Genomic DNA, 141,471 nt, shown 5'->3' with positions numbered 1-141,471 from the left:
AAGAGAAGGAGTGTGTGCACAGCCAGGAAGAGAGACTCAACAAAGACATATCTCACTCTGTATTTCCAAACATTATGTGTGTGTGTGTGTGTGTGTGTGTGTGTGTGTGTGTGTGTGTGTGTGTGTGTGTGTGTGTGTGTGTGTGTGTGTGTGTGTTGCTGTTGACCTTTGTACCTGTGAAATAGGGTTCTCTAAGTATTAGGTCAAGGGTCAATTACTGCTAAATAGGAACCATACACAAAATGTTCACATTGAATGTTTTCGTTTCACAACTAGAGCCAATATGTTCCCAAAAACACCCTCCCACACCACACACACACACACACAGAATGAGTTCATATCTCTCTCTTTCTCACACACGCATGCACACACACACACACCCTCACACTGTCTGTTTGGTTTTCAATCAGCATGTCCTTGAGAATCGCTGAAGGTTGTTTTTCACATCACTCAGTTCCCCTTTCTCTCATTCTCTCTCTCTTCTGTTTTGCCCTCTCTCCCCTCCCAATTAGATTGCACGCCAGTCAAGGCAATCTGCTCTCCCTCGTTAATAAGCACTCATTAGGGTGGCCACGCTTGGTTTTCTTAATGAACTGATGAAGTTAAATGAGTTGGAAACGCAGAGTTCAGAGGGAAAAACAGCAGACACCTGAAACAGAGATGAATTGACTGTCTGTCTATGTGTGTGTGTGGTGGTGGGGTGGGGGTGGGGGGAGGGGACACTGACTAGGACACTGACCAACTCAAAAGGCACAACCACCTGATTATAAAAATCAAGGCCCACGTTTCAATACAATGTCTTCTTGTAAATGAACATTCTGAACTTCCATTTGCAGAGCCCCTCAGTCTATCTCAACATAACTTTTGTCATAAATATTATGACATGACATCTGTGCCATGTTGTCTTTAGTGTTATTGATGAACGCAGGAGAGTTGTGTTGCTGCTGTAATGCTACAGAGACAAACACACTGTGCTCTCTCCGTGTCAGCATCCATTCTAGCTCACACCAGGATCCGCCAGCCAGCTCCACAGCAGATATTACTCTACGAGCCTTGGCGACCCTGCAGAGAGAGAGAGAGAGATGGAGAGGAGGAGGGAGGATGGGGAGGGGTAGAGCGAGAAGGAGAGACACAAAGAGAAAGAGGGGGAGAGAGAGGAGGAGAGCGGGAGAAGAGAGGCGGGGGAGAAAGAGAGAAGGAGGGAGAGAAGCAGAATCACTCACACAAACCTTTGGATTCACACTTATAACTCAGAAGCATAGAAGATGACAGACCAATCTTCTGTTGCACAACTACATTTCAATGTTTCACATAAAAGGAAAGCAGCCCTAACAGTCACAGCATGAAGGTGTTGGAGTAAAACACTTCAGTCAAGGGCAGTTGGCTGGCTTGTCAAGGTCATAGAGAGAAGAGGAAACAAATAGAAATCTGTTACTGTCTCTGCTACTTATATGTGGGAGGGAATGTGTGTGTGTGTGTGTGTGTGTGTGTGTGTGTGTGTGTGTGTGTGTGTGTGTGTGTGTGTGTGTGTGTGTGTGTGTGTGTGTGTGTGGCGTGATTGCGTGTGTGATACTACTAGATGTAAGGGAAACATTCAATGGCCTCTGTTCTCAAAATGATTTCTCCAATATGTTTGACCAACAGGAATTATCAATAGACTGGCTGGAAAGGCCACCATCCCTTCAGAGTCCCCGTTCAAAAAGCCACCTCTACTTATTGTCGTCGCATATCTGTGCCATATCTGAGTGATGCTTTCAAATGTTCCTGCAGACATGATGAACTGGAATAAAACTTTTCGCCCATTTCCTGAATCGCTAACAGCAATTTCTATGTTAGAAGCCATCTTTTTTTTATTTTCCTCTCCTTTTCCATCCGGTTGGTTTGATAAACAGCTACTTATCTAGAGGCGAGAGAGAGACCAGAACCAAAGAGAATGACATAGTCACAGTCACATAGACAAACACACATATAAACACAGAGCGAGAGTGAGAAAGAGCAAGAGTGAGAGAGAGAGAGAGAGAGACAGAGAGACAGAGAGAGAGAGAGAGAGAGACAGAGAGAGAGAGAGAGAGAGAGAGAGAGACAGGGAGAAACATATTTCATTAAGTCTTATTACAAGGTTCTGCCGTCTGTTCCACGACCCACTACAATTTGTAAGCCATTACCACCCTCTAAAAATAACCAACTTAACACACGCCAGAGCAGAGCCAGCCAGGGAAATTTTAATAAACGTCAAGTAACCGTTATAACAATCCAATTTAACGGGCCAGCAACACAACCCAATAGTTGCCTCAACACAGTTTGCATAAAGGGATGACAAGTAAACCCAATAACAGAATAATACATCATTATTTTACATATTTAATTCGTAACGCTGAATGTGTTTACTTGCCATTTCTTTTCCTTTAACAGAGAGAGGGAAGGTACAGCGAGGTAAAGGAGGATAAGAGAGCACACAGGAAACAGAGAAACAGAGAAAGGCAGTGAGGGGAGAAGGACGATACTCTAGAAAGAAATGTTAGAGAATAAAAGTGAGTTGGGGATGATTGTGGTTAGTTTACAGTAATATATAAGCAGCCCGGAGCAATGGCATATCGGCTACTCTTCCTGTAAACCTAGAAGATGATCTATTCCTGTTCTTTCTGGGGAACAAAATTCAGTTCCACTAAACAAAAATATAAACACAACATGTAAAGTGTTGGTCCCGTGTTTTATGAGCTGAAAAACAAATCCCAGAAATGTTCCATACGTACAAAAAGCTTATTTCTCTAAAATGTTGGGCACACATTGGTTTACATCCCTGTCAGTGACCATTTGTCCTTCTCCAAGATAATCCATCCACCTGACAGGTGTGGCATATCAAGAAGCTGATTAAACAGCATGACCATTACACAGACGCACCTTGTGCAGTAAACAAGAAAAGGCCACTCTAAAATGTGAAGTCTTGTCATACAACACAATGCCACAGATGTCTCAAGTTGAGGAAGCGTGCAATTGACTGTAGGAAACTGTCGCCAAATAATGTAATGTTCATTTCTCTACCATAAGCCACCTCCAACGCTGTTTTAGAGAATTTGGCAGTACGTCCAACCAGCCTCACAACCACGGGACGTGTATGGCGTCGTGCAGTTTGCTGATGTCAACGTTGTGAATAGAGTGCCCCATGGTGTTGGTGGGGTTATGGTATGGGCAGGCATAAGCTACGGACAACGAACACATGTCACATTCTGACTTTTATTTCCTTTGTTTTGTCATTATTTAGTATGGTCAGGGCGTGAATTGGGTGGGCAGTCTATGTTTGTTTTTCTATGTTTTGGGGTATTTCTATGTTTCGGCCTAGTATGGTTCTCTTCTGATTGAGAATCATACTTAGGTAGCCTGGGTTTCACTGTGTGTTGGTGGGTGATTGTTCCTGTCTCTGTGTTTTGCACCAGATAGGACTGTTTTTGGTTTTCCACGTTTATTGTTTTGTAGTGTTCATGTTTATCTGTTTTTATTAAACAAGAATCAATATAACCATGCTGCGTTTTGGTCCGCCTGTACTTCACCACGGGAAAACCCTTACAGAATCACCCACCACAACAGGACCAAGCGGCATGGTAAACAGCAGCTGCAGCAAAAGCAGCAGCAGGAGAAGGAACAGCAACAGCGAGGTCAGGATTTCGGGACACGGGAGCAGAATCTGGACTACACAACTTGGGAGGAGATAGACAGGTGGGCGGTCGACCCAGGGAGAGTGCCGGAGCCCGCATGGGATTCGATGGAGCAGTGCAAGGAAGGTTACAGGAGAATGAGGTTGGCGAAGCCAGCACGGCAGTGCGACAGGTACGAGAGGCAGCCCCAAACTTTTTTTTTGGGGGGGGGGGGCAGACGAGGTGTGGTACTAAGCCAGGTAGCAGACCTGCGCTCACTCCTCGTGCTTATTATAAGCAGCGCATTACTGGTCAGGCACTGTGTTAAGCGCACGGTGTCGCCAGTACGTGCCCATAGCCCGGTGCGCTATAGGGCAGCCCCCCGAAAGTGCCATGCGAGTGTGGACATCGAGCCAGGGCGTATGGTGCCTGCTCAGCGGGTCTGGTCGCCGGTACGCAGTTTTGGTCCAGGGTATCCTGCGCCGGCTCTGCGTGCTGTGTCTCCGGGGCGCTGGGAGGGTGCAGTGTGTCATATGCCTGCGCTCCGCTCGTGCCGGGCAAATGTGGGAGTGGAGCCTAAGGGAGAGGTGCGTGTAGTAAGCACTAGATCTCCCGTGCTTACCCACAGCCCGGTTCAACCTGTGCCTGCACTCTGGAGGGTCCGGGCTAGAGTAGTTGTCCAGCCTGGGGAAGTGGTGCCAAGGTTGCGCACCTGAGCTCCAGTGCTCCCCCACAGCCCGGTCCTTCAGGTGCCTCCTAACACCAAGCCTCCTGAAGGTCTCCCCAGCCTGGTGGTTCCTGTGGCAGCCCCACGCACCAGGCTGTCTCTCTGTCTCCTCCATGCAGGTGGTCCCGCCTGTCCGGCGCTGCTGCCGGAGTCTCCCGCCTGTCCGGCGCTGCTGCCGGAGTCTCCCGCCTGTCCGGCGCTGCTGCCGGAGTCTCCCGCCTGTCCGGCGCTGCTGCCGGAGTCTGAGGCGCCAGAGCCCCTGCCCCTCTGTCCCGAGCTGCCCCTCTGTCCCGAGCTGCCGCCCCTCTGTCCCGAGCTGCCGCCCCTCTGTCCAGAGCTTCTGCCCCTCTGTCCAGAGCTTCTGCTCCTCTGTCCCGAGCTGCCCCTCTGTCCAGTTGGGTCATTGAGAAGGGTGGCCATGGTTAGTAAGCCACGGAGATGGACAATAAAGCGGAGTAAGACAATGGTGAAGTGGGATCCGCGTCCCGCGCCAGAGCCGCCACCGCGGACAGACGCCCACCCAGACCCTCCCCTATAGGTTAAGGTTTTGCGGCCGGAGTCCGCACCTTTGGGGGGGTGCTGTCACGTTCTGACCTTTATTTCCTTTGTTTTGTCATTATTTAGTATGGTCAGGGCGTGAATTGGGTGGGCAGTCTATGTTTGTTTTTCTATGTTTTGGGGTATTTCTATGTTTCGGCCTAGTATGGTTGCACCAGATAGGACTGTTTTTGGTTTTCCACGTTTATTGTTTTGTAGTGTTCATGTTTATCTGTTTTTATTAAACATGAATCAATATAACCACGCTGCATTTTGGTCCGCCTGTACTTCACCACAGGAAAACCCTTACAACACAATTTTATTGAAGGCAATATGAATGAACAGAGATACTGTGACAAGATCTTGAGGCCCAATGTTGTGTCATTCATCCGCCGCCATCACCTCATGTTTCAGCATGATAATGCACGGCCCCACGTTGCAACGATCTGTACACAATTCCAGGAAGCTGAAAATGTCCCAGTTCTTCCATAGCCTTTATACTCACCAGACATGTCACCAATTGAGCATGTTTGGGATGCTCTGGATCGACATGTACGACAGCGTGTTCCAGTTTCCGCCAATATCCAGCAACTTTTACACAACCATTGAATATGAGTGGTAGAACATTCCACAGGTCACAATCGGCAGCCTGATAAACTCTATGTGAAGGAGCTGTGTCGCGCTGCATGAGGCAAATTGTGGTCACACCAGATCCTGACTGGTTTTCTGATCCACACCGCTACCCTTTTTTTACGGTACACTATATATACAAAAGTATGTGGACACCCCTTCAAATGAGTGGATTCTGCTATTTCAGCCACACCCGTCACTGACAGGTGTATAAAATTGAGCACACAGCCATGCAATCTCCATAGACAAACATAGGCAGTAGAATGGCCTTACTGAAGAGCTCAGTGACTTACAACGTGGCACTGTCATAGGATGCCACCTTTCCAACAAGTCAGTTCGTAAAATTTCTGCCCTGCTAGAGCTGCCCCTATAAGTGCTGTTGTTGTGAAGTGGAAACGTCTAGGATCAACAACAGCTCAGCCGCAAAGTGGTGTGCCACACAAGCCCACAGAACTGGACCGCCGAGTGCTGAAGCGTAAACATTGTCTGTCCTCGGTTGCAACAATCACTACAGAGTTCCAAACTGCCTCTGAAAGCAACGTCAGCACAATAACTGTTCGCCAGGAGCTTCATGAAATGGGTTACCATGGCCGAGCAGCCGCACACAAGCCTAAGTTCATCATGCTCAATGCCAAGCGTCTGGAGTGGTGTATAGCTCGCCGCCATTGGACTCTGGAGCAATGGAAACACATTCTCTGGAGTATGAATCACTCTTCACCATCTGGCTGTCCGACAGACACATCTGGGTTTGGTGGATGCCAGGAGAACGCTACCTGCCCCAATGCATAGTGCCAACTGTAAAGTTTGGTGGAGGAGGAATAATGGTCTGGGGCTGTTTTTCATGGTTTGGGCTCGGCCCCTTAGTTTCAGTGTAGGGAAATCTTAACGCTTCAAACATCACCGGGATGTCACCGGGAGTCCCATAGGGCGACGCACAATTGGCCCAGCATCGTTTGGGTTAGGGGAGGGTTTGGCCGGTGGGGGGCTTTACTTTAGCTCATCTTGCTCTAGCCACTCCTTGTGGCGGGCCAGGTGCCTGCAGGCTGATTTCGGTTGTCAGTTGAACAGTGTTTCCTCCGACACATTGGCTTCCGGGTTAAGCGAGTTAAGCGTGTTAAGAAGGTCATGTTTCAGAGGACGCATGACCCGACCTCCAGAGCCCTTTAGGGAGTTGCAGCAATGAGACAAGATCAAAATTGGGGGGAAAAGGGGACCAAAAAATAATAATAATAATAATAATAATGATGATTGATAAATAGCCTACTCAGGCTGCAGGTAAAACAGAGAAAATGTTGTTACTTAACCATAGTGTGTGAATGGATGCATGTATGCATTGTTTGTGTGTGCATATGCATGAATGCATGCATTGTGTGTGAGTACACGTGTACTCACTTCTCTCTCATTAACCCATATAAATGGAGGCTGTTGTATAAAATGCATACTCTACTGGTTGACTTACCACTACAACAACCCTGAGTACCAAACAGAGGCGAAACAGAGCCTACAGGACACTGTATGTGTGTGCGTTTGTGCGTGCGTGCGTGAGTGCCTCAGAGCATCACCTACTTTTAGCCATGTTAGAAGTGGTTTGCTGCTATGCATTCTCCTCTTTGACAACCTTCTCTACTACCAGCATCTGAAACCAAAGAGCATCTGTGGTCAAGAGTTAACTAGCACTCACTCTCTTTTGTTCAGTTCATTCACCTTTCACACACACTCCGGTATTTACATTCTCTCCTTTTAACACTCCCTGAGCTGTCCCTCACACCTTGTCACTTCCACTACTAACACACACACACATGCATTTTGAAATGTACACTCTTCAAAGCTAATCTACTCCAGCATTGATTTTTTCCCACTTTGTTCCTCCTGTCCTCTCAGCTCTCTGTATCGGAGGAGGAGAACAGGAGCCATGTTCAGAGGGAGAGAGGGGAGAGAGAGAGAGAAAGGAGAGAGGGGGGAAGTGGAGATGGGAGAGAGAGGTACAAGAAGAAGGGTTGATGGTTGAGTCGTGTTAGTTAGCACCTGCACACACGAAAGTTAAAAATCTATCAATCACAGAGAGGAGGGGAGTAAAAAAGGGAGGGAGAAAGATAGGACACAAAGACCAAGGTTATCCCCTGTGGATTCTGCCTGAGCTTTTAGAGTGCTTGACCCCTTTGCTTTAGATGTCAAACTCATCAAAGACCTGTTGGTTGTTGAGTGTATTTACGAAGAGCTGAATCTGTCCTGAAGGGAACCTCTGTCACCTCCAGCCTTGAGCTACAACACAACAACTCCTCTTCCATTCAGACGCCTCTGGGCCATGAACTTCTCCTGAACCAGAGGAGAACGACAGGAGAGGATAAGCTTTTCAAATGTAGAGGAGAGAGGTGATAGCAGGACCCGAGAGTGTCTTTCAGATCACAGACGACAACCACAGACAACTGTGTTGTGTTCCAGAGAGCTTTCTTGGATTCTGAAACCATCCATCTCTCAGTGTGGAAAGGTTACAAAGTATCCCCTGAGACCTTGGCTGCCCACTCCGGTCTCGTCATGCCACACCACAGATCAACAGGCGATAGAGAAGGCACCAATGGCTGCTTTCTGTTTTTGAGTCTCTCTCCTTTTCTTCATCACTCCCTCAGGCAACACCCTCACTCATCTAACACCTCGCTACACATGAAGAAATAGTCAATGCAGGCAAAGTGTAATAGCGGAGTGAAAAATAATCGATAGTCTCACATATAGTGGGGCAAAAAAGTATTTAGTCAGCCACCAATTGTGCAAGTTCTCCCACTTAAAAAGATGAGAGAGGCCTGTAATTTTTATCATAGGTACACTTCAACTATGACAGACAAAATGAGGGAAAAAAATCCAGAAGATCACATTGTAGGATTTTTAATGAATTTATTTGCAAATTATGGTGGAAAATAAGTATTTGGTCAATAACAACATTTTATCTCAATACTTTGTTATATACCCTTTGTTGGCAATGACAGAGGTCAAACGTTTTCAATAAGTATTCACAAGGTTTTCACACACTGCTGCTCGTATAAGTACACTGTACATACAATCATGTGTCTGTCTGTCTGTCTGTCTGTCTGTCTGTCTGTCTGTATGTATGTATGTAAAGTCAGCAAAAAAAAGAAACGTCCTCTCACTGTCAACTGCGTTTATTTTCAGCAAACTTAACATGTGTAAATATTTGTATGAACATAACAAGATTCAACAACTGAGACATAAACTGAACAAGTTCCACAGACATGTGACTAACAGGTATGAAATAATGTGTCCATAAACAAAGGGGGGTCAATATCAAAAGTAACAGTCAGTATCTGGTGTGGCCACCAGCTGCATTAATTACTGCAGTGAATCTCCTCCTCATGGCCTGCACCAGATTTGCCAGTTCTTGCTGTGAGATGTTACCCCACTCTTTCACCAAGGCACCTGCAAGTTCCCGGACATTTCTAGGGGGAATGGCCCTAGCTCTCACTCTTTGATCCAACAGGTCCCAGACGTGCCATGGTCACATCTGCAGTCCTCATGCCTCCTTGCAGCATGCCTAAGGCACGTTCAAGCAGATGAGCAGGAACTCTGTGCATCTTTCTTTTGGTGTTTAGAAAGGCCTCTTTAGTGTCCTAAGTTTTCATAACTGTGACCTTAATTGCCTACCGTCTGTAAGCTGTTAGTGTCTTAACGACCGTTCCACAGGATCATTCATTTAAGAGCTCGGGTCTATTTTCTTGAATTTCCGCCTGACTGTTGCGCCCAAAGTAAACTGCCTGTTACTGTTATATGCATATAATTGGTATCACTGGATAGAAAACACTTTGAAGTTTTAGAAATGTTAAAATAATGTCTGAGGCTATAACACAATTGATATGGCAGGTGAAATTCTAAAGAAAAACCGACCAGAATTTTTACGTTCCAGGCTCTTATAATGGGAAGCTATGGGTCATATGCAATTCCATCTCCCAGATTGCAATTCCTATGGCTTCCACTAGATGTCAACAGTCTTTGTTTAAGGTTTCAGGCTTGTTTCTTCAAAAACAAGCAAGAATTTTGAGTTTTTGTACAAAGACTGGGTACAATATCAGTCTGTCGGCGTGCGAGGAAGAGGATGCGCTTACTAATTTTATGTTTCTATTGAACATACTACTTTCCGTATGAAATATTATAGTTTATTTACATTTTAGGATACCTGAGGATTATATAGAAATGTAGTTTGACCTGTTTGAACAAATTTTAGCGATAGCTTTTTGTACACATTTGTCTGGAAGTTGAATGAGCGGATAACTGAAATCGATGGCGCAAATATAACAGACCTTTTGGGATATAAAGAAGGATTTTATCTAACAAAACAACCATTCGTGTTGTAGCTGGGACCCTTGAGATTGCAAACATATGAAGATTTTCGAAAGTAAGTGATTTATTTAAATCACTATTTGTGATTTTATGAAGCCTGTGCTGGTTTTAAAATATGTTGATGTGAGGCGCTGTCCTCAGACAATCGCATGCTATGCTTTTGCTGTCAAGCATATTGTAAATCGGACAATGCAGTTAGATTAACAAGAATTTAAGCTTTTAAATGATATCAGATACTTGTATGTTCATAAATGTTTAATATTACGATTATTTATTAGAATTGCGCGCCCTCCAATTTCACCGGATGTTGTCAACAGGTGTCCCGCTAATCTCCCCTCAGAAGATATATGGTTCATTGAACAAGCATGGCAAACAGTGATGAAAACCTTTACAATGAAGATCTGTGAAGTTATTTGGATTTTTACCAATTATCTTTGAAAGACAGGGTCCTGAAAAAGTTTCTTTTTTGCTGAGTTTATGTATACACTATCTAGCTGTGTCTGTTAGGATAGCTGCTTCAGGATTAACTTTTTATTGTAATAACTGTTTATATGTTCAGTGGCAACCCTTCATTCAGGGCAGAGCCCCACCTCTTTAGCTTAATATATATTTCAGGACCCTGTCTTTCATAGATAATTCCTAAAAATCCAAATAACTTCACAGATCTTCATTGACAGGGTGGCTGGAGTCTTGGACCATTTTTCGAGCCATCTGACACCGCCTGATATAGAGGTCATGGATGGCAGGAAGCTTGGTCCCATTGATGTCCTGGGCTGTATGCACTACCCTCTGTAGTGCCTTGCGGTCGGCGGCCAAGCAGTTGCCCTACCAGGCAGTGATGCAACCAGTGCTATCGATGGTGGAGCTGTAGAACTTTGAGTATCTGAGGACCCATTCTAAATCTTTTCAGTCTCCAGAGGGGGAATAGGTTTTGTCGTGCACTCTTCACGACTGTCTTTGTGTTTTCACCATAATAGTTTGTTGGTGATGTGGACATCAAGGAACCTGAAGCTCTCAACCTGCTCCCGTACAGCCCCGTCAATGAGACGTGCTCGGTCCTCCTTTTCCTGTAGTCCACAATCATCTCCTTTTTATTGATCACGTTGAGGCAGAGGTTGTTATCCTGGCACCACACTGCAAGGTCTCTGACCTCCTCCCCATAGGCTGTCTCATCGTTGTCGGTGATCAGGCCTACCACTGTTGAGTTGTCAGCAAACTTAATGATGGTGTCGGAGTCGTGCCTGGCCATGCAAGTTTTGGGTGAACAGGGAGTACAGGATGGGACTGAGCACGCACCCCTAAGGGGCCCCTATGTTGAGGATCAGCATGGCAGATGTGTTGTTACCTACCCTTACCACCTGGAGGCGGCCCATCAGGAAGTCCAGGATCCAGTTGCGAAGGGAGGTGTCTAGTCCCAGGGTCCTTAACTTTGTGGTGAGTTTTGAGGGCACCATAGTGTTGAACGCTGAGCTGTAGTCAACGAATAGCATTCTCACATAGGTGTTCCTTTTGTCCAGGTGGGAAAGGGTAGTGTGGAGTGCAATAGAGATTGCATCATCTGTGGATCTGTTGGGGCATTATGCAAATTGCCACTTCATGGCTACAGACGTGAGTGCTACGGTTCGGTAGTCATTTAGGCAGTTTACCTTAGTGTTCTTGGGCACAGGGACTATGGTAGTCTGCTTGAAACATGTTGGTATTACAGACTCAGTCAGAGACAGGTTGAAAATGTCAGTGAAGACACTTGCCAGTTGGTCAGCTCATGCTCGGAGTACAGGTCCTGGTAATCGGCCTTGTGAATGTTCGGCTACGGAGAGCGTGATCACACAGTCATCTGGAACAGCTGATGCTCTCATGCATGATTCAGTGTTGCTTGCCTCGAAGCCAGCATAGAAGTAATTTAGTTCATCTGGTAGGCTCGTGTCACTGGGCAGCTCGCGGCTGTTCTTCCCTTTGTCATCTGTAATAGTTTGCAAGCCCTGCCACATCAAACGAGCGTCGGAGCCAGTGTAGTACGATTCAACCTTAGTCCTGTATTTATGCTTTGCCTGTTTGATGGTTCGTCTGAGGGCCTAGCGGCAGGGTAGCCTAGTGGTTAGAGCATTGGACGAGTAACCGAAAGGTTGCAAGTTCAAATCCCCGAGCTGACAAGGTACAAAATCTGTCGTTCTGCCCCTGAACAGGCAGTTAACCCACTGTTCCTAGGCCGTCATTGAAAATAAGAATTTGTTCTTAACTGACTTGCCTAGTAAAATAAAGGTAAAAAAATAATAAGCGTCCGGGTTAGAGTCCCGCTCCTTGAAAGTGGCAGCTCTACCCTTTAGCTCAGTGCGGATGATACGTGTAATCCATGGCTTCTGGTTTGGGTATGTACGTACGGTCACTGTGGGGACGATGTCATCGATGCACTTATTGATGAAGCCAGTGACTGATGTGGTGTGCTCCTCAATGCCATCGGAAGAATCCCTGAACTTATTCCAGTCTGTGCTAGCAAACAGTCCTGTAGCTTTGCATCTGCGTCATCTGACCACTTGTGTCATTGGTGCTTCCTGCTTTAGATTTAGCTTGTAAGCAGGAATCAGGAGGATAGAATTATGGTCATATTTGGCAAATGGAGGTTGAGGGAGAGCTTTGTACGCGTCTCTGTGTGTGGAGTCTAGAGTTTTTTTTCCCTCTGGTTGCACATTTAACATGCTGGTAGAAATGAGGTAAAACTGATTTAATTTTCCCTGCATTAATGTCCCCGGCCACTAGGAGCACCGCCTTTGAATGAGCGTTTGCTTATGGCCTTATACAGCTCAATGAGTGTGGTCTTAGTGCCGGCATCGGTTTGTGCTGGTAAATAGACAGCTACAAAAAAATATAGATGAAAACTGTCTTGGCAAAAAGTGTGGTCTACAGCTTATCATGAGATACTCTACCTCAGGCGAGCAAAATCTTGAGACTTCCTTAAAAATATTACATTTCATGCACCAGCTGTTGTTTTCAAATATGCACTGCCACCCCTTGTCTTACCGGAGCCAACTGTTCTATCTTGCCGAAGCAGCGTAACCCCCGCCAGCTGTATTTTATCCATGTCGTCATTTAGCCACGACTCAGTGAAACATAAGATATCACAGTTTTTAATGTCCCATTGGTATGAAATTCCTGATCGTAGCTCGGCTATTTTGTTATCCAATTATTGTACGTTGGCTAATAGGACTGATGGTAGAGGCAGATTACCCACTCGTCATTGGATGCTTACAAGGCTCCCCGACCTACGTTCCCGATATCTCTGTCTCTTTCTCATGCGAATGACAGGGATGTGGGCCTTGTCAGGTGTCTGAAGTAAATCCTTTGCGTCTGAATCGTTAAAGAAAAAAATCTTCGTCCAGTACGAGGTGAGTAATCGCTGTCCTGATATCCAGAAGCTCTTTCCGGTCACAAAAAAATACATTACAAATGACGTGAAAAAACATGCACAATAGCATTGGTTGGTTAACCTCTCTAGGGTACGTGGACTAGCGTCCCACCTCGTCAATAGCCAGTGAAACTGCAGGGCCCAAATTCAAAACAACAGAAATCACATAATTAAAATTCCTCAAACATACAAGTATTTTACTCCATTTTAAAGATACACTTGTTGTAAATCCAGCCACAGTGTCCGATTTCAAAAAGGCTTTACGACGAAAGCACACCAAACGATTATGTTAGGTCAGAGCCAAGTCACAGAAAAACACAGCCATTTTTCCAGCCAAATAGTCACAAAAAGAGATCAAATTAATCACTAACGTTTGATGATCAGATGAGACTCATAGGACTTCATGTTACACAATACATGTATGTTTTGTTCATTAAAGTTCATATTTATATAAAACAATCTGAGTTTACATTGGCGCGTTATGTTCAGTAGTTCCAAAACATCCGGTGATTTTTCAGAGAGCCACATCAATTTACAGAAATACTCATAATAAACCTTGCTAAAACATACAACTGTTATGCATGGAATTTTAGATCCACTTCTCCTTCATGCAACTGCTGTGTCAGATTTTTTTTAAACTTCACGGAAAAAGCACACCATGCAATAATCTAAGTACAGCGCTCAGAGACCAAAACAACCCAAACAGATATCCACCAAGTTGTGTAGTCAACAGAAGTCAGAAAATGTTCAGTCTCTCGATGTGCAAAACTGATAGAGACATACCCCAAGCGACTTACAGCTGTAATCGCAGCAAAAGGTGGCGCTACAAAGTATTAACTTAAGGGGGCTGAATAATTTTGCACGCCCAATTTTTCAGTTTTTGATTTGTTAAAAAAGTTTGAAATATCCAATAAATGTCGTTCCACTTCATGATTGTGTCCCACTTGTTGTTGATTCTTCACAAAAAAATACAGTTTTATATCTTTATGTTTGAAGCCTGAAATGTGGCAAAAGGTCGCAAAGTTCAAGGGGGCTGAATACTTTCGCCAGGCACTGTATATCTCCCTCACCAACTTCAAACATCTGCTATCTGAGCAGCTAACCGATCGCTGCAGCTGTACATAGTCTATTGGTAAATAGCCCACCCATTTTTACCTACCTCATCCCCATACTGTTTTTATTTATTTACTTTTCTGCTCACCAATATCTCTACATGTACATGACCATCTGATCCTTTATCACTCCAGTGTTAATCTGCAAAATTGTAATTATTTGCCTACCTCCTCATGCCTTTTGCACACAATGTATTTAGACTCTCTTTTTTTCTACTGTGTTATTGACTTGTTAATTGTTTACTCCATGTGTAACTCTGTGTTGTCTGTTCACACTGCTATGCTTTATCTTGGCCAGGTCGCAGTTGCAAATGAGAACTTGTTCTCAACTAGCCTACCTGGTTAAATAAAGGTGAAATAAAAAATTTAAAAAACACTACTGCATTGTTCTGAGCGCTCTGGGGTGGGTTTTCATCAAGTATCTCTCCGTTCATCTTTGCCTTGATCCTGACTAGTCTCCCAGTGCCGTTGAAAAACATCCCCACAGCATGATGTTGCCACCACCATACTTTTCCATAGGGATGGTGTCAGGTTTCCTCCAGACGTGATGCTTGGCATTCAGACCAAAGAGTTCCATCTTGATTTCATCAGAACAGAAAATATTGTTTATCAAGGTCTGACAGTCTTTAGGTCCCTTTTGGCAAACTCCAAATGGGTTTTCATGTGCATTTTACTGAGAAGTGGCTTCCGTCTGGCCACTCTACCATAAAGGCCTGATTGGTGGAGTGCTGCAGAGATCACTGTCATGTTGGAAGTTTCTCCCACAGAGGAACTCTAGAGCTCTGTCAGAGTGACCATTGAGTTCTTGGTCATCTCCCTGACCAAGGCCCTTGCTCAGTTTGGCTGGGCGGCCAGCTCTAGGAGGAGTCTTGGTGGTTCCAAACTTCTTCCATTTAAGAATGATGGAGGCCACTGTGTTCTTGGGGACCTTCAATGCTGCAGACATTTTTTGGTACCCTTCCCCAGATCTGTGTCTTGACACAATCCTGTCTCAGAGCTCTATGGACAATTTCTTCAACATCATGGCTTGATTTTTGCTCTGACATGCACTACCAACTGTGGGACCTTATATAGACAGGTGTGTGCCTTTCCAAATCATTTAGAGCTTGATTGGCTCAGTGTCATGTCACTCATCGGGACCCTACGTCACTGCAAAATCTATACAGAGAGCTCGAAAATTCAAGCCCCTTGGGTGCTGCCATAGAGTTACATTAGAAGTTCCCATCCAAGAAGGCTCAAGGTCATTGGCCACAGATAAAATCAAATCAAATCACGTTGTATCTATCGAATATTGTATGAGTGTTCATTGTCTGCTTATATGCCCCTTTATTTATCCTATGGTTCAGACTTGGTGTAAAGGGAGAATACTGTAAGAACAGCCCATGTTCTGAATTCCGCCGCTGTTAATTTCAAAAGTGCTGTACAAATAGTTATATTGACTACGTCCAACCTAGCACGCTTATTAATTGTGTTAATCGAAATTACGGATTGCCTCTCCCGCTCGTCGTCCCCTTATGCCATAGTTTGTACATCTCAATTGTCAGTAGAAACCACATTTGTTTAAGCAAGTCAGCCATATCAGCTATGTTTTTCTTTTTTAAAGGCAGTAAATTAGACAAAGTGCCCTTATTTTATGACTTTTTGCAAATTCTATCAGTTTCCCACATCGATTCAACATCATCACCGTTTAAAAAAAAAGTTGAAACATGGGAACAACGTTGATTCAACCAGTTTTTGCATAGTGGGGATAGACAGAGCCAGAGACACAGAGAGCGAGAGAGACAGACACAGAGAGCGAGAGAGACAGACACAGAGAGCGAGAGAGACAGACACAGAGAGCGAGAGAGACAGACACAGAGAGAACTCATTCACCAATTACCATTGTGCCACAGACTCAACTTCCATCCTGGAACTACATATCAGATGGGAGTGTTCATGTTTTTTTATTTAACCTTTATTTTACCAGGTAAGACCCATTGGAGGCTAAAAACCTATTTTGCGAGCGCGACCTTGCAAGAGGGCAAATGTACTTGTCAGTTCAACACTGCACGCATCAAGACATTAGGCTTACTTTTTGATTTGACACAGCGCATACCATATTTATTTCCCATTTCTGGTGGCACAAGAGACTGTTTCATGTTTTTCTGAGCACTTGTTTGGAAGGGTTGTCAAATGTGGGGTTTGAGTGCCCCCTAGTGCTGAGTACAGATATAACCTGTATAATCTCTAAAAAACTGCTCGTCGGCTGCGGCACACACTCAGATCACAATCAATCATCTATAATAGATCAAATATCTAAATGGAGCCCTAAATTACCCAGTCTAACAGTTTTAGATATGATTTGTGATAGCCGTTATCCCTGCAAATATAACCACCACTAAGCATCAGTCAATCTACTCATATAAACATGGTAAGCGCTTCATTCAGTGGTTTTAAAACTCCGTTTCTCTTTTTCATACATTTTGGCTGACTTTAGTAGCCTACATCAGTCAACCAAATGTCTAAGTAATGTCAGATCACATTCATTGTGTATCAGTCTGTAAACGGAGAGTCCACTAAAAGTCAATTAAAATGACTGAGGGCTCTTTTATGATTAATGATTAATGAAGCCAAAGGTTAGTGTTAGACAATGTGGCAAGTCAATGGCCGTTGGCCATAACCTGCATACGCGCAAACATACACACACACTTATAGTCAGAAAATATGTGCCACTTATGCTTTATCAGCATGTTCAAGGCAATGGCTTGACAAATCATGAGGAAATGCTCCAATGTTGAGTAGGCTACTACTGGTCATTAATAAACCACTCACTAGAACCAGAGGTCAGGTATGTTTAACATGTTTAACATCTTATTTTAGTTGTTATCAAACTGAATCTTTCTCTTGTATAATTGTGTGGCAGGCAGCTACACTATGCATGTGTGTCTGTGTATAGGTACAGAACCAAACTTCATGAAGATAAATTAGCTCCCTGAGTTTCTCTCTCCCTCCCCTCCTTGACAGTCTTATTTTTCCTAATGTTTCCTAAGATTTAAAAGCTCTTTCAGGATGGGAGAAGAGGAATGAATACATGTTTCTCGTGTCAGACCAACGAGCAATAATTAGCGCCGAGTGGCTGAACCATAAGCTTTCCTTTCAAAAGAAACACATTCTTCATGTTCAAACGCTTAACACACACGTCGCGGGTAGCAGGTTTATCTGTTGGAGCTAGCACTGTGGAACGTGCTCGTTAGGGTAAGGATCTGCTGTATGCCCTCTGAGTCCTCCTGTTCTCCTGCTCGGCTCAGCAGGAATCCATACCAGACAGGCTTCAGAAAGACACTAATTACAGAAATCTCTGCTATGGTACTGTAAGCTGTTAGCATGCTGAGGGGAGCGGAGCTCTGCCTGCTCATCCTGTGATGAGGGGACGGGAAGGTGAGACCGAGGTAAAAATCTAATTTACAACATGTTCTTGTTATAGCTGGTTCTCTCCCTAAATCATATACTGTAAGTGACATGATCAGGCCATTGTTTCGGTGGCAACTTGTCATTCAGGGCAGGGGGCTTGCCTGTTTTGCATGTTCTTTTGGCATTGATAAGTGTCACCTATCCGTTTGCAAACAATGTAAAAAATAATATATAGATAATTTAGTTAATAAAGCCGCATACAAACATGGTGTCTTTTTTGTTTTCTTGAGTAAGGCAGCTCCAAAATGCAGGTGTTTCAGCCTAGCTCAGTGCTTTCTATGGTGGTGGGGCAAGCCAGCAGAAAATACGGAGCGTAGCGCCGTGATTGGCTCAGTGTTCTGTCACTCATGGGGAAACTACGTCACCGGAGAGTCTAAGGGGAGACATCGAAAATTCTAGTCCTTTGGCTGCTGCCATAGAATTACATTAGAAGTGCCCATCCAAGAAGGTTCAAGGTCATTGGCTACCGATAACATGACGTCAAATCACGTTATATGTACAGTAGCTTTGATTGGACTGATCACGTCAATATCATACTTTCAAAATCTTAGCTAGCAGTCAGCATCATGAATCAAGTCGACAATCTACTGGCAAATCCTTTTTAATCCTTGTCATATGAAGAGAAGTAATGAAGAGAAATTATAGTTAAAGCGTATCGGTGCTCATCGGCCATTGGACATCAACGTTACACAACAAGTTGGAAATCACAAATTCAACAATGAGTGGTTCGGAAGGAATCAGTGACAGTGGCTGTGTGGTCCCAAATCTGGGATTAAGGGGCTCTTTTTTAAATTTAAAATGGTAAACATTCAACATTGTGTCACATCTACTCCCATCCGGTGTTCGACGTTCCCGGTATACTAACCACCGGTCCTGGCAACCATCATTACGCACAACTGGCATTAATCATTACGTGAACCTGCACGTCATCATGAGGCACACCTGGACTCCATTACCTCACTAATTACCTCCCTTAGGTTCCTTCCCCAGTCAGTATTGATCCTGTGTTTATTCAAAGACGCTACTGTTATGTTGTCGCTGTCCATGTTTGTTGTTTTATTAAATGTTTCACCTGCACCTGCTTCTCGACTCACAGCATCTTCGTTACAGAATAGTGACTCAAACAATGGAAGCCGCAGGAGAACAAAATATCTCCCAGACGGTCAATGAGCAGGGATACCTTCTACGTCAACAGCAGGAACAGCTGGCACAACTGGGGATGGCTATGGGAGAGGTTCTTCGCAGTGTGCAACGTCTCGAACATACCCGGGAGGATTTGCCATCAACTAGCAGAGGATACTCTACAACCAGTGGACCCAGCACAACAGCCCATTCATCAACCCGCTCAGGTCAGCGATGCCCGTTTGTCCTTCCCGGATAAATATTATGGCACCCCATCTAAATACAGTAGCCTTCTACTTCTACTTTCTGGCTCCTCTACTTTACTCACAAGAGGGGAGTGGCCACCACCAAGAGGTCCAAGATTGCCAGAGTTATTTCTCTGCTGGAGGTGAATGCTTCAGAGGTGGGTATGGAGGCAGTTCTGTCTCAACGACAGGGTAATCCACATAAATTGTACCCGTGTGCATATTACTCTAAGAAACTTAGAGGAATGACGACGTCGGTGATCGTGAGCTCCTAGCGCTGAAGTTGGCATTAGAGGAGTACAGACACTGGCTGGAGGGCGCCAAGGAACCATTCATCATCCTGACCGACCAACGGAACCTGGAGTATATATGCACAGCGAGGAGGCTGAATCCATGCCAAGCAATGTGGGCCCTTTTCTTCACAAGGTTTGACTTCAAGCTGACCTATCGCCCAGGTTCAAAGAACACCAAAGCCGACTCCCTGTCCTGTCTCTACAATTCAGGAGATGGTCCTGTCCAGAATGCACCTATAATCCCATTCTCCTGAGTCATAGCCCCTGTGGTCGGGGACGCAGATGTGGACATCCATCAGGCTCTGGGGAGGGAACCCACACCCACTAACTGTCCTCCTGAGCGCATCTACATTCCTACAGGGATAAGGAACCGGTTACTGACCTTGGCACACACAGCTGTCATTGCTGGACATCCAGGTATTTCTCGTACTACTCAATCCATCTCTAAGAAATACTGGTGGCCCACCTTGGCACAGGATGTCACTCGTTATGTTCCGTATGTGTCCAAACCAAATCCCCCAAAAATGCTCCAGCAGGGAAACTCCTTCCCCTTCCCGTGCTTCAGCATCCCTGGTCCCATCTATCCATTGACTTTGTTACTGATCTCCCCTCTGATGGTTTTACCACCATTTTGGTGGTTGTGGATAGATTTTCAAAATCCTGTCATTGAATCCCTCTTTCTGGTCTCCCTACTGCTCTCCAGGTCGCTGAGGTACTATTCCAGCAGAACTTCCGGCATTATGCCCTTCCGGAGGACATCGTCTCCAGCCGTGGCCCCCAATTCACATCAAGGGTATGGAGAGCCTTTATGGAGAAGTGCTACGTACGCCTCTTGGAGGAGGGAACGCAACACCCTGCTACATCTCAACTCCCTGTGGAGTGAAAAAGTATGTGATCGTTGCGGGGAAGGACGACAGAGGCAGAGAAAAATACCGTTTACAGGGAATTTATACTTCCTTAACACGGTAAGGTGGGGGAAAGGGGCTGGACGGAACCAAAGCAAAGAAAGTCCAAATTAAAGAGTCCCCTCTCCTACTTTACCTGCCTTCCCACTACTTACCTAATCTTTTAGCACCTCCTGGCGTGCTAACCAAAATACAGGGGGTGATCCGCCCAGGTCTTACCTAGTGTGCATAAAGTAAATACTATGGGTTATGTATGGGTTATGTATGCCCGCAGGCCTCTTGCCTAAACACTCCCAAGGTGCATTCCCCTTCCCCCTGGGAACAAATTAAACAGAAAAATTACTAACTTGAAGTGAACAATTTCAATAATCAAAACCACAAAGTCCTATTGGCATACACATACCTCAGAAGTAGCGGTTACAAAATACTTTCAACAACACTTTCACGGACTAACAACCAACACGGGACATCAAAGAAGCTCTCTCCTGACAAAGGAACACTGGCTTTTATCCAGCTGTAGAAGGAGTTGGTAATTGAAGACAGCTGTTTCTTCTGACGAGAGGGAGGGTTCAGAGCTCCAATCATCGATGGGGCCGACCAATCAGCTGCTTGAGAAATCCAGGATTCAATTTCCTGAAATACACACACACATACAAACCCACAACACAGAAACTGGGGAAAGTAACAAGAAGCTTGAGGTCACGGTCAGCTTTACTTTCGGGTACTATCCTCATTCCAACGGGCAGGTGGAGGTGGATGAACCAGGAGCTGGGGAGGTTACTGAGGTGTCACTGTCAGGACCGGCAGGGAGCGTGGGCTTGATTCCTTCCATGGGCAGAGTACCAGAACTCGCTACGTCACTCCTCCACTGGGTTGACCCCCTTCCAGTGTGTTTTGAGTTTTCAGCCGGCCCTGGCTCCTGCGGTAGATGAGTGGTTCCGGTGTGCAGAAGTGTGGAGCAATGCTCACCAGTGCGCTGTCCATCGTCAAAAGGAGCAGGCAGACCACCACCTCAGTGCGACTCCTGTGTTCCAGCCTGGGGATCGTGTCTGGCTTTCTACCAGCAACCTCCCACTCCGCTTGGCCTGCAAGAAACTGAGCCCCCGGTTTGTGGGACCGTTCAAGGTTCTTCGGAGGGTCAATGAGGTGACATATATAGGTTATAGCTTCCCAGTGACTACTGTATCTCACCTTCTTTTCATATCTCCCTTCTCAGGCCGGTGGTTCCTTGGCCTCTTTTTATTTTAAATGTTTTTATAGGTAGGCCAGTTGAGAACAAGTTCTCATTTACAACTGCGACCTGACCATGATAAAGCAAAGCAGTGCGACAAAAGCAACAACACAGAGTTAAACATAAACAAATGTACAGTCAATAACACAATATAAATATCTATGTACAGTGTGTGCAAATGTAGAAGAGTAGGGACGTAAGGCAATAAATAGACCATAGAGACAAAAATAATTACAATTTAGCATTAACACTGGAGTGATAGATGTGCAGATGATGATGTGCAAGTTGAGATACTGGGGTGCAAAAGAGCAAGAGGGTAAGTAATAATATGAGGATGAGGTAGATTGGTTGTGCTATTTACAGATTGGCTGTGAAAAGGTACAGTGATCCACTACCTGGTGGACTGGGAGGAGTATGGCCTAGAGGAGCGGTGTTGGGTTCCGGTGGAGGACATTCTGGATCCCAACATTATCCATGATTTCCACCAACATTATCCATGATTTCCATCAGTCTAAAACATTGCACACCCTGCTGCCATCTAATGGCCAAAATCTAAATTGCGCCTGGGCTGGAATAATACATTATGGCCTTTATCTTGCATTTCAAAGATGATGATACCAAATAAACACAAAAGTTTTTTTTCTTTGTATTTTCTTTTACCAGATCTATTGTGTTATCAGATTTAATGTGTTATCCTATATTCATTCATTCTTTTCAAATGGTATCAATAATATGCATATCCTTGCTTCAATGCCTGAGCTACATGCAGTTAGATTTGGGTATGTCATTTCAGGTGAAAATTGAAAAAAAGGATCTGATCCTTAGGTAAACATACTGTACTGTACACTACAGACAGACCTCAACTTGCATAACCAAGACAGTGTGTTCGTTTTCCAATTCATTTACATTTACATTACATTTAAGTCATTTAGCAGACGCTCTTATCCAGAGCGACTTACAAATTGGTGCATTCACCTTATGACATCCAGTGGAGCAGCCACTTTACAATAGTGCATCTAAATCTTTTAAGGGGGGGGGGGGGGGGTGAGAAGGATTACTTTATCCTATCCTAGGTATTCCTTAAAGAGGTGGGGTTTCAGGTGTCTCCGGAAGGTGGTGATTGACTCCGCTGTCCTGGCGTCGTGAGGGAGTTTGTTCCACCATTGGGGGGCCAGAGCAGCGAACAGTTTTGACTGGGCTGAGCGGGAACTGTACTTCCTCAGTGGTAGGGAGGCGAGCAGGCCAGAGGTGGATGAACGCAGTGCCCTTGTTTGGGTGTAGGGCCTGATCAGAGCCTGGAGGTACTCATTCATTGTTTAATAGGCCTGTTTTTCAGGCTGAAAGGTGAGAGATACTATCGCTGGGGTGATGTTCTTATTTGAATTTGTTTTTAATGTGTCTGTCTCTTTCTGCCAAGCAGCTGTACTTACAGAGCCATTGTCTCCCTACAAGAAGCGAGATTAAGACGTAATCAGTTTTGCCACCAGAAGCCCTGTGTCGGGAGCAAAGAGACAAGGACATTCGTCTTAATTCAGCCACGCACCTGTCAGCATTACACACACACAATATTCCATCTCCTACGTGCCAACATGTGCAGCACTTTTTCTCTACTTTAGCTCCTGTTCTCTCCATTTCTGAAACAGACAAAAAGTGTGCAGGCAACAAGGAACCTGTTATCTCCTATTTTAAGCGCATTCTGCTGTTCATAAAAATATGACATAAATGCAGGTATTTCAAGGCAGGATTGCTGCACTGCAAATCCCCTGTCTGTAATTAACCTGGAGTAAACTTTACTGAAGACTCTAATGTTAGGTTATGTAACAACATTAGATAAGTTAGTTCCACTTTATCATCATCCAATAAGAATTGGGCTTCTCAGTATTGCAAACCAATAGATCAGGGATGGACAGGCCCTCGGATCAATTGAAAAAAATAAAAAACAATTGAAACTCAGTCGGGGTCTCAATTTGCAAGTTAGAATAGTAAAATACACAAGGTGCAATTTCAAAATGTGGTTGCGCATCAGCAGTTTTTCTCTTGTTATGTCAGCCACTGAATAAGCCCATGTCAGCTAAACATTTTTAGATTGGTAAATTAGTCTAGTGGCCAGCTATCTAAATGTTGTAATCATGGTCGAATTACCGGTCTGGAAGCCCCCACAGATTTCTCAGTCTCACTCAGATATCATATTAAAAACTGTCAACATTTCTCTCCACCCTATGGCAAAATGTGTAGAATTGCATAAAATTATAATGAAAATGTAGAATTACATGAAATTAGTTATAAAATTGCAAAATCTTATCTCTCACCCATGGCAAAATGTGTACAATTGCACAAAATGAACTCTAAAACTGAAAAAATATCTCTCCGCTGCCAAGAGGGAGGGCAGATAAAACGTTTTGCTCGAAATGTGGGTATGCAAACCCACCAGCAACTGCAGCACCTCATGATGAGCAGATTTTTTGGGGTGGCCCCCACCCCCATCAAAGTTGCCCACCCTGCCATAGGTTATCTGTCATGTCCAACATGCATGGCCAGAGTAGGGAGAGGAAAACATGCATGGCCAGGGAGACATTCTGAACAGAAGTATTCAACCACACTCACACATGTTTGGTCTCCCCCTGGCTGCTGGTCATCGGTGGCTGGATGAGATGTGGACCAGGTGACGGTAGATGCTGTGGTGTTGGTGACAGCAGCAGCTGTTCTCCCTTGGTGTTCTCCCTCCAGCAGCAGATCGAGAGCGAACTGGAAGCTTCATTTTGAAGGAGCTCAGGTAGCCCATTAGTTAATCAGGCCTGGGTGTGACAGGCAGGCCAACTCCAGTCTCCAAGGACACCAGCCAAGGTGGAGGAGTCTACAATTGGAAAGCACAAAAGGAGGCACAGCAAAACATAGAAATTCAACAAACCATAGAAATAAATGCAACATTTTAATAAGATGAGCAAAATATGTTGAATAAAAGATCAACACAAACTCAAAATAAAAAGTAATAAATACACATAAAGGGGGAAACAAGGAAGGGCAACACGTGACATGTTCTGGGTCAAGCTGTTTGTAGAAAGCTATTTGTCCAATATTCCAGTTGTTAACATAACACTAAAGTACATTGAGTGAGCACGTTGGAGTAGGGAGCATGAAAATGGTCGGTGCTATCGGGAATCCTTGGGACGTCACTACACGGTTGACGTTAATTAAATATGTTAGTGTCAGGGTTGCCATGTCCGTGATTTTCCTGAAATTGGGCTACTTTGAAAACAATGTCGCGGGTGAAAATGTATTTTTATTTCACCTTTATTTAACCAGGTAAGGTTGAGAACAAGTTCTCATTTACAATGTTGGCCAAGGGCAGTTTTTACACATGGGCTACTTCTAAAAAAAAACAAGTCTATATACAATGTGAGCAAATTAGGTGAGAAGGGAGGTAAAGGCAAAAAAGGCTGGTGGCCAATATAGCAAGTAAAACAAAGCAATTTCTTAAAAATAATGGGGTGCAAAGTAAATATATTTAATTGTGACCTGCTGATTATCAGGCAGTGAGGCAGTGAATGAGTGAGAGGTTTTGGGGGTGAGGGATATACCTGCTGGAGCGGCTGTGTGTGTGTGTGTGTGTGTGTGTGACATGTGGGTGCGCGTGCGTGCCAACGTGCGCAATGTGGGTAGTATATGGGGCGAGAAGACAGTTCTGCATCAATTTGTTGAGTCTCGTGAAAGACAGAGCAGCACGCTCACACGTCCGTAGCCTATTTAGATTGTCATTATGGAGACACCTATTTCCAACCCCCTTTCTATAAAACATGAATTAACAGCATGATGGGCATCAGACTTTAGGCGCTCTAGTAAAATTCGCTTGGAAGTGTTTTAAACTGTATTCTAATCATATTAAGCGAAGGGTTTATGCATGACCAGTTATTGGGTCTCGAGACCTGCCCGATTAGACATTTGAAATTAAAAGTTATGGAACTCCCTCTCGTGCTTCAGTTATGGGGAAAAGTCCACAATGAAATTGACATTAAATGTGGAGAATGACACATTTGCATCTGTTGGCCATCAATTACCCTATTAATGTATATGCCAATGTAGGCTACTGTAGTCTACCATTTTATACAATAAATACCTTGAAATGACAATATCACTGGAGTCATTGCAAATCAATTTGTGCCTCTTGTGCAGACTACCTGGAGCTGGCAAATGGGTTGAATAAAATCAAATCAAATCCAATGTTATTTGTCACATACACATGGTTAGCAGATGTTAATGCGAGTGTAGCGAAATGCTTGTGCTTCTAGTTCCGACAATGCAGTAATAACCAACAACCAACAACCAACAACAGTAATCTAACTAACAATTCCAAAACGACTGTCTTATACACAATGTAAGGGGATAAAGAATATGTACATAAGGATATATGAATGAGTGATGGTACAGAGCAGCATAGGCAAGATACAGTAGATGGTATCGAGTACAGTATATACATATGAGATGAGTATGTAAACAAAGTGGCATAGTTAAAGTGGTTAAAGTGGCTAGTGATACATGTATCATAGCCTATAACTTCAGTGTATTATTGGAGTCGTGTGTTATTATGCTATTATTAATAGCCATGTTTAGTTAATGAAATTGGAAGTTATCAATTGTGATCATGGTCACAGTTCTATCGCAATTGCCGATCAACTGTTGTTAGAATGCATTAGATTGAAGGTAACGGTCAATCAGATTGGGCTCCATTTTTTTTTTTAAATGCTTGGGGAACAACTACTAGAAGGCTCAGAGCGAGTGACGTTTCTTTGAAACGCTATTACCGCGCGCTAACTAGCTAGCCATTTCGGTTACACCAGCCTCATCTCGGGAGTTGATAGGCTTGAAGTCATAAACAGTGCAATGCTTGACGCACAAAGAAGAGCTGCTGGCAAAACGCAAAGAAAGCGTTGTTTGAATGATTGTTTATGCGCCTGCCTACCACCGCTCAGTCAGATACTTAGATACTTGTATGCTCAGTCAGATTATATGCAACGCAGGACACGCTAGATAATATCTAGTAATATCATCAACCATGTGTAGTCAACTAGTGATTATGATTGATTGTTTTTTATAATATAAGTTTAATGCTAGCTAGCAACTTACCTTGGCTTACTGCGTAACAGGCAGTCTCCTTGTGGAGTGCAACGAGAGAGGCAGGTCGTTATTGCGTTGGACTAGTTAACTGTAAATTTGCAAGATTAGATCCTCCGAGCTGACAATGTGAAAATCTGTCGTTCTGCCCCTGAACGAGGCAGTTATTAACCCACCGCTCCTAGGCCGTCATTGAAAATAAGAATGTGTTATTTAACTGACTTACCTAGTTAAATAAAGGTATAAAAATACAAATAAAATACAGATTTCCGATTGTTATGAAAACGTGAAAACGGCCCTAATTAATCGGCCATTCCGATTAATTGGTCGACCTCTAATTTTTACTTTTGATACCTAAATATATTTGAGCAATTCCATTTACTTTCGATACTTAAGTATATTTAAAAACAAAATACTTTTAGACTTTTACTCATAGTATTTTACTGGGTGACTTTCACTTATGACAAGTTATGCAAGTATGACAATTGGATACTTTTTCCACCATTTCAAACACTCAGCAAAATGGCTCCAACACGGCAGGAGTAGAGTCAGACTCGGGTTAAAAAGGTGACCTTACCTCATGGCCTATAACGGTTATGTCACCTTTACTTCACGCCTTAAGTTTTCCTACCTGTTACCTCCGTTTCCTGCCTCGTTGAAGTAGTGTTTCTGAGTCGTTACAGTCAGAGGTTAAAAGGTGAAGGCTGATTGAAGCTATGAAGGCACAGATCAGAATCAGAGAGGGGTTGAGTTATTTTAGGTTCCATCATGTCAGTAAAAGCAGGTCACGGTGATAGAAGTCCCTGTACCTCTCTGTAACCAAACAACTAACAGTACACTGCTCTATAGTGGGGATGAGGGGGTTTCATAACTAGCTACATTCACCCACTAATGGTAAATCCTCAGAGGAAGGAATGTGTTTTGTTTTAATTCCACTAGTGGATTAAACTATTATCTAATGACGAGGGGAAGGAAGAAACTAAAATAGTTTTTTTCCCCCGCTGGCGCACTGCCTGTTTTAATGAGATTAGGGTTACATAATGTGTTACCACTCGAGGTTTCCTTATTAAGAATGTGCACACACACACTCAGAAACACTCTGAAAGTGAGGTGGCCAGGCCAGGCAATTTTCAGCTTTTCCCCCCTCACATCTCCCTCCCATTCATGGGCAGGAGTACAAGGGGCATTTGGGGTAAGTCCTCTGAGGTTGGGAGGCAGCCAAAATGTATAAACCATAACAACCATAATGTATAAACTACCCGACTGACTAATCTCTTCCATACTCCCATCCTTCATTTGATAATTGCCTGGAGCAGTCATGTGATTGTCTCATTCCACGCTGATGTCACCGACATTCCTAAGGAGAGATTCTGTTCTCCAATTGAAATGTAGGCCTGTAGATAGATAGGCAGGGCCTGCTGTGCTCTTTTTTAAATGGAGAACAATTTATTTAGTTTTACAGAATAAATGAGTAGGCCTACATACCGATTGTTGAAACGATTTCCTTCGTCTTTTTTTGCTCTCCTCTAGGGAGATGTAACGTATGTATGGCCAACTGACTACAGAGATAGAAATCATGTTCTTCCGTAGTTGAATAACTTGAGTCAAACAAAATATCCACTCCACTGGCATCACCAGCTACAGTATCTTTAACCTTGTGTTTTGGAAACACCAACACTCAGATGCCACATATCATCCAGTGCATTCTGAAAGTATTCAGACCCCATCACTTTTTTCAAAATGTTGTTAAAAATGGAATAAATGTTTCTCTCCAATCTACACACACAACCCCATAGTGACAAAGCAAAAAAAGGTTCATTTGTTTTCTAATTTATTCAAAGTAAATGCGTTACAGCCTTATTCTAAAATTGATTCAAATGTTTTCTTTCATCAATCTACACACAATACCCCACAATGACAAAGCAAATGTATTAAAAATGTAAAAATATCACATTTACACAAGTATTCAGACTCTTTACTCAGTACTTTGTTGAAGCACCTTTGGCAGAGATTACAGCCTCAAGTCTTCTTCGGTATGATGCTACAAGCTTGGCACACCTGTATTTGGGGAGTTTCTCACATTCTTCTCTTCAGATCCTCTCAGACTGTCAGGTTGGATGGTGAGCGTTGCTGCACAGCTATTTTCAGGTCTCTCCAGAGATGTTTGATCGGGTTCATGTCCGAGTTCTGGCTGGGCCACTCAAGGACATTCCGAGACTTGTCCCGAAGCCACTCCTGCGTTTTTCTTGGCTGTGTGCTTACGGTCGTTGTCCAATTGGAAGGTGAACCTTCGCCCCAGTCTGAGGTCCTGAGCTCTCTGGGGCAGGTTTTAATCAAGGATCCCTCTGTACTTTGCTCCGTTCATCATTTCCCTCAATCCTGACTAGCCTCCCAGTCCCTGCTGCTGAAAAACATCCCCACAGGATGATGCTGCCACCACCATGCTTCACCGTAGGGATGATATTGGCCAGGTGATGAGCAGTGCCTGGTTTTCTCCAGATGTGACACATTGTATTCAGGCCAAATAGTTCAATCTTGATTTCATCAGACCAGAGAATCTTGTTTCTCATGGTCTGACAGTCCTTTACCTGCCTTTTGGCAAACTCCAAGCAAGCTGTAATGTGCCATTTACTGAGGAGTGGCTTCCGTCTGGCCACTCTACCATAAAGGCCTAATTGGTGGAGTGCTGCACAGATGGTTGTCCTTCTGAAAGGATCTCTAATCTCCACAGAGGAACTCTGGAGCTCTGTCAGGGTGACCATCGGGTTCTTGGTGACTTTACTGAAGTGGGGGCCCTTCCCAATTGGGGCCCTTCTCCCCAAATTGCTCAGTTTGGCTGAGCAGCCAGCTCTAGGAAGAGTCTTGGTGGTTCCAAACTTCTTCCATTTAAGAAGAATGGATGCCACTGGGTTCTTGAAGACCGTCAATGCTGCAGACATTTTTTGGTACCCTTCCCCAGATCTGTGCCTTGACACAATCCTGTCTTGGCGCTCTATGGAGAATTCCTTCAACCTCATAGCTTGGATTTTGCTCTGACATGCACTGTCAGCTGTGGGACCTTTTTATATAGACAGGTGGGTGCCTTTCCAAATCATGTCCAATCAATTGAATTTACCACAGCTGGACTCCAAGTTGTAGAAACATCTCAAGGATGATCAATGGAAACAGGATGCACCTGATCTCAATTTCGAGTTGTATAGCAAAGGGTCTGAATAATTATGTAAATAAGGTATTTTTAATACATTTGCCCCCAAAAAATGAAACCTGTTTCGGCTTTGTCTTTGTGAAGTATTTTGTGTAGATTGAGGATGTTTTATTTCATCCATTTGAGAATAAGGCTGTAACATAACAAAATATGAAAAGAGTGAAGGGGTCTGACTACTTTCTGAATGCACTGTATGTATATTCCACATAGTGTACATGCAGTAGTTCATTACTCATGTGCTCAATGGGGCCCTGAAGCATTCCAGTGTGTATGTACTCTATGAGCACTTTATTGAATCACACTCCACTCGGTTCAGTCCCTCCCCTATCACACAGATTAACTAAGGACAAACTGCACTTCTCTCGTTTAATTTGATCATTACGTAGTGTGCCATATCTGTGTGTGTGTGGTTGTATGCCGTGTGTGTGTGTGGTGCTCACAGAACAGTTATAGTAAGCTATTGTGGCAGCCAGATCAGCAGAGTGGGGGAGAGTGTGACTGGCACTGGTCTATTCAGGAATGCTGAGTAGCTGGCAGAATCCCCTAAACTCTCACACTGAGCAGTCCAGTCACATCCGCCTGCTCTGGAACATTCTATTACATCCATTTCAGAAGAGTCCAATCTTGCTCAGAAGAAATGGTCTTCCCACCAGAACTCCTGGAGAGGGAGAGAGAAACAGACTGAGGGAGTGAGGGGGAGAGAGAGAGAGAGAGAGAGAGTGAGTGAGTGAGTGAGTGAGTGAGTGAGTGAGTGAGAGTGAGAGTGAGAGTGAGAGCTCCGTCTAGCGCCATGGAGACTGCCTGAACACTGGGTAGAGTAAGTCTGAAGCCAGGGTTTGAATAGGAGGGCTGTGTGTGTGTGTGACAATATTTAAGAGAGCTTTTAGAATAGTCGTAAGAAGATGTCATGTGTTTGAGATTTTATCAAATCCTTGAAGTGTCTAGGTAAATAAAGATGGCTTGAAAGACATCACCCCATAGCACTCACTTCTGTAATCATGAAGTGCTTTGAGAGGCTAGTTAAGGATCATACCACCTCCACCTTACCTGACACTCTAGACCCACCTCAATTTGCATACCACCCCAATAGGTCCACAGATGATGCCATCGCATTCCACACTGCCCTATCCCATCTCAAGGGTGCGTGCCCAGCCCCTCCTGTACTCCCTGTTCACCCATGACTGCGTGGCCATGCAAGCCTCCAACTCAATCGTCAAGTTTGCAGAAAACAATAGTCGTAGGCCTGATTACCAACAATGACGAGACAGCCCTGTCAGAGTGGTGCCAGGAAAATAATCTCTCCCTCAACGTCATCTAAATGAAGGACTTCAGGAGACAGCATGTCCCCATCCACATCGACGGGACCGCAGTGGAGAGTGGAAAGCTTCAAGTTCCTCTTCGTTCACATCACTGACAATCTGAAATGGTCCACCCACACAGATGGTGTGGTGAAGTAAGCGCAACAGTGCATCAAACTTCTACAGATGCACCATTGAGAGCTTCCTGTCAGGCTGTCTCACCACCTGGTATGGCGTCTGCACCACCTGCAACCGCAGGGCAGGAGGCACACTGTCCGCACTCCAGGACACCTACAGTCCAAAAAGATCATCAAGGACAACAACCACCTGAGCCATGACATGTTCACCCCGCTATCATCCAGATGGCGAGGTCAGTACAGGTGCATCGATGCTGAGACCAAGATATTGAAAAACAGCTTCTATCTCAAGGCCATCAGACTGTTAAATAGCCATCACTTGCCAGTCTCCACCCAGTACCCTGCCCTGAACTTAGTCATTGTCACTAGCCGGCTACCACCCGATTACTCAACCCTGCACCTCAGACGCTGCTGCCCTATGTACATAGACATGGGATCACTGGCCACTTTAATAATGTTCACATACTGCTTTACTAATTTCACATGTATATATTCTAGTCAATGCCATCCTATTCAACAACTATTGTGTGTGTGTGTGTGTGTGTGTGTGTGTGTGTGTGTGTGTGTGTGTGTGTGTGTGTGTGTGTGTGTGTGTGTGTGTGTGCGTGCGTGCGTGCGTGCGTGCGTGTGTGTGTGTGTAACACTATTCTATCCTACATATTCTACAGACATAATATTTAGTATCCACATACGGTCCTCATGTCTATACATCCCAACCATCCACCCTGGACTGTGACATTGCTGGTCCTCATATTTATAGATTTGTTAATTCCATTATTTTACTTTAGATTCGTTTGTATTGTTGTGAATTGTTAGAGATTACTGCACTGTTGGAGCTACGAACAGAAGCATTTCACGACACCCGCAATAACATCTGCTAAATATGTGTTTGTGACCAATAAAATTAGATGAGGAGAATAAGTAATAACTCCAGAATGGAAACTGGAACCCCACTAGAGGTCAGTAGATAGCAAATAAATACGGCACTCCTCTCTTCCTCGTCTCTCTCTTCTCTCCTCTTCTCTCCTCTTCTCTCTATGGAGAGGTTTATAGTTTTAAACATGATCCTGCATTGGAACACTCTGTCCTGGGTATTGAGTAACTCCCCTACCTATGCCCCCGGCACTCTAAACCTGTGTGTGCATGTGACTCGTGTGTGTGTTTGTGTGTGTGTGTTACTACCCAACTCCCACTCCCCTGTGGGTTTTTCAAGTCTCCAGATACATCTGTCTGTCAGCTCCACCTGACTAGCTGTGAAACCCTCACAGTCACTTATGACTAGCAATGATGCTGACCTCATAGTCCCCCTCTAATCCTCTAGTCAGTCTCAAGGCAGGCTTACTGGGTCTAAATTGTCACACCGTCACCAGCTGGAATGTCACACTAACACAGAAAAATGGGAGAGAACTGAAAGCAGCAGAGAACTGAATTGGGAGGAGTCAGATTGTCCGAATTGAGTGCGAGAGAAAATCAGAAACCCCTGAAGGAGGAGAAAGATTGTGAAGGAGCTCATCGAAGTAGAATAGAGCTAGAGAGTTCTGTTTTTCTCAGATAGACAAGACTAAACAGTGGTGATGATCACTAAACCACACTGACATATTCTCAGGATGGAGATGATGGGTAAGACCACATATCTGTGTCTCTCTTTTAGATCCAGTCCCTGTCTACTCTCTCTCTCTGTCCTCTTTCTAGCTGCTCACTCACAAAATGGCTTCCAAGGTACGCAGAGGATGAGTCCGAGCCTGACTGTTGGCAAGAGGGTGTGTCCTATGAATTTGCCAGCCTTTTTAATCTGTGGACATTTATTGTGGTAAACGGAGCAAAATGATGCGTCACGGTTAATTGGTCAACCTAAGAGCATTCCATGCTACACTGAGTGATTACTGATGATTGATTTGAGTCGGTTTTCGGACATGATCTTTCATGTGAAACATGTGCACCGCAGAGACATGTGCATCCCAGACTCTGCAATCATGTCTCATGAGCTGTCAGGGGAGTTTTTGTATGTAGGTGTGATTATGTGCGCACACGGTTTGTGTACAGTTTTGTATCTCTAATATGTTGTCTCTGTGTCCCCAGTGTGTCCGATGGGCAGCAGCAGGCTCTTTGGTACCCTGGCCCAGCAGGACTACTACCCAGAGCACCAGGACTCGGACCAGAACCCAGAGGGCCCGGAGCAGGCCAACTCGGACCAGCTGCTCAGAGAGTGTGAGGATGCCCTCCAGAACCGGCCGGCCCAGGCCACACAGGGACCTGGTCTACCTTGCAGATCCAACACACCAGCACCAATACAGGAACCATGAGCAGCAGAACACCTCATCCATACGGGTCATGATGTGGAACATCCTAGCTCAAGATACATAGACCTCTGATGGATGATGGAGTACTGCAGATTACAGAAGCCCACCAGAGCATCTGTATGTCTGAGTGTACAAAACATTAGGACCACCTTACTTATATTGAGTTGCACCCCCTTTTGCCCTCAGAACAGCCTCAATTCATCAGGTCATGGACTCTACAAGGTGTCAAGTGTTCCACAGGGATGCTGGTCCATTTTTGACTCCAATGCTTTCCGCAGTTGTGTCAAGTTGGCTGGATGTCCTTTGGGTGGGGGACGATTCTTGACACACACAGGAAACTGTTGAGCGTAAAAAACGAAGAGTTGCAGTTCTTGACACACATACCGGTGCGCTTGGCACCTACTACCATACCCCAATCAAAGGCACTTAAATCTTTTGTCTTGCCCATTCACCCTGAATGGCACGCACACACAAGCCATGTCTCAAGGCTCAAAAATCTATCTCCTACCTTTCAGCTGCACTGATTGAAATGGATTTTACAAGTGACATCAATAAGTGATCTTAGCTTTCACCTGGATTCATCTGTTTGTCATGGAAAGAGCAGGTGTTCCTAATGTTTTGTACACTCGGTTGGTCTCAAGACTGCAGAGCATGGTACTGCTCAGCGTTCACGATCAGAAATGGGGAGAAGTGTACAACAGTATACGGTTATGTCTACTCTGGTAATGTCAGCTAACTACATTTACACATTACAATTTAGTCTTTTAGCAGACATTCTTATCCAGAGTAACTTACAGTAGAGTTCATACATTTTTGTCGTTTTTCGTACCGGTTCCCTGTGGAAATCGAACCCACAAACCCTGAGATGGAGAGAGAGTTGCAAGCGCCGTGCTCTACAACTTAGCCAAACTGGTCCCTGCTAACAGCTCTCTCTCCTCTCAGCTCTAGGCGAAGATGTCCTCTAGAAGCTCTGATCTGGGCTGAGAGGAAGTACCTGGAGCAGATTCTCAGTTACCGCCCTGACATCCTGTGTCTTCAGGAAGTGGACCACTACTACGACACCTTCCAGCCCATCCTGGCCAGCCTGGGCTACCACAGCACCTTCCTGCCCAAGCCCTGGTCCCCCTGCCTGGATGTGGCCAGCAACAACGGCCCTGACATCTGTGCTCTCTTCTACCGCCGCTCATGCTTCAGCCTTCTCCACACCACCTGCATCTCTCATCCATGATGCTGCCTACTAATCAGGTGGCCGTCGTGCAAACGCTGTGTTTTTATTTTTATTTTACCTTTATTTAACTAGGCAAGTCAGTTAAGAACAAATTCTTATTTTCAATTACGGCCTAGGAACAGTGGGTTAACTGCCTGTTCAGGGGCAGAATGACAGATTTGTACCTTGTCAGCTTGGGGATTTGAACTTGCAACCTTCCGGTTACTAGTCCAACGCTCTAACCACTAGGCTACCCTGCCGCCCCAGTGTTGCCGGGCGACAGGCCAGAGGCTGTGCATGGCCGTGACCAACCTGAAGGCGTGACTCACTTGAGGAGCAGCTGGGAGAGGCTGAGGGGTGCCCGGGAGGGGCAGACCTGCTGCAGAGCCTGAAGGCTATCACCTCGCAGCCGGCTGGCTTAGAGCTGGGGGAGGGAGTGGGACAGTGGGGGTGCCTCTGATAGTGTCTTTAACGCTGAAGCCCTCGGAGGACATGTACAGGCTTTTTTATCTCCTCCACCCTGGGTCTGGACTCAGCCTATAAGCTGCTGTGTGCAGATGGGCAGACGGAGCCGGTCTTCATTACCTGGAAGATCCGTCCCTCAGGGGAGAGCTGCAGTACCCTGGACTACACCTGGTAGTCTCACGGTGCTTTCACTGTGGATACCCTGCTGGACATACCCACTGAGGAAGAGCTAGGACCTGACCGCCTGACCGCCTACCCCTCAAACCACTACCCCTCCGACCACCTCTCACTGCTCTGTGATGTCAGCTTCAGGGAGCAACCCCATAGGCTGATGTAGGCTGCCTATCACAGAGGTATCAGCCAGTAGAGTCACAGTTCAGAACAATGAAGGAAAAGTGACTGGATGGGTTTGTGGTACAAGAGAACTGAATTCTTATTTTACTTGACCTGGTGGTGAGATTAGATTTTAGACTTGACACCGGGGAGTAGTTGTTTTTTGTATATATTAAAAACCAGCACTTGCAGAAACATGACTACCTCCAGGGGAAAAAAGTTTCTGGCATAGGTGTGATGTTATCCCTCTTGATTATTTCTTTATGTAAAGGGGGAAACTGAAGAATAGGATAACATCAATCCTGTGGAAAATTATATAACTCTGCTATTTTCCGTGCTGTGGCAGCTAGATGGCCAGTGAGTACAGAATAAATAAATGTCCTGTGTATTTATTTTAGTGTTTGATACTTTGTGTAGCTAGTTATGTTAAGATTCTGTATCACCTTCGCCCAGGCTGAATAAATGCTTGAGCATCAACATTCAGTCAAATGACTTTTGGGAATAAATGCTCACACCTCACTTCTAAAGCCTTTTGTTGGCCATTTAGTCTATAGAATAGCAACAATCAGAAACACTGCCATGTAGTGTTGACCAGGGGTTCTCAAGTGCTGTGTTTAGACACACAGCCTAATTGTGATCTTTTATGCACTAATTGGTCTTTTGACCGATCACATCAGCTCTTTTTCAGAGCTGATCTGGTTGGTCAAAAGACCAATTAGTGAAGACAAGATCAGAATTGGGCTGCTTGTCTAAATGCAGCAGTGGTGTAAAAATACTTCAAAGTACTACTTAAGTCGTTTTTTGGGGGGTATCTATACTTTACTATTCATATTTTTGACAAATTTCACATTTACTTCACTACATTCCTAAATAAAATTATGTACTTTTTACTCCATACATTTTCCCTGACACCCAAAAGTACTTGTTACATTTTGAATGCTTATTAGCAGGACAGGAAAATTGTGAAATTCACACTTATCAAGAGAACATCCCTGGTCATCCCTATGATCTGGCAGACTCACTAAACACACATGCTTCGTTTGTAAATGCTGTTGTGCCCCTGGTGTGTGTGTGCCCCTGGTTATCCATAAATTAAAAAAGAAAATGGTTGCAGTCTGGTTTGCTTAATAAAACATTTGTATACTTAAGTACATTTAAAACCAAATACTTTTAGACTTAAGTAGTATTTTACTGGGGGGACTTTTACTTAAGTCACCTTAATAGAAAATATCTTTACCTTTTACTCAAGTATGACAATTGGGTACTTTTTCCACCACAGAAATGCAGCTAAAGTGGGGACCTGCAGGGCAGATATGTTAAAATATATATGAATATTACTAAACAGGTTAAACAAATTGTCTCCGTGGAATAAATTCAGTGTAATACAAAATGTAATCTACAATTTATGTTTTTGCAGCATTCATGTGCTAGTCGAAATTAGGAAACTCAAATGTCCGACTTGCTAACTGGTTGAACGCGGCACCACTACAACCAGTTAGCATGTTGGAAATGTCAGAGTTGACTCGTTCCGACTAGCATGTGAACACGGCAATAACCCTGGGCAACATGGGCCTGGGAGACTCACAGGGATATTGGTAACCACAGTACTGCACACGTCATTTATTCCCCCAAAATAAAATGTAGTTTAAGCTTTAAAACTGACTCATGGGCCTCCCAAGTGGCGCAGTGGTCTATGGCGCTAGAGATTCTGGGTTCGAGTCCAGGCTCTGTCGCAGCCGGCCGCAACCAGGAGACCCACAGTTTATTTTGGGGGAATACATGACGTGTGAAGTACTGTGGATACAATTGGCCCAGTGTCGTCCGGGTTAGGAGAGGGTTTGGCCAGCAGGGATGTCCTTGTCCCATCGCGCACTAGCGACTCTTGTGGCGGGGCGGGCGCAGTGCACGCTGACACGGTTGCCAGGTGTACGGTGATTGCTCCAACACATTGGTGCAGCTGGCTTCCGGGTTAAGTGGCATTGTGTAAAGAAGCAGTGCGGCTTGGTTGTGTTTCAGAGGACACATACGCAAATTGGTGAAGTGAAATGAAAAAAATAAAGAACGGAAAAGTGGTGTGTGCATATGTATTCACCCCCTTTGCTTTGAAGACCTATATAATATCTTGTGCAACCAATTACCTTCAGAAGTCCCATAATTATATTGCACACAGGTGGACTTTTAAGTGTCACATGATCTGTCACATGTTCTCAGTATATGTGTGTGTGTGTGTGTATATATAGACTGCTCCAAAAAATAAAGGAACACTTAAACAACACAATGTAACTCCAAGTCAATCACACTTCTGTGAAATCAAACTGTCCACTTAGGAAGCAACACTGATTGACAATCAATTTCACATGCTGTTGTGCAAATGGAATAGACAACAGGTGGAAATTATAGACAATTAGCAAGACATCCCCAATAAAGGAGTGGTTCTGCAGGTGGTAACCACAGACCACTTCTCAGTTCCTATGCTTCCTGGCTGATGTTTTGGTTACATTTGAATGCTGGCGGTGCTTTCACTCTAGTGGTAGCATGAGACGGAGTCTACAACCCACACAAGTGGCTCAGGTAGTGCAGCTCATCCAGGATGGCACATCAATGCGAGCTGTGGCAAGAAGGTTTGCTGTGTCTGTCATCGTAGTGTCCATAGCATGGAGGCGCTACCAGGAGACAGGCCAGTACATCAGGAGACGTGGAGGAGGCCGTAGGAGGGCAACAACCCAGCAGCAGGACCGCTACCTCCGCCTTTGTGCAAGGAGGAGCAGGAGGACCACTGCCAGTGCCCTGCAAAATTACCTCCAGCAGGCCACAAATGTGCATGTGTCTGCTCAAACGGTCAGAAAAAGACTCCATGAGGGTGGTATGAGGGCCCGACGTCCACAGATGGGGGTTGTGCTTACAGCCCAACACCGTGCAGGACGTTTGGCATTTGCCAGAGAACACCAAGATTGGCAAATTCGCCACTGGCGCCCTGTGCTCTTCACAGATTAAAGCAGGTTCACACTGAGCACGTGACAGACATGACAGAGTCTGGAGACGCCGTGGAGAACGTTCTGCTGCCTGAAACATCGTCCAGCATGACCGGTTTGGCGGTGGGTCAGTCATGGTGTGGGGTGGCATTTCTTTGGGGGGCCGCACAGCCTTCCAAGTGCTCGCCAGAGGTAGCCTGACTGCCATTAAGTACCGAGATGAGATCCTCAGACCCCTTGTGAGACCATATGCTGGTGCGGTTGGCCCTGGGTTTCTCCTAACGCAAGACAATGCTAGACCTCATGTGGCTGGAGTGTGTCAGCAGTTCCTGCAAGAGGAAGGCATTGATGCTATGGACTGGCCCGCCCGTTCCCCAGACCTGAATCCAATTGAGCACATCTGGGACATCATGTCTCACTCCATCCACCAACGCCACGTTGCACCACAGACTGTCCAGGAGTTGGTGGATGCTTTAGTCCAGGTCTGGGAGATCCCTCAGGAGACCATCCGCCACCTCATCAGGAGCATGCCCAGGCGTTGTAGGGAGTTCATACAGGCACGTGGAGGCCACACACACTACTGAGCCTCATTTAGACTTGTTTTAAGGACATTACATCAAAGTTGGATCAGCCTGTAGTGTGGTTTTCCACTTTAATTTTGAGTGTCACTCCAAATCCAGACCTCCATGGGTTGATCGATTTGATTTCCATTGATAATTGTGTGATTTTGTTGTCAGCACATTCAACTATGTAAAGAAAAAAGTATTTAAGAATATTTCATTCATTCAGATCTAGGATGTGTTATTTTAGTGTTCACTTGATTTTTTTGAGCAGTATATATATATATATATATATATATATACCTGTTCTGAAAGGCCCCAGTCTGCAACACCATTAAGCAAAGGGTACCACCAAGCAAGCGGCACCATTAAGACCAAGGGGCTCTCCAAACATGTCAGAGACAAAGTTGTAGAGAAGTACAGATCAGGGTTGGTTTATAAAAAAAATATCAAACTTTGAACATCCCACGGAGCGCCATTAAATCCATTATTAAAAAATTGAAAGAACATGGCAACACAACAAACCTGCCAAGAGGGCCGCCCACTAAAACTCAAGGACCAGGCAAGGAGGGCATTACCATAGAGGCAACAAAGAGAACAAAGATAACCCTGAAGGAGCTGCAAAGTATTTGCCCATAGGACCACTTTAAGCTGTACACTCCACAGAGATGTTCTTTACAGAAGAGTGGCCAGAAAAAAAGCCTTTGCTTAAAGAAAAAATAAGCAAACATGTTTGGTGATCGCCAAAAGGCATGTAGGAGACTTCCCATACACATGGAAGAAGGTACTCTGGTCAGATGAGACTAAAATTGAGATTTTTGGCCATCAAGGAAAATGCTATGTCTGGTGCAAACCCAACACCTCTCATCACCCCGGGAACCACATCCCCAAAGTGAAGCATGATGGTGGCAGCATCATGCTGTGGGGATGTTTTTCATCAGCAGGGACTGGGAAACTGGTCAGAATTTAAGGAATGATGGATGGCTCTAAATACAGAGAGATTCTTGAGAGAAACCTGTTTCAATCTTCCAGAGATTTGACTGGGACAGAAATTCACCTTCCAGCAGGACAATGACCCTTAACATACTGCTAAAGCAACACTACTGGTTTAATGTGAAACATTTAAATGTCTTGGAATGGCCTAGTCAAGGCTGGTATAAGTTTGAGAACCCCTGGTATAGACAATAGTATTAGCAGCAGGATGGCATATACTGCTATGTCAGCATATATTCACAGGGACTTTTGCCACGTAGTGAAAGTGGACACTTTTAAGGGGACATAAGTGTTTCCAATGACCATATCGTGTGATTTTTAACCAATTATGAGTAGGCATGGCCAACTAATTGTCATTAGATTTTTTTTTATTACTACAAACAATGTGCCATCTTCACATATGTTGATGTTGGGGTGGTACTGGAGATGAATATAACACAGAAAAAGTTCGAATTTTCCCTATTTATGTAAAACCAGATGTGAGCATTGCGAGACCAGGTTGGTTTAATGAGGATACAGGTGTTTTGACCGGTGGACCGTTTTCACCTTTCAGCCCACTTGTGTAGCAACCATTTAGACGCTTGTCAGGGTCCAGGCCTTGCAGCCGTACAGGAACCTCAGCTTCAAAAAATGTACAGTATACAAGACCAACTAGATCCAACTGAATATTTGTAACTATTTGAAAGCGATTCAGTGCCAACAAGCATTGACTGAGATGAGATGTTTCTATTCATGTTAGTTTTTATAATACATTTCAGTTTAAATCTACATCAATACAGCGAGTACAAGAAAATAGCATAAATGTGGAATATACTATCTAGATTGGTCTTTTCTTGACACAAACATCCTTTCGCTCCCATTCCTGAACAGTAAAAAAAAAGAAACACAAGAGAACATTGAGTGTTGAGGGACAGTGCTGTGGGGTACTACTGCCCGATAGCCATACAGAGACTGAGAATGGGAACCAACAAAGTCAGATGAAAAGCCAAAGCAAAGATTCCAACTATGATACAAAAGAACTGCAGTTGCATCGAACTTCGAATACATCATACGTAACCTGCTGCAGAGTATCAAAAAGGTATTACACAAAGACGTTCCTTATATTATGTTTTTGATTTTAAAAAAGGATTTTCAATTTACAATCTAAGGCTTGCCTGTTGTTTGAGTTCCAACGAGCTTCTAAAGAGTATGTATACAAAGTCCCTTTTCCTCTCGTGTCTTCCTGGTTTTCTGATACGGAGGTCACTACAGCTCCAGTTTGAAGACTAGCTTCCTGGTAGCTAGGCGCTTCAACTGAGGTCCAGTTCAGAGCTCTCCTACTCTGTATGGTCCAACAGCTCCACTGCCCAGTGAGAGAAGGATGGGAAGTGAAGACTCCACTTCAAACAGTGTCAATATGGAGTCAGTAGCCCTCGGGCCTCAAGTTCTCAAGATTCAGGGGCCACTGGGTTCTGTGCCGACTCCGAGGCAGAGGGGTCCTCCGGGCTGGACTGGGAGGGCTCCGTGCTCGCTGAAGGAGGGGATGGGGTGGACTCTGGGAGGGCTGTGGGGGGTGAGATGGCCTCTTTTACAGGAGGTGTAGTGGGGGTTGGTACAGGGGTGGTGATGGCAGTGGAGGGAGGGGGCTGTGGTATACCTACAGGGGAGGCCGCAGGTGGCTGCTGGTTGGGGGGCTGTCTCACAGGCTTTGCTAGTATGAGCGGAGGGGCTGGTTTCTGCATTATCTGGAGCGTGGCGGGTTTAGCCGGCACGAGCTGGGTGACTGGTTTGGCCTGTATGAGCTGGGTGACTGGTTTGACCTGCACGAGCTGGGTGACTGGTTTGGCCTGTATGAGCTGGGTGACTGGTTTGGCCTGTATGAGCTGAGCTAGCTGGCCTGAGAGCTGGGCTGAGAGGTTGCCCTGCGTTAGCTGAGCTAGCTGGGCCGCCGGGATAGTGATGATGGTGATCTTCTCTCCGCTCTTGGCCCCGGAGGGCATCATGGTGGGCAGGGTCTGGATCACCAGCTTGGGCCCGCTGGCGTGGGTGTTGCCCAGGGTGATGGGAGCCTGGGTGGTGAAGACGGTGGAGGAGTTGAGGGTCATCTGACCCAGCGTCGTCGTCATGACCATGGGCATGGCCAAACGCATGGTCCTGTAGACAGAAACAAAAACAGATTTATTCATTCCAAATGAGTTCACTGTGCATTTGTATGAAGATGTACACAGAGAGAATGCATAATTATTTCATGACTAATCATGCTTCACCTGTTGCCGGACGCAGCGGGGACGACAGTGACGTAGCTCTGCTTTGTCTGGGTGGAGGTGGCAGGGTCAAGGGTCAGGGTCTGGACCGCCCGGTGGTGCTCAGAGGGTTCCCCCTCACCCTCCTCGCCCTCTTCATCCCCGTCATCGTCGATCACCCTGATGTTCTTGGGCATGTCTTTAAACTGGTAAGCCAGTCTCTGACCCTCCACCTTTGCTAAGATCCCCCGCTGGTAGTAATACCTAGACAGGGACAACCCTACCAGTCAGACGACTGCACTTACACTCAGAATACAACCCAAGATGTAATTTAACAGAAGTGTCACAGCCTAGCATGTATTTTGAAAAGGGGACTTTAAAAGGGTCAAATGCATGCATTTTAAAACAGGCATTCTAGCCAAAATTTAGAATGTCATTAGTCATTCCTTAGCATAAAAGTAGTAAAGATATGTTGGGTCAACAACAGCCAGCCTTACTCACTAACCATATTGAGGAATTGCCTATAAAACAGAATGGTATCCCGTGGTTACCTGAGTGCTCTGCCCATGGTCTCGTAGTTCATATCAGGTTTGTTCTTGTGTTTGCCCCACAGTTTGGAAACCGCCTTGGAGTCCACCAGTTTGAAGATGCCCTTGTCCCGCTGCATCCACTTGATGTACCTGGGACAGGTGTTCTTGTCCTGGAGGAGATCCAACAGGAACTCCCATAGGTAGGTGGTGCTTCCTGGAGGACAGAGGGAGAGAGAAGACCAACATCATTCTTAGAGGACCTCTCACACAGGCTGATTCCTGAATCAGCCTGTGTGAGTTGCTAGCTTGAGTGTGAGTTGCTAGCTTGAGTTGCTCTACGTAGAGAAGCATCCCTTCATGGGCTTGACAAACCCTAGCCCCTGCTGTGTGGGGTACCTTTTCCCTCTCTGGGTCTCTTCCTGATCCCCAGGTCAATGGTGCAGTTGGTGTCAGGCTGAGGCTGTTGTGTCTTCGACTTCCTTCCACCTGCAAGGAAACAAACAAAACAACTTAGTACACTTCCTATAGAGGACCGAGCATGCCCCCATTCTCATCAACGGGGCTGCAGTGAAGCAGGTTGAGAGCTTCAAGTTCCTTGGTGTCCACATCACCAACAAACTAAATGCTCCAAGCACACCAAGACAGTTGTAAAGAGGGCACGAAAAAACCTATTCCCCCTCAGAGGACTTGGCATGGGTCCTCAGATCCTCAAAAGGTTCTACAGCTGCACCATCGAGAGCATGGTTGCATCACTGCCTGGTATGACAACTGCTCGGCCTCCGACCGCAAGGTACTACAGAGGGTAGTGCGAACGACCCAGTACATCACTGGGGGCAAACTTCCTGCCATCCAGGAATTCTACACCAGGCGGTGTCAGAGGACGGCACTAAAAATTGTCAAAGCCAGCCACCCTAGTTATAGACTTATCTCTGCTAGCGCACGGCAAGCGGTACCGGAGCGCCATGTCTAGGTCCAAGAAGCTTCTAAACAGCTTCTACCCCCAAGCCATAAGACTCCTGAACATCTCGTCAAATGGCTACCCAGATTATTTACATTGCTGCCCCTACCCTCCCCTCTCTGCTACTCTGTTGTCGTATCTGCATAGTCACATAACTCTACCTTCATGTACATACTACCTCAACTAACTAGCACATTGACTCTGTATCGGTAGCCCCTTGTATATAGTCTTGCTATTGTTATTTTACAGCTGCTCTTCAATTACTTGTTACTTTTATCCATATTTTTTTTTTAACTGCATTGTTGGTTAGGGGCTCCATTTCACTAAGGTCTACACCTGTTGTACTCTGCGCATTTGACTACTAAAATTGTATTTATAATATACAACTTTTAATACTGGGTTGGACTCGGTGATCAACACAGAGACAGATAGTACGAAAGCATTTGGTTGGTGTTGGAGGCAGACCTTTCTTCTTCTTGGCTGAGGGAGGCTCGTAGTCGGGGGGTATAGGGAAGCTGTCCTCCTCCATGGGCTCACACTCTGTAGACACCTCCACCACCGTCTCCATCATCACGTCCTCCACTGAGACACGCACAGAGACAATAGTTCTCATTATTACAACCACAGAGCAGTGAGTCAACTCAAGACTGGCAAATGGTAACTGACAGGTTACACGGCTAAAAAATTAAAAAATAAACAGTCGGCATCATGTCCTACCCACTTGTAATGCCTAGTCCCCAGCAAGGCCAGTATGGGAGGGGTTGAGTGGTTACCTGTGTTGTTGCGGTCTCCATGGAAACTGCTAGGGGAGTCCATGTGAAGAAGGGCCTCGGCCGCTTCGAAGGTCTTATCAAAGCACATGGTGCCCCCGTGTGATGACACCTCTACTACGACAACACAGGAGCGATGAGGGAAGAGGAGGAAGGAGAGAGGTTAGAGAAGTGAAAATCCATTTTACATTTCAAGTCAATGTAATGTTCATTCAACTAGTTTATTTCAATGATTATTTAACCATACCGCCTTATGGCTGGGGCCCTACAACCACAGACACCACAAACAATACCCATTGGAAACAGTTAGCTGGGCAAGACAGCTGTTGTCTTTCTGTAAAAAATGAGGGGTGGGGCGAAGTAAACCTGTACTTTTGAGAAAAGGGTAGTAAACTGTATAGCCTTTATCACATTTTTTTCCCCTTTACGACCCTCCTCCCATTCCATGTTTGATCGTGCATAGCAACAACTGCCTACAGAAGTAGTTTCATCTTTAGGGTGGTCATTGGTCAACATCCAATAAAACTGTCCACTCCCTCAAGCATCAATGGCTTCTGTCATTCTTCCAATGGGCTCAGCTTATACATCACCAGATGTCCTTTCTTGATATGGTCATGGATGGAAACAACACTGTCCCACTACTACTCTGTGGCAATGTCAACTCTTAAGGAGCTAAGTTATGTCTAACACACACACTCCTCTTGCCTACCTCTCTAAAGCGATGATTAAGCATCCAACCCTTGCACGTCTCTCTCTATCGACACAATCCAAACCCTCCATCTCACTGCTGAAACACGTCACTGGCCAACCTTGTACCCCCACCTCTCCCACCACAGCCCTCTCACCTGTCTCCACCACCTCTGTGACCACCTCCTGCTCGTCTCCCACGTCCTGCATCAGGTAGGTCCCGTCATCGTAGACCAGCACCTGGGCAGCGTAGCACTGCTCCACCTGGGCACTGGGAACCTCCTCCACCACCACAGCAGGATACTCCTCCCCATCCTCCCCTATTACTGTCTCCACTATCTCCTGCACCACCTCCCCCTCCTCACTCTGGAGAAAGGACAGAGAGACACATTGAGGGAGGCGCAAGCTGAAAAGTCCATTGTGTGTATGTTTGAACATTTAATTATTTACTCCACAAAACTGCCGGACAGAGATGCCGTGGTCACCAGACAAACAAGTTATTTATTGGTTCACTTCACAATATTGTTCATGTTGATGAGATCAGCCGTGGTCCTACTGCTTTACATTTAAAATGGGCTTCTGGGTTGCGCTGGTATAGCAAGTGAAATACCTTTTTGTATGGGGAAGGTTAGGGCCAGGCAGTGGTGGGTATACGTCGTATACTGACTTATTTTTCAGTGGTCATTGCATATACTCATGTCTTAATCTCCACGAAGAGTTTCAAAGTAGTGTAGTGGAGGTATACGCTGTATTAATTAATAAGGCTGATGGAACAGGTCAGAATGTTTAGCTTAAAATGTTGATCAACTATTAAATGTGCATATGGAGGTAGGCCTACGCACAAAAGTTCCAAAATGAAATTTGTGGGAAAACACTGTTTCATGAACAGAGATGTAAATATCAGCTAGAAATTTAGAAAGAGGGTAGATCTTAAGATGCAACAACTATCATGGGTTGCTAATATGACTAGCATAATGCCTTTGTCTGCTAAACAATGAAAGAAAGTTGATTTGAGAGCCAATAGAACAGGAGAGTGCACATGAAGTCTTTCTAAAATAATTGCCTCCACGTTTCTATGGTGAGGTTTTGGCTATAGATTAAACATGCCTAAGCAAGGTAAGACATGCCTCAGAATATGAAGTAAAACACCCAGGTTTCAAACAAGTCAGGAACAGGAAAAAATATAGTAATGCTAACAGCCTTCTGGTAGATGGAAAGGCTTTTGCAAAAACCTTCTTAATTAAATGTTAACTACCTACAAAGTAGATTATGCCTACCTCCCAGAATGATATCATGATTATTAGCATCAATCCAATGGCCATTTGTTTTGCAAACTCCATCGCATGTGCACTACAGAAAAAACAATGCTAGGTGCCTGTGCAGTTTAATATAAGGGTAACTAGACTCAAATCTATATTTCTTCAATTTTTCCCAGACCTCAAATTTGTCTCCTGGTGTGGTTTAAGCATTATTGTGGGCTTGGAACATCCAATTTTGTTTTTCTATTAGTGTGAGAGAGAGAACCTGAATCAAAATTAAGAAAATAACTTAAGACCTGTGAATTTCTGATTCAGTTGACAGCCCTATTTATCTGTTTCAATAGTAGGCCTATTATTAGCCTACTTGCACAGAAGTTTGGGTTAGCCTGACTGAAAAAACTATTTGGGAGTTATCATTTTAGGTTATTCAGAGTGCCACTGTTTGTCATATACTTTTTCCAAATAGGCCAACTTTCCTTCACCGGACAGGCTGTTAGGGTAATCCTGGTGATACTATCTGGTGATACTATCTTACCTGCTCAGTCTCTTCCATGACAGTGACGTACTCCACCATATTCCCTCCACCATCTGCCACCACAACAGAGGTCATCACTCATTCCTACGGGAATAAAACAGTTTCAGGAAGGGAACCTGAGCCACCCTCTTCCCCATCACAGACTAGGAATAGTTCTGTATCGGGCCCTAAAGTAAGTACTAGTATCTTCTTCACTGCTAACTGAGAAACTAAACTAACAGTAACGTAAATGTATCCAACATAATAATAGTGCGAAATTGATCATTTGAAAACCTTTTTCAGGACTAGTACGGAGCAAACAGTGCACACTGTATAATCCAATACTTGCTGGTTCGGCCATCACGTTCACAAGCGTGCACCAATGTTTACATAATTTGAGACGTTTCCGGCCTGTACTGTTACAAACGTTAGCTCTAGTTACCTAGCCAGTAACGTTAGTTAACTGTACATTGACTGGTATATACTGTTAGGCGTGTGTTCTACGTTGTGTATGTTATAGAGATGAAATAGAAGCAAGTTAAATAACGTTAGCTAGCTTGTTAGCGGCCAACAGACTAAAATAGCGAACGTTAGCTAGATGGTTTGTTAGCTAGCAACGCTAAAGTTGGCTATCATATGGCCATATTTGCCCGATAAATATCACATATCCAATAATGGTATTGTGTAAAATCTCGCAAAATAACGTCCCTTACCTTCGTATGTTGCTTTTCCTGCGGTGGATAGCTTCACGCTAGGCCTAACGTTAGCTGTGTAAACTAACTGCTAGCTATCCAAGTTGACCAGACCGACGTCGACTTGCTCCTCAATTGAAATACTCGCAACTGTTTGCAAGCTAGCTGTAGCAAAATTTAGATTTTTACTGACAAACAATAATAAAATGCTGTATATTGCATTTGTTTACGTTAGTTCTGTTTTACAGGATGTTTCGATCTCACTGCTTTCCTGCGCGCCGTCTCTTCGCGGAGGGAGTCAGGTCAACCTCCTGGAGCCCGAAAGCGAATGACACATTGGCACTGATGACGTCAGAGCTACGAGCCCCTGGCTTGTGGCTCCAGTCGATACAAAAACTCACTGGTCGATAAAGCCCTTTTCAGAACACTTCTGTAAATAGAAATGGCTACAGGAATACATCCATTGTGATTACTGGACGACTGCTGGTGTATGTCATAACTAACTACATGAGCGTCAGTCTGAATATTGTGTTGTATTCCTATGGTTGCGAGTTTATATTCTCATCCCCCAATTGAGCCTGGGGACAAAATTAGTGGGTTTACTATGACAAAGGTAGTGCATACAGGACATAATTAGTGCCGTGATGGGTTTTCAATAGCAGACATGGTAGAGGGGTTTCAAAGTTGAGACACAAAAAGTAAAGCAACAGACAACCGAAATATTCCTTTTTGATTCCCTCTTTATTTCAGAAAAACAGCAATGTTGTTTCACAGTCAGTTTCTGGCCCATGCTAGGCCATTGCACAGTGGCAAGCCATCCACTCACATGACAGAACAAGCCCCTATATACAGTACCGGTCAAAAGTTTGGACACATACATATTCAAGGGTTTTTCTTTATTTTTACTATTTCCTACATTGTAGAATAATAGTGAAGACATCAAATATGAAATAACACATATGGAATCATGTAGTAACCAAGAAAGTGTTAAACAAATCAAAATATGTTTTATATTTGAGATTCTTCAAAGTAGCCACCCTTTGCCTTGATGACAGCTCCGCACACACTTGGCATTCTCTCAACCAGCTTCATGAGGTAGTCACCTGGAATGCTTTTCCAACAGTCTTGAAGGAGTTCCCAAATGTGCTGACCACTTGTTGGCTGCTTATCCTTCACTCTGCAGTCCAACTCCTCCCAAACCATTTCAATTGGGTTGAGGTTGGGTGATTGTGGAGGTCAGGTCATCTGATGCAGCACTCCATCACTCTCCTTCTTGGTCAAATATCCCTTACACAGCCTGGAGGTGTGTTGGGTCATTGTCCTGTTGAAAAACAAATGATAGTCCCACTCAGCGCAAACCAGATGGGATGGCGTATCACTGCAGAATGCTGTGGTAGCCATGCTGGTTAAGTGTGCCTTGAATTCTAAATAAATCAGTTTCACCAGCAAAGCACCCCCACACTTCCTCATCCATGCTTCGCAGTGGGAACCACACATGCGGAGATCATTCGTTCACCTACTCTGCATCTCACAAAGACACGGCAGTAGGAACCAAAAATCTAACATTTGGACTCATCAGACCAAGGGACAGATTTCCACCAGTCTAATGAAGGCCTGATTCACGCAGTATCCTCTGAACAGTTGATGTTGACATGTGTCTGTTACTTGAACTCTGTGAAGAAGAGCTGCCATTTCATTTTATTTGGACTGCCATTTCTGGGGTGCAGATAAATGCCGATTTCTGAGGAAGGGTAAATTACTTATCCTCTGCAGCAGAGGTAACTCTGGGTCTTCCTTTCCTGTGGCGGTCCTCATGAGAGCCAGTTTCATCATACTGCACTTGAAGAAACGTTCAAAGTCCTTAACATTTTACGAATTGACAGACCTTCCTGTCTTAAAATAATGATGGACTATCATTTATTTTTGCTTATTTTAGCTGTTCTTTCTATAATGTGGACTTGGTCTTTTACCAAATAGTGCTATCTTCTGTATACCTATCCTACCTTGTCACAACACAACTGATTGGCTCAAATGCATTAAGAAGGAAAGAAAATCCACAAATTAACTTTAACAAGGCACACCTGTTAATTGAAATGCATTCCAGGTGACTACCTCATGAAGCTGGTCGAGAGAATGCCAAGAGTGTGCAAAGCTGTCAAGGCAAAGGGTGGCTACTTTGAAGATTCTCAAATATAAAATATTTTGATTTGTTTAACACTTTTTTGGTTACTACATAATTCCATGTTTTATTTCACAGTTGATGTCTTCTATTACTATTATCCTACAATGTAAAAAAATATATGTACAAATAAAGAAAAACTCTGGAATGAGTAGGTGTGTCCAAACGTTTGACTGGTACCATATATATCCCATACAAAAAGTGCCTGCAAACATTAGGACAGACAAATTGAATTATCCCACTCCTTAATTAGGAATAAGCTTACATTCACTTATGAATGGTCTCAGTCCCTTTTCAAATATGCCTAAACATAGCAAGAACTCCAATATATAAAGTGAGGGAAGGAAAGTGAGAAGAACTAGTTCTACAACAAATCTGTAGAAGTACAGTGAGAGCCTTGTATTGGCCCACCGATTATTTGAACTGGTTTTGACAAAGTTGAACATTTATTCATGAATCTAACACAAACTAATAAGTCATATCATTTGAAAAGCAGACAAAACCATAGCAACACACTTTACTGAGGCATCGCATTAACTTATGCAACCACACAAGCCTGACTTGAGTAAAAATGCAACTTTCATATGATAACAACACACGACTGTTTATACCAGACTCGGAAACCACATTTATAGACTCAAACAAATGGCTTTTTTCTATTTCAGATACAGCTTCACAAATGGATTGTCTATCCAACAGCTGTGTATTCTATAGCCATGGTGTGGAAACAGAGAACAACTCTACAACAGAGGGTGTGGGAGAAAGTAAAGAGACAAAAATGTCTGCCTTGTGAAATATTGCTGAATAGCGATATCATGAAATATGCTAGTCTACCTTAAGCGACATCACTGAATGTAAAAACCTGACAGACTCTCATCATGCTCATTTCCCAAAAAATAATCCCATGTCTGTCTTGCAACTGAGAAGGTTGGTTCAACTTTAATACTCCGACTGCATTAATAAAAGGTCTGTGGATCACCAGCTGGGGGAAAAGAGGAGGAATGCCGAGGTAGTCTACTCTGTCTCGTCTCCCAAAAACAAGCCAGTGATTCAGATATAGAGTCTCCGATCACTATGTCTTTGAGAGTTAAATACTTCTTTGAGAGTTAAATACTTCTGTTCACATTGGAATCGGCTCAACGAGGAAAAACCTGAGGATAGTTAAAGAATGCTGGACACACCAAAACCCCACCTTGTCCTGCCCAGTCCTGAAGCAATTAGTGGTTGACTTTTGGTGGCTAAGCATCAGATGTAGTATTGCATTGGATGATGATGAATTACGAAACACCATTGTGAAGTTTCTTAGGTGAAGTAAACTAGGGCATGGGGAGGATAGTCAAGGGCATGACCACGGTGCAATTTACAGGGGAGCGCCCCTAAAAGGAGAATATAATGATCATTTGTGTATTGGTGATGTAGTCTATTGTTATTTTACCCTATTGAAGTTGATATTCGATCAGATGTATTTATCTGAAGCCTGTATGTGTACATGTGTAAGCCTACCGGTGTTCAAAGTTCATTGTGATTAACATTGTGGTCTAGTAGGTTGACCCTTTGTGTTAGGGTGACCATATGTCCCGTTTTTTCACAGGACAGTCCTGTTTTTCAGCCACTTTTCAGGTGTCCTGACTTAGTCACAAAAAAATGTACATTTCTTCCGTTTTTCTAGTGGTGTAAAGTAAAAAATACTTTAAAGTACTACTTAAGTATATTTTTTGTACTTTATACACCATACATTTTCCCTGACACCCAAAAGTACGTGTTTCATTTTGAATGCTTAGGGCAGGAAAATGGTCCAATTCAAGCACTTATCAAAAGAACATCCCTGGTCATCCCTACTGCCTCAGATCTGGTGGACTCACTAAACACAAATGCGTTGTTTGTAAATTATGTCGGTGTTAGAGTGTGCTCTTGGCTATCCATAATATTTATTATATTTTATTTAAATTGTGGAGGGTTTGGCCCGGCTGGGATGTCCTTGTCCCATCGTGCTCTAGCAAGTCCTTGTGGCGGGCCGGGTGCCTGCAAGCTGACTTCCGCCACCAGTTGTTTCCTCCGACACATTGGTGTGGCTGGCTTTCGGATTAAGCGAGCAGTGTATCAAGAAGCAGTGCGGCTTGGCAGGGTCTTGTTTCAGAGGACGCATGGCTCTCGACCTTTGCCTCTCCCGAGTCCGTACGGGAGTTCCAGCGATGGGAAAGACTAACTACCAATTGGATATCACGAAAATGGTGTTGACCGATTTGCTTAATAAGGAATTTGAAATTTATACTTTTACTTTTGATATGTTTCAGCATATTTGATACTTAAATATATTTAAAACCTTTAATACGTTTTTACTCAAGTAGTATTTTACTGGGTGACTTTCACTTTAACTTGAGTAATTTTCTATTAAGGCATCTTTACTTTTACTCAAGTATGAAAATGTAGTACTTTTTCCACCACTGCGTATTTCAATTTAGAGTTCCCATTCATTTGATCAGAATTGACATTGATTGCATTCCAACCCGACAAAACGTAGGGTATAGGCTAGCGAGCCAGTGTGTCATATCGTCAACCAATCACATTGGGTCAAATTCTGCTGGGCCCAGTTCCTGCCAGCTTCTAATGGAGAGCTACAAAATTAAGTTAATATATAACTATTTCAGTCCAATAGTTAGTCTAAGGTATTTTGGCAAACTTGTGTAACTTTGGCAAACAGTTACATTCTCCTGACGTCAACCAGGAATGTTTTCATGGCCAAATATTCACAGATTATTATAATTTAGCTTGCCCGGTGTGACGGAGGGGGACTTTTTTTGGGGGAGGGGAATTTGAGGGGTGTTGTACATCTAGAAAAACCTACCAGATCATGTATTTTTCAATAAAGCAGGCATTATCTGAATATACAGTGCCTTGCGAAAGTATTCGGCCCCCTTGAACTTTGCGACCTTTTGCCACATTTCAGGCTTCAAACAAAGATATAAAACTGTATTTTTTTTGTGAAGAATCAACAACAAGTGGGACACAATCATGAAGTGGAACAACATTTATTGGATATTTCAAACTTTTTTAACAAATCAAAAACTGAAAAATTGGGCGTGTTTATCTTTATGTTTGAAGCCTGAAATGTGGCAAAAGGTCGCAAAGTTCAAGGGGGCCGAATACTTTCGCAAGGCACTGTATACACAGATAATTCCCTAGACCAAGACGAGAAGACAAGTTTTATACTACAGATCAATATTCAATATCAAGGGTCAAAGTGTGTGGAGAGGTCAATGAAAGGGGGGTTGGGGAAGGCACATCCCCTCTTCTCCCTCAGGGTAGAGAAACTGTATATCATCCAGGGGCTCCAAGTGCTTACTGTGACGAATAGAAAGAAGAAAACATTTGACATAAATACACAGTGTATCAAGACTGGTGCATGACAGACCAGACAGACAAAAGTTACACAAGTAAGTAGGCATCTATTCACCAGTGAAAAACCCTTACAGGTTCAGGTTAGACTCCGTTACACTACACCCACAAAGGAAAATGTTGCTTCCTAATATCTTAGAGAAGTGACTTCAGGAGGCGACTGTAGTAAAGCTCTGTACCTGTCAGGTGGTTCTACTGCATACTAAGCAGCCGTCGCTTGCCCTGAAGACAGACGGTGAGATCACGTTAGATCACAATACTATGACTAGCACTGAAGTGACAGTATCCTATTAACCTAGATTTCTAAATGTGAGATACAACTCCCAGTACTACCGCCACGGCTGTTGCATCATCATCATTCGTGATTTTGTAATTGAAAATGAACAATCTGTGCATTTATAGACAGTGTTAGTCCTATTTTGCATATACTATTCCAACTAATCAAACATTCTATTGATCAGTTGCATGCTGTTAGTTGTCAAATTACCTTTTACCTCAGCAGCAGGGGCCTCATCATCGTCTGGAGATGGGATGATCCTGCCGGTCATGGGGCCGACCCCCAGGACTTTGGGCCTCTTATCAGTCTTGGCTGCTCCCTCCAGCACCACTACAATGTACTCCTTCTTGGGCGCCTCCACAGGTGCCACCACCACAACTGGGGCAGCCTCCACTGCAGTTGGGGTCTCTTCCATCGCAGCTGGGGCCTCCTCCACTGCAGCCTCCTCCACCTCAGGTGGGGTCTCTTCTACGGGTGGGGCAGCTGGGGCCTCCTCCACCGCAGCTGGGGCCTCCTCCACCGCAGCTGGGGCCTCTTCTATGGTTGCGGCCTCTTCTACGGGTGTGGGCTCAAATGGGGCAGCTGGGGCCTCCTCCACTGCAGCCTCCTCCACTGCAGCCTCCTTCACTTCAGCCTCAAGTGGGGCAGCCGGGGCCTCCTCCACTGCAGCCGGGGCCTCCTCCACTGCAGCCGGGGCCTCCTCCACTGCAGCCGGGGCCTCCTCCACTGCAGCCGGGGCCTCTTCTACAGGTGCAGCCTCAAGTTGAGAAGCTGGGGCCTCCTCCACTGCGGCTGGGGCCTCCTCCACTGGGGCTGGGGACTCCTCCACTGGGGCTGGGGACTCCTCCACTGGGGCTGGGGACTCCTCCACTGGGGCTGGGGACTCCTCCACTGGGGCTGGGGACTCCTCCACTGGGGCTGGGGACTCCTCCACTGGGGCTGGGGACTCCTCCACTGGGGCTGGGGACTCCTCCACTGGGGCTGGGGACTCCTCCACTGCGGCTGGGGACTCCTCCACTGCGGCTGGGGACTCCTCCACTGCGGCTGGGGACTCCTCCACTGCGGCTGGGGACTCCTCCACTGCGGCTGGGGACTCCTCCACTGCGGCTGGGGACTCCTCCACTGCGGCTGGGGACTCCTCCACTGCGGCTGGGGACTCCTCCACTGGGGCGGCTGGGGACTCCTCCACTGGGGCGGCTGGGGACTCCTCCACTGGGGCGGCTGGGGACTCCTCCACTGGGGCGGCTGGGGACTCCTCCACTGGGGCGGCTGGGGACTCCACTGGGGCGGCCTCCTCGACTTCTTCTACAATAGGCACAACCACTTCTTTGACCACTTCAGCGACTGTCGTCACCTCCAAAGCAGAGGCTGCTGCCAGAATGACTGGTTCCACTGCAAGACAGAACCCAGCGCCCAAACATCACTCACACTCATGTTACAAAAAGACTGACTCACAATTGATCTCCAACTCAATCAACATAGCACATAGCACCCAGTGTGATAGAAGAAAGGAGATCCAGGAAAACAGAGTGAGTTAGACATGCCAACGTGAACATTGTAGAAGTCTGTGCACAATTCCCACGAGATGGTGAAAGACACATTCTTGTTTAAATAGTACAGTTTGACCAAAACCCTTACGGTCTCAGCCCACTGTGTGGGTTAGGGAGAATACCCAGACCAACACGTAGCCATTAGCCAGACAGAGGTCACAGGGAGAAGACCGACAAGGCAGCTTGCCATGTAAAAACGTGAAATTAGTTAGAAAAAAAACTACAATTTGTACAGACATAGGTGTTAGCTTGTGCTTCTTCAGATAGAAAGGCAATCCGAATGTGTTGAGACTACTTTTAGGTCACCCGTGCATTTTTTGTTGCGTTTGCATCAACATTGTACAGATCAAAGTGTACTTTAACCATGCATTGACCTCTATTGCATGCATCACTTTCTCCCCAAAAGTCCCATATCTAAAAGTTCCGCTGGACCAGTCATTAAAACCTCTTATTTGTTGCACATGTTGGTGAATGATGCAAAGCAGAAACGTATTGGACCAATGCAGACTGTCAGGCTATGGTAAGAATGTACCCGCCAGAGCATTGAGTGACCGCAAAACAATGGGTGGTTTCGAGAGAGTTAGGGTGGAGCCTACTGTTGCAGAACTTCAACATACAGGGTAGCAGTGGCATGGGTGTAGATGGCATCGAAATAAAAGGTGCGGTGACAGGAGAAGCATTGAATGGAAGAGGGCACAGGAAGCAGTAGAAGTAATGAAGGAACAGTGTGTGGAATAGCAGTTAACTGTACATGACCCTTCCCCATATGGTGCACGTATGAAACGCAACATGCCTTTTAAGGGTGAACGAGTCATTTCTAATGTGAATAGAAGACATTCCAAAATAAGTCGTCAGAACATACAGCAAAGACAGTACTTTTGCATGTTGTCCACCATCCTTCATAAAAATAGAGGCCACCACAAATAAAATAAAATGCCTTCCTGACAAATATCACAAAGGAACACACACCAAATGGGATAATGGTTTGATTTCAAACATTTGTCTTGAACTAGGGAGCTTTTCTGATATGTGTCCTGGGCTAAAGTAAATTGTTTGTTGACTCATGGGGTAACAGTGCAGAGGTGAATGAACTCCTAGTGTCAGTGTGGTGGATTTATCCCTAGGTTCTTCATGGTACAACCCGCATAATATTAGATCGGAAGTGTATTGTCTTGTCATTTGTCCTCGTGATGGAAACCATTGCTGCTTTGGAAAGACCTTGTAGGACTCCCGAAAACCCTACAAGCATAGCGTATTAGCACAAGCAAACCAAACCCAGACAAACTCAACACGGGAGGGGATCTTTCCAGTCATTTTATTGTTATGGCTCGATGAATTCCCTGAATCACTTACACGACGACTCACTACGTTAGCTGTTTTTTTAAAAAAGAGCAAATCTGAATGACCACACATGGTTGATTTCCTCACATTTTAACCTTGCGAGGTCATTCCCTCCAAGTTCCACTTTTACAGTTAAGAATGAAAACACACGGCAACCGTTTGTTTTGTTACAGCTACAGAGCAGGTTTCAGCGTTGTCTGTGCGAGCAGAAGCCATCACGCGGCTACAGCGGGTTTAGTTAAACAAAGTTACATCGGCATGGACCAACTCCGTGATATCTGGCAGAGAAGCATAAGTTAAGAGGCTTAGAAATGTACAGTTATCCATGTAATATCTCCCCAAAAAAGCCTGAGTATTAGTGGTTGGTTGGCCGTGGACTGGTCTTACACATTACAAAACAAAAAAAGATAATCAAATGGCGCATTTGAGGTGTTTTCCTGTTTGTGTTTGCATGCGGCATCGGGCCTCTTGTACACAGTGTTTGAGAGGAAGAAGGGAGAGAGGGAAGGGGTGAATAAAGGTAGTTTGGAGGGGGAAAGGGGAAATAAGCAGGTTTTACGTCACATTTCACTATTGGGGGGAGGGGGCACAGTGATTTGCACTATTGTGTATTTCCATCCTTACTGTGATATGAGGTTGAGATGGATGACATCACTGCCACTTTCTAAAAAGGTCTCACAGCGGTGACCTGCTGTTCTGACTGAATTCACTTGTAAAAGCTGTTTCAGCACTTTTACCATCTGCTGGACTCACAACAAATATACTGTACATAGTCAGGAGATTTCGAAATACAGAAAATCAAACCCCACACAAAAACCTTGAAGCTTCTGTCTTTAAACACTTTCACTTACAAAACCAGCCATACCATTATTTACTCTCTGCCCTCTAAGTAAACTCTAATAAACTAGTAAATAAAGTGTTCTCTTCTAGAGAATAACCTTCACGGCAGAGGAGTCTAGCTCTACAGTGGTTTTAGAACCAGGTGAGATCAGTGTTAGACGCTGTAGTGGTACTCTATGGTGTAGGAACAGTGTACACATAATCTCCCTGTTGTTGCTGGCCTATCGGAGTGCGTGTTCGGGTGGTGAAGGACAGACAGCGTGTGCCTCCCTGTGGTGTGTGTGCGTTACTCAGCAGCAACAGCAGCCTCTGGGACTGCCTCCTCCTCTGGGCCCGTACCGTTGATCTCCTCCTCCGGCTCTTCCACGGCAACTGCCTCCTCAGCAGCCTCTTCCACGGCCACTTCCTCTGCTGCTGCCTCCACTTCATTTGCCACCTCGATGACCTCTTCTGCGACCTCAGCAACAGCCTCTATAATCTCCTCCACCACAGTCTCCACTTCTGCTGGTGCCACCTCTGCCTCTACTGCCGCTGCCTCCACAGCTGGTTCTTCAGAGACTGCCTCGGCCGCTGCTTCTGCCTCTACTGCCGCTGCCTCCACAGCCGGTTCTTCAGAGACTGCCTCGGCCTCGACTGAGGCCTCTTCCGCGGGTTCTGCTCCGTTTTCCGCCGCTACAGCCTCCTCAACTGCAGCCTCCTCTCCAGCCTCTTCTGCTGCTGCCTCCTCCTCCTCTCCTCCCTCCTCAGCCGCCTCCTCCTCCTCCTCCCCAGGCTGCTGCTTCCTCACCTGACATTTTTAAAAAGAGAGAGAGAGAGAGAGAGAGACAGAAAAATATATGAATCAGTAAAGATGGCATGGGCCTTTGAAACACTGCCTGAGTAAGCTTTACAACACGAAATAAGTAAGAGTATTTGCAGGGCATGTGAATTACACTACTCACGCCTACATAACACTAGCCTGTAATATAACAGAATATTCAGATAAAGTACTACGTTAATGTTTTTATCTTAAATCATATTTACATTCATTACTTATCATTGAGCTGCCGTGTACACAATGAAACAATCACACAACGCATCACACACGCCCATGCCACTCATCTTACCACACCTCCGGCTCATACCACACTCCACAGAAGAGAATTCACTCCACCACAGAAGAGAATTCACTCCACCACAGAAGAGAATTCACTCCACCACAGAAGAGAATTCACTCCACTACAGAAGAGAATTCACTGCAGAACCACATGCAAAGCCCAACGAGACAAGAGAGAAAAGGAGGGGAGAAAGAGAGAAAAAGAACAAAAGGAGAGGAGCAAAATGAAAGTGACATAGGGGAGGTATACAGGATCAGGGGTTAGAGGTCAGAGGGTGGACTAAGGAGTGAGGGGATAAAGATGGTGAATCTTACCATCCCATCAAAGCAACCAATACCTGGAAATTCCAACATTAACAGAAAAGCCAGATGGTTTGTGTGCATTTAATTTTAAATTGAGGCAGTCGGTCTGTTTACACATTTATCCATCAACACGATTCCATCCTGGAAGACGCCACAAAAACAGTTCATCAAATAAATACAAAATTGGGGCAATAGATAGAACGAAGTGTCCAGAGGAGAAACGTTCAGAAACAGACAGAAGTTGAACGTATGGGACGTAAGCAGGACTTGTTCGGTCATACAGGAGAAGGAGGAAAGTAGGAGATTTCCCCCTTTTCAGATTCATCCAAAGAGTCCAGCAGGCTATAAAGTCCCCTGACGTATAGCCAATTTAGTTTTACACTGAAAAGAGTAAAAATAGGAGAGCGTTAGCGCAAAAAGGAGGAAGAGAACCTTTAACCCAAAAAAAGGACTTAAAATCAGATTACAATTTCACCATTATCAAGTACGCAAATTTAACATCAAAGACTATGATCATCAAATCCCTACAGGCTTATCTCACCAAAATGACTGATAATGCCAATAGTGAATTAGCATTCTAGGTGTAAAGGGGCACTAAGATGACATCACCTGTTTCAGTTTGACGAGTGGCGTCAGTGTGGACATTGAGTTTGGTAGGGAATAAAGACTCTTTAATAAAGAGGTACGGGTTTACGAGAGGTTGGGGGGTTAACAGTGAGAGAGGGTTTGAAGGGTGGGCACGTTTTGGGGTGGATCGTACAGTAGGAAAGGAGTAGTGTCAAGGAGGGGAGCCCCCTGTTCTGATTAACAGGTATTTCAGCCAATAGGATCAGGTTAGGGTCAGATGGGAGAAGCTGGGTGGGGTGGGGCCAGAAAGGAGAGGCTGAGTTTTCTAGTTTCAGAATCACTCCGATAAAAATGTCTATATCAAAGTCATCAACAGGAGTAGGCCATCTAGAGTTTACCATCTAGAGAAACCAAGACATTGTGTACAGGGAACAAACATTGTGTACAGGGAACAGGTCCTCCCAAATATTACCGTCAACAGAAGGTTTTCCATCAACTACATGCTTTGGGTCCCCTAACAATATTTTTTCTGCCAATGACAGAAAGCTAAGGCATTGGGTTGTGAAACTTCCAAAACTAAGTCCAGAAAATCAGAGCGCAGAACCTGTTCTTGACCCGACACCTTATCCAGGTGTCAATTCAAATAAACGGTCATCTGTCTCACACCGTTATGCCAGTTCTACTATATGTAAATAGAAAGCATTTAAGGCCAGAAGTTTGGAAGCACTCATTGCTGATAAATTGGCTGATTTTTTTTGCAGATGAGACAAATGGCTCAGGCAGTTATTAACCAGAACAGGGAGATCTCAGAGTGGGCGTAAGAAGCTATGTGATTGGTGCTCTGCAGTGACTAACCAATGAGGATTTAGGAACCCTACAATGATTGGAGACATCACTACTAACTATACTGTAGATTATCATCATGGCAATTCACAGCATTTGGCTCAATCATTGAAATACAATACATGAAGACTCCACTCATTTCAGAGCCCATGAATCCGCTCCTTTTCCCCACCATTGGTCCTCAGAATTCTGTGAAATGCAGTTTTGTGAATGTATCTAGAGAAAAATCTAGGTGTGAGTGCACCAATAGAGAAACATACATTTCAAGGCAATCAGTGAGAGAATAATCAAATCCATGCCAAGGTACCCTTAGTCTAAGACAAAGTTTCATTGGTCATTCAGAGAGTCATTTAACAGGCTGTGAGTTATTATAAAAATGAAAGACATTAGCCAGTAGAGCCACACATAGGCACTCACCGTCCTCTTCCTCATCCCTGCCTGAAAACAGACACAGAGAAGCACAGTGTCACAGATTTACAGGGTTTTATATGGATTATATACTGAACAAAAATATAAACGCAACATGTAAAGTGTTGGTCCCATGGTTCATGAGCTGAAATAAAATAATCCAGAAATGTTCCATATGCACAAAAAGCTTATTTCTCTCAAATTTGTTTATATCCCTGTTAGTGAGCATTTCTCTTTTGCCAAGATAATCCATCCACTTGACAGGTCTAGCATATCAAGAAGGTGATTAAACAGCATGATCATTACACAGGTGCACCTTGTGCTGGGGACAATAAAAGGCCTTGCTCCCCAGTGGGTGGGCCTACACCCTCCCAGGCCCACCCATGGCTGCACCCCTGCCCAGCCATGTGAAATCCATAGATTAGGGCCTAATAAATGTTTTTCAACTGACTTGATTTCCTTATAACTCAGTGAAATCGTTGAAATTGATGCATGTTGCGTTTATATTTTTGTTCAGTGTAATATAAGGCTATGGAGTATATGGATGAGAGATCTACACAATGATCCTGCTGCATGTAAAATCAGCAAAAAAAAGAAATGTCCCTTTTTCAGGACCCTGTCTTTCAAAGATAATTAGTAAAAATCCAAATAACATCAGAGATCTTCATTGTAAAGGGTTTAAACACGGTTTCCCATGCTTGTTCAATGAACCATAAACAAGTAATGAACATGCACCTATGGAACGGTCGTTAAGACACGAACAACTTACAGACGGTAGGCAATTAAGGTCACAGTTATGACAACTTACGATACTAAAGAGGCCTTTCTACTGACTCTGAAAAACACCAAAAGAAAGATGCCCAGGATCCCTGCTTATCTGCTTGAACGTGCCGTAGACATGCTGCAAGGAGGCATGAGGACTGCAGATGTGGCCAGGTCAATAAATTGCTATGTCCGTACTGTGAGACGCCTAAGACATCACTACAGGGAGACAGGACGGACAGCTGATCGTCCTCGCAGTGGCAGACCACGTGTAACAACACCTGCACAGGATCTGTACATCCGAACATCACACCTGCAGGACAGGTACAGGATGGCAACAACAACTGCCTGAGTTACACCAGGAACGCACAATCCCAGCATCAGTGCTCAGACTGTCCACAATGTGCTGAGAGAGGCTGGACTAATGGCTTGTAGGCCTGTTCTAAGGCAGGTCCTCACCAGACATCACCGGCAACAACGTCACCCATGGGCACAAACCTACCGTCCCTGGACCAGAAAGGAATGACAAAACGTGCTCTTCAGGTTTTGTCTCACCAGGGGTGATGGTCAGATTCGCGTTTATCATCGAAGGAATGAGCGTTACACCGAGGCCTGTACTCTGGAGTGGGATCGATTTGGAGGTGGAGGGTCTGGGGCGGTGTGTCACAGCATCATAGGACTGAGCTTGTTGTCATTGCAGGCAATCTCAACGCTGTGCGTTATATGGAAGACATACTCCTCCCTCATGTGGTACAGAAATGTCCGGGAACTTGCAGGTGCCTTGGTGGAAGACTGGGGTAAAATCTCACAGCAAGACCTGGCAAATCTGGTGCAGTCCATGAGGAGATGCACTGCAGTACTTAATGCAGCTGGTGGCCACACCAGATACTGACTGTTACCTTTGATTCCCCCCCCCCCCCTTTGTTCAGGGACACATTATTCCATTTATGTTATGTCTGTGGAACTTGTTCAGTTTATGTCTCAGTTGTGGAATCTTGTTATGTACATACAAATATTTACATATGTTAAGTTTGCTGAAAATAAACACAGTTGACAGTGAGGAGTTTTTCTTTTTTTGCTGAGTTTATATGAATGAGGTTGCCGTAGTATATATCTGTCGGATCTGTACTCAGTTATGATATTGGCATGGTGTTTTATTGTCCCCCACGATGATATGAGGGAGGGGACTGTGGATCTGTCTCCATAAGTCCATTCGTTCGTCAGTCACACGTGATAACTCAGACAGCACTGGGCCGATTTGGACAAAACTTGGGTGAATGATGAGTCTTGCCATAGAGATCCGTCATTTACAAATTTACACTGATTTGCCCAAGTCGGGAGCTATAGCAGATAACTGGAATGTGTTAGTCACACGCAATCTCAGTTGGCCCCATGGGGGTGCTGCATCATTCGTGGGGGACGACATGTTTATTGTTGCCTTGTTTATCTTTTCACACGTGTATGAGCGTGCATGAGCGTTTATGGGTGAGATAGCCATGCGCTTGTGTGATGATATCTGTGTATTTGGAGTTTAGCGTCACGGTGAAGTCTGCCAAAATAAACATCCATTACAAGTGGACAATAAAAGCTAGTTGTATATCTAATCTCGTGTTTATACAGCACCAGTAGAACGATATGGTCCTCCCCCAGTGTCAATAAATAACCAACTCCCTAGCCACTGTTGGATGACATAATAGCTGCAAGCATAAATAGAATAGTCTTGGACGGGAGAGTGTTTTTGTTAGCAGGAAGTGATTTTGGCAGAGACGAAAAGGAGTGATAGTGGGATACGCAGGTCTCCGACAGCTGCCTGGACACTGAATAGCAATGACTTGGTTCGGCCAGAGAATGTGAGGGGGGCTGGCCTGCTTGGCTAGAAGTCCATGGTGGTCTGGCCAAAACTACTGACCACTTGTTATTTCCACACACACACTGTTGGGCTGTCCTGACCCGCGGGCTGGCCTGTCTGTGTCAGAGTTAATAATACATCATGACAGGAGACACCCTCAGTGTGTGTGTGTGTGTCTATTCTAATGAACTCAGCAGGATTTCCACTGCAGAAGGAAGGCTCTCCCAAAGGAGAAAATAGGACACAGACACACACACACACACACACTGAATAGCCATGCTACGGCTTTAGGCGCATGAGCGTGTGCGTGTGGTCCTTCAGTGACATTCCTCGGACATGGTGAAATAAGTCAAGGATTATCCAGGCCTCCTGTCCCACAATCTCTAGCGTGGATCACATCCCTCTTTCTCTCACACACAGACAGGACAGAGCTACTGTGCCAACCATGACTCATGAATAGAGGACTTAGGCCACTGTACTGAGAGGGGGGTTATGGGGTGGGTTGGCAGCTGGTGGGAGTGTAGCAGGTTTCTATTTTTTATGCGCCAATTGAAAATGCATTGCAACAGTGGACAATGAATAGTTACAGTTGAAGTCAGAAGTTACATACACATAGGTTGGAGTCATTAAAACTTGTTTTTCGACCACTCCACAAATATCTTGTTTACAAACTGTAGTTTCGGCAAGTCGGTTAGGACATCGGCTTTGTGCATGACACAAGTCATTTTTCCGACAATTGTTTACAGACAGATTATTTCACTTATAATTTACTCCATCACAATTCCAGTGGGTCAGAAGTATACATACACTAAATTGACTATGCCTTTAAACAGCTTGGAAAATTCCAGAAAATTATGTCATGGCTTTAGAAGCTTCTGATAATTTACATTATTTGAGTCAATTGGAGGTGTACCTGAGGATGTATTTCAAGGCCTACCTTCAAACTCAGTGACTCTTTGGTTGACATCATGGGAAAAAAATCTAAGGAAATCAGCCAAGACCTCAGAAAACAAATTGTAGACCTCCACAAGTCTGGTTCATCCTTGGGGAGCAATTTCCATCTGTACAAACAATAGTATGCAACTATAAACACCATGGGACAATGCAGCCGTCATACCGCTCAGGAAGGAGATGCGTTCTGTCTCCTAGAGATGAACGTACTTTGGTGCGAAAAGTGCAAATCAATCCCAGAACAACAGCAAAGGACCTTGTGAAGATGCTAGAGGAAACAGGTACAAAATTATCTATATACAAAGTAAAATGAGTCCTATATCGACATAACCTGAAAGGCCTCTCAGCAAGGAAGAAACCACTGCTCCAAAACCACCATAAAAAAGCCAGACTACGGTTTGCAACTGCACATGGGGACAAAGATCATACTTTTTGGAGAAATGTCCTCTACTCTGATGAAACAAAAATAGAACTGTTTGCCCATAATGACCATTGTTATGTTTGGAGGAAAAAGGGGGAGGCTTGCAAGCCGAAGAACACCATCCCAACCATGAAGCACGGGGTGGCAGCATCATGTTGTGGGGGTGCTTTGCTGCAGGAGGGACTGGTGCACTTCACAAAATTGATGGCATCATGTGGAATGAAAATTATGTGGATATATTGAAGCAACATCTCAAGACACCAGTCAGGAAGTTAAAGCTTGGTCACAAATGGGTCTTCCAAATGGACAATGACCCCAAGCATACTTCCAAAGTTGTGGAAAATGGCTTAAGGACAACAAAGTCAAGGTATTGGAGTGGCCATCACAAAGCCCTGACCTCAATCCTATAGAAAATGTGTGGGTAGAACTGAAAAAGCGTGTGCAAGCAAGGAGGCCTAAAAACCTGACTCAGTTACACCAGCTCTGTCAGGAGGAATGGGCCAAGATTCACCCAACTTATTGTGGGAAGCTTGTGGAAGGCTCACCGAAACGTTTGGTCCAAGTTAAACAATTTAAAGGCAATGCTAACAAATACTAAATGAGTGTATGCAAACTTCTGACCCATTGAGAATGTGATGAAAGAAATAAAAGCTGAAAGAAATCATTCTCTACTATTACTCTGACATTTAACATTCTTAAAATAAAGTAGTGATCCTAACTGACCTAAGACCGGGAATTTTTACTTGGATTAAATGTCAGGAATTGTGAAAACTGAGTTTAAATGTATTTGGCTAAGGTATATGTAAACTTCCGACTCCAACTGTATTTACAGTGAGTGTGTCACAGTCCTTAGTGTCAGGACCAAACCCAAACCGTGTCTTATTCAACAACCTGTCATGACATGATGGGTTAGTTGAGATTGGGAGGTAAGAATGTGGGTCAGATTGTGAGGTAAGATGGTGGGTGAGGTTGTGCGGTAAGATGGTAGGTGAAGTTGTGAGGTAAAATGGTGGGTGAGGTTGTGCGGAAAGACGGTGGGTGAGGTTGTGCGGTAAGACGGTGGGTGAGGTTGTGCGGTAAGACGGTGGGTGAGGTTGTGCGGGTAAGACGGTGGGTGAGGTTGTGCGGTAAGTTGGTGGGTGAGGTTGTGCGTGAGGTTGTGCGGTAAGACGGTGGGTGAGGTTGTGCGGTAAGATGGTGGGTGAGGTTGTGCGGTAAGGCGGTGGGTGAGGTAAGATGGTGGGTGAGGTTGTGCGGTAAGACGGTGGGTGAGGTTGTGCGGTAAGATGGTGGGTGAGCTGAGACTGACTCTTGGGAGGCCATGGTTTGGGCGACCACACAGTCTTGGGACGAGCGTTGATATCCGCTACACGGTCATTGAATCTGGCGTGGTCTGTGGTCACAGTGCTGTATGTCTGTTGGAAGAAACACAAAGAACATTTTAAATGCTCAAAATAGTAATATCTTCACCTCTACCAGAGAAATCTATAAAATTATTTTGGAGGGCAACTTTAGCCATGTTGACCCAGCCCGGCTGCTACCGGGAGACCCACGGCGCACAATTGGCGCAGCGTCGCCCGGGTTAGGGGAGGGTTTTGCCAGCAGGGATGTCCTTGTCCCATCGTGCACTAGCGATTCCTGTGGCGGGCTGGGCGCAGCGCACACTGACACAGTCACCAGGTGCACAGTGTTTCCTCCGACACATTGGTGCGGCTGGCTTCCGGGTTAAGTGACTGCGGCTTGGTTGTGTTTCGGAGGACGCACGGCTCTCGACCTTCGCCTCTCCTGAGTCCGTACAGGAGTTGCAGCGATGAGACAAGACAGTTACTACCAATTGGATACCATGAAATTGGGGAGAAAAACAATACATTTTTTTTTAAAGACCGAAAATAATAATAATAACTTTAGCCATGTCACATAATAAAACAGAGCACATTCTAGAGTTGTAAAGGTTTATGAAATCAGCCAGTTTGGTATTATAGTTTATCTCTAAACTACGTCATCTGAACTCAGACAGATCAAATTCAAATGGCCAGGCGTAGACTCACGTATGCGATGGCTCCAGCGAAGGCCCCGCCACACAGCAGGGCGTAGACGATGTTATCACCAGTACCACCGGGGACTGATGACATTTGTCGTCGTGGCAACACTACAAAAAAAAAAAAAAGTCATAGCACAACTCACCCGGCCTTCAGAGTGGTCATCAGTGAGAAGGAAACATGGTAGATGTAAACAGGATATTCGACATTTGATCTTGAACCCGCCCTATAACCCTGACTCCCTATTAGATTGACATAGACCTAATGCATCAAAACAATCCTCAGAAAGAGCGAGACAGAAGCGTGAGGACAGAGGCTTTGTTGAAGCACAATCCCTGTCTGTTTATTGGATTGGGTGGAATGCGTTTAGGTGTCCAGGAATGTGCCTGTCAGAGCTCATTTGCCTCCAACTGAAATAGACTTCAGTGATCCTCTGGTAGACCTTCAACCAGAGTAACACTGGGCAGCTTTTTTAAATAGTCTATTGTAAAAGAAAAGATAGTCAAATACAAATTGAATCAAATTCTACCTAAAGCAATTTTCCTAGCAGGTCAGCGCAATAGCAACATTCAAAAGCAGGTGAAATGACCCACCACTAATATTCAAGTTTATTTTTATTTTTTTAAACACTCTCTCCAGACGCATATTTTGATGATACTCCGCACAAGGTGGTGTTGTGTCATTTGACGTCGTTGTTTCACTTTGATTGTGTTTTGCCTGAGTGCCATTACATCAGCAGGAGAACACTGCAGCCAGGCACTTTGTTTACAACTTCAAGACTTCGGCCATAGTCACAGATTCCTGCTAATGCTGTTGTAGGTTTGTGCCATGCCCTCACTGCAGACAGGCACACAAAAACTAGACACGTACAACACACAAAGACGGACACAATCATACGCACACACTTACCACACAACAAGCATGCAAGTTTAGAACACAGACAGGATTCAAAACACACGAAAATTCACGAAGACAGAAATCTACCGTACAGACAGACTGTCACAGAAACGGACTTCTGGCTTTGCCACAGTACAAATAAATCTGTCAAGTAGCTACAGTGGAGAAAACCACAAATCACAAGTGTCCAGTTTCACTTGTACAGTAAACAAGCACAGTCTAAACTATCAGGAGAGCCTGCATGCCTTTCACAATCAGTGTGCAAAGTGGGGGACCAGTAATTTTAGGCCCAAATAAAGTCGACAATTTAATGGGGGAAAAGGAAATAGAATTTTATTTTAGACATAACTAGTCCCCGTTTGTGTCAATTTCCTCTTGATCCTGATAATTAGGAAATAACAGTGTCGCTGATTATAAATGGGTTCTAACTACATAGTACGTGAGTTTCTCCATTCAAAACATCAACATAGGGATTGTCACTGTACCCTGTTATTTATACCAACTAATCTGTTAAACCCTCACAGGAGTTGCAGGGTTAAGGTGGTGTGGGATTGAGAGAGTATGAGGGGTTGTGGGTCATAAAATTAAACTATGATACTCTGTGTGCCTAAGTACTGGTCAAGGAAGGAGAGTGGGCAGGGAGGGCCCCACTGCCATGAGAAGAGGCCCCTTCTTGCATGTAGATGTAGAAATGTATCAAATATTTTTGATTTTTTATAACTAACCCAAAATAGACAACAGCCTGTTATTTCCAAAGGGAGCAAATGGATAATAGTGGGCAGAACAAGCAAGGGGGTGGGGCAGAGCCAAGCATGAGCTAGCGAGATCCTATTGGCATGTTCTAGTATGTGTCTGTATATTTCTGTTAGGGAACTGAAGTGTGTGTGTGTGTGTAATAACTAAATTTGCCCTTGCAATCCTAAACATCGCACTTAAAAAAAAAACTTTGGCAAAGGGTAAAGTCTACATAACTTAATCCACCTTCTTTGTAACAGATTCTAGTTTTGGGAACAGACAACTATTGAGATCAAATGTTTAATCGGTAAGAAAATTAACAGAATATCGGCCAAAATACATCTCGCTCCATCTTCTCCCACTCCCGGCCACTGGGCTTCATCTCATCACTAAATGTGGTGGTAAATAGAAATGGCAACCGGATGCTTCATAGTTACACATCCGATTAAACATCTGGCTCATTGTTCCATCTGTGGTTGTATACTGCACAGACGCAAAGCAGGGGCCGGTGTTGTTGCGTAATCTCATAAGAGGCCACCAATGGTGTCTGACAGCAGGACACCGGACAAGCTCGACTTTGAGTGTGTGTGTCAATGAAGAGAACGCTGTGCCAAAAGCTCACGGCACGTCATGTTGCTATCGTTGCCTAGCCCTTGGGCACTTGTCTAAGAGCAGCAAAACCACGTTCTGCAGGAGCTACAGCAAATTACGAGCAATACCATGTAAGCAAAAGGTGTGGACATTCTACTAAAATGTGAAGGCACATAGTATAGTGTAAGGTAAAACTTTTGACAATTTAATAAAGGTCCAAATATTAAAATGGACCTTCTCAGAAGCCTAAATATAGGTGTGAGTACAGCATATGGTTTACTGAACTATGCCCATGGTAAATATTTAAAATGAATGCTTACTCCGGCTTTGAAACACTGATTAGGTCAACCATTTTTGTTCATAGAATGCAAGTTCATTGGTGCGCGCTCCCGTGGGAGCAGCTGTATGGCGAGAAACGCGTGCCTCTGTCCACAGTCTTATACATTGGGACCATGATCACACCACGTGAGCAAAAGCATGAACCCTATTTCTATGCCATCTTTGACATAATGAAGGTCACATATTATTAGTGTTTAAAACCCACAAACGTTATGTAACGAGCTTCAATTAATTGATACATTCCCTTTCAAATTGCGTGTTTCGTAATTGGTTAAAATGGATCATGTGAACACCTAGGCCGTGCAATCGCCCTTAATACGAAGTGACAAGCTGCCATAATCTAATGATTGGAGAGGATTTCAACGATTTATTGGCACAGTAGTAGGCCATCGCTGAGTCTGTATAGTAACACCGAATTCATTTCGGAACAAAATTGTTAGGATACTTTGAGCATGAGATTACTTGAACATGGGGAAAACAGGACTTTCCCTTTAAAATGTAGCAATGCTCCAATAAAATGATCAACATAGATACAATGAAAATATTCAGAGCATCATTGGTCAACATTCCAATTGACCTTCACTTCCCTTGTCCTGTAACACCGGTGCCATCTTTCATATGTGGGATGCGACGGTTTCAAAAGCCAAAACACATGAGAACAAAATGTTCTCTTCTGAAATGCACGCATATTCCTCTGCCCGTAGCCTATCCTACAGAGGAATGAAAAACCAACATGCATACACATTTGCCATCTTGTATCATGTACAAATGTAATTTAATTAGATCTCTCCATATTTTGAACCCATCATGTAAATACTCACCATCTCTAGATAACTGTTGGGCTACCTTCCTTGCCAAAGGCCCATATCTTTGCCAAGCCGCTCTGCAGAGAAACATCGCCGCTCGCTATCCAAAAACTACCGTAGGAATGCAGCGTGTGCCGGAGCAAGGGAGCGCAGAATGAATGGCGTAAACTGGTCGTGTGTGAGAGGAGCGAAGGAGAGCCCTATCTAGCTTGCGCTCAGCGCTGGATGTGTGTCTTCTCAGACGGTTCTTCACCTCCCCCTTTTCTCACGCACAAGGGAAACGGTCAAACGTCAAGCACGTGGAACCTAAACATAAACATATATTTTGTTTTATCGGTGTGTCTTTCATTTTTGGAATGTCTTTCCTGTACGCTTGTTATGAGTGCATCCATTTTACGAGTTCAGTGTACGCACCCAAACCCCTTAGTCGATTGACACACCGTTACATCAACCTAAGTAACATAATTTTAAAACTCCCGATCAAAATCCGTCAATTTCAAGTAGAGATACCGTATCTGACAGGACGGAAATTGATTCAGATGAGCAGGAGGAGGCGAGTCTGATAAGGTCTCGCCCAATTCCTGTACAAAGGACCGAAGACAGCCTTTTAACAAAGTACCTTTTTAACATGTTTTTCGTGTCTTAAAAATGTTTTACTTTTGTTAAATAATTTATACACATTTTAAATTGATTTTACAGAATTGGATGTTTTACATAAAAAATACTTTTATTTATGGTTGTTTTTATTGGTTTTAACAACATGTAATTTTTAACAAACTTAATTGTAATATTCAAATGCTGTTTTTATGCTTTTATGCCGTTTTTATGTGTAAAAAATTAGGTACAAAATATGTTTTAGCTGGTTTGCAATAATAAAACTTTTCCAAAAGAAAAAAAATAATCTTTTTTTGCATTGGATACGTCTTAATCTTTCGATGTCGTACTTCCATATCGGCGGTGAAAGGCGACAGAACTTGAGCGGTGTTTGTCAAACCATGAGTCATCCCGAAAATGGGTTTTCTCACAAAAACGTCTGTAGCTTTCGAACGGTTTGACCAACAAACTCTTATGACCACTCTATGGAAAGGGGAGACTCTCACAAGTAGTGTCAGGACTCATCTGACTTTAAAAAAAAAATCGAAGTATGAAGGAAGTTTTCCTTAACTGTCTTATATCTTATAGTTAGGACAAAAACTTAAAAACCTATGATATATTTTTTACTCTATTTTTTTTTGTTGCCATTTATGAATGTGTTATTCAATGCTTTCCTCTGGGCTATTCTAGTAAAGGCCAAATTAAATGTTTATACCTAAAGCGGTCCTAAAAATTCAAAATGAAATATCTCAATAGTCCATAGTATGAACATCTTAACCTTCCTGTTGTGTTCCGGTCAAATTGGACTGATTTACAAGTTTTCTCTCTGAAAAATGTAGTCAATTTAATCTGATTGTCATAGGGTTCCATGACATGTTGATGATTTTCATTACATTTTGGGTGTTTTATTTAACTTTTGTGTTCCTGTGGTGTTCATGGTCAAAAATGACCGGTCATTAGAAATTAATGGGTGAGACTACAATTAGTGTATAAAATTGAGTTCAGGCACATGCCCATTCATCAGATTGACACACTTCCTCTCCCAGACCCCCACATGCATGTGTGTTTGAGCACACACACACACACCTTACTCCCCTTCTTGGCTTCCATGTCAACCCCCATGGGAACCTTTCCCCCAATATAATCTTTCTCCCACCGGAACCACACCTGTTGGCATTCTCACAAACAATTGCAACATTGTTTCAATAATATATAGAACTTTTCTCACTGATCTGGTATATAAAGCTTTTTTTGAGGCCTTGCTAATAATTCATTATGTGGCAGCACAATGACCAAACGATATACTGTTTGTTAGGCTCTTGGTCATATCTTTGATCATGACACCGGTGAGGAGAGAGGCCAGGAAACGGACAGTGGAGTAGTCTGTGACAAATAGCACAATATGTTTAATCTGAGTATGTGTTATAGTCAAACTAATTCATACATGATGCTTTTTTGCTTAAAAACGAGTTGTAATGAGCTCAGATCAATGAAGCCCACAGGCCATAAATAGCAAATAGAAGTTAAAAACGTAATTTTCACATGAACTTAAGTAGATAGAAAAAGATCTAACACAACATTAGGTGATAATATATGTATTATTGTGGATTTATAATCAGCTATAATGGGGCGGTCATTTTGGACCGGGAACACATCATTAATTAACAAGAAACGAACACAACAGGAGGGTTAAAACAATTCCATGTCAGCTTAGAACCTCACTTTAAACCAATTTAAGCAGACACTCTGTTCAGGTATTTTAACAAACTTAATTGTAATATTCAAATGCTGCATTTCGCTACACTCGCATTAACATCTGCTAACCATGTGTATGTGACAAATAACATTTTATTTGATTTGATTTGGTATTTGGGCATTGCATTACCCATTGCCAGGGGCGCCGTATGAGGGAAGCTAGGATGATTCTAAGGGCCTGTGACTGACAGGGGCCCTAAAAAATTATTAGAACATTAGGTTAAAAAAAATCTATATTCAATTATTAACCTATCATCATGAATATAATATTTTATTTGCAACGTACTAATACAACTAACGTTGTATTTCTTGTTTTCTTGGCTAAAAGTAAGCATCCAGAGAGCCCCACCCCCCCTCTATTTACATGAAATGGTTCGGTCCTGCCCCCAAACCAGGCCCGAACGATACTTTTTAGCAGTGAATTGCGAGTGAGGAGTGCCGATGGAGCATCATGTCTCAGCTTCCTAAAGAAAAATCTGTCTTCAAAAAACAAAAAGAAAGAAAAGATAGAGAGAAAAGAAAATGCGACAGTATGTCACCCAATTTTTCACAAAGGAAGGAAATTAACCTGTTAGCTTAGTCCATAGTGAAATAGGCTACTTTTTCTCCCCTAACATTAGTTACTTAATATCTTCACAGACAATTCTGAGTGTTTACATTTCGCTCATCTTTAAGACGACATTTAATCAATGCAGGCAAACGTTTAGCAAGCTATTGATACTAAATCAGTTGTCCCTGCCCCTGCCTGGTGCCAGGCCCAACAGGTGCAGCGTCAGGCATAGCAGCCCTGTCTCCCCATCCCCATACCCCTGAACCAGCCCTGTCTCCCCATCCCCATACCCCTGAACCAGCCCTGTCTCCCCATCCCCATCCCCTGAACCAGCCCTGTCTCCCCATCCCCATACCCCTGAACCAGCCCTGTCTCCCCATCCCCATACCCCTGAACCAGCCCTGTCTCCCCATCCCCATCCCCCTGAACCAGCCCTGTCTCCCCATCCCCATACCCCTGAACCAGCCCTGTCTCCCCATCCCCATACCCCTGAACCAGCCCTGTCTACCCATCCCCATACCCCTGAACCAGCCCTGTCTCCCCATCCCCATCCCTCTGAACCAGCCCTGTATCCCCATCCCCCAAGAACCAGCCCTGTCTCCCCATCCCCATACCCCTGAACCAGCCCTGTCTCCCCATACCCCTGAACCAGCCCTGTCTCCCCATCCCCATCCCTCTGAACCAGCCCTGTATCCCCATCCCCCAAGAACCAGCCCTGTCTCCCCATCCCCATACCCCTGAACCAGCCCTGTCTCCCCATACCCCTGAACCAGCCCTGTCTCCCCATCCCCATCCCTCTGAACCAGCCCTGTATCCCCATCCCCCAGAACCAGCCCTGTCTCCCCATCCCCATACCCCTGAACCAGCCCTGTCTCCCCATCCCCCTGAACCAGCCCTGTCTCCCCATCCCCATCCCCCTGAACCAGCCCTGTCTCCCCATCCCCCTGAACCAGCCCTGTCTCCTCATCCCCCTGAACCAGCCCTGTCTCCCCATCCCCATACCCCTGAACCAGCCCTGTCTCCCCATCCCCATCCCCCTGAACCAGCCGTGTCTCCCCATCCCCCTGAACCAGCCCTGTCTCCCCATCCCCATACCCCTGAACCAGCCCTGTCTCCCCATCCCCATCCCCCTGAACCAGCCCTGTCTCCCCATCCCCTGAACCAGCCCTGTCTCCCCATCCCCATACCCCTGAACCAGCCCTGTCTCCCCATCCCCATAGCCCTAAACCAGCCGTGTCTCCCCATCCCCATCCCCCTGAACCAGCCCTGTCTCCTCATCCCCCTGAACCAGCCCTGTCTCCCCATCCCCATACCCCTGTACCAGCCCTGTCTCCCCATCCCCATAGCCCTAAACCAGCCGTGTCTCCCCATCCCCATACCCCTGAACCAGCCCTACTCTCAACTGAAGAAGGAGGTGAGCAGCATTGTGTTGAATGACATGTTAGTTGGCATAATTGCAGGTACTGCAATGCATTGAGGACAGGAATGTGATTCTCCAGTGAGGAAAAATGTCTCTTGACACAGAGGCAGTCAATATCAGCCTTAAATTAAGAGATGCAGGCTCTTAGAGATGGATGGGAGTCTCTCCTGTCTGAGGCAACACTGATTGCTACGAAAATGGATGTTGCACCTCAATTTAGCAAGGAACACAGCCGCCAGAGGAAAAGGAAGAGATTCCATGGTGAGACCTCTCAAGAGGAGACAGATCAGGACAGTGCAGCAACGGTGTTTCAGAACACAGTGTTTTTTACTGCTATGGACAACATCATAAGTGACTTGGACACTAGGTTCCACACCACTGCAAAAATGGTAGAATCATTTTCTGCTGTTCTTAAAGTTGGGCAGATTAGTGAGGGTAAAATCCCTTCTGTGTGCCAACCACTGATCATTAAGTATTCCAGAGATCTTACACCTGAGGTTCAAAATGAAGTAAGACACCTGAACACTGTATATGCTGCCACTTTCCCCCCTAACTTGTCCCATCTTGGTCTACTGAAGGCAATTTGTAAGATGCAGCTGCAGAGCATTTTTGGAGAAGTGTGCATTGCTTTACGAATATTTTGCACACTGCCTGTGACTGTTGCTGGTGGCGAGAGAGCTTTCAGTAAGCTAAAACTGATTTTGTTAAACTATTTGAGGTCCACTATGTCCCAGGACAGGCTTTGCATACTTGCCATGCTGTCCATTGAAAGTCGGTTAGCTAGAAAGCTGGACTTCAAAGACTTGATCAGTGACTTTGCTAGCAGGAAGGCTCAGCACTGGGCTCTTGGTGAGTAAGTCTGAGCAAGGGCCAGTGATAACTGTTAAATGGCATCGTTATGGATATTGTTTCACTACACACATGATGCCCACAGGCTGAGCACAAGACTGAGAACAAGATATATCTCAAAGTAATGGCTGGATTGCCATAAAATTTGTTGTGCACAATCAAGACCCCAAGTGGAAGAAACCTATTGATTTGATGACCTCTTGACCTTTCCTCTAGCACCACCATCAGGCCTTTTCATTTCCATTTTGTTTTCCATTTCCACTTTTACAGCTGCTTATTTTCCAGTTGGTATGTGTACTTAGTTCAAAAATCTGCTACTGATTTTATTATTTTGTATGTTATATCATTCTATAGATGATAATGTTAATTTATTTTAATTGAAGAGGTTAATTTATATTTAAGTCATATTTATTTTAAGTTATACATTGATGTTAAGAGAATTTTCCATTCAAGAATTTGACCATTAAAATTACATTTAGACTGTAAAAGATGGCCTTTAGCACATTTCTTATAGAGGGTGTCAGTCTTGCATCAAATAGTGAATTCCTGTGCAGAGATGCTGCATTCTGCACAGTGTTATATCTTCACAGCTCACTGTCAGTGAATATTGTACAGTAAATATTGGACTACAAGATAGTTGAAAGCCTGCAAAGGTAGAGATATTTAAAGTTTTGAATGGGTCGATTGGGTTCTGGAGGTGTGTGGTTACAGCAATTGCGGGGGGTTGGTGTGGCCTGTGTTTGTGGGGCCCAATGTGATGTCTTTTCATGGGGACCAACATTCCTGGCGGCACCCCTGCACATAGCCTACCATTGGCAAACATGTCTCAATAACGTATAGCCTAGACAATTTACGGTGGTCTTTTTAATGACATTTTTCAACTTTATCTGAAGGGGAGTTTGTTCACCACGTGCGCAATGCACGTTCCACAATCGATCGATTCCTCCATGTGCGCAGATTACCCCAAGAAAGGGTTAAGGTAGGAAATGGGGTGCCAAACCCCAGTGGGTTAAATATGATCCACAGAGAAGTATCAACTCATTTACCGTTAGCATTGGTCTAGCAGTGGTCTTTTATATATGTTCAAAGCTGTCAATTTGATTTAGAGGATGGGCAGGTGGCTTTTCATAAACCACAGGCTATGCTACAGTTCCTTCATTGCTGGAATGTTCTAGAAATGTCCGAAGACAGGCGCGTACTGGGACTAGAAATCGTCTCTGGTATTTCTAACACACGGACACATTTTTTCCCCTCGAGGCCCCCATTATTAGCCAGATAATTATCGTTTTACATTTAATTATATTTTACAGGTGTAAATATTGGACTATAAATGGTGCCTTCCTGTGTTATACTTATGCTGTTTTTTTATTCCATTCTACTGAGCCATTTGCTTTATGTTCATATTCTTACCTTTTATTTCTTATTGTTGTTTCATTGTCGAGAAGGAACCTGCAAGTAAGCATTTAGTTGGACGGTGTATACTGTATGTATGTATCCTGCACCTACGACATAAAAGCTTGTGACTTGTTTTGCACAACAACAAAAAACTAGTTTTGCAGGCCCACAGTGGTGGAAAAAGTACTCATAATCATACTTGAGCAAAAATAAAAAATACCGTAATGGAATATGACTGAAGTAAAAGTGACAGTAAAATACTATCAGAGTAAAAGTCTAAAAGTATATGGTTTTAAATGTACTTATGTACAGTGGTGGGGAAAGTATTCAATTACCAGTAAAAGTACAAAGTAAATTCTATAAATGTAATTTCTTATATTAAGCAAACCAGACCACATGATTTTCTTGTAAAAATGTTTTTTAACGGTCTAATACTCTGACATCATTTACAAATGCAGTATTTGTGTTTAGAGTCCACTAGATCAGATGTGGTAGGGATGACAACCCATTATATTGATAAGTGTGTAAATTGGACCATATTACTGCCATGACTGAGCATTCGAAATGTAATGAGTACTTTTAGGTGTCAGGGAAAATGTAAAAAAGTACATGTTTTCTTTAGGAATGTAGTGGAGTCAAAGTAAAAGTATTCAAAAACATAAATACTCAAGTAAAGTACAGATACCCCAAAAATCTACTTAAGTAGTACTTCAAAGTATTTTTACTTAGTAACTTTACACCACTGCAGGCCCACTCAGGTAAAAATGGACCAGCCCATCTGGCATTTGCCCGAAATGCCTGATGGCCAGTCGGGCCCTGTCCAAAGGTCATTGTCATAGCCTATGAGATGATATCTTGACATGGGGGGGGAGGGGTTGACTGTCAAAATTGACCCCAATTTTACAAATTAGTTTTATTGGCAAGGCAGCAAGTCATCATGTCCTGGCTATCAGACACACAGTAGACTTCCATAATATAAGGGACAAATATCTGCAGTGCCACTGGAGAGCACAACATTAGCTAGCATTCTCTGTAATCAAATTAACGAATGATGCAATGCTGAAGATCTGTTTACAACAGGGAGGTATGGGGACTGGCTTTTCTCTCCCTCCACATCGTTATCTGGCAAGTGTCTGAACTAGAGGTGCCTAGACCAGTGGCGGAAAAAGTACCAAATTGTCAGATACCTTAATAGAAATTTACTCAAGTAAAAGTCAGCCAGTAAAATACGACTTGAGTAAAAGTATTTGGTTTTAAATATACTTTCACCTTTATTTAACCAGGTAAGCTAGTTGAGAACATGTTCTCATTTACAACTAAGACCTGGCCAAGATAAAGCAAAGCAGTGCGACACAAACAACAACACAGAGTTACACATGGAATAAACAAGCGTACAGTCAATAACACAATAGAAAAAAAAAAAAGAAAGTCTATATACAGTTTGTGCAAATGGCGTGAGGAGGTAGGCAATAAATAGGCCATAGTAGCGGAGTAATTACAATTTAGCTAATTAACACTGGAGCGATAAATGAGCACATGATGATGTGCAAGTAAAGATACTGGTGTGCAAAAGAGCAGAAAATTAAATAAAAACAATATGGAGATGAGGTAGGTAGATTGGGTGGGCTATTTACAGATGGACTATGTACAGCTGCAGCGATCTGTTAGCTGCTCAGATATCTGATGTTTAAAGTTAGTGATGGAAATGTAAGTTTCCAGCTTTGGGGATGACCCCTGAGATATACCTGTTGGAGCGAGTGCTACAGGTAGGTGTTGTTATCGTGACCAGTGAGCTGAGATAAGGCGGAGCTTTACCTAGCATAGACTTATAGATGACTTGGAGCCAGTGGGTCTGGCGACGAATATGTAGCAAGGGCCAGCCGACTAGAGCATACAGGTCGCAGTGGTGGGTGGTATAAGGGGCTTTGGTAACAAAACGGATGGCACTGTGATAGACTGTATCCTGTTTGCTGAGTAGAGTATTGGAAGCTATTTTGCAGATGACATCGCCGAAGTCGAGGATCGGTAGGATAGTCAGTTTTACTAGGTTTAGTTTGGCGGAATGAGTGAAGGAGGCTTTGTTGCAAAATAGAAAGCTGAAACTAGATTTGATTTGGGATTGGAGGTGTTTAATATGAGTCTGGAAGGAGAGTTTACAGTCTAGCCAGACACCTAGGTATTTGTAGTTGTCCACATATTCTAGGTCAGAACCATCCAGGGTAGTGATGCTAGTCGGGCAGGCAGATGCGGGCAGCGAACGGTTGAAAAGCATGCATTTGGTTTTACTAGCATTTAAGAGCAGTTGGAGGCCATGGAAGGAGAGTTGTGTGGCATCGAAGCTCGTTTGGAGGTTAGTTAACAGTGTCCAAAGAAGGGCCAGAGGTGGATCAGGGAATCACCCGCAGCAAGAGCGACATCATTGATATATACAGAGAAAAGAGTCGGCCTGAGAATTGAACCCTGTGGTACCCCCATAGTATGAAAAGTAAATGTGATTGCTAAAATATACTTAAGTATCAAAAGTAAAAGTAGAAATAATGAAAAATTACTTATATTAAGCAAAGCAGACGGCAACATTTTCTTGATTTTAAAATTTGCGTAGAGTCAGGGGCACACTCCAACACTCAAGACATTATTTACAAAAGATGCATTTGTGTTTACCGAGTCCGCCAGGCCAGAGGCAGTAGGGATGACCACGTGTTCTCTTGATAAGTGCGTGAATTTGACCATTTTCCTGTCCTGTTAAGCATTCAAAATGTAATGAGCACTTTGTGTGTCAGGGAAAATGTATGGAGTAAAAAGTACAATATTTTATTTAGGAATGTAGTGAAGTAAAAGTTTTCCAAAATTTAAATAGTAAAGTACAGATACTCCAAAAAACTACTTAAGTAGTACTCTATAGTATTTTTACTTTTGTACTTTACACCACTGGCCTAGACACCGTCTACTGATGTGAGACACATGCATGCAAGCATCCGCACCATGAATACAGCAGGTTTTACAGAGATGCCATCTACAGTATTCTGGAGTACCATATCAATAAGGCATCTATTTACTGTATTTCAATGATCACCCTGATGGTATACGTATCTGTGTATTGGTATCCAGCCAGAGGTAGCAGGTAGCCTAGTGGTTAGAGCATTGGACTAGTAACCGAAAGGTTGCAAGATCGAATCCCTGAGCTGACAAGGTAAAAGCTGTCGTTCTGCCCCTGAACAAGGCAGTTAACCCACTGTTCCTAGACCGTCATTGAAAATAAGAATTTGTTGAACATCTCTGGAGATGTTAACTGAGAGAAAATAACTACAGCAATGCTCCCCATCCAATCTGACAGAGCTTGAGAGGATCTGCAGAGAAGAATGGGACAAACTCCCCAAATACATGTGTGCCATGCTTGTAGCATCATACTCAAGAAGACTTGAGGCTGAGATGGCTGCCAGAGGTGCTTCAACAAAGTACTGTGTAAAGGGTCTGAATACTTAGGAAAATGTGGGATTTCAGTTTATTTTTAATAAATTAGCAAAACCTTTCTAAAAACCTGTTTTTTCTTTGTCATGAGGTAGTGTGTAGATTGATGAGGGGGAAAAAACAGCCATTATAGAACAAGGCTGTAACATAAAAAAATGTGGAAAAAGTTGAGGGGTCTGAATACTTTCCCTGTGTAGTGGTATGTACTATATCTTAAAAATAGTATGGTGTAAAGGGAAAATATCGACCCCCCTCTCCGATTGTGTATCAGGGAGAGTGGGATATGCAAAAAGAAAACATTTCCAAGTCACAAATGCATATTAATACACACGTGTGAAATAGGAAAATAAGCACCCACCAAATTATTAAAATATGGGTTTATATAAAAGGAGACATGTAAATACAGTAATCTCTTTATTACACATAGAACTAGATATTATGCCCAGGACATGGGATCATTAAAACAAAATAAAAATACAGAAGGAAAAAAAAGTGTGAAGACATATTCAGATCACCCTGATGGATCCACGAAATAGTCCTGCAAAGCATAATAATGAATCACAAAAACATTAGGCTGTCATGTTTTTCTTTTGTAATATAATAAATCGAAAGAACAACAATCTGAATTCAAACAGCAGACATTTTTACAAGTGTTAGAACAGCACAACATGCTAATTCTTGAAAGTCCCACATGCATTACCTTTGAAATTACTAAACTGAGGGAGACTTGAAGAGGGTAAGACTCACATGTTGTCATAGCGATTCATTCCAGGCCATTCCTCACTTTGTACTCATGCACATCAGTGCTGTGCTGTTTGAAGAGCTGCAGATTAAAAAAATTACCTCTATAGTTTGGCATTCATCCTGGACTGCATTCAAAAATCCAAACAATGTTCTGCAGTATTGTAAAAGGAAATCAGGGGACAAATGTACAAATATCTGTAGGCTAACTAAGTAATCTTATGTTTTGTGTGTAACCCCCAATAGAGGAGGTGAGCAGTCATTACCAGGCCCCAGAGGAAAGCGGACGTCCCGAACGTTAGGCCCACACGCAGCCAGTTGGGGTTGGTGTGATCTGGTTTTGCTGCGGTGAACGCAGACCGACTCCCAACTGCAAGATAAAAGGACAATGAGATTAATAATCAGCATTTGACTGACTGGCAATTCATACAGTTGTTACTGTATGAGTCTGTTCTTGCTGACTCCCAATAGAGACCCCACAAGTGTCAAGTTAGTCACAAATTGTGCATACATTATTGTAGACTGCACCAATACTAGGTTGACAGATTTGTCTCTCTTTATCTCCATAATTACAATCATTCGTGAGGTAATTATCGTGCATGAAAATCCTGTGTTTGGACTAATGATTACTAATGTCACTTAGCTACTATACCTAGATAGCACATTCAATCATCTGAATTCATGTCAATTGCAGTGTTATAAAACGTGATTGGCTATGAATGTTGCCATATAACTTAGTCAAGACAGTTACGCTAACCTTGCTAAAATAACGTTAGCTATTGACATTGGCTAATGTTAGCTAGCTAAGCTAAGGTCAGGCCTCAAAACAGCCCGATAGCCAGTCTTCTCGCAAGGTTAACGTTTTTTTTTTAAAGTATATATATAAAGGATTATTACACAAATTATACACCTGTTTCCTTTTTATTTACTTACTCTTGCTGGCGCTTGCTGCCCGTAGTAATAAACGATTTAGTGTCATTTTAGCCACAGAATTTGTTCCCTCATCCGAAATCGGTTCGTGACGAGCTTTGATCGACTATGTGCCCTGTCCAGTGGAGTAGAATTTGAAATGATCACAGAATAATAGATTTTAAAAAAGAGGGATGATTTTATTTAGAGATTAAAGGCTCAGTGTTCCTAAAATAAAGTACACAGTTGAACCATTTACTGTAAAATTTTGCAATAACATATTCACTTCTATATGTCATGTTTTTACGTCTATGATGCAAATGTCATGTTTTTACGTCAATAATGCAAACCACATAACAGTGATGACAATGCTGCAATGATGGATAATGGCTACGGAAATGGACTGTAAATCTTATCTAATTCATATATTTTTATTATTATTTCTGTCTGGGACTGGGCACGGTGCCATGTAGCTAGCTCTGGAGAACCCAAGATTTGAATTATGAGAACTGAGAAAAACATATTTAACATCACGTCTATTGCAGAACCGAAGTGATGCACTATAACACGTCCCCTTCCATAATTGTCTTTGGTTGATTGATTACATTTGTAACTTTTCAGTGTGACAATTTTGCACGGTACAGCAGCAGCACGCACACAGACCCAGAGAGCAGCTTGACCCGGAGGAGAAGGCGGCCATTTTGGTCTGAAGGGGGCCTTGGCTGTCACCACGTGAGGAAGAAGAGCCCGAAAGAGAGCGAGACAATTCCGGGAGCTTTGACTCGAAGAGACCGAGAGGGGAGAGAGAGAGAGGAAACTTCGATTCTGATTCATGCGCGAAGCTACAGAAGAGTAGCCATATTACAGAATGCCCTCAATTACTCTACCGCCGAAGGAGAACGCTCTATTCAAGAGAATATTGGTAAGTACCTAGCTGCCGCTAGCTAGTTACGTTAGCTAACTTGCTATATATAGCAAGCTAGCTAACTTGCGCACGCTAACTTGCGCTACTCTATACATGACCAGTAGCTAGCTAGCGTTGATTCGATTTGAAATAAAACAGCATGTATTCATGTTGTATCGTTAGTTGCCATATGTTGTTCCTCCCATCACCCTCTCAACGATTGTAACGTTATAGCTAACTCGTGGGCTAGTATGTCGCGAGGCACTCGGAATGGCCTGATTGTCATCATTAGCTTGTTAGTTAGCGGTTTCAGTTTTACACCGTTTACTAACTAGCTAGTTACCATGAAACATGGCTAACAAGCGAGTAAACTTACTAACTTGTTATATGTTGTATCAGTTTGATGTAGCGGACTGGTTCAAAATAAACGCATGACTTTGCTCCAAAACATGATTGGCAAGGAACGTTAGCTAGCTACGGCTAGATAAGTTGGCTAACGTAGGAAGCTAGCTCGCTGCAAGCTCATTCTACACCAACCGCACAGGTACTTCATCATTACTCAGCATTTTAGCAACAAGAGAAACTATAACTAGTTATGAAGCTAGATAGGCGTTACATTTAACATGCTCAACGTATGTGCAGTGTTGTCCCCAAAGATATTACTGCAAACAGCGGTATGTTAAGTATTGCAATCCTTTACCACAGATTGCAGTTAGCTAACACAACCTAGCTACCCAGCCAGCTAGCTGTCACTCACGCTTTACTGAATCATATATCATATGGGAACTAATTATAAACAATTAGCTTCCTATCATGCCAGCTAAAGTGCACACGTTTAGTCTACTTTGCTGAATATTGAGCACCATTCACACAACCATTTCCTATTTCTGGACATGGTGTCTAACAATGTTGGTGTTATTGGCGAAGTTAGGTTGTGTCAATAGCTCGGCATCTTTCTAGGCCTGCAAATACAAGTAAGCCACACCTACAGTGTTGGATATAAACTTTCAGATTAGTTGCCAACATATGTTTATTCATAAGTATACTCATATATTTTTGAGCAATTATGTATATTGAGGAAAGTACATTACTGAATATATTTCTACAGGGTTGGTTCTCTGCAGAATAAAAAAAATCCACTCTGATGCAAGGCAAACATTTCTTTACCTTAGTTCCTTGCATTACTTTACTCTGCAAATATAATAATAATTCATTGGCCAATGCTGTTTGAGGAGAGCTTGCAAGGTTGTAAATGCTTACCACAAGTATGTTTTGTGTAGATGTGAATTGTCTGTTTCCACTCAGAGCCTCTAACGTTCTGTACAACATTCTGAAAACGTTTGTTTTAGTTGCTGTGTTGAATGCTCCTCAGTTTCCTTGGAGCCCCTGCCTTCTCCCTATGCCAGTGTGGATTCCCGGGTATTAGCGTTATGCGGGGAATTGGCAGGCTGATCACTGAGGTGCTAGGCCACACTGTGCTGACCCAGGCAGATAGGAATCTACGTCTGACTGGTTCTCTAATCACTGCATCTCATCACCCACCTGACCACACATTCACACAAAGCTAGATGTTTTTTCAGACCCAATCAATCAAGATAATACTTACTGTATTAGGTTGTGGTGAGCTACTGTCCCTGCTTGCTGGCAGGGTGGTATCACCAGACAACCTACCCAAAAGTGTTATTTGTAACTATGTATTTGGGTGATTCATCAGATCTGAACTCTAAGAACAGGCTTTACAAAAACCTTGATGACAACACACCTCTCCCCTGTTGCAGAGATGCTATGAGCACAAGCAGTACAGAAATGGACTCAAGTTCTGCAAACAGATCCTCTCCAACCCAAAGTTCGCAGAGCATGGAGGTAAGGCCTGCTTCAACAGCCACTACTCACTTAACTTTCGGGGGTTGGCACATCAGTGTTGGTAATTAATTTCTTGGCCTAATTATGTGTTTTGGCAGTGACTGACACTAGTTCCTTTTCTCCCTCATCTGTCCCTCAGAGACGCTGGCGATGAAGGGACTGACCCTGAACTGTCTGGGGAAAAAGGAGGATGCGTACGAGCTGGTGAGACGAGGCCTGCGCAACGACCTCAAGAGCCATGTCTGTATCCTTTTATACTAGGGCTAATGAGGTGAGGGTTCATATGAACCTCCTAGTCGGAGGAGGGAAGACATTCACCAAAAGCTCGACATCATAATAAGCCCAAACTTTTGACAACATCCCACAAGCCCTTACTGCGCCATGTCTACTGCACATAATCCAGGCAGGGAATGGGAGCGTGCTAGATTGGCTCTGACTGTTACTGTGACATCTAATAATATAGGCTTGGTTGCATTAATACAGGGTTCACTGTTTTCATTTGTCACCATGAGTATTAGCTTTATTTTTTGCCTTGAAATGTAGTCATGTGTTTTTAGTAGTCCTCCAAATGGGTTGTTTTAGCGAGGGATTTAATCGAGGTTTGTTAAAAAAAAATATATTAGGTAAGTCAGTTAGTAAGAACAAAATCTTATTTACAATGATGGCCTACCCCTGGTTTAGTGTGTGTGTAGTCTGTTGTTTTGCCTCCTTAACCTTTGCTCTCCCAGGCTGGCATGTGTATGGTCTGCTGCAGCGGTCGGATAAGAAGTACGACGAGGCCATCAAGTGCTACCGCAATGCTCTGAAGTGGGACAAGGACAACCTGCAGATCCTCAGGGACCTTTCTCTTCTCCAAATCCAGATGAGAGACCTGGAGGGCTACAGGGTGAGGACCCAGAGATGGACCGTGTGTGCACGCATGTCTCCACTCATAAGTATGAGCTCCTGCTGTGTATAATAATTATTCTGTTATGCTCCCTCTCTCTGCAGGAGACCCGCTATCAGCTCCTGCAGCTGCGTCCCGCACAGAGGGCCTCATGGATCGGCTACGCCGTGGCCTACCACCTGCTGGAGGACTTTGAGATGGCCGCCAAGATCGTTGAAGAGTTTCGCAAAACGCAACAGGTGAGCTTGACCTCTTTGACCTCTGTGTTTTTGAGTCGAATAATTCTCATTGGGTGCTCTGTAGAGTTCCTGTATCACCCATCTGTATACATTTTTCTGAGTGGTCACCTTGCCTGGATCAGTACACCCAATTGGTCACTGCCTGTGTCAGTAAATGTGGTGGGTGGTGCTGTGTTTCAGACGTCACCAGACAAAGTGGACTATGAGTACAGTGAGCTGCTGCTGTACCAGAACCAGGTGCTCAGGGAGGCGGGGCTGTTCAAGGAAGCACTGGAGCACCTCACCACCTATGAGAAACAGATCTGTGACAAGCTTGCTGTGGAGGAGACACGAGGTGTGTGTGTGAGCGAGAGAAGGGGTGAAAGTGCATGTGAAAGTGTGTATTGAGTGTTTTAATCCTAATGTGTGTGAGGGTGTAGGGTTGTGTTTGTAGATCTATGCATAAAATGTGATTCATGTGAACCTATTTATTGCTCAGGAGAGCTGCTACTGCAGCTAGACCGCTCGGAGGAGGCCACTGAGGTCTACCGACAACTCCAGGAGAGGAACCCTGAGAACTGGGCCTACTACCAGGGTCTGGAGAAAGCACTGAAACCAGGTATCCTTTGAACCCTCACTGCTACCCACCCCATTCCCACTGGACCCTCTCTGGTCCCCTCTTTAGCATGGGTCCTCTCACTACATGTGTTTGGTAGATTCTCTGACCAGATTTGAATCTGCGTATGAATGGCATGCTCTGACTGTTGGCTTCTTGTGTTCACAGCTTGCATAGAGGAGAGGCAGAAGCTCTATGAGGAGGCGTGGGTGAAGTATCCCAAAGGACTTGTTCCCCGGAGGCTGCCTCTCACCTTCCTAACAGGTACATAAATAAGCCATTATCACTACTATTACTGTGTAATTATCCATGGTGTGACGGCCTTTCAAGACGATGGCTGATAGACACAAGCACGTTGAAACGTGGTCTGTGGAACACCGGAGGATGGGGTGTTGAGGAGCTCCATTCACTTCTTGTTTTCTTTTCAGGTGAGAAGTTCCGTGAATGTCTGGACTGCTATCTGAGGATGAACTTCAGTAAAGGTTGTCCGCCCGTCTTCACCACTCTGAAGTCCCTGTATCACGACAAGGAGAAGGTGAGGGAGAACCACTGCCATTCCATAGGCTCCAGCAAGTCACTGAAGTAACATGCCTGGACTAAGATGTCAGGGTGATCTTGTGTTTGCTTGTTCCTCTCCGTGTAGTTGTCCATCATTGAAGAATTAGTGGTTGGATATGAGACGTGTTTGAAAAGCTGTCGAAAGTTCAATCAAAGTGGTGAGTGCGATCAGATTTTCATGTTTTATGAAATCTAATAGGAACCGTATTAGAATCTCTAATTATGGTGTGTGTATTAGATGACGGTAAGGAGGAGCCCCCCACCACTCTGCTGTGGGTCCAGTATTTCCTGGCTCAGCACTTTGACCACGTGGGCCAGCAGACGCTAGCCCTGGACTACATCAACACAGCAATCGAGAGCACACCCACGCTCATAGAACTGTTCCTCATCAAGGCCAAAATATACAAGGTAACCCACACACAGCCGTTGAGAGCACCCCCGCACCCGTATAATTGTTCCTCAAGGCACACATTTTCTAGACATGTCATTATAGTGAAGATTTACAGTGTAACACACTCTCTCTCTCTCTTCCTATCTTTGTCTCTGTAGCATGCAGGTAACATAAAGGAAGCAGCCAGGTGGATGGATGAGGCCCAGGCTCTGGACACTGCTGACCGCTTCATCAACTCAAAGTGTGCAAAGTACATGTTGAAGGCCGGCCTGGTCAAAGAGGCAGAAGAGATGTGCTCCAAGTTCACAAGGGTCAGTCAGTGTTTGTGTGTTAAGCTGTCAATGTGTAGACTGTACATTGTGTGTTGCCTTAAAACCCTTTGTGTGTGTGTGGTGGTAACTGTGGGTATCGGTGTGTTTCAGGAGGGTGCATCAGCGGTAGAGAATCTGAATGAGATGCAGTGTATGTGGTACCAGACAGAATGTGCTCTGGCCTATAAGTCCATGAACAAGTTTGGAGACGCACTCAAGAAGTGCCACGAGATCGAGAGGGTAAGTTTTCTAACTGGGGGGCAGATTCCCTGACGGGGGTTAAACCTGTATAGATGGCCCAGTGGTAGTACAGGTCTGGTCAGTGGTTGGATTGCCTTATCATATCCATGTGTCCCATTAGCATTTTGTGGAGATCACAGACGACCAGTTCGACTTCCACACGTACTGCATGAGGAAAATGACGCTGCGATCCTATGTGGACCTGCTCAAGCTGGAGGACGTGCTGCGCATGCACCCCTTCTATTACAAAGCTGCCCGCACCGCCATTCAGATCTATCTCGGCCTGCACGACAACCCACTCACCGACGACAACAAGGAACACCAGGCGGACGCCGGTACGTATTGTGTGTGAGAGTGCAAGACCCCAAACTGACGCTTGTTTGATATTGCTCATTTGATGATTTACACACTGGTTTTTGGTTTGGTGTAGTGCAAAGTTCCCTCTAATGTTTTTTGGCACTGAGCAAATTCCAGGTCTGCAGAGCACAAACTTGAACTTTGTGAAAATTCTGTGCAACTTCCAGCGTGCGTTTGCTGTGAACAGACTGTACCAGCTTTAAGTTAGTTTTAATTGGTCAAGTGTGCTACTGTGGCTATTTGATCATAATGTAGGCCTACCAGAGTGGGCTACCATGAAAAAAAACGATGGAGAAAACAAATCTCATAACATTTTAACATGGAAACAGCTGTTCTATCATTCAGCCTACCGTGGCAGCCAATGTGTGGAGTTCATTGTAGGCCTACATTCCATGAGGCTTGAAAAAAACATACAGGGTATGACATTAATCTGTTTTTCCATTTGTCTTTCAGACAAGGTGACTGGAAATGTTTGATGCAAGAAACTACTTTACAAGATAAAATGTGTTTTATTCCCATACCATTATTCCAGAGAATCAGACAAATTAACTTATTACGGCTGAAATCCAGTTAACAGGATCGATTTGACAACAGCCAGTGAAAGTGCAGGGCGCAAAATTCAAACAGAAATCTCATAATTAAAATTCCTCAAACATAGAAGTATTATACACCATTTTAATGCAGCCGCTGTGTCAGATTTCAATAAAGCACACCATGCAATAATCTGAGTACAGCGCTCAGAGACCAAAACAAGCCATACAGATACCCGCCATGTTGTCGAGTCAACAGAAGTCAGAAATAGCATTATAAATATTCACTTACCTTTGATCTTCATCGGAATGCACTCCCAGGAATCCCAGTTCCACAATACATGTTTGTTTTGTTCCATAAAGTCCATTTATGTCCAAATACCTCCTTTTTGTTCCCGTTTAGTTCACAAATCCAAATTCACACAGCGCAGGCACTTAGTTCAGACGACAGTTCCATTACAGTCCGTAATTAATCTTTAGGATGTTTTTATCATAAATCTTCAATAATATTCCAACCGGACAATTCCTTTATCTTTAGAAATGAAAAGGAACGCAGCTAACTCTCACGGGAGCGTGCAAGGCTGAGCTCATGCATTCTGCCAGACACCTGACTCGAACAGCTCTTATTCTCTCGCCCTTCACAGTAGAAGCCTGAAACAAGGTTCTAAAGACTGTTGACAGCTAGTAGAAGCCTTTGGAAGTGCAATTGGACCAAATTTTACACTGTATATTGGATAGGCAAAGACATACAAACCTCAGATTTCCCACTTCCTGGTTGGATTTTTTCTCAGGTTTTTGCCTGCCATGAGAGTTCTGAATATACTCAGACATCGTTTAAACAGTTTTTTAGAAACTTCATTGTGTTTTCTATCCAAATCTACTTATAATATGCACACCTTAGCTTCTGGGCCTGCGTAGCAGGCAGTTTACTCTGGGCACCTTATTCATCCAAGCTACTCAATTCTGCCCCCCAGCCATAAGAAGTTAACCTGTTACGCCTAGACGTTTCGACAACATCCAGTGAAATTGCAGAGCGCGAAATTCAAATTAAATTATTAGAAATATTTAACTTTCATAAAATCACAAGTGCAATACACCAAAATAAAGCTTAACTTTTTTTTAAACCAGCTACCCGTGTTCGATTTCAAAAAGGCTTTACGGCGAAAGCAAACCATGTGATTATCTGAGGACAGCACCCCACCATACAAACACTTGAAAATCATATTTCAACCAGGCAGGTGCGACACGAAAGTCAGAAATAACGATATGATTCATGCCTTACCTTTGAAGATCTTCTTCTGTCGGCACTCCAATATGTCCCAGAAACATCACAAATGGTCCTTTTGTTCGATAAACTCTTTTTTTATATCCCCAAAATGTCAATTTATTTGGCGCGTTTGATTCAGAAAAACACCGGTTCCAACTCACCCAACATGACTACAAATGATCTAATAAGTTACCTGTAAACTTGGTCCAAACATTTCAAACAACTTTCCTAATCCAACTTTAGGTATCCTAAAACATAAATAATCAAATCAAATTTAAGACGGAATATACGGTGTTCAATAGCGGATAAAAATCAACGTGGAGCGCGCACCAAACAAGAGTACACTTCGCTTGACACTCATTCTGAACAGCCGTACTAATTCATTTCTCAAAGGAAAAACATCAACCAATTTCTAAAGACTGTTGACATCTAGTGGAAGCCATAGGAACTGCAACCAGGTGCCTCATACATTTAGTTACCCATAGAAAAGTCACCTCAATTTTTTTTTTCTGGATGTTTGTCCTCTGTTTTGCCTGCCAAATAAGTTCTGTTATACTCAGACATCATTCAAACAGTTTTTTAGAAACGTCACAGTATTTTCTATCCAAATCTATTAATTATATGCATATCCTAGCTTCTGGGCCTGATTAGCAGGCAGTTTACTTTGGGCACTCTTTTCATCTGGACATGAAAATACTGCTCCCTATCCCAAACAAGTTAACCACTTTCAGCTAGGGGGCACTATTTTTATGTTTGGAAAAATAACGTTCCCAAAGTAAACGGCCTATTTCTCAGGCCCATATGCTAGAATATGCATATAATTGACAGGATAGAAAACACTCTAAAGTTTCCAAAACTTTTAAAATATTGTCTGCGAGTATAACAGAACTGATATTGCAGGTGAAAACCCGAGGAAAATCAAACCAGGAAGTGGCTTCTAATGTTCCATTGCCTGCCTTCGCTCCATTTTAAAGGGATATCAACCAGATTCCTTTTCCTATCGCTTCCTCAAGGTGTCAAGTCTTTAGACATAGTTTCAGGCTTTTATTTTGAAAAATGAGCTAGAAAGATAACATTGCGTAGTGGATAGCTGGGTGTTCGCATGAGTTTTGCTTGTGCAACAGAGTGGGGCAGCCATTGTATCTCCCTCTCCTACTGAAAAAGAGACAGTGCCGGTTGATATATTATCGATTATATATTTTAAAAACAACCTGAGGATTGATTATAAAAAACTTTTGACATGTTTCTGTGGACATTACGGATACTATTTGGAATTTGTCTGCATTGTCGTGACCGCTCGAGCCTGTGGATTTCTGAACATAACGTGCCAAACAAACGGAGGTATTGTGGATATAAAAATAATCTTTATGGAACAAAAGTAACATTTATTGTGTAACTGGGAGTCTCGTGAGTGAAAACATCCGAAGATCATCAAAGGTAAGAGACATTTTATTGCTTTCTAATTTTCGTTACCAAGCTACTTTGGTGCTAGGTGTTCATAATGTTTTGTCTAGTGGTCGATGAACTTACACAAACGCTTGGATTGCTTTCGCTGTAAAGCATATTTTCAATCTGACACGACAGGAGGATTAACAAAAAGCTAAGCTGTGTTTTGCTATATTGCACTTGTGATTTCATGAATATAAATATTTTTAGTAATATTATTTGAATGTGGCACTCTGCAATTCCCACTAACGGGATGGTTTGCGTCAATAAGTTAAATAAAGGTCACTTTTTTTCCACTATTTTATTTACATTTTTACAAATCCTGTCTCAAAATAAAACACTGCCCCTTCAAGAGGAAAAAAAAGCTCTTTACCTGACTTGCTTTTCACAGATGTCTAGAAATGTACACTTTTTTTGTGCTCTTGTAAGAAGCAATCCCTCACCAAGAGCCCAGTTATAGATAATTTGTAGTCAACAAATGACTCGAACTAGCAAAGGATATGAACAAAATGTGCAAGCTCATCTATTCATGACTGCTCATGCTGGAAACTGTACCGCTGTTTAAATAGACCAGTGCAGCATAGCGTACAGACTGAGTAGTGCGTCAATGCAATAGAATCCTACTCGGATGCGTTCTGCCTACAACAAAATCTCTTGTTTTGGTTTGATCACAATTACCACAGTAAAGCAAAACGGTGTTAAAACCTCTTGGAACTACCCATCCCGGATCCGGGAGAATTGTCATCAACTACACTAATTAGCATAGCGCAACGGTCAAACAATATTACTAGAAAATATTCATGAAATCACAAGTGAAATATAGTGAAACACAGCTTAGCCTTTTGTTAATCACCCTGTCATCTCAGATTTTGAAATGATGCTTTACAGCCAAAGCAAGACAAGCTTTGGTGTAAGTTTATCGATAGCCTAGCATAGCATTATGTCCAGCTAGCAGCAGGAAGCTTGGTCACAAAAATCAGAAAAGCAATCAAATGAATCGTTTACCTTTGATCTTCGGATGTTTTCACTCACAAGACTCCCAGTTAGACAGCAAATGTTCCTTTTGTTCCATAAAGATTATTTTTATACCCAAAATACCTCCGTTTGTTGGTCACGTTATGTTGAGAAATCCACCGGAAATAGCGGTCACGACAACCTTGGGGGGAAAAAAATATATTGACAGAAACATGTCAAATGTTTTTTATAATCAATCCAAGGTGTTTTTCAAATATCTATTCGATAATACACTGCTCAAAAAAATAAAGGGAACACTAAAATAACACATCCTAGATCTGAATGAATGAAATATTCTTATTAAATACTTTTTTCTTTCCATAGTTGAATGTGCTGACAACAAAATCACACAAATGATCAATGGAAATCAAATTTATCAACCCATGGAGGTCTGGATTTGGAGTCACACTCAAAATTAAAGTGGAAAACCACACTACAGGCTGATCCAACTTTGATGTAATGTCCTTAAAACAAGTAAAAATGAGGCTCAGTAGTGTGTGTGGCCTCCACGTGCCTGTATGACCTCCCTACAACGCCTGGGCATGCTCCTGATGAGGTGGCGGATGGTCTCCTGAGGGATCTCCTCCCAGACCTGGACTAAAGCATCCGCCAACTCCTGGACAGTCTGTGGTGCAGCGTGGCGTTGGTGGATGGAGCGAGACGTGATGTCCCAGATGTGCTCAATTGGATTCAGGTCTGGGAACGGGCGGGCCAGTCCATAGCATCAATGCCTTCCTCTTGCAGGAACTGCTGACACACTCCAGCCACATGAGGTCTAGCATTGTCTTGCGTTAGGAGAAACCCAGGGCCAACCGCACCAGCATATGGTCTCACAAGGGGTCTGAGGATCTCATCTCGGTACCTCATGGCAGTCAGGCTACCTCTGGCAAGCACATGGAGGGCTGTGCGGCCCCCCAAGGAAATGCCACCCCACACCATGACTGACCCACCGCCAAACCGGTCATGCTGGAGGATGTTGCAGGCAGCAGACAGTTCTCCACGGCGTCTCTACTGTCACGTCTGTCACGTGCTCAGTGTGAATCTGCTTTAATCTGTGAAGAGCACAGGGCGCCAGTGGCGAATTTGCCAATCTTGGTGTTCTCTGTCAAATGAAAAACATCCTGCACGGTGTTGGGCTTGTATGCACAACCCCCACCTGTGGACGTTGGGCCCTCATACCACCCTCATGGAGTCTTTTTCTGACCGTTTGAGCAGACACATGCACATTTGTGGCCTGCTGGAGGTCATTTTGCAGTGCTCTGGCAGTGGTCCTCCTGCTCCTCCTTGCACAAAGGCAGAGGTAGCGGTCCTGCTGCTGGGTTGGTGCCCTCCTATGGCCTCCTCTACGTCTCCTGATGTACTGGCCTGTCTCCTGGTAGCGCCTCCATGCTCTGGACACTACGCTGACAGACACAGCAAACCTTCTTGCCACAGCTCGCATTGATGTGCCATCCTGGATGAGCTGCACTACCTGAGCCACTTGTGTGGATTGTAGACTCCGTCTCATGCTACCACTAGAGTGAAAGCATCGGCAGCATTCAAAAGTGACCAAAACATCAGCCAGGAACTGAGAAGTGGTCTGTGGTCCCCATCTGCAGAACCACTCCTTTATTGGGGGTGTCTTGCTAATTGCCTATAATTTCCACCTGTTGTCTATTCCATTTGCACAACAGCATGTGAAATGTATTGTCAATCAGTGTTGCTTCCTAAGTGGACAGTTTGATTTCACAGAAGTGTGATTGACTTGGGAGTTACATTGTATTGTTTAAGTGTTCCCTTTATTTTTTTGAGCAGTGTATATCAACCGGGACAATTGGCTTTTCAGTAGGAGCGAGAGGAAAAATGACTACCTCTGTCTTTTACGCAAGAATCACTCTGAGAGCCCTCAGCTGGCCACTTATGCAATGTAGTCGTTTAGGCTCATTCTTCAACATAAAGGTGTTGAAACTACGTCAAAATGCTGTAGACACCCTAGGGAATACATCGAAAAGGGAATCTGGTTGATATCCCTTTCAATGGCCAATGGGGGTGCATAGGAACACAACGGTTTCAAAACATGAGTCACTTCCTGATTGGATTTTTCTTAGGCTTTCGCCTGCAATATCAGTTCTGTTATACTACCAGACAATATTTTTACAGTTTTGGAAACTTTAGAAAACATTCTATCCTAAGCTGTCAATTATATGCATATTCTAGCATCTGGTCCTGAGAAATAGGCCGTTTACTTTGGGAACGTTATTTTAGTGCCTCCCAGCTTCAAGAGGTTAACAGGGAAACCTGAAGAACAGTGGTCACCAATCTTTTCTGAGTCGAGATCACTTTCAGAGTCAAAATGCAAGCAGAGATCTACCCCTCACATTTTCTTAACCACGACTTGAAAAACATAAGCCTATGCAACATTAACAATGAGGTTTGTGCAGTAAGTTATAGGCCCAATACATTATCACAGCAATTGGCCTGCCAATGCATTGTTGGTCGGGGCATTTTTGAAAAATTATGTACAACATTTTGAGGTAGGCTATATGATCACACCGGTAATAGATCCGTTGTATTATTTGTGAGACACTGCTGATTGAGCATGCATTTAAATAGTTCGCTTTTTATTTTAATTTTACCGGGCTGATGGTGTCTGCATCTGATGGTCAGTCAGAGAGCAGCCGACTAAGGGTCCGCCTCTCAACATCCCTCCCCTCTCCCTTTCCTCCACTGACACTGACCAAAAAGGGACACCGTCTTCCAGCTGATGGCGAATCTCGAGTCGCACCGCAGTATTTCTGCCTCATGCACAAATTCATGTTACTCCTATGAACAGAGAAGGTAAAATGTTCCTCTATATTAAAAAATACCCAAGTCGCTAATACTAAAGCAAGCCTAGAGATTAACTTTCCTACTCTTTATTTACTGCTGCAGTGCTTGTTGTAGCGCTGTGTGGAAATAGGACGAACTTGGATTTAATAGCTTATAAAAGTGTTGAATACAAAGTGTTGACAGTGCTGAGTAAAAACTCTCATTAAAAACAGCATCTCTTTGCTGTATTCGTTGAGTCTCTAGTCATGGTTTAAAATGTTTAGAAATCTCACCGTATCAACTTTGCTGTAGATTTATTTTATGCCTGCTATGTTACTGCAGACACGGTAATCTGAGCCATTCGATTGGCCAGCGGTAGGCCTATAGTGCACCTGATTTGCTCTCCGGGCCCGCCGGGAAGGCAGAGTTGGTACATTCAGACACATGAAATGGTTAAAAATGGCAAGCTTGCCTGCCCGGCGCACAGGGCAGCTGAATCTGGTGCACTTAACGCCAACAACCGGAGATGGAAAAAAATAAAATAGGAACAAGGCTTTCATTCGTTTTTTTATGATCGATTAGGAATACCTTGGAGATAGACTAGTTGATCTCAATCGACCGGTTGGTGACCACTGCTCTAGAAAGTGAACATCACTCAAATCTCTTGCTTCTCTCTGAATGCTGACATTTCTTCTGCGAAGCAGTCTTGGGCTACTGTGTGCCCACGTGCAGCTTAGAGGGAACATTGGTGTAGTGTCTTGATTTGTAAATGATCCCAGTGTCTGAGAGAAATGACACTGGCCCGTCTGTCCCTGTGCTGGTGCTTGTCCCACAGAGAACCTGAATGACAAGGAGCTAAAGAAGCTTAGGAACAAGCAGAGACGAGCCCAGAAGAAAGCCCAACTAGAGGAGGAGAAGAAGAACGCAGAGAAAGAGAAGCAGCTGAAGAACCAGAAGAAGAAGAAAGAAGATGACGACGAGGAGATCGGAGGACCAAAGGAGGAGCTCATACCAGACAAACTGGCCAAGGTGTGTGTGGCCTGTAAAAGATGAATGAATGACTGAGACCTATCCCGACAGACTCCTCACAGTGAGCCCTAGTCGTTGGAAATGCCTCAAAGAACAAACCTGTGGTTTCGCTTTACCCTCATGGCTACTGCCATTAGCCCTGTGGGATATCACTGCAGAACATGGTGAAATTACACTAAGGAGACTGAACAGTTTTTGGGGGGGATAAGACCCATGATATTGTTTTCTTCCCCCTGTAGGTGGAGAACCCACTAGAGGAGGCAGTGAAGTTTTTAACCCCCCTGAAAAACCTGGTGAAGAACAAGATTGAGACTCACCTCCTGGCCTTCGAGATCTACTTCAGGAAAGGTAAAGGAACGAGAAGCTGATTGACGTTCTGACACGAAGAATCTGGTACTTTAGTCAAAAAAAATGTAAACAGATCTGTTGCTTTCCCTCTCGTAGAGAAGTACCTGCTGATGTTGCAGTCGGTGAAGAGAGCATTCTCCATGGAGCCCTCTCACCCCTGGCTGCACCAGTGTCTAGTGCGCTTCTTCAAAGGAGGTACAGTTTAGTAGGGCTTCTGCCACCTGTCATTTGGCCAGGCTGTTGGGCCTTGTCATCATCCAAACTCCATGCATTTAAGATACCCTCACCGCCATCTGTCTCTGAACCCTATGTTGATTGTTGCTGGAATAGTTGTCTGTGTTCTGGTACAAATAACTCTACCATGTTCTGATTCTGTGTGTATTCCTCAGTGTCTGACAGTAAGGACCTACCGGAGGCTGTGCGGACTGTTTTGAAGCAGGAGATCTCACGGCTGTTTGGGGAGAGCAACCCCCAGAACTTTAACAAGAACTACCTGAGCCAACACTCCAACTCTATACCACACCGCGTTGCTGGTACGTACCCGCACTACCTGACTCAACAGTCCACATGAGACTTCACCATAACTACATACACACTGTCAACTTATTACTGAAAAGTTCCACATTGTCCCCCTGCAGCTGCTAAGATGATGTTTTATCTGGACCCGTCCTCTGACAAGATGGCCTCTGAGCTGGCTACAGCGCCAGATGAGTCCCTCACTGGGAGAAGCATCACGGTGAGCGCTTACTCACTGCACTAATTCTTGCGCAACATTGTTATATTTAAATGTATCAAGTACCTTTGGCACAGTAGTCCCACACCTGAACCAGAAACAACATTAGGGAAAAAGCCAAGGAATAATGTCAATTGTCTGTGACCCAAGTCTAAGACACCTTATCTTTCCTGTCAGATCTGCACAGATGTGCTGGAGGCGCTGCGTGAGGGCAATCTCGGCGATGGGCAGCAGAAGGCAGCGGAGGCGTACCGCGCCGCGTGTAACAAGCTGTACCCCCACACCTTGGCCTTCATGCCCCCCGGCTACGAGGACAACGCCACCTCCACCATCAGCGCCAATGGAGACCTGTCAGCAGGCGAACACGACGACATGGCCAACGACATGTGAGAGGGGAGCGAGGGATGGGAGGGGAGGAGCATAGAAGCTGCCAGCCGCTAGTCTGCCAACAACACCCCAGCTACGGTTGTTTGTGAATGCCCCCTGCAGTGCACTGACCTGGACTGAGAGCCGCGAAGAGGAGGGAAAAACAAATGCGCATTTTACTATTTTTTTTTTTTTAAACCCTGTTGACATCTCTTCTTTAACTGAACAAAATAAAACTGTATAAGAAAAGAAAAGTGTTAGGGTGGCTGCCGTTAAGTCAGGTTTTTACTCCTGTGTTTTCACGCCTGTGTTTCTCCTGTATGTGCATCTGCTTCTCACGTTTTTAAAGGTAATTTATATATTAAAAACAAAGAATTTAAAACATTTGCAAAAATTGAAAGATTATAAATTGTGGTGGTGATGGAGGATTGTGGTTTTACCTGTGAGCTGGCAAGTGCCAAAAATGAAAAGGTGGAACTTTTTCAAAGGAGACAGCACTTGTTTCCCAGGGGAGGCGTAGCAGCGATGCACTCAGTTAATCAGCTACTGAGCTCAAGCAGTCCTCTGCTCTGCCACAAGGTGGTGCAGCGGTAGAGGTCCCGGCGTGGCCTCCAGGAGGGAACAGGACATGACTGATCTGAATGCAGAGACACAGAGCTCAATGCTCACCTGGAGTGCTGTATGACTGACAAATGTGCAGATTTCTGTTTTCCTTTTCCGCTCTGTATTTTCCTTCCTAGTTTTACCCATGTGAAAGTCCCATGAAACCACTTCCTGATAAAGCAAAAACACACTGACACTCTACAGTTAGTGGGGTTTGTTTTGGGGTTTTATTTCTGTTTATTGGTCAAATGTTATAGGCTCATCCAATGTTACCAATCCATCTTTTATTTTTTTGAGAAAGGCGTTTGTCAATCATACTGAGTTCTGCACACAGACCACTCCTAACACACAGAGGACTTATCAATAACTAAAGTTGAATAAAAAGCTATTTCCTGATGCCATTTTTCCTGCAGAAGTTTGTATTTTATTCAAGGATTCCGGATCAGTATTGTCAAGAAACACTCAAAATTATTTGAAGGGTCTTGAAGAGGAACACTTGAGGGATGTAAATACCATGCTATGTTGGACAGGGATTTCAGAGTTTTGGTCTGGGCAAGTCCCCTACTGCCCCACCCTCATGCCTTTTGGCTTGAGAGTTGAGGAAGGTGTGGTCCAGGTTGAGGTAGGTGGTGAGGAACTCTGGGAAATCTCTCTTCTGGACAACCTCCAGGAACATGGCTGCAGCTGTCAACAACCTCTGTTCCTCCCTAGAGGAGGGGGGAGAGCCAGGAGAGAACGGTGGAAGAATTGGAGGCTCAAAGGAGAGGGAGGAGTGCAGAGACAAAGGAAACTTCTAGAAATGCAGAATGTTTTGAGTTGTGAGGAAATCTTATCTTGGAAACCTTGTGCTCTTATCCAACTCCTCCTACCTGACAGTGTGACAGCGTGTGATGACCTTCAGCTCTCCCATGACCTCCTGGGTCAGCTCTGTCACAAGACCCCGGGTCACCACCCTGCTATCATCCTCCAGCTGTGTCTGATGGCGGATCCACTGCCACACCTGGACACAAAACACCACACACACATCTCTCATGAAATGGATCCTGGACTCTCAAGTTTTTTTGCAATGGGAAGTGCGGCACAGGATGACCTAAACTAAAGTGAACCTACCTGGGATCTGGAGATTTCTGCAGTTGCAGAATCTTCCACCTGTCCCCTGTAGAAGAAGTGACCTTTGCCTAGGGGAGACCCATGGAGCATTACATCAACATTACTCAATCACATATCCATCCCAAACCTCCATTAAGGATGCTGGTTCATTATGATGCATACTCTTGAATTCTCACCTTTGAGCCAAGCATCTATGAACAGGATTCCTACAGCAATGTTATACTTCAAGCCGTACAGGGTTACTCCACCCTAGAAGAACGTTTAGAGCAGTTCAGTACACGAGACGTGGAATGGTATTCCAGAGCGATGCATAGTGTAGTATAAATACAGTAGCACAACGTTATTGAGTAACTGACCGCTGGCATGCAGAGCAGGTCGTCGGGGGTAACCGTGAGGTCATCTCTAAGCTGGTGCATCTGGTTGTCACCCTGAGAATGCAGCTGGAAGAGCTGAGAAGAGAGTGATACAGAAAAGTGGGGAGAGTGACAAATCCAATTGTATTTGTCACCTTCGTAAACGATAGGTGTAGACTAACAGTGAAATGCTTACTGAGAAGATAACAGTTCCTTGAAAGGTATAGCTCAACAATTCCTACATTAAGGACTTACTTTCTGCATGGGCTCTATCAAGCCCAGGTCATACACCATGAAGCCATCAACACCAGCTTTGATCTCCAGTAACTTCAGTCTGAAATATGAGAAAGGGAGAAACAATATTTTTGCTGAATGGTGCAATTGGAGCCCAGTGAAATCATAATCGAGCAATCAGTCATCACTGCTGTTGTGTAATATGACCAAAAACACAGAACAGATCAGGATCAAATAGGCAAGAAATTGATACAGTACCGGTCAAAAATGTGGATACACCTACTCATTCATGGGTTTTTCTTTATTTTTACTATTTTCAACCTTGCAGAATAATAGTGAAGACATCAAAACTATGAATAAACACATGGAATCATGTAGTAACCAAAAAAGTGTTAAACTAATCAAAATATATTTTATATTCTTCAAAGTAGCCACCCTTTGCATTGATGACAGCTTTGCACACTCTTGGCATTCTCTCAACCAGCTTCACCTGGAATGCTTTTCCAACAGTTTTGAAGGAGTTCCCACATATGCTGAGCACTTGTTGGCTGCTTTTCCTTCACTCTGAGGTCCAACTCATCCCAAACCATCTCAATTGGGTTGAGGTCAGGTGATTGTGGAGGTTAGGTCATCTGATGCAGCACTCCATCACTCTCCTTCTTGGTAAAATATCCCTTACACAACCTGGAGGTGTGTTTTGGGTCATTGTCCTGTTGAAAAACAACTGATAATCCTACTAAGCGCATACCAGATGGGATGGCGTATCGCTGCAGAATGATGTGGTAGCCATGCTGGTTAAGTGTGCCTTGAATTCTAAATAAATCACTGAAAGTGTCATCAGAAAAGCACCCTCACACCTCCTCCTCCATGCTTCACGGTGGGAACCATACACGGAGGTCATCCGTTCACCTACTCTGCGTCTCATAAAGACATAGCGGTTTAAACCAAAAATCTACAATTTGGACTCATCAGACCAAAGGACACATTTCCACCGGTCTAATGTCCATTGCCCTTGTTTCTTGGCCCACGCAAGTCTCTTATTATTGGTGTCCTATAGTAGTGGTTTCTTTGCAACAATTCGGCCATGAAGGCCTGATTCAAGCAGTCTCCTCTGAACAGTTGATGTTGAGATGTGTCTGTTACTTGAACTCTGAAGCATTTATTTGGGCTGACATTTCTGAGGTGCAGTTAATTTCTGATTTCTGAGGCTGGTAACTAACTTATCCTCTGCAGCAGAGGTAACTCTGGGTCTTCCTTTCCTGTGGCAGTCCTCATGAGAGCCTGTTTCATCATAGCGCTTGATGGTTTTTGCGACTGCACTTGAAGAAACTTGGAGTCCTTGAAATTTTCCAGATTGACAGACCTTCATGTCTTAAAGTAATGATGGACTGTCGTTTCTCTTTGCTTATTTGAGCTGTTCTCACCATAATATGGACTTGGTGTTTTACCAAATAGGGCTATCTTCTGTATACCACCGCTAGCTTGTCACAACACAACTGATTTGCTCAAACACATTAAGAAGGAAAGAAATTCCACAAATGAACAAGGCACAACTATTAATTGAAATGCATTCCAGGTGGCTACCTCATGAAGCTGGTTGAGAGAATGCCAAGACTGCAAAGCTGTCATCAAGGCAAAGGGTGTCTACTTTGAAGAATCTCAAATATAAATTATATTTTGATATATTTAACACTTTTTGGTTACTACATTATTCCATTTGTGTTATTTAATTGTTTTGATGATTTCACTATTATTCTACAATGCAGAAAATAGTTTTAAAAAATAGTAAAAATAAAGAAAACCCATGGAAGGAGTAGGTGTGCCCAAAATTTTGACTGGTACTGTACATGAAGTGTATATATCAGATGACTGTGTAGAATAGGTCCTTCACCTGGTGACGTTGGCCAAGGCTGCTCTATAGGGGGCACTGTCCCTGTCCTGAGGCAGCAGCAGGGCTGCCATACCTCCAGTAGCCAGGGCTCCTCTACGGTGACATGTCTGGACCAGCAGGTCCATGTAGCTCCGCAGGAACAGCTTCTCCATGTTGACATACTTACTGCGGTCAGGGAGCAGGAAGGCCCCTCGGTGACCTGTCAGGCAATCAATGAACTTAAGATGACCTTTTGTGAACTAGTAGTCCAGTGATGTATCAAGATATACCCAGGGATTACCCATGTTTAGACAGCTGCTGCATTCAGTTTTATAATAAGGTTAAACTGAGCTGTTTGGGACAGAATGGTCCCAATCTAAAAAACAACATGGTTGAAAGTTGAAAGCTGTATTCTCCAACATTGCCAGAATAGAGACATTTTGTAGACCCATGAAAACCCTAAGTTTCCATGGAAAAGACAGGATTGAAGTCACTCACCAAACTTGTTGACAAAGGAGGCGGAATAATCCCAGATCCCACAGTTGAGTCCAGCAGAGTGATCCTTAAGCTCAAACAGAATCTCCTCCATCTCAAATGCTGACAGCACATTCTCTATCAGCACGGTTGCCTTTATGCTGCCCACAGGCAGGCCCAGCTAGAGGATACAACACACACACACACACACTTGTATTCAATGTTACTTATGATCAGTAATTTACTGTGTATCAGAGAAGCAATCAAATAGCAAGCATGCTGTTCTAAAGCGTTTCACACCTTTACCATGTTGGCATGCTTACAAACCTTCTGCTCTGTCCAGAGGAATATGTTGTTCCAAAGTCTCGCCTCCATGTAGCTCTCGACCTAACATGCATCGATGGTGGTGAGGAAAAGAGAGAGAGAGTAGTGGAGAGTTTAAAAAAAATATCAGATCGTGTCAATCCTATTTGCTATTCTAACAGCCAATAACAGCACAGCTATCTACCATAGCCTTACTTTGGAAAGGTAGAAAAATGGCCCACTCTCGCAGTCGAACAACAGCTTGCCACAGTGGAACATGAGGAAGCCGAAATCACACAGCGGCCCTGGCACCTCTTTGCCTTTAACCTGCATACACACAAATGAATCAGCGCTGCTGAAATATCATCCACACAAAACTAAGATGATGGTCAGGGGCCAACTTTCACTGGGAATGGGGGGGCATGTCCCCCCAGTTTTATCATTGGAATGTGATACAAAGGGTGGAAGGGTGTGCTTTAGGACCATGCGGATGCCTCGGAGCGATCAGGTAGGCTTTTCAGAGTGTTTTTCTGACAGAATATATATATATATTTATATAGTATGTCCCCACCACTTCTAAAACCAAAGTTACACCCCTGATGATGGTTGTAGACATAACATGATCATTTGGATGGCTCTACACTTTCAGCCAATCCAGATGTTGTATGCATGTAAACTGAGGTATTGAGATGAATTTGGACAACAGAGTGTTGAAGTTGGAACTCAATACCATCATGTTGTGTTCCACCATGTTCCAGGCTCTAGGGCGGAGCATCAGAACAGGAGCCTGGGATATCTTGGGGGCATCTGTTGGAGGACAGTAACAGTTGGGCGTATACGTGAATAATAATAATGCAGGTCGTCATACAATATTCTGACCTGTAGATCTACTTAAACATGGTGGAAAGTTATAAAGTCGACTAATGCAGGGTTTGTGATTAAAATATAAGATATTATAAAGTCCAGTTAAACAATCAAGATAGACTGTATCTAGATACATTTAGATTCGGATGATGTGTGCCAACAAAACGCTTCCTGCCCTGGACCGAGCCCACCGTGAGTAATGGGTAATAGAGTGGATATAAACTCACTGGGAAATTGATTGTGCACCGCCCGGTAAACATTATAAATGCCTTTTATCTGGTTGTGGTACGTTGGGCAGTTCCCATCATCAAAATCAACCTGCAAGAGAAAAACAACACAGTCGTCTACATAGTGAAGAGGGCTTTTCTGGAATGCTCTGCCCACCAACAGATCCAGAATCACCTGATTTATACGTCTTTTAACTTGTATATCAAAGCCTCCTGATATCCAACATCCCTTGCCTTGTAGCAACATTCTAGACTGGGTACATACGTGACTGTTTCTGCATTCAACAATGTTACTTGTATGTTACATTCAACAACGTGTCAAACAAGGCTAATTGGCTAAATCTGACCCCTGAATATCCTGTACCTGTAGGCCCTGTGCAGGGGAACTGAGGGCCTGAATGAAGCGCTGGGTGTCACAGGGGGCCAGGTCCCCCACATCCACATGTCTCCTCTGCAGCCTCTGGGGGACTGGACGGACCCTCCAGCTAGGGTCGCTTCTTACGGGGGCTGTGACCTCACAGAACCCCGGTAGGTCACCTGACAGGTCCAGGTGGGTCTTCCTGGAGATTCTAAGCCTCAGGATCTTATACGACAGAAAGATACATACTGTATTAGACTAGGTTGATATACTGTATATTTTTTCGTGATCGCTGATCACTCAGTTTGTCAACAAGTAGGCCTAGAGAAAACAAATATATTTGGAACAATGTATTAGTGCTTTTTTTTGACCTACCTTGTCGACCTCTTCATCAAATGCTGAGACCAGTTCCTGTAGGAAGACCAGGGAGCCTGCGGTAAAGATGGTTCGATACTCAGCCTCCAACCCTGGGGGAGAGGGCTCTAGCTCCATGGTTATAGGATCCTGTGGCCCATAGAGTTATTACAATTGCAATAACATGCCTCAACGCTATGCAAAGAAATCATCAATCAACTGGGACATGACCGTTTCTATGAAGTACTGTACGCTTTACATGAATATGTCTAGTTGGTTACTGACTGTCTATAGATAAGAATGTTACAAACACAAGTTTACATGGATCAAAAAGGCACTGCAGCTTAACTTCAACAATAAAGATAATGTTACAACATTTTAACAAACAACATTTTAACAAATTGTAATAGGGGGGAATGAGTACTCACGGACATGTTGATGCCTTTTTTCACTACTGAAGTGGACTTTGGTAAGGTGCACCACTAACCAGTGTTTGTTTTAGGTAAAGGTTAAAAGCCACTTTCTAAAACATTAACAGGATTTTAAAGTGCTGACACACGTTCGAGATATTATCAAAAATCTGAATACCTATTCCTATTTCATTCAAATTGTATTTGGAAGAGATTTAGTACTGCAGTTCACTTCTGTGATATTCCCATGTAATGCTTATTTGAGTGTTTTGACTGGGCTGGGTAGAGAGCTGGGACGCAGGCTGCAGTTGTAAGCAACGACCCTCGTGTCGAATCTGATCCAATCCACAGAGTCTTTCATTTTCTTGGTTATCTCTCGCGAGAGTTGTGTTTTCTGTCAATGTTGTACGTGGCTTCAAATGTAATGCAGGGCGGGGAAGGAGTTAGAAGGATGCTTAAAGTAGCAACCTGAGATTGTTATTCCAATGGTCATATGTTTATATTTGGAGGTTACAGATTTGTCACGAATGTCCAATTCCATTTGTATTGGGCGAGATTGCTTGTCTCATTTTGACAGCTCATCCAGCTAGCATTGGCGGAGGCGCGGTTTTGCAAGCCATAACAGCTCTGGGTTAACGTTAGCTAGGCAGCTACTGTAGTTTGCTAGCATATCCTCGATAATCAACAGCCAAACAATATGGCAAGTGTGGAGTCGTCGACGGAATTCACTAGTTCGCTGACTGTCTCGTCTCATCTTCCGCCACCACGGACGCGGATTTTCAAGATCATCGTGATTGGGGACTCCGGTGTGGGCAAGACATGCCTAACCTACCAATTCTGTGCGGGCAAGTTTCCGGAGAAAACCGAGGCCACGATCGGGGTGGACTTTCGGGAGAAACTTATCGAGATTGACGGCGAGAAAATCAAGGTGAATAGATAGATTACATAAAACAAGTGAAATGATTGTTTGGGTTGTTCCAAAACAACACAACCTGGAAACAATTGACATATAAATGCAGTCTACCTCATCCACGTTGGAGTTGTTGTGGCATCAATTTCAAACGTCTCTTGTCTTTGATCATCTCAAGGGCAGTGGCAGAAGCGAAAACAATCTGTTTGGTGCGCTGACTGCCCTCTGCAGAATCATACATATTACAGTTCAGTTCATCCTCTGGCAAACTCACAGTGAATATAAGGTCTATCTAGGTACTGTATTTCAGTTCCTTGGAGACTGACAACATTCAATAAAGAAGCTGTTCAGAGTGTGTTCATTTGACTTTCCCCTCCAGGTTCAGCTATGGGACACGGCAGGCCAGGAGCGTTTCCGTAAGAGCATGGTGCAGCACTACTACCGCAACGTGCACGCTGTGGTGTTCGTGTACGACGTGACCAGTGCCGCCAGCTTCCGCAGCCTCCCGGCCTGGATCGAGGAGTGTAAGCAGCACGCTCTGGGCCAGGAGGTCCCGAGGATCCTGGTTGGGAACAAGTGTGACCTGCAGAACTCTGTCCAGGTGGGCACAGACTTGGCCCAGCAGTTTGCGGACGCCCACTCCATGCCCTTGTTCGAGACATCTGCCAAGAACCCCAGCAGCAATGGTCATGGCGACGGTAGCCATGGTAACAGTGATCACGTGGAGGCCATTTTCATGACGGTAGCCCACAAGCTGAAGTCCCAGAAGCCACTGATACTGAGCCAGCTGCCCGGGGGGGACACGGTGACCCTGACGAGGGGAAGGGACGAGGGCGAGGAGAAGGCGAGCTGGGCCTGCATGTGCTGAGAGAGAGCATTGGGGGGAGCAAGAGAAGAAGGTTGTGGGGAGAAATAGGAATCAGGGTAGATTCCTCTACTTCCAATATCAGGGGTAGATCCCCCCCCCCCCCCCAACAGTTAAGCACCTTTTTATTATTTAAGTGGATGTGTGGTCACCTGAGAGATGGGGTGATGTCATCATATTACAAGAGTTTAGGTGCCCTCAGTCTTTGTCAACACACATATTTCACTCACCTCCTGTGCTCCACCTAGACTGTGTGTTACCACACACATGTTCTGTGTTAGGAGGTAGTCCTGACGGTGTTAGCACTGTCATCATATGGTAAACATCTCAGTGACCTGGGAAAGCGAAGGATAAAAAGGAACTTGTTTGAAGTGAATCTTGTTGACGGGTTCCACTGAACTGTGTTTGAGCTAGAAAACTGTTGGCCAGATTGATGTACAACATATTCAATTTACACACACACACACACACCTCAGAGTATACAGCAGGCAATATAAGTACACCTCACTCAGGCGTTTCTGTACCAAAATACCCATCCATCGGGTTTATAATTGTGCCCCTACGCAAGTCCCACAATATACAAAAGTTTTCTTAAGTAAAGTTATGATCTTCTGTAGCATGTCTTGCATAAGTAACGTCTATAAAACAACTATTACTATATACAACAAATACCATGTATCTTAAATCTGTTCTAACTGTAACATGTTTTCTACCCTATGATGTCATCCCAAAGGCCTTCACTACCGTCACCATTGCTTTGTGCGTTTGGATCACAGCTGGTCCTGTGGTGCATCGTTTTACGTGTGTTTGTGAGAAGGATGTGTGGCACAACATCAGATCAGTTCAGTACTGTGAGTGCAGCACAGTGTGATGCTGCACGAACCACTCCGCCTGATGAGATCACTGTTGATGTGGGGCAAGACTCGTCATCATTCCCTCTTCATAATCTGCTTTGGCAAAGTAATGATGACAGCTGCTATCAATGCATGGGTATCTTTATCTTTACAACAAGCCTGTAAAATGTGTCAAAAGTAGTGGTGAGGAGATTGATTACCTGTATTGTTGCCGTTGAACCTTAGCTAACAGACCTGCTTCTTTGAACATGGGACAGTTGCAAAGAAACCCCCCACCAGTGAAATGACCCTCTAATGAAGACGGTTGGTGTTTATGGTTTATGTACTGTATGTCAGATAACCTGGAAGTCTTGTCGTATAATTACCGTTTTTAGCCAGCAGAGAACAGATGCCACCCCACAGTATGTCAACACAACAATTAGTTGCGCTAAAGTACTGTGGGCTTAGATAGCCTTTTCTCAGGATACAGTTCAATTAAAAGATATTCACTCTCTGACCTGTTGCCCTTAGATTGGTCTATAGAACTAGGCAAGGGGGGAATGGTAGGCTTTATCAATTGCCTTGCACTCTTGTTTTGCTTACATGTGCTTTAAATATTTGTGTTTTTTATGTGTTCTGTTAGTGCTCTGTGTCGTTAATCTGTCATTTCAGGTTAATCAATTCTTTTTTTTCTGTTCATTTTATCTGGGCTATTTGATACAAAGGTATGTCTGTTTGAGAAAGACACTGTTTATTTTAACGAGACTGATCACGTCAGGAATGAATTCCTGGGAACAAAACGAGGGAGTAAAGCCTTGCAATGGTTTATGGATTACATTAGAAATGTTATGTGTAACCTTGCAATAAAGCATCCTGAACATTTCAGCGCAATGTATGTCATTTCAGGTCGACATGTTCTTTTATCTGTGGGATGGGGGGAGTTAAAAGAGTTCAACTATTGTTGTGTTGATCGTTTGTGGGAGCTGTCAGGGTATTACAACTTCAGGGTCGTTGTGATGGTGGAACACCTCGTTGTCATTCTCGCCATTGGTCAATGTTAGGCATGCCTAGCCTGACACCATCACCATGGAAACACAGGAGCAAAGCACTAAGGCAGGATAAACCTGGCGAGGGTCAAACCATGCTATTAGATGATTGAACATTGTGTCACCTTTGGCATTCAGTCAGACAATTGTAGCCTCAAGCCACCTTGATCACTTACCAATACTGTGTTTTTCCTTTGGGAAGCAAAGAGTCACCACAAAATTGAACAAATCAAGTGTTGTACTCTACATTTGACAAATCATTTAAATTGTTTAGATGAAAGAACACTCATATTGTTCACCAAACCAGTCCACACAGGTGCTCGAGTTTCACTGAGGTTGGTGTTTTTGTGTAAAAACACGTCAATGAACCCACACACAACGCCAGACAGGCCAACTGCAGCATGCCCAGAACAACGACCCTGCGCTTGGTTTAATAAGGATCGGACCCTTTTTTTTTCCATTTTCGCCTAAAATGACAACCAAATCTAACTGCCTGTAACAGAAACAGCAGGAGTTCAAACTTTAGAACCCATTTCCTACATTTGAATATAAAAATTATTTTATCAAACAAAACTATGCTACATTTTATCTATGGAACCCTCATGATGACAAATCAGAGCAAGATTACTGTATGTAAGTACATTATTTACCTTCAGAATGAATGTAATCAAACCCGTTGCCATGAAAAGTGTTTTGTTGTTGTGCCCTTTCCTCAAACAATAGCATGGTATTTTTTCACTGTAATAGCTATTGTAAATTGGACAGTGCAGTTAGATTAACAACAATTGTACTACACAGAGCCGGTGTACTACAATTCGATCTTAGTCTGTATTGGCGTTTTGCCTGTTTGATGGTTCGTTGGAGGGCATAGCGGGATTTCTTATAAGCTTCCTGGTTAGAGTCCTGCTCCTTGAAAGTGGCAGCTTCTAGCTTTTAGCTCAGTGCGTATGTTGCATGTAATCCATGGCATCTGGTTGGGGTATGTACGTACAGTCACTGTGAGGACGATGTCATCGATGCACTTATTGATGAAGCCAGTGACTAATGTGGTGTACTCCTCAATGCCATCGGAGGAATCCCGGAACATAGTCCATTCTGTGTTAGCAAAACATTCCTGTAGCTTAGCATCTGCTTCATCTGACCACTTTTTTTATTGATCTAGTCACTGGTGCTTACTGCTTTAATTTTTGCTTGTAAGCAGGAATCAGGAGAATATAATTATGGTCAGATTTGCCAAATGGAGGGTGAAGGAGATCTCTGTACGCATCCCTGTGTATGGAGTAAAGGTGGTCCAGAGACCCATCTGGTTGCACATTTAACATGCTGATAGTAATTTGGTAAAACAGATTTAATTTTCCCTGCATTGAAGTCCCTGGCTACTACGAGCGCCGTTTTCTTGTTTGCTTGTGGCAGAATACATCTCCTTCAATGCTGTCTTAGTGCCAGCCTCTGACTGTGGTGGTATGTAAAACAGCTACGAAAAATACAGATGAAAACTCTCTAGGTAGATAGTGTGGTCTACAGCTTATCATGAGATATTCTACCTCAGGCAAGTAATAGCTCGAGACTTCCTTATATCGTGCACCAGCTGTCATTTACAAAAATACATAGTCTGCCCTCGTCTTACCAGACGCCGCTGTTCTATCCTGCCGGTACAGAGTACAACCAGCCAGCTGGTGATCGTGTCGTCGTTCAGCCACGACTCCATGAAGCATAAGATATTACAGTTTTGAATGTCCCGTTGGTAGTTTAGTCTTCCGCGTAGGTCATCGATTTTATTCTCCAAAGATTGCACGTTTTCTAGCAGAGTGGAAGGAAGTGGGGGTTTATTCGATCGCCTATGAATTCTCAGAAGGCAGCCTGCCCTCTGGCCCCTTTTTCTCCTTCTCCTCTTCACGCAAATCACGGGGATTTGGGCCTGTTCCCGAGAAAGCAGTTTATCGCTCGCGTCGGGCTCGTCAGACTCATTAAAGGGGAAAAAAGGATTCTGCCAGTCAGTTGTGAGTAATCGCAGTCCTGATGTCCAGAAATTATTTTTGGTCATAAGAGACGGTAGCGGCAACATTATGTACAAAATACGTTTAAAAAATAAGTTACAAACAACGCAAATAAACAAACAAAAAACACAATCGGTTGAGGACACATAAAACGTCTGCCTTCTTAGGCGCCATTTTAATAATATTGATATTAGATTTTGTGGTTAAATCTGATTACCCACTAGAGAAAGGGGGAAACTTTTTTGGACAAGGTTCTAGAGGGTAATTACAAATGTGGTCAATGCAGCTTTACGTACAAATGCAACTTATTTACACACAGGACAAAGATTTAAGATCAAGGGCCTAATTACCTGCATGTCCACCAATGTTATTTACATGTTGAAATAGCCTTGTGGTCTGTCTTACATAGGGAAAACCCATAGAAGCCTTAAGACACGGATCAATGAACAACGCAGCAATATACGGACAGGTAAGACAACGAATCTGGTTGCTGCTCATTTTGCACAAGCTGGACATCCTATTAGTTCTCTGGGATACATTGGAATAGAAATTGTCAAGATGTCACGCAGGGGAGGGGACATTGAGAGGAAACTTCTTCTAATGGAATCATCCTGGATCCACAGGCTGAACACTGTCTCCTCTTGGCCTTTAACGAGAGGTTTGACTTGAAACAGTTTTTATGTCAAAATGTAGTTACAATATTCAATTAGGATTTTTTTTAATGTGTATGTATATTACTGTAAATATTGATCACATTCCCTGTGTATGATCATATATTTTGATACACTGAATTGTAATATTGTGAAACTGTCATACATTGTTTACCTGTTTTTTCAGGAAGTGATGTCACTGAGTACTGCCCCTATATATAGAACCTTCCACCCCGACCTGGGATATGGATGCCTGATGAAGACCTAGGGGTCGAAACGTTATTATAAATAAATATAACCTAGGAGAATGAGAAACAGTGTGCAACGTTTTCTTTCTGTTTTCCATGAGTTTGTCTACAACTCCAGCACCTGTGGAAAGTACCTGGATGTGCATATGTTCTTCAGCTTTTGTCCTCTCATAATTATCCGAGCAATCTGAACCCTGGTACCTTCCAGTACACAAACACCAACTCATGCTATGGAATGCGGTCTTTAGGTTTTATCACCAAAGGCATTGTAAATCCACTGTCAGCATTAAGCCCCAGAGGACCAACTCAGAAGACAACGCACAGATGAGTGTTCTAAGAACCCTATTCTATTCCATAAAACAACCATTTTAGGCAATAACAGTATTATAACATAATTTTGCTCTCACAAGTGACAGCTAGAAGAGACCTGTCCAGCGTTCTCCAATGAGGTTGCAGGGCGGGCCCAACCGCTCAGTGGACACAGCAGAGAGAGAGAGAGAGAGCAATGACATGGTGCGCATATCGGCTCATATGTGACGTAGTAGGCAATTTTCAGAACTATTGGCTAAAAAGTATACAAAAGTACCAGAGAATCTGTAATGAATAGCTACATTAACTTACTCTGCTTGTCTGTGCTGAGAACCATCCATATTCTCCATTCTCCAAAATGGTTTCTATGATGAAAAAGCATTAGGAAAATATATTAACAAATGTATGGAGAAAATGCTATGGTGGTAGCATTTCTGTTTTGTGGTATACCTCTGTGCAACTCCAAAATAAAATAGGAATCTTTCAAAAAGCTTTTGACCACGCTTTTACGTGTCTTAACTGTCTACAACAAAATGCAATGTCGTTGACCAGCTGCAGCATTGTTTCAAAGGGGCTCGCAATAATGGCCACAATCAATGCCATTAATACATTAGTATCTCCTGTAGATAAAGTATGGCTCTGGTAATCAGTCTTACACCACCCTCTAGCGGACACACGACGAGCATCTCACGAAGGAGGCGCTTGACACCTAAATTACCTTGAACAGCGGCTGGCAGGATTGTAGAATTCTTTTCGGACGTTTTCCCATTTCAGCACCACATTGCATATTTATTTTTTTGGGCTTTGAGGGTAAGTAATTTGAATATTTTCTGTCAATTTCGACTTGTGTTGTTTTAATGGTTTTGTAGAAAGTGTTGTTATGGGTATAGCAAATAAGACAGGCCAGTTTGTTTCGCCAGCTGGCCTCTGTCGGCATAGCTAGCAAGATTAGCTACACAGTCTGCTAACTTTGGTGATATTTTTTTGGGCCAGGACACTGGTAGAATAACAATTTATAACATTACCGGTGGCTACTCGATTCGTAAGTCAAAGTGTGAAATAATAATGTTAGATTTTGGGTGGACGAGTGTTTCTAGGTTGTGATTGCGGGCAGACAATTTAGATTTTTTTAGCTAACGTTCGCTAGCTAGCTGGTTAAATGACATAGGATGCTAAATCAACGCTCAACTAGGGTTCGAGTAATGATCTTGTCAGCCAGTGTATCTGTTTTTAAAAAATAAGGAGAAATTGCGATTTAAACAACAAAGCAGAACCCCGCCACTGTTTTATTAAAAAGCTGCACTGGGTCTAGAGAAATGTAACCACTCTCATATTCAGACCGAGCTATGCAAGGGATGACCATCAGATTAAGGACTGACCATCCAATAATGAATGGGTATAGCTATATCATTAATAAAAGTGTAAAAGGATGTAGCAATTCTAGATTGCTCCTTTTTAAAGTAACTGAAATGAAATTTAAACTAATTTATTCACAATGGAAGTGTACCACTTGGCTGCAAATTGACTGGCGAATTGAATGGAGCAGCGGTAACAAATGTAAGTCTACCAGTAGAGACCGTTGCATTGATTGTATTGAATAATTTACAGCAAGTCAGTCAATCCTGCTTCTACACCTGCATTGCTTGCTGTTTGGGGTTTTAGGCTGTGTTTCTGTAGAGCACTTTGAGATATCAGCTGATGTAAGAAGGGCTATATAAATACATTTGATTTGTATCCTAAAACTGTTGATCAATCCACACATGCAGGCGCCATTTCACAAACCTCTACTTTTCTGAACAAAAATATAAATGCAGCATGTATAGTGTTGGTTTCATGAGCTGAAATAAAAGATCTCAAATGTTCCAAAACAACCACAAATATGTTGTGCACAAATTTGTTTGCATTTCTCCTTTGCCAAGATAATCCATCCACCTGACAGGTGTGGCAAATCAAGAAGCTGATTAAACAGCATGAGCACTACACAGGTGCACCTTGTGCTGGGGACAATAAAAGGCCACTGTCCAGTTTTGTCACAACACAATGCCACAGAGGTTTTGAGGGAATGTGCAATTCGCATTGCTGAACGTTGTGCCCCATGGTGGGGATGGTGTTATGGTATGGGCAGGCATAAGCCACGGAATTTATGTCAATTTGAATGCACAGAGATGCGTGACGAGATCCTGAGGTCCATTGTCATGCCATTCATCCGCCGCCATCACCTCATGTTTCAGCATGATAATGCATGGCCCCATGTTGCAACGATCTGTACACAATTCCTGAAAGCTGAAAATGTCAGTTATTTCATGGCCTGCATACTCAGACATGTCACCCACTGAGCATGTTCGGGATGCTCTGGATCGACGTGTATGACAGAATGTTCCAGTTCCCGCCAATATCCAGCAACTTCGCACAACCAATGAAGAGGAGTGGGATAACTTTCCACAGGCCACAATCAACAGCCTGATCAGCTCTATTTGAAGGAGATGTGTTGCACTGCACGAGGCAAATGGTGGTCACACCAGATATTCACTGGTTTTCTGATCCACAGATTCATATCTGTGGATATCTGCATATCTGTATTCCCAGTCATGTGAAATCCATAGATTAGGGCCTAATTTATTTATTTCAATTGACTGATTTCCTTATGAACTGTAAAATCTTTGAAATTGTTCCGTTTTTATATTTTTGTTCAGTATACATAAGAGTTGAACAGGTCAGTCAGGGGCCCTTGACCCTTATCTAAGATCCTATTCCTTCTAAATGTTTGTCCCCTTCCAGTGTCCCTGTAAGTTGCAGCCCTGCATTCCAAAAAGGAAGACGAGTACTTCGCCATGAGCTCCGACGGGGATGGTAAGAGCCCAAGGCTTGCTTCACATACTTTCTGGGAAATGTGCAACGTCAACAGCATTTGTTTCCCGTGGACATGTTTGTAATAGAATGCGTTGTGTGTGTTGTAGGTGACATGGAGAATCAGGCTGAGCTGGAGGAAAAGACTAGGCTTATAAACCAGGTGTTGGAGCTTCAACACACTCTAGAAGGTGAGACGGCTGGATGTTTGCAGACCCATGAAAGCAGCGGTAAATAATGTTAGTTATTGCAATTCCTTAAATCATTGTTGTTGTCAGACCTGTCGTCGCGTGTGGATGCGGTGAAGGAGGAGAACCTGAAGTTGAAGTCTGAGAACCAGGTTCTGGGTCAGTACATTGAGAACCTTATGTCTGCCTCCAGCGTGTTCCAGACCACCGACACCAAGAGCAAACGAAAATAAGGGACCAGACAAGAACCGCCACTGTCCTCCAAAACCAACCCCCCTCTACCTTCAGCCCTCCTAACCCAAATACCAGCCAATAACCCCCCTGAACTACAGCTGGTAGAGTTTATGCCTTTGTCGTCATGACATCCATAGCCCTAGACCCTCCCCTCACTTCGCCACCTTTAAGATTTCTACAGTGAAGCTCAATTGTTTACATTGGGTTACTTTTTAACTTTTCTATTTATGTTACAGTATTATTGCCATTGTTACACAGTTGTTGTATCCGACTTTGTTATTTCTGGGTGTATATGTTTATTTTACTACACATAACCTCGCCTGAAGGAAGAGACGAGGGAACCGTGTCATTTGATTGCCTAGTAGTCTAAATAGGCTTGCAAAATCACGGTAACATTCCCAAAAGTCTGTTTTTCTAGAAATCTCAAGACTATTCCCAGATTTCCTGCTTATCCACTTCTAATTGCAGGAATCTTCCAACCAGGATTTCTGGAAAACCCAGGGAATTTGGAGAAAGTTACTGGAATTATGCAACCCTAAGGGCTCTCTATTCAATCCGCATCGCGAAGTTCATCTTAACAGCGTGATTCACATTTGAAGGCAATGTTCCCGCTTTAGCAGAGACCTCATTCACGGTAAACACTGCATATGTCGGCTCAAAGGGAAATTACCTTTACATTTCTATCGCGGAATCTGTAACACTTTACAGCTTGAATAGAGCCCTAAGGTCATCATGGTTTAATATTGTATGTTTTAATATTGTTAGTCATATTATTAGACTATGCTTTTAGGTCTTGGCTTAATTGGAATGCTGACTCTCTCCACTGGCAAAGTTTTCATCAAACACACAAGATGTTAAATCAGAGTTCAGACCTTTTTGTTTTTCTAAAATTAATTGTTATTGTATGAACAATTTGGGGCTTGCGCATGTGCATCAATGGTAGAGAAAGTTGCTTCGTTGCATTTGTCAGCCAGTGGAAGTCACCCTAAACCTTGGTGTGTAGCCGTTGTGTACATTTGACCATTATGTTCTTTTTAAATGCATTTGTTTTAATAAAAGTTTTTGATTTGCCTTTTGAGTGTATGTGGTGGTATTCCTCTCCTGTCTCCACATAGTCCTCTCTAAACCACATCTCCAGCTTCCACATGGGCTCTAAGGGTGCCCGGAAAGACAAATGAGGAACAGCCAGCATCTCACTGAGGTCATGCTGTAAATGTATCTGTTGACATGTCGAGGCATTATACTGTATGTCCACAGCTAACGCAAGGCTCAGTGTCTCAACAGTCAGGAACATGTTCTTATAGTTAATATTATATTTCAAAATCTGTCATGTGCTGCTGGGGCCTGTGGTAGCCTGATTTTCAGTTGACATACCAATCCCTAGCTTGATTGAACTTAAATGTATTGACCACAACAATAACATTTATTTATAAAGCCCTTTTTACGTCAGCTGATGTCAAAGTGCCTATACAGAAACCCAGCCTAAAACCCCAAACGGCAAGCAATGCAGATGTAAAAGCACGGTGGCTAGGAAAAACTCCCTAGGAAGAAACCTAGAGAGGAACCAGGCTATGAGGGGTGGCCAGTCCTATTCTGGCTGTGCCGGGTGGAGGGTATAACAGTACATGGCCAAGATGTTCAAACGCTCATAGATGACCAGCAGGGTCAAATAATAATCACAGTGGTTGTAGAGGGTGCAACAGGTCAGCACCTCAGGAGTAAATGCTAGTTGGCTTTTCATAGCCCGATCATTCAGAGTTAGAGAGATCAGGTGTGGTAGAGCGAGAGGGTCGAAACAGCAGGCCCGGAACAAGGTAGCACGTCAATCCATTGAATTAGAAACGGAATTTCTCAGGGAGATTCTCAATTAGAACAAAGTCTGTCCTCTCCTCGAGTCCTCTGACCTGGAAACCGATAATTACGTAGCAGTGTCAATTTGGACGGAGGAGTTTACTTATCTCCTCGATTGCCTCTGCCGGCCTAGGATACACAAATGTATTCTCCCGGCAGGAAATATTTTGTTTTAATATCCGGAGGTGAGGATTGGCGCCAAACCCCATATTCTCCATAGAAGTGATTGTTGAGTTGACCCAGCTGCAAGACTTGTGCAGTATTAGTGCCCCCTGCTGGGGAACATTAGCGGCGACTGTCTGCAAGTCGAAGTAAACTCGAGACCAAACTTGGGGAGAAATTGAGCTAACAATACTACTTATTCATCAACTATAATATCTGTAGATATTGTGAAGTCAGACAATTATAGTCTAGTTTGTAGAGTAGAGAGAACCTGTATTTTCTACCTATGAAATATGGAACACATATAGATACTTATCACAGGAGGTTGGTGGCAACATAATTGGGGAGGATGGGCTCGAGGTAATGACTGGAGCGGAATTGGTGGAATGGTATCAAATACATCAAACATGTTTTACATGTGTTTGATGCCATTCCATTTACTCTGTTCCAGCCATTATTATGAGCCGTCCTCGCCTCCACTGCTACTTATACGTTAACGGTTGGGAAAAAATCTAGAGAATTTGTCAAGCAGTTAAATTGCTAATCACAATCAAGAATGCCTTCATGTTCTGTCTTTATATACAGCACATAGTACCTACATGTGGAGTGACTGATCCCCATTGAAACTAGTAGACTTGCAGTTCAGTACCAGGGAAATGCACCTATGGCAAAATACTAACTTGTGGAATGAACCTGATTGACAGGATTTTGGCCAGAGACATGAACTTGCGCAAACAATGTAACTTAGCACTCAATAATACAGCCATACAATCATTGCATCAGTCCACATCTTTTCCTCACACACCTCACACACACACACACACATACATACACAAACAAACACATTGCATTCATTACTGGCGGAGTGTATCAATCAAATCATCTCTCGCTGAATTGTCGTTGTTATACTCTAACATAGCCCTGTACGCGTTAAATCATGTTTTCCCTCTAGAGAACGGAGACTAAAACCGCAGCTGAAAGCTGGTGTCCAGTATAAAGTCTTCCACAAACGTGGAAATGCTCAAATTGATTGACAAACTCATTTAGGAACACACCAACTGAAACTGTCTCTTCCAGATTCACATTATAGTCATGGGTTGAAAAACTATCCGAAGGGCGAAGAGAACATCCACAGTGTGTGTGTACTTCCATTCAGTAGCAGGTGAGACGGTTAGAGAAACTGCATTGACTATCCATGTCCAATAGAGGTCGCTGTTGGTCCAGTTGTGGAGTGTAACAGGTAGGGAGGCAGCGCGGGCGCTCAGGTTCCTCCTGTTTCTTCCCGTCATCAAAGTTTAATAAATATCTGACAGACAGGGACAAGCATGAGCATTAACCAAACCTGTAATCCGACACAGAAACACACTCTCTCTAATGCCCCCCATAATCAGTCAAGAGTAATTAACACAATGCTTAGCATATTGCTGATTTCTCTTTCTGTAACACACATGATTTCCAGGGCTCTATTTGTGACACTCGTTTGTGCAGGGGTTGATGGTCACCACACTTGTAACTGAATGTTAGGGATTGTTCTCATATCGTTTGATTGTGATTGACACCAGAGCTACTGATCGTACCAAGACACACTGATGGTTATTGTAAATAAGTTCACAGAGTTCCCTCTAAGTTAAGAAAGGGAACTATGTAGGAATGTGACTTAGGGCTCTGTTCAATAGAAATTGAAAGGTCATTTCCTATTGAGCTGACATATACGCCCTTTACCATGAATGCAGTCTTCCCTAAACGCAGGAATGTTGCCTTTAAATTTCAATCACACCGTTAATGCTGAACTTCTGCGATACGGACTGCAGAGAGCCCTTGTCATTCTCGTGAAACAAATCCACTTCCTCTTTCAGGACACAGCACCTACAAGCTGTTTGGACACACCTTTATATCTAGAGAACCATTGACTGACTAATAAAACACTAAATTCCTTTCACTTCCTCAATCGCGCACACAGCTCACCTCACTGAGCAGAACCCACACGTCAGAGTCGCTGTGTACCAGCAGACGTAAAGCAGAGATGGGCTGCATCTGTGCGTCTATCTGTCCCTCAGCCATCCCATCCACAAAGGAACCTACAAGCGTAAGACAAACATGCAATAATATATTAGTAACCTGAATGTGGCATTATTCTGAAAACCCCAGGCAGAATATACAGTCTATTATAACAGCAATCGACTCTATATCCAGTCATGTACAAAACATCCCACAGTGGGCTATAACCTTTTAACAATTGGAGTTTCATATGAGACTATTGTCTATGAGGAATTATGTTGGTTATGTATGAATGGATTGGACTCTGACATCAATGGAAGGCTTCTAAGGTGTGTCCCTTTCTTTGTTCTCCTCTGCTGTTTTGGTACTGTAGGTTCTCTCTCTCTCCTCTCTCTCTCTCTCTCTCCTTCTCACTGGTTTCCACAGCCACAAAATTAACTATATCATAAAAAGTCATATAAACAAAAATGTATTTTTGGTCTTAATTTAAGGTTAAGGTTAGGCATATGGTTAGCAGTGTGGTTAAGGTTAAATCACATTTTAAGAAGATAAATTTAAGAAATATGTTGGGTTTATGACTTTGTGGCAACTATTGACGATCGTTCTCACTTACAGCAGTGATCCACTATGCGACTAGCACGCTAGCTTCGCCCTCATGTCGGTGTTAGCAAGCAGGTTAGGTCGTGCTTGGTATCAACAGCCAATCCAGTAGGGGCTGGAAACTATATAGTGAGCTTTGATTGGTCAACAGCAATGCAACATCGCAGAGTACGCAACAAAAGTTCCACTTTCCCCAACTTTGGTCCCGCCTTGTTCACGCTCCCTCGCCCATGTTTATGTCATCCAACGGTCCCCACCCACTTCGCTTCCCTTCATTGAAAACGAATGGGACTCCGTTATTTCATCTCCCCCCAAAGTGCTAGATGGATTTCTGCCATTAAGGGGAACATTGACTTTAGATTTCAATCCCGCTTTAAAAGCTAAATGTTATTATTCTTTTTTCTCCCTTTTTTAAATCACCAAGAGAATCCGTAATTAATCCCAGTCCTACTGCTGTTGCCGCCCTAGGTCTAGTATTTCCAAGACTACTTCTCGCTCTCGGCCTCCTTGTAACTCTATATCCGTCTCCCTTAGCTTTCCCTTCTTCTGGCTCTTCAACAATTGGGTCTTATATCAGGTGTGTACCAGCTAATTAATATAGAGTCGATGTCCACCCCCCCGTGTAAATGTCATTAGTATAATAAATCAAATCCCTGTCATAATCCATCTGTTTAAACGGACAATTGGTCTTCTCACAAACCTATATGACCCCAACATCAAAGGGTGAGACTCATGAACACATACAGTACCTTTGGAATGTATTCAGACCCCTTGACTTTTTCCACATTTAGTTACATTACAGCCCTATTCTAAAATGGATTAAATAAATAAAAATAAAAATCCTTGTCAATCTACACACAATACCCCAACTTGATTGGAGACCACCTGTGGTAAATTGGACCTGATTTGGAAAGGCACACACATGTCTATGTAAGGTCCCACAGTTGACAGTGCATGTCAGAGCAAAAACCAAGCCATGAGGTCGAAGGAATTGTGCGTGTCAGGATTGTGTAGGGGAACAGATCTGGGGAACGGTACCAAAACATTTCTGCAGCATTGAAGATCTTCAAGAACACAGTGGCCTCCATCATTCTTAAATGGAAGAAGTTTGGAACCACCAAAACTCTTCCTAGAGCTGGCCCCCCAGCCAAACTGAGCAATCGGGGGAGAAGGGCCTTGGTCAGGGAGGTGACCAATAACCCGGTGGTCACTCTGATAGAGCTCTAGAGTTCCTCTGTGGAGATGGGAGAACCACCATCTCTGCAGCACTCCACCAATCAGGCCTTTATGGTAGAGTGGCCAGACGGAAGCCACTCCTCAGTAAAAGCCACATGACAGCCCGCTTGGAGTTTGCCAAAAGGCATCTAACACAGCCAAGACAACGCAGGAGTGGCTTTGGCACAAGTCTCTGAATGTCCTTGCGTGGGCCAGCCAGAGCCCGGACTCAAAACCGATCAAACATCTCTGGAGAGACCTGAAAATAGCTGTACAGCAATGCTCCCCATTCAACCTGAAAGACATTGAGAGGATCTGCAGAGAATAATGTGAGAAACTCTCCAAATACAGGTGTGCCAAGCTTGTAGCGTCATACCGAAGAAGACTCAAGAGTGTAATCGCTGCCAAAGGTGCTTCAACAAAGTACTGAGTAAAGAATCTGAATACTTAAGTAAATGTAATATTTCAGATTTATATTTTTAATTAAATGTGCAACCATTTCTAAAAAACTGTTTTTGCTTTGTCATTATAGGGTATTGTGTGTAGCTTGATGAGGGGGGAATTAAAAAAACAAAAACATTTTAGAATAAGGCTGTGACGTAACAAGTCAAGGGGTCTGTATTCTTACCCAATGCACTGTATATGGTCAGTTTTATACTCTATGACCCCCACAAGCTTCACAGGCTTCGTCTGGTGTCGGTACCGCCAATGTGTTAACTTCTGTCTGTAGCGTCCTAACAGTTTGGCCTACAAACTAATATGGCCTCGCCATCGAAATCTGAGACTCTCACAAACTTGTACATGTCAGTTTTTTTGCTCTACGACGCCCACAAGCCTCACAAGACGGAAGGTAACCCGGTAGCAGTTTTTAAAAAGTGAATGATATGGAAGCACTCTAGTGCCCAAAAAAAAGGGGTTAAATATGGGTCAATTTGGGGGGGGGGTGTAATTTCCTGGGCTTTGTCAGATCTCTTAGACATAGGACAGACACTTCAAAACATAATTCCTTTATTTTAATTTTATTTTTTATGAATATGTTATTCAATGTGTTTCTATGGGCTAATACTGTAGCAGTAAGGCTAAATTCAATGTTTCATCAAATGACTATTGTAGCTGGAAACAGCTGAACCATCACTCCTGTGTTCCAATGGCACATCGTGTTAGCTAATCCAAGTTTATACTTTAAAAGGCTAATTGATCATTAGAAAACCCTTTTGCAATTATGTTAGCACAGCTGAAAATTGTTGTACTGATAAAAGAAGCAATAAAACTGGCCTTCCTTAGACTAGTTGAATATCTGGAGCATCAGCATTTCTGGGTTCCATTACAGGCCTAAAATGGCCAGAAACAAAGTACTTTCTTCTGAAACTCGTCAGTCTATTCTTGTTCTGAGAAATGAAGGCTATTCCATGCGAGAAATTGCCAAGAAACTGAAGATCTCGTACAACGCTGTGTACTTCTCCCTTCACAGAACAGCGCAAACTGGCACTAACCAGAATAGAAAGTGGAGTGGGAGGCCCCGGTGCACAACTGAGCAAGAGGACAAGTACATTAGAGTGTCTAGTTTGAGAAACAGGCGCTTTATAAGTCCTCAACTGGCAGCAAAGTTAAAACCATATCTCTGGCCAGTGTCTGTTCTTTTGCCAATCTTAATCTTTTCTTTTTATTGGCCAGTCTGAGATATGTTTTTTTCTTTGTAACTCTGCCTAGTAGGCCAGAATCCCGGAGACGCCTCTTCACTGTTGACGTTGAGACTGGTGTTTTGCGGTCATATTAGTTTGTAGGCCAAACTGTTAGGACACTACAGACAGAAGTTGACACATTAGCGATACCGACTTCAGACGAGGCCCGTGAAGCATATGGGGGAATGTAAATGTAAAACACTGAACATGTAACAATCTGCCGTTTCCAGCTAGGATAATTTACAATATTAACAATGTCTACACTGTATTTCTGAACAGTTTGATGTTATTTTAAATGGACAAAAAAAAAGTTTTTCTTTCAAAAACAAGAACATTTCTAAGTGATCCCAAACTTTTGAACGGTAGTGTTTATATATATATATGTATATATATTTTTTTCTTCATTAGGAAGTTGTGTAAATGTCAGATGTTTCTTGATTGATGTGTTGCTATTGTATATAATACTATTTGAAACGGCTGTTTCTCAGCTTTCAAAATATGTATCATGTTTTTGACACCAGCAAATGATGCTCATTAATGCACGCGAAGGTCATGGTCTCAGTAAATTCAGGAATTCCTAAATTCAACTATCGATGATGCAATAATGCCAATATAGCGTTTTACAGTTACAATTAGCTGGATTTCTAAAGCCAGGTGTTTCCATTCCCCTTTGAGGTGATTTATGATTCAGCAAAGCTTAGTCATTCCTTCTCTTTCTATTTGCGCTATCTCAATCACAGAAGGCATTAAGAGGGCCAAAGGTACACTTATACAGACAACCAACCGCCACCACACAGACACTACCAGGGTAGAGTCCGATAGCTATTCTAGTTATTGTATTTCTATGATTCCGAATAATCCAGACACAGAACAACACCTTGATGGAGGTGTGTCTGCCCGTCTTACCCTGGCAAGTGCTTGTGTCTATAAGGCCAGAGATGACAGAGAAACTACTAGCAATAAAAGGAGATCAGAGCTTTTTCCGACCACATCACCTGACCAGGAATAAGAATATTCAAACTCATGTACCAATCACTATGAAGCCTCCGTAAGATCCTTCGTATTGAGGAGACTGGCCACCCACCAATCTGTCACTCACCGAGCTCTGGAGAGGAAAAACACATGTTAAACTGGGTTAAAATGGACCTATGTTTTCACTATCTCAGGTCGCGTTCAGCAGAGCTGTGTAACGCAACATCTATGTCCATAGTCATGGCACTATGACGATGGTTCTGCTCCACAGTACTATACAAATAGAGTTATATTTGAATAGTTCTACGAAACACAGCCATAAGGTAACAGAAGGTTCTATGGAGTACAGTCATTCAAATGAGTATAATTTTAAATAGCCACACAAACACGATATGAGCAGAAGTCTATAGAACACTTCCACTATAACACTAGAACTAGAATGGGAATGTTTAAGATACATAAAGTTCATAGTCATTTAAGAGTAATTAACACATAGCTCAGCATATTTATATGTTTTCCCATCTGTAATACACTCGATTTCCAGTGTTCTATTGTGTGAGACTCACAAGTCACCAGACTAGTTACTGAATGTCAGGGATTGTGCTCATATCGTTTGATAGTGATTGACGTCAGAGCTACTGAAGGTACCAGGACACACTGATGATTATATCGATGACATTATGAACAACGTGTGACTCTTTCATTTTTTACTTTGTATAAGACTGTAGTGGAGTATGGACAGGAGTGAAAGTTTCATATTTTGTGTTGATTTATCTCACACACACACACACAGATAGGCCATCAGCGTGTTAGCAGATAGCATGTGGTGGTTGGTGTTTCCTGTCATCTTGTTACATAGTCCCCAGGATCTGATACCTGAGAGTCACATCAGTCTCTTAGACCAGCTCCATGACACTGTAGTCACCAGAGCTCGCTCGCTCTCTCTCTCTCTCTCTCTCTCTCTCTCTCTCTCTCTCTCTCTCTCTCTCTCTCTCTCTCTCCTCTCTCTCTCTCCAGTTAGTATGACCTCCATGGCACTCACATCACTAGGGAGCACCTCCACGGTGGTGTTATAAAACTTGTCTCCGTTGATCTCAATGTTTCCGCTGCGAAACAGGTACCTGGAGAGACAAGATTGGATCATCGGAGTCATTACCTACTGTAGAATTGCAACAGTTGGGCTGACTGGTCAAAATAGAATACACCTCTGTCATATATCCCTCTCATACCGTAAATGACCACGATCAACAAGTGTCAACTAACTCAATACCTACAATGTATTTGCTCATAACTCGTAATTTCCTTTAACTCCATTCTAGTTGACACATTCCCTGTGTGTCTAATCACAGTGTGGTATTAAATCAAATAACATGTTCTTGATCAAATACACATATATAGCGGATGTTGCGGAGGTAGAATTGTCCATTGTGAGAGAGGGTGTGACAAGTGGAAGGCAAAGTCCTGTTCCACAACCTTTATACAGGCAAGCAGACAGAGGGAATGGGAGTCAGCATCGGGAAGGCCAGTTTTTTAAATGTGACCTGTGGTTGAAGTTCAAATAAAAGTGTGTGTGTGTGTGTGAGATGAAACAGCTAGCTCACTAGTCTTTACCTGATTTGAATTTGTTCTGCTGCAGACAAACAACCAGACTACACGTGCCCCTATCCCGTCCCTGACCGTGAGAAGACACATGCTAGCAACTCCAAAGGCATTTATCATATTCATTTCCAACGCAGTTCGTTACATTGAAAGCTACAATAGAGAAACAAGTCTGAAAATAAAAAGTTATTAAAGAAAGAAAATACCACCAATCTCTAAGGGTTCTTTTTTCACAAGAGGACAAAGGGCTACCGATATCTGTTCACGTGCCTGGTGTTCACGTTCACGTGCCTGGTGTTCACGTTCACGTGCCTGGTGTTCGCGTTCACGTGCCTGGTGTTCGCGTTCACGTGCCTGGTGTTCGCGTTCACGTGCCTGGTGTTCGCGTTCACGTGCCTGGTGTTCGCGTTCACGTGCCTGGTGTTCGCGTTCACGTGCCTGGTGTTCTCGTTCACGTGCCTGGTGTTCGCGTTCACGTGCCTGGTGTTCACGTTCACGTGCCTGGTTTTCGCGTTCACGTGCCTGGTGTTCACGTTCACGTGCCTGGTGTTCGCGTTCACGTGCCTGGTGTTCGCGTTCACGTGCCTGGTGTTCGCGTTCACGTGCCTGGTGTTCGTTCACGTGCCTGGTGTTCGCGTTCACGTGCCTGGTGTTCGCGTTCACGTGCCTGGTGTTCACGTTCACGTGCCTGGTGTAGGCTACTGTGGGAGTGTGTGTGTGTCCACTGACCCGGTGACAGTGAGTGGCTGCGGGAAGCTGAGCAGGATGAAGTCTTCAGCGGTAGGGGTCAGGCCCCAGAAGAAGTCCTGGCCCTCGTAGGCCCTCTCCAGGGTGTGCTGCTGGTAGTGCTTCAGACTACTGCTCAGCTCTGCACGGGGGTTACTGTGGGCAGCAAACAGTGGCGCCTTCCCAAAGTCCTTATCCTGCTCAAACACAATGGAGAGAGAGAGACATTTGAATTATAACTGCCACTAACTGAGTTTATCTTGCACAAACACACCAGAGAGAGATAATCTTACTTTCAGTTTCTGTACTTTCCCAGGCAGAGAGGAGTGAAGGCCTACATGTTGAAACAGAGAGGGTTTATATCTCAGCTTGAGCAGGCCCTTCTGCAGGTTGCAGTCTTTCTGGATGGGACAAAACAAGATTAAAAGCCCATCAACTCTCCATCCAATAAAGGAATTGTTCACTCACAAGGTTTGTGAGATGCGTGGACTCTACATTAGATCATCGTTTGCATTTCATTCTCTTGAACAGAATACTTTATTTTGCTGAGCACAACTCACCGCATCTTTTTCTGGGTTGCAAGCCTTCACCCACAGAATGTGGTCCAACAGCCAATCAATGGGCTTGTCTTTGTGGAACATCAAAAAGAACTCTGCTATCATTGGTAGATCACAGGCTCGGAACATCTTGCCTGATGCAGACACAAACACACACACAAACCCATAAATTAAAATAAAATGACTTTATGACAAGGAAGAAGAGTCATGAGTGTATTGTACCTACCAGTGGAGGCTGGTGAGGGGAGGACGGCTCATAATAATGGCTGGAATGGAGTAAATGGAAACCATGTGTTTGATACCATTCCATTCACTCCATTCCAGCCATTATTATGAGCCGTCCTCCCCTCACCAGCCTCCACTGGTACATTTCCACATCTGTGAGTGTAAATAACCTCATTAACTAAAGGTAATAAATAAACTGCATGTGTTCACCTGCTTTCGTTTCCACCGTTGTCGTACAGTAGAAACAAGTGTTAATCTAAAAACGATCAACTACGGACCTCCTTTTCCAGACACACACACACGAGCACAGACTCACCGATGAAGCCGAGCTGAGAGAACTCCAGCAACATCCAGTCATCCGAGGCCAGTGATCTGACGTATGTTTTCATGGCCTGAGAGTAGCCAGGCTTAGCCACAATGTCATCTTCCAACTGAGAACACATATTTTTTCCAATGAGGATGTGTTCATAAAAATATGATTTCAATTCACTTTCTAAATTCACATTTAAATGGAACAACTCACATGCAGTTACACAGACAGACTGACTGACCAATCAGAGAAGTTGAACTCTGACCCCCCCCCCCCCCACCTGTACATAGTAGGTTCCCTTCTCATGTGCGTAGAGCATCAGGAAGCTGTAGTCCAAGTTCTGCTTGGTGCGCCATCTGAAAACAACCACAATACAAAACCACTTACTGCGGGTATACATGATGTGTTAGACTTTTTTATTTTCATGATTTTAAGACCACACATCTGTATGTGTTGGGTTGGGTTGTGTTTGGTTGTGCATGCGTCCGTTTCTCACTTGACTCTATCCTTGGAGTCTCCAAAGGTTTCCCTGAGTCTGCGGAAGTTGGGGTAGAAGTACTGAGAAGGGGACACTACCTCCAACAGGCCTGAGTGCACATCCTTAGGAAAACTACAGCCACACACAACAGGCAAACACACAGGTAAAATACAAAACACATTGAAGAAAGACTAACAAAAAAAAAAAACAGCCAAAACAGTCCAACTAAAATCCCAAACAACCAAAATGTCTCACTTATGCTTTATGAGTTCTGCTACGGTGTTGACGTATCCTGCATCCGTCTGAAATAAAGAGAAGGGGAAATGAATGAGAAGGGGGAATCCAGTGAAAGTTTAAACATGAGGTCATTTTACTAAGAGTGGTGTGTTCGTGTGCAATAGAATCAGTGTAGATGAAACATGAGAGGTACAATACACTGAAGGTGTCTTGTGTCTTGACTCCTGTGTGTGCTCATATCCTCAGACACACAACCACTACACAACCACTACGCAAAGTTACCATCAATTGGGCAAACCTTTGAGTTGGAATGCAAACATGCAAAGCAGTTGCAGGGTAGTTGTGACGCGAGTGATCACAGTTGAACATTAGGAGCTGAAACGGCCTTAGGTCTTGAAATCAAGAACAGGAAATTCCCGTTACGTGCCCGTCAGTTTCTGTAGTTCAATTCTAGTGTTAAAGCATACACACCTCAGGTCCTGAAAGGCATGGTCACACATTCAATAGGTTTAGCAGGTCTTTTGTTAGAAACTAATCACTTTCTTTTTCGCATTCTAATCCCTCAATTGTCTGCTTTAAAATGATAATAATATGTCGGTTAGAGCCTAGGGAGAGACCTGGCAAAAGTCTGGGTCCCCAACCTACATTTATTTAATTTTTATTCAGCTAGGCAAGTCAGTTAAGAAAAAAATATTATTTACAATGACGGCCTACACCGGCCAAACCCGGATGACACTGGGCCAATTGTGCGCCGCCCTATGGGACTCCCAATCACAGCCAGTTGTGATACAGCCTGGAATCGAACCAGGGTCTGTAGTGACGGCTCTAGCAAGGAGATGCAGTGCCTTAGACCGCTGCACCACTCGGGAGCACACATTACCCCATCTACAAAGTCCCTTCCTCTTATGCTTAACATCTAGAAAGACACTTCTAAATGACCTGATGGGGCCCCAATTGTTATTGACTTTAAGTGAGGTTTGATTGGCAAAGACTGTCACGTGTGTCCATGTGCCTCTATCAGGGTACGTGAGCAAGTTACCTCGGCAACAAAGACGATGATGACGGTGTCTTCTCGTTCAGAAGGTGAAAGGTCGTAGAGGAGGGAGTTCAGGGTGCTAACCAAGTAGCTCTGCTTCTGACGCTTCACCGTAGGGATCCCCAATACCAGGGACACTGACGCATACGCACACACACAGGGAGGGAAGGAAGGAAAGAACACAGTAAATAGCCTTATCTGCTGCAGATTTCAAATTTCCAGAGCTATTGATAACACAGGTGACGTTATGGTGAAGAAGGAATAAAGTCCACACAGAGCAGGGAGGGTGAGGTGGGTGGATAGAGGTTACAGGGTGAAATCCACACCAGGCTGTGTAGCCTCTCACTTTAACACAAGCCTTCCTGTCTGTCAAAGCGAACATGTTTATGCAGACACATTTTTACATGTAATACATTTCTACACACACACACACACACACACACACACACACACACACACACACACACACACACACACACACACACACACACACACACACACACACACACACACACACACACACACACACACACACACACACACACACACACCAGGGATTAAGACAGAAGGAAGTGTCTTTCACCTCCAGTCCGGCCCTTTCCCAGGACGACGTTAGGATTCAGGCTGTCTGCGTGGTCCCGTAGGTGGGGCAGGTAGAGGTAGGCATTGGGCAGTCTGGAGGAAAGCAGACCGAGTCTTCTCTTTATCAGTCCTTCTACACTCCACACCACCAGAAACCAAACCAAACACACAACGAACGGTCAGACATAAAAAACACTTAATCCTTTTCTTTTACAGCAGCAAATGACCTGTGAGAGGTAATTTGATTAGCATTGTTGGCAATGTTTAAAAGGCTTATCTTGGATTCACAAAAGTAAACAAACTTGGGAGGAGAGAGAGATGCAAATAAGGAAAGAGAAAGAAAGAAAGAAAGAAAGAAAGAAAAAAAGAAAGAAAGAAAGAAAGAAAGAAAGAAAGAAAGAAAGAAAGAAAGAAAGAAAGAAAGGAGAAAAAGGAGAGAAAGAAAGAGATAGGGAAAACACTGCCATGGACCAAAAACATGTGGATTCAGGAGGGGTAGTTTGATTTCTGCCCGTCTGTGACCAGCACTGAACATGAATTGAAAGTAACGGATCGTCCTCAAACTGGATCCACAAAGTACAACGAGCCTTTACATAGATGACAACATGGCTGTCCTGTCACCTATGATCTAAATGTATACTGATGATAACTTGGCTCTGTCACCTCACCTGTGACATTAGTGGAGGAGTTGTTGTTCGGTATGGTGAGGTTCCTCAGGCTGGTCAGCAGACTGCTGAGCTCCCTGTACACCAGCTCCCCCCTGGACTCTGCAGCCAGCAGACGTTCATACAGCTGGATCATCTTAGGGACGTAGGGGGGTTCACCCTTGTCTACCCACACAAACACGCACCCACACATGCATGACAGAAAGAGTCGGGAGGAGAGTTTGAAACGTTAAGAGAGTGGATAACAGTTACAAGTCTATGTTTAATGCATGGATTTGAAAAAACGTTGAAAAAAGTATTGAGTAGTTGGGTGCAGGATAACAAAAGGTATAGCTCAGCAAACTGCATGTACAGTAGAATAACCACACACACAAACACACACACGCTTACTCCTCCCCCCAAAATTAATTAAGATAATCCTCCCATAGCCCCATTCCACTGCCGGAATTTCCATGACAACCCCATTCATACAACATAGTTCCTCAAAGGACACTCCTGGTGTTTTAGTTGCCGGGTTAAAGCAGGAAAGGGGCAAGTGGAATGGTGTGTGCATTTTCCAGAAAACAAGGAATTCACACTTTAGCAGTCTTTCATTAAGTCATTGAAATATTACATCATGTAAAACTGGTACCATGGTATAAAGTCACCATTACTTTTACTCTGTGTGTGCATGTGTGTGTGAGAGAGAGAGGGGAGAGAGAGAGAGTGCGAGAAGAGAGAGAGGAGCTAGAATCAAATTGATGTTTGTCGCACCTGGTGTACATTTCTGATTGTAAGAACAGATTGAGTGATCTGGTGTTGCAGAATCATGGAAATAGGCCTAACTCCAGATTGGAACCATTGGAAGGTATATACAGTTGAAGTCAGAAGTTTACATACATTTAGGTTGGAGTCATTAAAACTCGTTTTTCAACCACTCCACAAATTTCTTGTTAATTAACCTCTTAAGTCGACCCTCTACTTTTTTGAACATTTTGTTAAAAATCGCGCAACATTTCAGCGCCCTGCTACTCATGCCAGGAATATAGTACGTTCATATGGTTAGAATGTGTGGATAGGAAACCCTCGGACGTTTTTAAAACTGGTTAAATCACGACTGTGGCTATAACATAACGTGGGTTACATCGGAAAGTGCAGGAAAACCTGATCACAGAAAATGGAAATAAATATCCTTGCGCCACTTCCAGCAATTGTTAACAGTGAGCCGAATTAGATAAGACCGAGCATTCAACTCCCACAGCATCCCCATGTTGTCTAGAGTCTTGTGAATTGAATCATCTTTGATTCTTGGTTGAACCGAAACAGGGGCACCACTTACCTCCGGTCTCCGCCCAGATCATTCCGGAAGAGCTCTCTCGTGAAATTTTTTCCAAGACGACAGCTAATGATTTTTACATCGCCTAAGGATGATTTTTATCGCTTATTAACGTTTACTAATACCTAAAGTAGCATTACAAACGTATTTCGAAGTGTTTTGTGAAAGTTTATCGTCTACTTTTTGAATTTAAAAAAATGACGTTACGTTGTGAAATCGCTGTTTTTTTAGTTTATCACACAGTCTACATATAACGATATCTTGGCTTTATATGGCCCGATTTAATCGAAATAAAGACCCAATAGTGTTTATGGGACATCTAGGAGTGCCAACAAAGAAGATGGTGAAAGGTAATGACTGTTTTCTATTTTATTGTGCGGTTTGTGTAACGCCGAAATGCTAATTATTTTGTTTACGTCCCCTGCTGTGTTTTTGTGTTGTAGTGTATTGGTGCATGCTATCAGATAATAGCTTCTCATGCTGTCGCCGAAAAGCATTTTAAAAATCTGACTTGTTGCCTGGATTCACAACGAGTGTAGCTTTAATTTGATACCCTGCATGTGTATTTTAATGAACTTTTGAGTTTTAACTAATACTATTAGCATTTAGCGTAGCGCATTTGCATTTCCAGAGCTCTAGTTGGGACGCAAGCGTCCCAAGTAGAAGCAAGAGGTTAACAAACTATAGTTTTGGCAAGTCGGTTAGGACATCTACTTTGTGCATGACACAAGTCATTTTTCCAACAATTGTTTACAGACAGATTATTTCACTTATAATTCACTGTATCACAATTCCAGTGGGTCAGAGGTTTACATACACTAAGTTGACTGTGCCTTTAAACAGCTTGGAAAACTCCAGAAAATTATGCCATGGCTTTAGAAGCGTCTGATAGGCTAATTGACATCATTTGAGTCAATTGGAGATGTACCTATGGATGTATTTCAAGGCCTACCTTCAAACTCAGTGCCTCTTTGATTGACATCAAAAATCAAAAGAAATCAGCGAAGACCACTGAAAAAAGATTGTAAACCTCCACAAGTCTGGTTCATTCTTGGGAGCAATTTCCAAACGCCTGAAAGTATCACATTCATCTGTACAAACAACAGTACGCAAGTATGAACACCATGGGACCCCGCAGCCGTCATACCGCTCAGGAAGGAGATGCGTTCTGTCTCCTAGAGATGAATGTACTTTGGTGTGAAAAGTGCAAATCAATCCCAGAACAACAGCAAAGGACCTTGTGAAGGTGGGGACAAAGATCATACTTTTTGGAGAAATCTCCTCTGGTCTGATGAAACAAAAATAGAACCGTTTGCCCATAATGACCATCGTTATGTTTGGAGGAAAAAGGGGGAGGCTTGCAAGCCGAAGAACACCACCCCAACCGTGAAGCACGGGGTGGCAGCATCATGTTGTAGGGGTGCTTTGCTGCAGGAGGGACTGGTGCACTTCACAAAATAGATGGCATCATGAGGAAACAAAATTATGTGGAAATATTGAAGCAACATCTCAAGACATCAGTAAGGAAGTTAAAACTTGGTCGCAAATGGGTCTTCCAAATGGACAATGACCCCAAGCATGCTTCCAAAGTTGTGGCAAAATGGCTTAAGGACAACAAAGTCAAGGTATTGGAGTGGCCATCACAAAGCCCTGACCTCAATCCTATAGAACATTTGTGGGCAGAACTGAAAAAGTGTGTGCGAGCAAGCAGGCCTACACACCTGACTCAGTTACACCAGCTCTGTCAGGAGGAATGGCCCAAAATGTACTCAACTTATTGTGGGAAGCTTGTGGAAGACTACCCAAAACATTTGACCCAAGTTAAACTATTTAAAGGCAATGCTACCAAATACTAATTGAGTGTATGTAAACTTCTGCCCCACTGGGAATGTGATGAAAGAAATAAAAGCTGAAGTAAAACATTCTCTCTACTATTATTCTGACATTTCACATTCTTAAAAGTAAGTGGTGATCCAAACTGACCTAAAACAGAGAATTTTTACCAGGATTAAATGTCAGGAATTGGAAAAACTTTAAATGTATTTGGCTAAATCAATATATCAAATATACTCAACAAAAATATAAACGCAACATGTAAAGTATTGGTCCCATGTTTCATGAGCTGAAATAAAAGATCCCAGAAATGTTCCATATGCACAAAAAGCTTATTTGTCTCAAATGCTGTGCACAAATTTGTTTACATTCCTGTTAGTGAGCATTTCTCCTTTGCCAAGATAATCCATCCACCTGACAGGTATGGCATATCAAGAAGCTGATTAAACAGCATGATCATTACACAGGTGCACCCTGTGCTGGGGACAATAAAAGACCCAACACAATGCCACATATGCGACCAATTTTGAGGGAGCATGCAATTGGCATGCTGACTGCAGGAATGTCCACCTGAGATGTTGCCAGAGAATTTAATGTTAATTTCTCGACCATGTTGTTTTAGAGAATTTGGCAGTACATCCAATCGGCCTCACAACCAAAGACCATGTGTAACCACGCCAGCCCAGGACCTCTACATCTGGCTTCTTCACCTGTGGGATTGTCTGAGCACAGCCACCTGACAGCTGATGAAGAAGGAGTATTTCTGTCTGTAATAAAGCCCTTTTTGGGGGGGAAAATATATTCTTATTGGCTGGGCCTGGCTCCTCAGTGGGTGGGCCTATGCACTCCCAGGCCCACCCATGGCTGCGCCCCTGCCCAGTCATGTTATGCCCAGTCATGTTAAATCCATAGATTAGAGCCTAATGAATTTATTTAAATTTACTGATTTCCTTATATGAACTGTAACTCAGTAAAATCGTTGAAACTGTTGCATGTTTCATTTATATTTTTGTTCAGTGTATTTATCTTTAAATATTACCATTCGAAAACAATAGAAAACTGATACAACTGTTCTGCACAAGCGTTTCACCTTTTGAAAGTTTGTAACCTAATTGAAAGTTTGTAGCCTAATAACTAGTGTTACACGTGCGACATTTTACCATTTCCATTATAAGCGGTGAACCAGGTTAGAGAAAGAAAAACAGAAGCCAGAAGACATCCAAGTTTGACATGAGTGAGCCTCATCTCATCTCTCAAACTGTCAATAGAAATATTCCGTCTGATTTTGGTCTAAAACGAATACAGTGCTGCCGTTGCGTTCAAATGATAATCCACGCAGGTTACTCTCGCTCCTGTCATGACATTGCAAACTATGCAGCCCCAGGTTAGTCGTCAGATAGTCCGTGCCTAGACAGTGTGCCCTGATGAAAGCCGGAAAGTCACTCCCTTATCTCTACATATAGTTTGACATACAACGACAACCCCTGGCTAGTCAACTAACTCAGGACGTGTGACATTTTCCTGGAAAAGTGATGACACTTGAGCTGTACAGTCTTTCAGTTGTGTTCTCAACCCCATCTGCTGGGCATATTTGAAACTGCGGGATTTTTATTCCAGAGTGGTTCGTTTTTCTACTAAATCCTATCGAGAAAAACCAACAACTTGAAATGTCAATAGATGGATTGGTTGTTTAGCAACCAAATTAACGCGTGCACAACTGTTTTAGGCTGTTGACAATATGTAAACTATATTTTGTCTCCAAATGTTTATTGATCAAGGCCCTTCTCTCCCGATTGCTCAGTTTGGCCTGCCAGCCAGCTCTAGGAATTGTCAGGGTGGTTCCAAACTTGATGGAGGCCACTGTGTTCTTGGGGATCTTCAATGCTGCAGATATTTTTGGTACCCTTCCCCAGATTTGACCTCATAGCTTGGTTTTTGTTCTGACATGCACTGTCAACTGTGGGACCATATGTGTGTCAGAGTATGTGAGTGGAGTTGAGCAGTTGGAAACCAAATCATCGCTATGGCGCTCCACTTCCTTTCCAGAGCTCCACTTCCTGACCAACAGCTCGCTAAAAACCGCTGTTCGCTCAAAGAAAAAAAAAATTATGCTCCAAATTCGCTTTATTCATGAAAATCACAATTTAACCAAAGCTCATCTATTTTTGTGACTACCTGGACCTACCATTTGGTTTTGAAGTATTGAAACCAAACCATATGATTTTAATTACAATTATTTTAATAAACAACAGGAAAAGATGACTGTAAGAAGCGTTCATAATTTCAAATAGGCTACATGTTGTATTAAACAGCATGTAAACACTCTAAATTGGCCAGGAGCCAGACAGGTACCCCAAGAAGGAACGAAAATTAAATATTTAGGCTATATTATTTATATTATTTCAAGGCTATATCCAGTGGTGTAAAGTGCTTAAGTAAAAATACTTGAAAGTACTACTTAAGTCGTTTTTAGGGTATCTGTACTTCACTATCAATATTTTTGACAACTTTTACTTTTACTTCACTACATTCCTTAAAGAAAATGATGTACTTTTTACTCCATACATTTTTCCTGACACCCAAAAGTACTCGTTACATTGTGAATGTTTAGCATGACATGAACATTCTCTAGTTCACCCAGTTATCAAGAGAACATCCCTGGTCACCCTTACTGCCTCTGATCTGGCGGACTCACTAAACACATGCATAGTTTGTAAATTATGTGTGTTGTGTTGGAGCGTGCACCTGGCTATCCGTAAATAAATAAAAAGTAAATGATGCTGTCTGCTTTGCTTAATATAAGGATTTTTTTTAAACTAGTTATACTTTTACTTTTGATGATTAAGTATATAGGCAGTTAACTCACTGTTCCCAGGCCGTCATTGAAAATAAGAATTTGTTCTTAACTGACTTGCCTGGTTAAATAAAGGTACAATAAAAAATATTTTGGCAATTACATTTACTTTTGATACTTAAGTATATTTAAAAACAAACACCTTTACTTTATATTTTTATATTAAGTTTAACAATTGGGTACTTTTTTCCACTACTGGCTACAGCCTACCCATAAATACATTGTGAAGCATTTGCAAGTACAAGGCTGGCAGGGACACTAGACTGGCAGGGACATTATGCGCTCAGCATTTAAACAATATTTAGTTGTATTAAATCATTATAGTCTATAAATTGCACATATAGACTGTGACTTAATTAGAATTAAATACAAATGAAACTAAAAATGCCTTATTATGCTCCCTCTACAGTGCCTGGAGAGCAGTGCAGCAACGGAGAATACCCTCTCAGCGCTTGCAGAGCCACTGGCGATACTAAACACTCTTACATGCTGACCAGGGGCCTGTTGCACAAAAGTAGAATTAAGACATCCGGGATAAATTACTCAGCTGAGCTCAATGAAGCCAAAACATGTGCGTCCAGGCTTAATTGGTTGCACAAAGACCAAGCCAGGATGAGCAGACACGGATTCATTAAGCCAGGTGAAACCAATCCTGGATAGGTGCGCGCTCACGGCTCACTCAAATAGACCCCGCCACAGATCACAGATTAACTGATTTACCATGGCAACTAGAGCCGCGTACTTTTCCCCGTCGGAAGCACAAATCCTCATGGAGGCATACGAGGAGGTAAAAGATATAATTAAGAAGAAAGGCAACACCGCCACAGTGATAAAGCAAAGAGAAAAAGCGTGGCAAAGTATTGCAGACCGCCTGAATGCGTAAGTAGTGCACAATTACACACTCACCGCTCCGCTGAAACATCACAATTACAATTCAAATATTTAATTCACATCTCCAAAAATGCAGTTGTACTGTAATTATGAAACGGTTAAATTTTTAATTGAAATGCACTGCAGATATGAGTGAAATTGTGTAAAGTAACTCCATCACACTGTATAAAGCTATGATACATTTTTTGATATTTTTACTGAAAACAAGACAAAAATACCAAGTAATTTTTTGCAGTGTGACTCCATTAAATGTGTGTGTGTGTGTAGATTAAACATGAACGGGCCAAAACGGACATGGCAGCAGGTCAAAATCAAATACAAGAACATTCTGCAGAATGGTATGGTCCCTGACTAATATTTAACAAAGCACAAGCATATATTGTACCCAGAAGGTGCCTGCTCACACATTGTCTGTACTGTTTTAGCAGTGAAAAAGAATACCCACAGACAAGGCACGGGTGGTGGGTCACCAAAGGCTGACCTTACCCCAGCAGAGGACATGGCCTTGGAGCTAAATAAAGGCAGGCCCGTCTTAGAGGGGATCCCTGGGGGGAAAGAGACGAGCATAGGTTCCTCCCAAGATGCCACCCGCTTCATTCAAGGTATGTCCTTCCATCTCTACATGGGATACAACCACATTCATATTGAATCAATTTGGACTGTCTGACTTTGGTTTACCTATTGCCTTGCAGTGCCTGGCAGCACTGTGTTCCTGTTAGAGCCACCAGCACAAGCACCAGACGATGCTGATCCAGTGAGTACTCCATCAAAGGCTTACTGTAGGCCTGGCATGTCTTGTCTACTAGCTTCAATATGAATCCGATTAAATGTGATAGGGTGAAGGCCCCAGTGCAGCAGCAACAGCACATGATGGAGACGATGATGAGGAGGAGACCATCTCTCTGGATTCCAGAAGGCATGAGGTATCATGTTAAGACTGTGAAAGTACTATTTACTCTACAATGGTGAGGAGTCCTCATCAAAATCAAAAAATCTAATTTTCTTTTACAGGACCCAGATGCTATACAGTGGGAAAACCAGCCTGGCAACATAGTGCGTATTAATAAAAGGACACCACATCCTGCCAAATTCCAGCTGCGCTAATTGTATTGTGTTCACAGAGCTCACAAGCTATCAGAAAGTTGTATGGCAACCACCTCCGGCGCCAAATAGAACTGGCAGACATAGACATTCAGTACAAGAAGAAAAATATGGAAAATCTTGCACTGGAGTCCGAAATAAAAAAGAGGACAATTAGGAAACTGGACCTTGAAATAAAAAAACTTGAGAGGGAGGTGAGATATGCCTTCAATGTACACTGTATGCTAACTGTAACACAAATGTATTAATCATTATTTTTCTTTCCTCCCCCAGCTCCAAGAAGATGACACAGCTCAAAATAAAAATTAGGTATATTCTCGTAAAGTCAAGTGAGCCATGACATATGAGCTCTTATTGTGAGCACACAGGACGGTGGCATCTTTCTAAGGTTTTTTTATTTTCCCAGCAATCAGTACAACCAAGTCATCGTTATAAGGCATCGCCCTCTTTTGCCCACCCCCCCAGCACCAGGTGTGGCCACTAGCCTATATGAAGGCCCAAAATTGTGTGTTCCTTTCTGCTCTGACAATGGCATGCCCATTCGTGCGAGATGTGGTGGATGAAGAAGCACTTGTGCTGAGGAGAGCCTTCAGGCGAGAAAGGGTCTTCAGGGACCGGTTGGACCCACTGGCCTTCCCTGATGACCATCTATATGAAAGATACAGGCTTTCTGCAGATGGCATCAGGTATCTATGCAGACTACTGGGTCCCAGGATTAAGCACCGCACTGCACGGAGCCATGCACTGAGTGTGGAGCAAATGGTTTGTGTGGCCTTGCGCTTTTTTGCTAGTGGAGCCTTCCTGTACTCAGTGGGGATGCAGAACAGCTGAACAAGGCCACAATTTGCTGCACAATAAGGAGTGTGTGTCTGGCTATCAAAGCATTAGCAGATGTCTTCATCTCCTTCCCTGGCCACAGAAGACTCTGTGACATCAAAGAGGAGTTCTATAGGATTGCAGGTAGAGGATCTACAAATTACAGGACAACTGTTAACACATAGTAGGATACTCATTACTTTGTGTGACAGGTTTCCCCAATGTCATTGGTGCAGTGGACTGCACACACATAAGGATAAAAGCCCCTCAGGTGCCCATGAGGCCGATTTTTGTGAATAGGAAATCCTTTCACAGCATTAATGTTCAGGTGAACATAACTTTTTGATATTGTCCATTGTGAACACTCTGCATTGCCAGTGATGTGCATTGATTGGTGTAATATTCCTCATCTTATGATTTCAGATGGTCTGCAATGCTGACTGTGTGATCAGCAATGTTGTGGCAAAATGGCCTGGCTCAGTCCATGACTCCAGAATCTTTCGGGCCTCTGAAATCTATCAGTGCCTATCACAAGGTAAGCCACACAACCCCTATTTATAACCATCATGGCTGTGTCAAGAATATCACTGTGTTTATGAGGTAGTAATGATGAGATTTTGTGTTGACAGGTGAATTCTCTGGTGTGTTGCTGGGAGACAGGGGGTATGGCTGCCAGCCTTTTCTCTGACACCTTTCACAGACCCCAGGAAGCACAGCAGGCCTACAACCATGCCCATGCCAGGACCAGGGCCAGAGTTGAAATGACCTTTGGCCTCCTGAAGGCACGCTTTCACTGCCTTCACAAATTAAGGGTCAGCCCTGTTAGGGCATGTGATATTACTGTGGCTTGTGCTGTCCTCCACAATGTGGCCTGCCTGAGGAAGGAGAGGGCCCCAGAGTGCCACCAGCCATGGACTGGGACAATCCGGCAATCTTCCCTGATGACGACAGTGGTCGGCTGCTGAGGGACCAATATGTGTTGAATTATTTTAGTTAGTATGTGTGCTTTCAATTTTGGTTAAATATGTCCTGCGGTGGCAGAGGAATTTGGGTTTTTTGGGTTCGTTTTTGGCCAATTTGGCCTCTTATGATGATTGTGCGGTATACTGTGTGTAATACAAGGTTGCAGGAGGCTACTGCATCCATTCATTTGTCTGTTCAGTTGATGTGTATGGATTTGTCCTGCATTTATTTTAGTGTGCAGACATGCAGGGTGTGTTATATACAGACCTTTGAATGTGTATGTATCATTTTGTATAATATGCTTGGATTCTGTGCTTTCCATCTTGTAGAGTCACTGTGACTTCAGTTTCGAAAGGAGCTGATGGTTTACCTGCTTTGTTTTGTCCTTATTCAATAAAGGAACATAATGTTACACATTGTGTTTTTATATTCATATGGAATGTGTATTTGTTTATATGACAGAGTACTAGGGCCACACTGAAGAAAAAGGATAAAGTCATACATTTATGAGGCTGGTTCTTTCTGCAGAAAAGCTACATATTGTTTTTACAGTTTTGATACTTATGACAATGTGATACTTAATATTCTGGCACATCAGCATGTCTTTGTTTATGAAACCATACTGAAGTACAATTTCACGAAATGCCCCACATCTGTCAATTTAACAACTGTCCTCCTTTAAAACTGGTTACAATATTATGACTTGTGTTTTTTTCCCCTCTGTGGCCCTAATATTCTATCATTTTATATATAGCCTTATAGTCTATGGGAAACTGTAAATTATCTAATGATAGCAACATCTAAAAATCATTTTTTATCCAAAATCATTGAAATTAATGATCACAAACGTTTAAATAATAACAGTGGGTCTAGTTATGTGATAACAATGTATAGTGAGCAGTGAAATAACTATTGGTTTCCATTTGTGGTGACTGCTGACTGACATTAGGGATGAGATTAAATAGATCCTGGAATTTAGCCTGGTCTGGAGCAGGCTAGCTCCACAGAATAAATCTCCATGGTAATTTATACCATAACATATCCTCCTGCCCCCTATCCATCTTTAGTGCAACCGGATTACGGATCAATTGAGCCAGGATCACCAAGATATCCTGGCTTAATCCCTTATCCTAGTTTTGTGCAACAGGCCCCGGGTCGGAAATCATTAAACAGCGTCGTGTCCGGCCTGGGGCCTGTTGCACAAAACTAGGATAAGGGATTAAGCCAGGATATCTTGGTGATCCTGGCTCAATTGATCCGTAATCCGGTTGCACTAAAGATGGATAGGGGGCAGGAGGATATGTTATGGTATAAATTACCATGGAGATTTATTCTGTGGAGCTAGCCTGCTCCAGACCAGGCTAAATTCCAGGATCTATTTAATCTCATCCCTAATGTCAGTCAGCAGTCACCACAAATGGAAACCAATAGTTATTTCACTGCTCACTATACATTGTTATCACATAACTAGACCCACTGTTATTATTTAAACGTTTGTGATCATTAATTTCAATGATTTTGGATAAAAAATGATTTTTAGATGTTGCTATCATTAGATAATTTACAGTTTCCCATAGACTATAAGGCTATATATAAAATGATAGAATATTAGGGCCACAGAGGGGAAAAAAACACAAGTCATAATATTGTAACCAGTTTTAAAGGAGGACAGTTGTTAAATTGACAGATGTGGGGCATTTCGTGAAATTGTACTTCAGTATGGTTTCATAAACAAAGACATGCTGATGTGCCAGAATATTAAGTATCACATTGTCATAAGTATCAAAACTGTAAAAACAATATGTAGCTTTTCTGCAGAAAGAACCAGCCTCATAAATGTATGACTTTATCCTTTTTCTTCAGTGTGGCCCTAGTACTCTGTCATATAAACAAATACACATTCCATATGAATATAAAAACACAATGTGTAACATTATGT

The 141,471-nt window shown here is 43.6% G+C and overlaps 9 protein-coding genes, 1 long non-coding RNA gene, 1 other non-coding gene and 1 pseudogene across 21 annotated transcripts in view; 6 read left to right on the top strand and 6 right to left on the bottom strand.

Moving 5' to 3' along the window:
* Positions 1-35,132: 35,132 nt before the first annotated feature.
* Positions 35,133-36,285, top strand: LOC135571732 (nocturnin-like; annotated as a pseudogene).
* Positions 36,286-40,933: 4,648 nt separating this feature from the next.
* On the bottom strand, positions 40,934-48,166 carry LOC115129460 (ETS-related transcription factor Elf-2-like). Of its 2 annotated transcripts, none has more exons than XM_029659821.2 (9): positions 47,864-48,166; positions 47,172-47,255; positions 45,536-45,743; positions 44,694-44,807; positions 44,386-44,502; positions 43,359-43,448; positions 42,984-43,176; positions 42,457-42,696; positions 40,934-42,343 (listed from the first exon to the last, which is right to left on the bottom strand). In XM_029659821.2, the coding sequence occupies exons 2-9, from the start codon at positions 47,244-47,246 to the stop codon at positions 41,638-41,640; spliced, it is 1,743 nt and encodes a 580-aa protein (XP_029515681.1). In that variant the 5' UTR covers positions 47,247-47,255; positions 47,864-48,166; the 3' UTR covers positions 40,934-41,637. The 2 variants fall into 2 exon arrangements, with proteins under 2 accessions (XP_029515681.1, XP_029515683.1); XM_029659823.2 differs by having other exon boundaries at positions 44,694-44,804.
* Positions 48,167-48,564: 398 nt separating this feature from the next.
* LOC115129459 (fibrous sheath CABYR-binding protein-like) lies at positions 48,565-70,513 on the bottom strand. Its single transcript, XM_065018188.1, has 7 exons — positions 70,048-70,513; positions 66,674-66,774; positions 65,935-66,040; positions 60,590-60,672; positions 57,765-58,212; positions 53,905-55,086; positions 48,565-53,363 (listed from the first exon to the last, which is right to left on the bottom strand). Exons 1-7 carry the CDS (start codon positions 70,121-70,123, stop codon positions 53,251-53,253), a joined length of 2,109 nt encoding a protein of 702 aa, XP_064874260.1. The 5' UTR covers positions 70,124-70,513; the 3' UTR covers positions 48,565-53,250.
* Positions 70,514-80,464: 9,951 nt separating this feature from the next.
* On the bottom strand, positions 80,465-81,861 carry ndufc1 (NADH:ubiquinone oxidoreductase subunit C1). Its single transcript, XM_029659813.2, has 4 exons — positions 81,738-81,861; positions 81,071-81,174; positions 80,811-80,886; positions 80,465-80,601 (listed from the first exon to the last, which is right to left on the bottom strand). The coding sequence occupies exons 1-3, from the start codon at positions 81,781-81,783 to the stop codon at positions 80,827-80,829; spliced, it is 210 nt and encodes a 69-aa protein (XP_029515673.1). The 5' UTR covers positions 81,784-81,861; the 3' UTR covers positions 80,465-80,601; positions 80,811-80,826.
* Positions 81,862-82,346: 485 nt separating this feature from the next.
* On the top strand, positions 82,347-97,770 carry LOC115129446 (N-alpha-acetyltransferase 15, NatA auxiliary subunit-like). The gene is made up of 20 exons (XM_029659795.2): positions 82,347-82,635; positions 84,396-84,480; positions 84,620-84,724; positions 85,209-85,366; positions 85,471-85,605; positions 85,786-85,939; positions 86,084-86,203; positions 86,369-86,464; positions 86,629-86,735; positions 86,844-86,916; positions 86,997-87,166; positions 87,308-87,460; positions 87,572-87,700; positions 87,822-88,035; positions 95,937-96,130; positions 96,370-96,478; positions 96,575-96,673; positions 96,868-97,011; positions 97,117-97,214; positions 97,389-97,770. The coding sequence occupies exons 1-20, from the start codon at positions 82,582-82,584 to the stop codon at positions 97,599-97,601; spliced, it is 2,610 nt and encodes an 869-aa protein (XP_029515655.1). The 5' UTR covers positions 82,347-82,581; the 3' UTR covers positions 97,602-97,770.
* Positions 96,162-96,295, top strand: LOC115130002 (small nucleolar RNA SNORA18). The gene has a single exon (XR_003863721.1). It is a non-coding gene; the product is annotated as a small nucleolar RNA SNORA18 (small nucleolar RNA).
* Positions 97,771-98,069: 299 nt separating the features above from the next.
* Positions 98,070-106,028, bottom strand: ugl (ureidoglycolate lyase). 3 transcript variants are annotated; one of them, XM_029659799.2, is made up of 15 exons: positions 105,762-106,028; positions 104,349-104,477; positions 103,980-104,198; positions 103,616-103,706; positions 103,255-103,331; positions 102,741-102,851; positions 102,549-102,608; positions 102,246-102,402; positions 101,769-101,967; positions 99,899-99,977; positions 99,647-99,739; positions 99,467-99,539; positions 99,291-99,358; positions 99,050-99,180; positions 98,070-98,887 (listed from the first exon to the last, which is right to left on the bottom strand). In XM_029659799.2, the coding sequence occupies exons 2-15, from the start codon at positions 104,463-104,465 to the stop codon at positions 98,716-98,718; spliced, it is 1,647 nt and encodes a 548-aa protein (XP_029515659.1). In that variant the 5' UTR covers positions 104,466-104,477; positions 105,762-106,028; the 3' UTR covers positions 98,070-98,715. The 3 variants fall into 3 exon arrangements, with proteins under 3 accessions (XP_029515659.1, XP_029515657.1, XP_064874698.1); XM_029659797.2 differs by lacking the exon at positions 105,762-106,028 and adding an exon at positions 104,756-105,142; XM_065018626.1 differs by lacking the exons at positions 102,741-102,851; positions 105,762-106,028 and adding an exon at positions 104,756-105,142.
* On the top strand, positions 105,158-108,230 carry LOC115129452 (ras-related protein Rab-33B-like). The gene is made up of 2 exons (XM_029659808.2): positions 105,158-105,665; positions 106,027-108,230. The coding sequence occupies exons 1-2, from the start codon at positions 105,435-105,437 to the stop codon at positions 106,513-106,515; spliced, it is 720 nt and encodes a 239-aa protein (XP_029515668.1). The 5' UTR covers positions 105,158-105,434; the 3' UTR covers positions 106,516-108,230.
* Positions 108,231-110,537: 2,307 nt separating this feature from the next.
* LOC115129449 (alpha-1,3-mannosyl-glycoprotein 4-beta-N-acetylglucosaminyltransferase B-like) lies at positions 110,538-134,380 on the bottom strand. Of its 7 annotated transcripts, XM_065018622.1 has the most exons (18): positions 134,068-134,379; positions 129,763-129,924; positions 129,096-129,227; positions 128,516-128,649; positions 127,495-127,541; positions 127,258-127,371; positions 127,042-127,117; positions 126,768-126,882; positions 126,230-126,360; positions 125,963-126,070; positions 125,673-125,866; positions 124,387-124,465; positions 123,402-123,477; positions 118,843-118,955; positions 111,908-111,960; positions 111,694-111,713; positions 111,214-111,302; positions 110,538-111,034 (listed from the first exon to the last, which is right to left on the bottom strand). In XM_065018622.1, the coding sequence occupies exons 1-17, from the start codon at positions 134,150-134,152 to the stop codon at positions 111,235-111,237; spliced, it is 1,707 nt and encodes a 568-aa protein (XP_064874694.1). In that variant the 5' UTR covers positions 134,153-134,379; the 3' UTR covers positions 110,538-111,034; positions 111,214-111,234. The 7 variants fall into 7 exon arrangements, 5 of the variants coding, with proteins under 5 accessions (XP_064874694.1, XP_064874697.1, XP_064874695.1 ...); XM_065018625.1 differs by lacking the exon at positions 118,843-118,955 and having other exon boundaries at positions 134,068-134,380; XM_065018623.1 differs by lacking the exon at positions 111,694-111,713.
* LOC115129456 (short coiled-coil protein B) lies at positions 112,275-115,935 on the top strand. The gene is made up of 4 exons (XM_029659812.2): positions 112,275-112,405; positions 114,374-114,445; positions 114,553-114,633; positions 114,721-115,935. Exons 2-4 carry the CDS (start codon positions 114,427-114,429, stop codon positions 114,861-114,863), a joined length of 243 nt encoding a protein of 80 aa, XP_029515672.1. The 5' UTR covers positions 112,275-112,405; positions 114,374-114,426; the 3' UTR covers positions 114,864-115,935.
* A 1,851-nt stretch (positions 134,381-136,231) lies between the features above and the next one.
* LOC135571794 (uncharacterized) lies at positions 136,232-139,621 on the top strand. 2 transcript variants are annotated; one of them, XM_065018628.1, is made up of 11 exons: positions 136,232-136,990; positions 137,078-137,254; positions 137,345-137,406; positions 137,489-137,575; positions 137,664-137,705; positions 137,774-137,947; positions 138,027-138,062; positions 138,160-138,713; positions 138,782-138,897; positions 138,993-139,104; positions 139,199-139,621. In XM_065018628.1, the coding sequence occupies exons 1-7, from the start codon at positions 136,927-136,929 to the stop codon at positions 138,060-138,062; spliced, it is 642 nt and encodes a 213-aa protein (XP_064874700.1). In that variant the 5' UTR covers positions 136,232-136,926; the 3' UTR covers positions 138,160-138,713; positions 138,782-138,897; positions 138,993-139,104; positions 139,199-139,621. The 2 variants fall into 2 exon arrangements, with proteins under 2 accessions (XP_064874700.1, XP_064874699.1); XM_065018627.1 differs by lacking the exon at positions 138,782-138,897 and having other exon boundaries at positions 138,027-138,713.
* Positions 139,622-141,439: 1,818 nt separating this feature from the next.
* The window catches only part of LOC135571796 (uncharacterized), a 1,388-nt gene continuing 1,356 nt past the window's right edge, over positions 141,440-141,471 (bottom strand). The window contains exon 3 of the long non-coding RNA XR_010463949.1: positions 141,440-141,471. This exon is cut by the window's right edge and continues 736 nt beyond it. This is a non-coding gene — a long non-coding RNA (uncharacterized LOC135571796).

Source organism: Oncorhynchus nerka, linkage group LG5 (genome assembly GCF_034236695.1).
Source record: "Oncorhynchus nerka isolate Pitt River linkage group LG5, Oner_Uvic_2.0, whole genome shotgun sequence".
NCBI lineage: Eukaryota > Metazoa > Chordata > Actinopteri > Salmoniformes > Salmonidae > Oncorhynchus > Oncorhynchus nerka.
The sequence above is the reverse complement of the archived record's forward strand: the minus strand, read 5'-3'. Positions and strand labels throughout refer to the sequence as shown.

What these genes read in the sequence shown, in the direction of transcription:
- LOC135571794 (XM_065018628.1), top strand. Translation starts at nt 136,927, where the DNA reads ATGAACGGGCCAAAACGGACATGGCAGCAGGTCAAAATCAAATACAAG. An exon ending in CACCAGACGATGCTGATCCA is followed by an intron (nt 137,407 to 137,488) that starts GTGAGTACTCCA and finishes TAAATGTGATAG; the next exon opens with GGTGAAGGCCCCAGTGCAGC. An exon ending in AAAACCAGCCTGGCAACATA is followed by an intron (nt 137,706 to 137,773) that starts GTGCGTATTAAT and finishes TTGTGTTCACAG; the next exon opens with AGCTCACAAGCTATCAGAAA.
- LOC115129456 (XM_029659812.2), top strand. An exon ending in GCTTCAACACACTCTAGAAG is followed by an intron (nt 114,634 to 114,720) that starts GTGAGACGGCTG and finishes TGTTGTTGTCAG; the next exon opens with ACCTGTCGTCGCGTGTGGAT.
- ndufc1 (XM_029659813.2), bottom strand. Translation starts at nt 81,783, where the DNA reads ATGACACTAAATCGTTTATTACTACGGGCAGCAAGCGCCAGCAAGA. An exon ending in GGCAGCAAGCGCCAGCAAGA is followed by an intron (nt 81,175 to 81,737) that starts GTAAGTAAATAA and finishes TTTATCTTGCAG; the next exon opens with TTGGGAGTCGGTCTGCGTTC. An exon ending in CCGCTTTCCTCTGGGGCCTG is followed by an intron (nt 80,887 to 81,070) that starts GTAATGACTGCT and finishes TTTAATCTGCAG; the next exon opens with CTCTTCAAACAGCACAGCAC.
- LOC115129449 (XM_065018622.1), bottom strand. Translation starts at nt 134,152, where the DNA reads ATGAGGCTCACTCATGTCAAACTTGGATGTCTTCTGGCTTCTGTTTTT. An exon ending in CTCCTCCACTAATGTCACAG is followed by an intron (nt 129,228 to 129,762) that starts GTGAGGTGACAG and finishes TGTGGAGTGTAG; the next exon opens with AAGGACTGATAAAGAGAAGA. An exon ending in GACTCCAAGGATAGAGTCAA is followed by an intron (nt 127,118 to 127,257) that starts GTGAGAAACGGA and finishes GGTTGTTTTCAG; the next exon opens with ATGGCGCACCAAGCAGAACT.
- LOC115129446 (XM_029659795.2), top strand. Translation starts at nt 82,582, where the DNA reads ATGCCCTCAATTACTCTACCGCCGAAGGAGAACGCTCTATTCAAGAGA. An exon ending in AAAGTTCGCAGAGCATGGAG is followed by an intron (nt 84,481 to 84,619) that starts GTAAGGCCTGCT and finishes TCTGTCCCTCAG; the next exon opens with AGACGCTGGCGATGAAGGGA. An exon ending in TGCTGTGGAGGAGACACGAG is followed by an intron (nt 85,940 to 86,083) that starts GTGTGTGTGTGA and finishes TTTATTGCTCAG; the next exon opens with GAGAGCTGCTACTGCAGCTA.
- LOC115129452 (XM_029659808.2), top strand. Translation starts at nt 105,435, where the DNA reads ATGGCAAGTGTGGAGTCGTCGACGGAATTCACTAGTTCGCTGACTGTC. An exon ending in TTGACGGCGAGAAAATCAAG is followed by an intron (nt 105,666 to 106,026) that starts GTGAATAGATAG and finishes TTTCCCCTCCAG; the next exon opens with GTTCAGCTATGGGACACGGC.
- ugl (XM_029659797.2), bottom strand. An exon ending in CATTTTTCTACCTTTCCAAA is followed by an intron (nt 102,609 to 102,740) that starts GTAAGGCTATGG and finishes GATGCATGTTAG; the next exon opens with GTCGAGAGCTACATGGAGGC. An exon ending in CATAGATGCTTGGCTCAAAG is followed by an intron (nt 99,359 to 99,466) that starts GTGAGAATTCAA and finishes GGTCTCCCCTAG; the next exon opens with GCAAAGGTCACTTCTTCTAC.
- LOC115129459 (XM_065018188.1), bottom strand. Translation starts at nt 70,123, where the DNA reads ATGTTTCTCTGCAGAGCGGCTTGGCAAAGATATGGGCCTTTGGCAAGG. An exon ending in TCGCTGGAGCCATCGCATAC is followed by an intron (nt 66,041 to 66,673) that starts GTGAGTCTACGC and finishes TTCTTCCAACAG; the next exon opens with ACATACAGCACTGTGACCAC. An exon ending in CCCTGCTGCTGAGGTAAAAG is followed by an intron (nt 53,364 to 53,904) that starts GTAATTTGACAA and finishes TATTCGTCACAG; the next exon opens with TAAGCACTTGGAGCCCCTGG.
- LOC115129460 (XM_029659821.2), bottom strand. Translation starts at nt 47,246, where the DNA reads ATGACCTCTGTTGTGGTGGCAGATGGTGGAGGGAATATGGTGGAGTAC. An exon ending in TCATGGAAGAGACTGAGCAG is followed by an intron (nt 45,744 to 47,171) that starts GTAAGATAGTAT and finishes TCCTTTCTCCAG; the next exon opens with AGTGAGGAGGGGGAGGTGGT. An exon ending in GAGACCCAGAGAGGGAAAAG is followed by an intron (nt 43,177 to 43,358) that starts GTACCCCACACA and finishes TCTGTCCTCCAG; the next exon opens with GAAGCACCACCTACCTATGG.